Below are 139,727 nucleotides of genomic sequence, written 5' to 3'. Positions count from 1 at the left end.
GAGCTGGCCTGAAGTCCCGCAGAGGGACAGAGGGATTCTCAGAAAGCCCCTCTGCCCCTCACCGTCTCTCCCATTCCACTTCAGGGTGCCTCCTGGGAGCTGGAGCTGCCTCCTGGCCTGAGGTGAACTCCTGCTGGGAACAGAGGTCAAGGTTGCTGATAATGAGTCTTGCCCCACAGGGCACCAGCTCTTTTATCCTCCGAACGCCACGTAGCTCCCTGGTGAGCACACCTCTGGCCCCGATCCTCCGTGTCTGTTCTGATCCAATCTGATCTGATCGAGGCCCTGTTCTTTCTGGTGGTGACCTGGGTCTCGGCTTCGGACCTGGGACTTTATCATGTTTGGTTACAGTGGAAGGAGCTGGGGAAGTGGCCGGAGGGTATTTAAAACCCTTGACCTGGGCCTCCGGCTCCTGATGAGAAAAGCTGTTCTTGAAGCAGCCGGAGCATCCAGCCGGGTGACCTGTGGCAGGAGCACGCGGGCCTTCCTGCCTTGGCCTAGCGGGGGGCGGTGAGGCCGTGAATGCCTGAGAAACCTCTGCCATCTTTCTAGACCCTCTTCCTGCTTTGCATTGCCCACCTTGGACTGGTCCCTGAGCCCCCAGATACCCCATGAGTCCTTGGCCTGGTCCATCTCCTCATTCATTCCGCGTGCTGGGCATTAGGCCTGCGGGAGACAAAGTAGCCATGAATTTTGCCTGCACTCGGTTCACATCTGAGTGGGAGGCATAAGACCCAGACTTACATTACTAAAATAATAGGCAGAAAATGATCGTAATACTTAAGTAGAGCAGGATACCGAAAAGAGACAAGGTGCTATATAGACCATTTAGAAAAAAGAGCTCAGTTTCAGGGAGCATCTGGGAGGTCGTCATGGAGGAGGAGGCATTTGAACAGTCTTAAGGAGAGTAGCCTAAGATTCCCAAGGAGAATTAACTTTTTACAGGCAGTTGAAACTGGCACAGAGTAGACATTGGGCGAATGGCTAGGCATCCCGACAGACCCTCTGTAAGAATCTTATGATCACTAGGACAGGTAGAGGAGGCTTCGGGGTCTGCCTGGAGGCTTGAAAATCCCCCTGCTGGTGTGCCTGCCTCACCAGTCACCCTTCTCGCAGGAAGCTGTTCTCTGTCCCAAGGCTGGCTCAGGTAAGCCACCATCCCTTCCCCTGCAGCCCTGGGGCTGTCTCGCCCCTGGCGCCAAGCATGAAACCATTTGCAAATTTCAAAACTTTTTATTTTGAAAATATCTCAGATGTCCAGATTTGCCAGGCTAGTGCCACAAATTCCCATATATACTTCACCCAGGTTCCCCCGTTATTAACGTTTTTCCATTTTTGCTCTGTCTATACACACGTGCGCGAGCGCACACACACACACACACACACACACCCACACACACACACACACACGGAGCATAATTTTGGTTAAATAGTTTGAGTCAGTTGCAGACATCATGGCCCTTCACTCCTAAATCTTTAGTGCATATCTCCAAAGAACAAAGACATTGGCTTACATAACCACAACGCAATGATCATATTGAGGAAATTTAACATTGACACGAGCCTAACACAACCTGACACACAGTGTGTATTCAAATTCACCGGCTGTCCTAAGATTGTCCCATTTCAGTGATTTTTTTTTTTCTCTCCTGACCCAGCTTTCAATCCAAGACCATGCCTTATTTTTGGTTGCCTGGTCTCTTCACGTCCCTTCAGTCTGGAATAGCCCCTTGGCCTGCCTTTTGTTGTTCTTGACACGGACAGTTTTGAAGAGCACCGGCTGGTTTTGCAGAATGTACCTGGATTTGGGTTTGTTTGAGGTACTCTTACTTTTAGATCCAGGTTCTGGTTTTTTTTTTTTTTTTTTTTTTTTTCAGGAATGTCACAGGGGCACTGGGGGTTCATCTGTCTCATGCTGGGTGCTGCTGACTTTGGTGACGTGGTTAAGGGTGGCACCTGCTGTCCAGATCGTCCATGTGGTTCTGGCGCTGGGATTACTAAGGTGTTCTGTAGGGAGGTGCTCTGTGACTGTGCAAATAGGCTGCTCCCTGTGAGACCTTCACCCAAGTCAAAGCAACCCTTCAGGTTGGTGCGTGAACTGATCATTAAAGTGATGGCTGCAGAGTGAAAATTTTCGTTGACATTGTTCGATTGGCAGCCTATGGTGGCGACGAGCTGTCCCTCACCCTATGCATTCATGGATCTCTTTGTATTTATTGATCAGTATGGACTCAGAGATTCTTATTTTATTCGGTGAGTTAAATCCGGTATTAGTTTTCTTACTTTTCATGCTTGATTGTTTTGGGCTTGGCCCCTGGAGCCCCTTTCAGCCGACTCCTGTATTTTTTTTGACACAACCCAGCAGCTTTTGTGTTTATCTGTGTAGTGGGCTGAATGATTTCCCCCTCCCCCAGTGTTTTCATGTGTTTGAAGTCCTCGTCCCCAGAATTGTTGAATGTGACTGTATTTGGAGTCAGAGTACTTAAAGAAGTGATTTAGATGAAATCAGGACTGGGGCACCTCAGTGGGTCAGTTGGTTAAGTCTCTGCCCTTGGCTCAGGTCATGATCTCAGGGTCCTGGGATTGAGCCCCACCTTGAGCACTCTGCTCAACAGGGAGCCTGCTTCCCCCCTCTCTCTCTGCCTGCCTCTCTGCCTACTTGTGATCTCTCTGTCAAGTAAATAAATAAAATCTTTTAAAAAAAGGTGAAATCAGGACATACGGGTGGCCCTCATCTGATCTGACTGTGTCCTTATAAGAAGAGGAGATTAGGGGCACCTGCGTGGCTCAGTCCGTGTAGCGTCCGACTCTTGATTTCAGCTCAGATCATGATCGCATGGGTCGTGAGGTCGAGCCCATTGTGGGGTACTGCATTCAGAGGGGAATCTGTGTGGGATCCTCTCTTTCTCTCCCTCTGCCCCTCACCCTGCTCATGCTCTCTATCTCTCTCAAATAAATCAATCAATCTTAAAAAATAAAAAAGAGGAGATTAACACCCAGACACACACAGGGGGAAGACCATGGGAAGATACCAGAAGAAGGTGGCCACCTACAAGCCAAGCAGAGAGGCTTGGGAAGAAACAACACTGCTGCCACCTTAACCTCGGACTTCCAGCCTCTAAGACTGTGAGAAAATGAATTTCTGTTGTGTGAGTCCTCCCCAGCCCCAGCCCACGCTATTCGTCATGGCAGCCCGAGCCAACTGGTAACAGTTGGCAACGTGCCCACTTCCTGGTTCTGCAGAGTTGTACTCCGCGTGAATCAATGAAGTGGTTTTCTTGTCTTTTTTTTTAAAACATTTTATTTATTTAGTTGACACAGAGAGAGATCACAAGTAGGCAGGGAGGCAGGCAGAGTGTAGGGGGGAGGAGCAGACTCCCTGCTGAGCAGCAAGCCTGATGCGGGACTCGATCCCAGGACCCTGAGATCACGACCTGAGCCGAAGGCAGCGGCCTAACCCACTGAGCCACCCAGGCACCTGACGATGTGGTCTTCTTTCACGTTTTTAACATTTATCCCAGAATATACATGGAGCATCTCACATGTCCCGAGCCCTAACTTAGGCACCGGGGATCTATCAAGGAACAAGATAGACCCAAATGCCTCCCTCACAAAATTCCACTCCAGGGAAGATGACAGAGAAATAAATACGTTATATTGCGTGTCACATGGTGATATTGGAGGGAAGCGAGAACAAGGAAGGGGATAGGGAGTGTCAGCCAGAGTTGACACTGTAGAGACAGGTGCCAGTGAAGCGCCCCCAACCCTACCCCGCCAGGAGGTGGAGTACACACCTGAAGATGGTAAGGGAGGAGGGACCCATGATTCCGGCTGCATGCTTCTTTCTTTTTTTTTTTTTCTTTTTAGGATTTTAGTTTTTTATTTGACGCAGAAAGAGAGAGAGAGAGACAGCGAGAGAGGGAACACAAGCAGGGGGAGTGGGAGAGGGAGAAGCAGGCTTTCCTGCTGAGCTGGGAGCCGGATGCGGGACTTCAGATCAGGACCCCGGGATCATGACCTGAGGTGAAGGCAGACGCTTAACGACCGAGCCACCCAGGCATCCCGTGGGTACATGTTTCTTTATACGTCAGTTTCCAACTTTTATTAGTATAGCTTCCCTGGGAAAATATGCATAACTAATACATAATTTTTAGTAATATATAAATAAAAATAAAAATACATTTATATATGTAAAATCTGGAATATATTGTCTAAGTATGAACAGGGATTAGCAGTTCTAAAGGTGAGAGAGTGGATGTGATAACGGTTTCATGTTGCCAAAGAGCCACTCAAGTAAGTAGAGGGACCTGCACAGACAGCTCCGACAGTGACCTGGAAGCGTGCGTGTGCAATATCCACTTTGGCCACTAGGTGTCAGCACGTCACAGTCTGTTCCGGGATGGATTTTCCAAGGGACTGGATTTATTTGTTCCAGCAAACCCATCCTCTTTTCTCTGTCGGAAGCCTTTCTCTTTCATACAATAACGCTTAGCTACCCCCCCCCTTTTATTTTAAGGACAAATCATCTCTAAAAAGATGGTACCAATTTACATTCTTACAAGAAGTGTTCAAGGGCAATCTTTGTCCTTTTTCTCTCCATCCTCTCTCACCAAAGGCTCTGTAAGTCCCTTGGGGGGCGGATGCAGTTGGTAAAGGATCAAAGTGGAGGCCGCGGGGGGGGGGGAGTGGGGAGAGGAGGGGATTTTCACTTTGAAGATCAGAATTTATGCCCATGTTGGTGGCACAGGCTACACATACAGAGCACCGACGAACGTTCGGTTCATTAAAAGGCACCAGCTCCAGCTTTGAGCTTGGACTCGTCCAGCGGAGCAAAGCCCCGCCTTTTATGGTTGAAGTAATGGCAGTAAGCCACGCTGATGCCACACGTCTCCCGCTGTGGATGCAGCAGCATGGGCTAGTGGGAACACTACCTGATTCATCTATTCCTTTATTCAACGTGTCTTTCCTGAGGCCTCGTATGTGTCTGTCCCTGGGAGCTGGAGCCAGGAGCTCGGACATCCTCCTCATCTGTACAATTTTCAGGGTGACATTTCCTGCCTCTCAGGGGCTCGCGGGGTGACAGTGAGCACAGGCAATTAACTGGACCTATTATTTTTGCTCTTATGGGTGGCTTCTGACCAAGAGAGAAGTGGCCAATGATTCCATGAAGACCCACTTGGAAAATGAGGTTACAAACTGTATACCACTGAGTCTTCATTAAATTTTAGATTTTTATTGTTTGAAAACATGACCGATTCTGGACTTACCCTCCATCAGCTCGGCATCTAGTCCTCTTTTGGCTTCCCTGCACGTGATCATATCCCTCTGCCCTTCCGAAGAGGCTGAGCTGTAACTGGACACACAGCGGATCTCCTACGGGTGGTCATTGCAGGGCTTGGGGCTGTTTCTGGCTCGGGCGGCAAGACTGAGGTCAATGCCAACCCCCACAACCCTTATCCTGGCTCCGCGAGAGAAAGCCCATCAGTCCTCCAGCCTCCTACTACCACCTCTATTGTTCCCCCATTGGCCCTCATGGGTGGGCGTTCTCATTTGTCTCTACCTTGGCCTTCTATCCAGGGGTCCCCGACAGGGCCTGGCACATAGTAGGTGCTCAGTAAATGTGTGGCAAAGGAAAGGATGCAGGAGGAAGAAACATCACTGTCACTGATGTCTGTCCCACTGGAATAATGGCAGCACGAAGGGCTGGGACAGCGTGTTGTTTTCTACCTTTGATGCCTTCCTCAGTCTGGGCCTCCCTCCCTCCCTCTGCCTTAGGACTCCTGCTGTCCCCATCCTGCGCCTCCACCTGAGGTCTCCAGGTGGTAGGAAGTGATGCCTTCACCCCGAACTTCCCAGACCATGGCAGCTCACACCAAATGGTGTGATGGCCGTGTGCCTGGAGGAGGCTCAGGCTGGCATGCTCTGGGAGGCTGAAGGCTCTGTGCACCCCGGGTCCCCTTTGGCATGGAGTCAAGTCTCCCCAGGACAGTCTCAGAAGGCAAGGGAAGGGCCCTGCTGGGCTTCCGAGGGGGTGGGGAGGGCTCAGGCGTCCACGTGTCCACGTGGGTCCAGGCCTTGGGAAGCAGGACTGGAAAGGACACCGTGGGTGTGGGTGGCAGCGAGTTGGTGGCAGGAGTCCTTTGCCTGCCTTGCATGGGGGGGCCAGAGTGGAACCATCCGAGTTTGAAGGGCGTCACTTTGCAGTGCAAGGCCACGGCCAGCCGGCCTTTTGCGGTCAGCAGAATAGAATCTATTTTTAGGATCCTTTACCATGCCTCTAAATGTGGAGGTGGTGGCTGCTGGGGACGTAGTCACGAACTTGCCCATCCGTCTACAACACACGTCTGCCCCTTCTTTTAGGGACTATCCCTCCTCAGCTCACACGGCCCGGTGGTTGGGTCAGAAACTGTCAATCACGCCCACAGCCCCGGTGAGGCCACATGACCAAGAAGAGCCAATCAGAGTACCCCAGGTCCAGCCCTCAAGGGCTGGGCGAGGGCTGGACACATGACCCGAGTTGGACCAATCAGAGCCTTCCCTGATACTAAGCTGCCCTCCAGGGTTTCTTCCTTTGGCTTTGCATCCCTTAAGGCTAGAAATCCCCGAGGCGGGCAGGAGTGAGGTCTTTCACCGCTCGTAGAAGACTGAGGAAAGAAACTCGCAGGGCGAAGAGGATCAAAGATGACAGAAGGGAAAGAGGAAGGGAGAGAAAGAATGAGCAGATGGTTTTGATTTCCTGGGTCACCGAGCCCTGTGGACCTGCTCTGGCTCTTGCATCCTGGGTCCCCAGGAGCCTTCCGGTAGCTCCCCCAGCTGGCGCTGGGCTCCCCTCACGGGCGGTCCCCGCTAGATTTGGAGTCGTGCCCGATTCCGATGCAACCCCCACCCCGATCCAAAGAGAGGCGCTCGTTCACGTCAGCACTATGGAAAATGAGGTCTTTTATTCTCTTCTGAGAGCGGGCTTTGCAGAGCCCCAGACGGAGCTCCGGCTGGCCCTGGGGCAGGAATGCCCCGAGTGAGTGCGTGTGTGTGTGCACACACGCGCGCGTGTGCGGGGCGGGCGTGGCTGCGTCCTGAAGCAGCGCCTGCATTTACACGGCCGGAGCCAAGCCAATCGTGTTGTTGGCGCGATCGAAGACGGTAAAATACAGCCTCAGGAAGACATCACCCAGAATCCAGGAGTCCGAGAGCAAGAGGCCGCCTGTGCCTTCATCAAAGTTGCTGTAGCAGGTGCCCTGGTGATCCTGGAGGAGACGGAAAGTCACCGGTCAGCCCGAGCCCTCACCTGCTGCCCGCCTTCAGCGCCAGCCCTTCTCCGCTCCATCGTCCTCCCTTCCCAGGAGCCACGTGGCTGTCTCAGCAGCTGCAGAAGTGCGGGGCGGCCGGGGGCAGCCAGGAACCAGAACTGCCTGCGGCTCCCCTCACTCTCCGCTGTGTCTTTCCTGTACTCAGGCTGGGCTGTTCCCCTCTGCGGAGAATGCCATTCCTTCTCTCCTCCCCCTGACCTGCTCCCTAAGACTGTGCTCAGCCCCTCTCTAAGCAGCCTTCCCAGCCTCAGGGAGGCCCTTCGTGGCCACCCAGCAGCATCTGCAATGGTGTGGCTTGGCCTCCAGGGGGGGCGTCTTCCCCCCTGCTGCTGTGCCACATTCCTGCAAGTCCCAGATTTGAGGACCAGACCCCAGGGTTGTGTCCTTACCTCCCGGATGTAGGCACTGGCTGGCACTGGGTAGTCGACGCCGTTGATGGTGAAGACGATGTCAGGCAGAGTGTTGATGGCGGTACAGTTAATCATGTACTGTCAGAGAAAGAGGGAGAGAGAAGTTTGGCCCAGCCAATTCTTCCATATCTGGAGAGCCCCAGAGTGTCCCTGTGGCATGACCCATCACCTCGCCACTGTAGGACTGCTCGGCATCGATGATCTTCTGGATGTTGAAGACAACGTCAGGTGGGCCGATCAGCAACGAGGTTCCGGTGTCAATAATGGCCTCACAGCCACCATCACAAGCAATAACCTTCCCGTTCATGGAGATGCTGAGAGACAGGGGGATAAATTAGGTATCAGGATCACACTGGGGGCTCCTGTCACTACTGCACTCTCCCTGGCTATCTCCAGAACAGTCCTTCAGCACATGCTTGCCAGCTGTTTCCCTTTGCTCTGATCATACTGACCTTGGACTTCCTTCAGTTCTTGAATGTCCCAAGCTCTCTTGTGCCTCAGGGCCTTTGCATATGCTGGTACCCCTTTCTAGAACCATCCTCACTCCCTTTGTCTGGCTAATTTCTCCTCTTCTTCCAGGTTCCAGCTTCACTGTCACTTTTTTAGGGAAGCCTTTCCCCCAGACTCAGTCAGCCTCCTTTCTCAGTCACCTCGGCATACGTTTACTCATTTCTGGCATGTATCAAAATGGTAATTCACTGTTTGTCTGACTTGTTTCAGGTACATCTGCCCTGCTAGATGGCAAGCGCTGTAGGAGCAGTTTCTGTCCTTAACACCTCTCGACATATTTTTGTTGAATGAATGAATGAACCAGTAAGTGAGGGAGGGATGAGAGACCCCTCTCTGGTGTCTGGCTCGTTATGGGGCCCACGCAGTGAAGATGGAGGTTCTCTGAGCAGGTGCTCAGAATGACAGGAAGGGGGCCACCGGCTGCTCTCCACCAGCTCCCAGCGCAGATGCCAGGGGCAGGACTCGGGCAATGGAAGCTTCCAAAGGGCATTTTAAGCTTTTGTCTGCTGGTATCTGGAACTTGTCAGTAGGCGCAGGGCTATCAGAACCTGTGGGTGATGTATGTGTGTGTGTGTGTGTTTCTGTGTGCATGTGTGCGGGCATGACCTGGGGCTGCCCTCAGAGAGCAGGCTTACCTGTCCATGGTTAACTGCCAGTAGAGGGGTCTGGAGACGGGCACCCAGTTGAGGTCTCCACTGTAGTAGGAGTGGTTCACACCACCGAACATCACCATGCTGCCCTCTTCCTCCTTTCTGAGGGGGGCAGTGGGAAAGGGCTCATTGTGAGGGGAGAATAACTGGGGGGTGGTAGCTTTTTTCAAGCTTAGCAACACACCAGGCACCGTCCAAGGGGGCGCTTCTCATGGCTCACACGTCACAAAGCCCCATAGGGTAGGCTCTCCTCTGCTGTCTATTCTACAGACAGGAAGGTTGCAGCACGGCGGGGCGGAGGTCTGGCTAGTAGAGGGTGAAGCTGAGTCCGAACCTGGGCTGGCTCTGACCACCCCCTCTGCCAGTCCCCTTCGGCGATCAGAGCACTTGGCTCTGTGGTCAGGGGCCGCGTCAGCCAGAGAGGTCTGGCCTGTCCTCTTTCAGCAAAGCCGAGTGTCTAGGCTCACACAGGGTGCGGGCTGCACAGCCCCATCTCTCTGCTGTCCCTTCTTTGAAATTCCTAATACTTGTAAAACAAGGGGCCTCCTATTTTCATTTTGCACGGTTCCTGCAAATTATGTAGCAGCTCTTGGGAGCGTGCGAAGATGTAAGTGTGGGGGGTGGGTGCAGAACCTCAGGGGAACCTTGCCCCTGTCTCCCTGCCAGGCTCCATTTCCACTCCCTCCTCCCCAGTGCTCCAGCCCCACTGGCTCCCTCGCTGGGCCTTAGGTGCTCCTTCTGACCATGGCACAGGTTTTTCCCTCTGCCTGGGACTGCTCTGTAGCCTGGCTCTCTCCCATTCCAGAGGCCTCGGCCCAGAGAGGCCTTTGCTACAGCCCGTGGATAGTCCCCTTCCTGGGCAGTCTTGTGCAAATCTCCCCTCTGAGCCTTGTTTCCCCCATTGGTCAAATGAGGGACTTAGATTGCAGGGATCAGCAGAGTTTACTTGTGAAGGGCCAGATCGCCATGATTTTAGGCTTTGCTGCCAGAGGATAGCTCTTGTGACTGTTTCATGCCGCCGTTGTGGACGAGATGGAAACAGCCACAGACCAGATGGAAATGAATGAGTGCGGTTACCTCTTAATAAAACTTTATTTACAAAAACAGGGGGTGGGCCAGAGGCCCCTCCCCCCCGCCGCCATAGTTTGCTCCCTGCTAGATGAGGCTATCTCTCCAGAAACTTCAAGATCAAGTAGTTTCCAATTTTTCATGTGACTGGAAGCATCTTACGGCTGATTTGGACAAAGAACTCATCCCACCCAGACTTACTTGCTCAAGTAGAAGGCGAAGAGCTCCTCAGAAATGAGACCTTGTTTCCACAGGTTGTCGAAGACGGGGGTGATCCCTTGGAGGCCAAGGCTGGGGTAGCCCAGGCCCAGGATGCCGTCAAAGACTGCATATTCCATGAACTTGCCGGGTTCCTTCAGGCTCAGGCCAAATGCCTGAGATTCATCAACTAGGCCCCCGAACTGTGGGAGAAGATGGTGTCACCAGGGAAAGGTTTGGAAAGCGGGGTTGGGCTAGGAGATGCCACTAATAGCAGGGAGAAGAACGGAGGCCCTCGGGGACCTCAGCTGGCTATGACAAGCCAGAACAGAGACACAGGTTCTGCGTGCTGGGACCCCTGGATTTTAACCCACACCTGCTCCTCCTGCTGACATCGGCTCTCTCTTACAGGTGGGGAAACAGACTCAGAGTGGGACCAAATTGTTTCTGCTTGAGGACACAAGGAACAGAGAGGAGGATAGTCTCCTTTTGGGCATGACTGTGGTCTGATGACAGAAGTGGAGTGAATCCATTGCAATTCATGTGGATTCTTCATCTGCCCAAGAGGAGAAGCCTGTTGTACCACGTGCCGGCAGAGTGCTTATGAAAATTCGGCCTGGGAAATACGCTGGTGTGTGTGTGTGTGTGTGTGTGTACGTGCACTTTAGGGGAGGCAGCTTATAGCTTTTATTAGAGTCTCAGAGGCCCCCAAGGGTCAGGTTCCATTTTTTAAGCCCCCCACCTTCTGTGGTCCCTGCTTCTTTGCCTGAGTGCCTGGAGCCCCCATCTACACCCAGAGACCCCACATCAGCTCTTCTTGTTCCCCCAAAACATCCTCCATCTATGTGAGTCCTGCTTCACACCCCCGCTCTGCCACTTAGCAGGTGCATGACCTTGGGACCCTGTCCCTCGGTTTGCCCATCCACATGATGGCAGTGACAGTGCCTGCCTCGTCGGTTTGGTGCAGGATCAAACAAGTTCTGGCAATGAAAGCACCCAGCACCGTGCCTGCCACAGTCTGAGAATATAAAAGTGGGCCATTGGGGCGTGTGGGTGGCTCAGTTAGTTGGGTGTCTGCCTTCAGCTCGGGTCCTGATCCCAGGGTCCTGGGTTGGAGCCCCACCTTGGGCTCCCTGCTCAGCAAGGAGCCCTTCCTCTCCCTCTGCCTCCTGCTCTCCCTGCTTGTGCTCTTTCTCTCTGTGTCAAATAAGTAATAAAATCTTAAAAAAAAAAAAAGTGGGCAGTTTTTCCTGCACCTCTCCGTGTTTCCAGGAAAATCAGTCTTGAGCTAACCATGGGGAAAGGAGCTGCAAATCACGCCCTCCAAGCGGCGCCTGCATGATGACCCACTCTCTGGGTTACTATTCTAGGATTCCATGTGTCGGGGGAGGCACTATCTCCCTAGGGACCCAGCGCCCCAGGGCAGGCAGCCAGCTGCTGGGGGACTTTGGGAAAGACAGGTGCTCCCACCTGACCCTACATTTGGTCCTATTAGCCCTCATTGTTCCCCAGGCCAGCCTTCCTCAGCCTCTGGTTTCCACGTTACCTGAACGTTGTCATAAGCAAGAAATCCTGACATCATCCCAGTGCCGTACTGGAGGTGGATGGGCCGTCCCAAGGCCCGGAACGTGGAGGACAGCAGAGGGTTGAAGACATTGTGATTAGCTGCAGACACAGGAGGTGAACATCTGTCAGCTTGCCAAGGACAGAGGACGGGGTGAGGGGGGCCCCGAGATGGGGGAGCAGGCACTCACAGCAGGCAGGGCTGGTGCAGTAGATGGAGGGCACCCACAAGTCCGTCGAGCCTGTGTCAAAGATGACCTTGAACTCCTGTGGGGGCGTTCCAATGCTGATGGTGCCGACGTAGGCCAGCTGCAGGGGCCGGGAAGGGATGGTTAAGGCAGGTTGCCCTAGTCCCTCCCTGACCCCCAGGTGCCTGCCTCCCTCAGGTGTCCCGTGTCTCCTGAAATCAGCTTTCAACCACTCTGCCTTATAGCCTCTACTCAGGCCAGTGCCTCCATTTGAAAAGCTCTTCGGTGTCCCCTGCAGCTCTCTAAATCCTTTCCACCCACTTGGCCTAGCCTGAGTGCTTCCTCCTCTAGGCAGCCCTCCTGGGTCACCCCAGGCCACTTCTTTTAAACTCAAAACATAACATCAGCACCATGCAGGTGGCCCTTTTCCTTGACCTTCGCTTATGTTCTGCTAGTCTCTCCGGCTGGGCTATGCATTCTTGGAGAAGAGATGGAAGTTTTGTTAACAATAATGATAACTGTAGGCGCTCAATAACTTTTTTGCCGGAGTCTTCCTTGGGGCTGGACCTGGTCACCATAGACCAGGAGTTGAGGGTTGAAGTGCCTTCTCCTCTGGGGATGCCGTCTCTGTTTTCCAGCGTCTCTCCCTGCAGGACCCCCAGCCCTAGCATCCCTGCTCCCACCTCCAGATGACCTCCAGCCCTTGGCCAGAGCCCTAGGGGGCTCTCTGGAGAGCCATCCCTGCCCTGGTCCCTGCCCCCGTCCTGCCACACTTACATCCAGGTAGTTCCTCATGGGTTCGTAATATATCCCCTGGTCCAGATCTGCAGAGTCCACAAACTTGTAGGCCAGGTTGTAAGGATGCTTCTCAAGGTAATCGCGAAGCTTGTCTTTCTCCCTGAGGTTTTCTCGCATGGACTTGACCCTTGTCAGAGGGATTCTTGAAGCCGGCATTGGGGAAAGAGAAACAAATAAGAGGTGGCGATCTTCATTTACAATGTAACTGCTACTTCTCATGCTGTAATCCTACCGCATATTTTCCAAACATTTTTAGGATGTCATCTTATTGGGGCAGGCCACCCAACACAATGGAAAAACTATGGCAATAAACTTAGGTTTGAATACAGGTTTCCATTGCATAATCTTGCATAAGCTATGTGGCCTTTCTGTGCCTCAGTTTCTCCACCTGCAAAAAGGTGGAATGGTAATAATCCCCTCACATAGAATGTTTGGGGTGTTAAGCAAAATGATGGCTATCATGCACCTGGCTCCTGACGATGGCAGTCGTCAGTATTGCCACTGTCGTCTTACTGTATCTTTCTCAAAGAAGCTGTGGGAGGGAAGTAGAATGGAAATCATCATCCTCTTTTTTTTTTTTTTTAAAAGATTTTATTTATTTATTTGACAGAGAAATCACAAGTAGATGGAGAGGCAGGCAGAGAGAGAGAGAGAGGGAAGCAGGCTCCCTGCTGAGCAGAGAGCCCGATGCGGGACTGGATCCCAGGACTCTGAGATCATGACCTGAGCCGAAGGCAGCGGCTTAACCCACTGAGCCACCCAGGCGCCTCCATCATCCTCTTTTTATAGAGAGTCGGTGACTTGGCTATGGTCACGCTGCTTGTTAGAGGCAAAACTGGGCCTACCTGTAGCCCTGTTGATCTTTTTTCAGGGCTCAACCAGAAGAGAGAGTTTATGAAGCAATGAGAGTTTGTGAGGCAATGGAGAATAAATTAGAGAAATTAAGAGGGTAGAGTAACTAGGATTCAAACTAGAAAAAATAAGAGTTTTTCATGCAGAGAGACATCCAAAGAGACATATACATATGAAAATGGAGTGAGAGCAAAGAGAAGACCTAGAGACAAATGAAGGAGAAATGCTTCCTAGACAGGACCATGCCTACAGTTGCACAGGTTGTACACTGAACAATTCCAAGGGGTGCCATTTCTCACAGCTCATAATATATGACTGGCACTCCTGGAGCTGTACAACCCTTCAGGCCTGCCTCAAGACATCCGGACCTCACAGTGCACGTAGTAAGCTACTGATCAATAAATGGAAACTTGAACTTTAAGATAGTCTGGGAATCATCATATTCTCTCCACTACCATGGATGGGCAGGAGAATAAGAAGGCAAGAAAGAGCCCAGAAAGAGAGCTGGTACCAACCGCAGTCCCTGTACTTACGTGACTAAGCATTCTGAAAGGGCCACCAGCCCGAGGACCCCAAACCACCTCATGCTTTCTTCTCGGGTTCTGAGCATGCAATGGCCAGCATGAGTGGCTTGTTATATGTGCTGTGATCTGCCTTAGTCGTGCCCCTGAGGGTTGCTAAATGAACCTGATAAGACATATGACCCTCTCTGATAAGATCTCTATCCCCATCAGTGTTTGTGAGGAGGGGATTTAGAAAATTCACAGAATACAGAGATTTCTATTGTGATCTCTTCCTTGGGGCTTGGCTGGGGGGGAAAAAAATAAACCAAACCAAAAAAACAATCCTGAACCATAAATTCTAACAAAGAGTGGGGAGACTCTTTCTATCTTGGAGATAAAGGTGCTGCTAATAACATGCTAAAAGTAAGTGCCAGGTGCCATGCTTGACTTTCCTGATCTTGTGCGGTCTCCCCAGGGCCCGTGAGGTGTGCACTGATACCCTCGTTTGGAGAGGAGATTGCTAGGAGGAATCAAGTGTGGGTATGGGTCAAGTGTCACTACGAAGACGCTGAGCATACAGGTGACTTTAGGTGGTGGGATAGTACAGACTGGCACTCGGGGTGCCAGTCTGCATGTCACCATTGCACAATTTTAATGCTAGAAGCAAAGGAATGCATGCATCCAGGAGACTTCTTATTCATACAGCAAACAATTACTGGGGCCCCACTGTGTGCTGGGGCCTTGGCTAGAGGCTAGAAAGTCAAAGTCAAACCAGACACAAGTGGTCCTTGGGGTGCATGGCTGGCTCAGTTGGGAGAGCAGGCAACGCTTGATCTCGGGAGGTTGTAAGTTTGATCCCCACGTTGGGTGTAGAGATTACCAAAAACAAAAGCAAAAACATAAAAACCCACAAAACACTAGTAGTCCTTGCTTTCAGGAAGCTTGCAATTAAGGGCACGAACTCACGATCCAGGAGGCGAGGGAGATGAATGGAAGGGCTGGACGGGCATCATGGGCACCGGGTAGCACGTGCCTCACAACAAGGAGGCGGTCTCTCCCCTGCTCCCTCCAGCAGTTGCCACGCCTGGCTGGCGATGCCAGGCTGGCCATGTTTTCAAGAGATGTCAGGAGTCTGGATGTTGATGTGAAATCCTTATCTTCAAATGTAAGCAACTACTTCCCTAAAAAAACCCCAAAACCCAGAAAACGAAAACAGACCCGCAAACGTAGCATGAGCCAACTCAAACAGCTGTGGGCTGCCACCAGGTAGGCTCTACAGGTTTTTATTTCCAGCCTAGAGGCGGGAGTAGAGTGCAGACTGAGGGGGTGTTCAGTTCATGCTGGTGGGATGAATGAGAAATTGAATGTATCCCAGCCATGTGAGTTTTCCTTGCATTTGTAAAGCAAGACCACCAAGGTCAGATCAACCAACAGACTTACCAGTAACCTCCATTTGCTGAGCACCTGACATAGCTCCCCATGGGATCCATACCTTGAACCATTTTGTCTGCCAAACCAAGTGCACAAAGGAAAAACTAATTTTTAAGTTGGCCAATCAAAGAAGGTTAAAAAAAAAAAAGAAAGAAAAGAGTATCCAGAACTTCTGCTTGGCCTGAGATGAACAAGGCTACCTATAAAACTAGTATCATTCCAGCCAAAGTAAGGAGAATGACACTTTATGGCTCCTTCCAAAACCATTGGGGACACTGGGGTTCCTCTTTGAGATCTGTCCAGGCCTGACCGTTGAGTAGGAGGCTGGCCTTGTCCCAGGCCTGGGGGGCAGATGGAATTGGGGAGGCACTCCCTCTCACCCCTCCACCCTCCATCCTCCACATTGTTAAAACTTAGTTTTGGGGTCCAAGGGATTTGACAGCATCTAGCAAATCACACACACACACACACACACACACACACACACACCCTTTTATTTATTTATTTATTTTAAAGATTTTATTTATTTATTTGACACAGAGAGAGATCACAAATAGGCAGAGAGACAGACAGAGAGAGAGATGAGGAGAAGCAGGCTCCCTGCTGAGCAGAGAGCCCTATGCGGGACACGATCCCAGGCCCCTGGGATCATGACCCGAGCCGAACGTAGAGGCTTAACCTACTGAGCCACCCAGGCGCCCCACACACACCCTTTTTAATGTAGCGATTCTACCTCTAGGATTCTAACCCAAAGATACATTTTGACAAAAATAAGAAACTCCTATGAAATAATTCAACCAAATCAATTTTAAAGCTCTAATTGGCTTTTGTAGACAATTCGCAGATCGGGCAGCACCCTCTAGCAAATAGAGGGGAACTCCCAAGGCATGTGTACAATGTGGAAAGTATTCGTGGAAGGAGGGTGGGGTAAGAAAGTTACCGGCAAAGAAGAAGATTTTCCAGGTGAGACTGCTTTCCCTTGGTGGGGGACAAAGTAGTCTTATCAGACAGATGGTTTCATCTTCCTTGAGGGGATGGAGAGGGCCCGTTGGGTTGACTCACTGGAGCGTGTCGGAAAATTCCTGACTGACCAGTTAAGATACCTTCCTGGGGGAGGCTGACACTGCAGTTAGATTATGTATTGAAGCTTCCACTGGGGACTTGGCCTAAGTGATGCCATTTTGGGCCTGGGATTTTTTCTTTTTTTTAAAGGCGTGTGCACGAGCTCTGTACTGCAACGTTATTTGCAAAAGCCAAATTTATTTATTTGACACAGAGAGAGAGCAAGCGAGCACAAGCAGGGGGAGTCCAGGCAAAGGGAGAGGGAGAAGCAGGCTCCCCACTGAGCAGAGAGCCCAATGTAGGGCTCCATCCCAGGACTCTGAGATCATGATCTGAGCCCAAGGCAGGGGATTAATCCACTGAGCCACCCAGATGCCCACGGTTATTTTGAAACCCTAAGTTAGAGGGTAAAGCCAGTGAGTTAGGGGCGCCTGGGTGGCTCAGATGTTAAGTGTCTGCCTTTGGCTCGGGTCATGATCCCAGGGTCCTGGGATCGAATCCTGCAGTAGGAAGCCTGTTTCTCCCTCTCCCACTCCCCCCTGCCTGTGTTCCCTCTCTCTCTGTCTTTGTACTCATCAACTATTTTTCTCTTTCTAGCAAAATACATAGAGCTGACCGGTGAATCATGTGAGGTTTAGGGGTACTGACCCACTCTCCCCAGGCTGCCCAAAATCCACAAAGAACTTTTGACTCCCCTAAAACTTCACTACGAGCAGCCTGCCATTGGCCAGAAGGCTTGCTGATAACATAAAAAGTCGATTAACACCTATTTTGTATGTTATGTGTATTAGGTCCTGTGTTCTTACACTGAAGTTAGCTAGAGACAAGAAAAATGTTATTAAGAAGTTCACAAGGAAGGGAAAAATTGACAGCCCTGCAGCAGACGGACCGTAGAGATTCCGTGTGTAAACGGACCTGCACAGCTCAGACCCATGTTGTTCACGAGTTCACCCTATCTCTTGGCTCTGGCAGCTGAAAAACCTAGAAGCCATGATATGTGATAACAGGCAGTACCCTGAGGCCCGGCTTGTGGCCTACAGATACCATTTACTACGAGAGCATCAGGGATTCTTGAAGAGATGGCTGATTCCAGGGCTGCACCAAGAAATGCCCAGGATGTCTCAAGGGTCCAGAAAAGCTCTCTGGAATCCTGTCCAAAGGTGCAGGAATCAGTAGGAAGAGGCTTCCAGGGGCCCAAAGTGGGACAATTTGAGCAACACATCAAATATACAACTCATGATTCTGATCACTGATAGAGGAAGGGAAATAATCGTCAATATTTATGCTGTTTAGGTCTGAGCAAATATTTCAGGTATATTTCAGGTAACTACAAATAATGCTGAAGGAAAGTTCTTTATTGAAGAATTCTAGAGAGGAAAGTCAGAAGGAATGGTTGAATGAAGAAATCACTGCTTCGCAGTTCCTAATAAAACAAGGGATCTAGGGGAAGAGCATTGGTGGATATTGGACCCGCAAGATGCGAAGCCGTAGGGGGAATTCCAACGGATGAAGGGGAGAGCCCCAGGACCCACGAATCAACCCTAACATCTATCAGTTTTGTGCCTATTGAAATGATGTAGTAAGAGATCCCTAGAACTATCTATGAAGTATTCCAATAAAAATTTTTCAACTTAAGTCTGAATGTAACAAGCTTCAGGAAGTATGTAGACAAAGGAACAAGAAAGCAATCATGTAAACCCAGTAGTTGGGACATTCTGTAAGATAAGTGACCCCCCCCCCAGCTTAAATCTTTTTAAGGATTTATTTATTTATTTTAGAGAGAAAGAGAGAGAGAGAGCAGGAGGAGGGGCAGAGGGTGAGAAGCTGACTCCCAGTTGAGCTTGGAGCCCAACACTGGGCTTAATCTCATTACCTTGGCATGACCTGAGCTGAAATCAAGAGTCAGATGCTTAACCCACTGAGCCACCCAGGTACCCCTCCCTCCCTCACTTTTTGAACAACAACAACAAAAAAACATAAGAAGGGGAAAGACTATTAGTTATTCAAAGTCTTAAGAGATAATAAGCAAACGCAACACGTGTAGATTCTTTAAATCCTGATCCCTAATTCAAATCAATAAACCATTAAAAGGCATTTTGAGCAAATTAGGGAAATTTGAACATGGACTGGACATTAGATGATATTAAAGTTATTGGTAATTTTGTCTGGGGAACAACAGCATTGTGGTTACATACATTTTTTTTCATTTATTTATTTTCAGCATAACAGTATCATTATTTTTTCACCACACCCAGTGCTCCATGCAATCCGTGCCCTCTATAATACCCACCACCTGGTACCCCGACCTCCTACCACCCCGCCAGTTCAAACCCCTCAGATGGTTTTTCAGAGTCCATAGTCTCTCATGATTCACCTCCCCTTCCAATTTCCCCCAGTCCGCTTCTAACTCCCCATGTCCTCCATGCTTTTTGTTATGCTCCACAAATAAGTGAAACCATATGATAATTGACTCTCTCTGCTTGACTTACTTCACTCAGCATAATCTCTTCCAGTCCCGTCCATGTTGCTACAAAAGTTGGGTATTCATCCTTTCTGATGGAGGCATAATACTCCATAGTGTATATGGACCACATCTTCCTTATCCATTCATCCGTTGAAGGGCATCTTGGTTCTTTCCACAGTTTAGCGACCGTGGCCATTGCTGCTATAAACATTGGGGGTACAGATGGCCCTTCTTTTCACTACATCTATATCTTTGGGGTAAATACCCAGGAGTGCAATGGCAGGGTCATAGGGAAGCTCTATTTTTAATTTCTTGAGGAATCTCCACGCTGTTCTCCAAAGAGGCTGCACCAACTTGCATTCCCACCAACAGTGTAAGAGGGTTCCCTTTTCTCCACATCCTCTCCAACACATGTTGTTTCCTGTCTTGCTAATTTTGGCCATTCTAACTGATGTAAGGTGATATCTCAATGTAGTTTTCTTTTGAATCTCCCTGATGGCTAATGATGATGAACATTTTTTCATGTGTCTGATAGCCATATGTATGTCTTTACTGGAGAAGTGTCTGTTCATATCTTCTTCCCATTTTTTGATATGTTTGCCTGTTTTGTGTGTGTTGAGTTTGAGGAGTTCATTATAGATCCTGGATATCAATCTTTTGTCTGTACTGTCATTTGCAAATATCTTCTCCCATTCCGGGGGTTGCCTCTTTGTTTTCTTGACTGTTTCCTTTGCTGTGCAGAAGCTTTTGATTTTGATGAAGTCCCAAAAGTTCATCTTTGCTTTTGTTTCCTTTGCCTTTGGAGACATATCTTGAAAGAAGTTGCTGTGGCTGATATCAAAGAGATTACTGCCTATGTTCTCCTCTAGGATTCTGATGGATTCCTGTCTCACATTGAGGTCTTTTATCCATTTTGAGTTTATCTTTGTGTACGGTGGTTACATACATTTTGTATATTTAAAAAATCCTTACCTCTCAGAGATGTACAATAAATGGTAATCTGTGCCTTAAAATGTACCACCAAAAGTGAATGAATAACAACATTTAAAAAAATGAGGGTCTAGATAAAACAAAGATTTGTGTAATTGCTCTGTACTGTGTTGTGTCTCTCTCCCTGCCCTCCAGATTCATACGTTGAAGCCTAACTCCCAATACCATGGTATTTGGCGGTGGGCTGTTTGGGGTGAAGTTGGGTTTAGCTGAGGCCATGAAAGTGGGCCCTTGGGATGGCATTAGTGCCTTTGAAGAAGAGAACTCTGAGAGCTTTCCTCAATCCCCCCACCCTGTGAGGGCACAGTGAGAAGGGGGCTGTCCGCAGGCTAAGAAGGCGGCTGTCACCAGGAACGGAATTGGCCAGCGCCCTGATCTGGGATTTCCAGCCTCCTGTCTGTATGGTCTTCCATTATGGTGGCTTGGGCTAGGAAGTAGTGTTGTAATTCTTGACGCCGAGTGATGGTATTGTGGGGTTCACGCCACTATCCTTTTCTTACTTTTGTTACGTTTGAAATATTTTATGTAATCAAAAGTTTGACAATCTTGCCTTTTGAAATTTCTGCATTTAGTGTTACCCCAAGGGGCCCAAGAAGAGCGGACGTGGATGGGACCTCGCTTGACTGAGTCGCTGGGAGCCTTCACGGCTCATCCCTCCAGCTCTTCCACTGAGAACTGTCCCGGTCCCTCCTACCCGGGGCTGCTCGGCCATCCAGCTGGAGACTATGAGGAGACACGCTGGCGCCTAGATGTGGAAGGAATGCCATTTTTAGGAAAAACCCAACAGGGCTGTTTCCTAAAGCCCCTGGGCCCCTCTTCTTTGGGGCCGTCTTCAGGGTGAGGGAAAGGCCTGGGTAGGGAGGGGGCCGAGAGGTTGAGGTGAGGGGTTGGGGGAGATTTGGAAAGGAAGGAGGGGAGGGGGTAACAGAGAGGGGTCAGCTTGGGCAGGACCCAGGAGGGACTGGGACGTGGAAGAAGCCCTGGGGAAGGAATGTACTGATCAGGGGTCCAGTCCCTGATGGGTCTCCCAGTAAATGCTGGAGGTGGCATCCCACCCTGCTGGAATGGGGGTGATAAGAGCCATCTTCCCTGCTACTGAGTCACGGGGAAGAGGGACGGCCACCGTCCGTGACTCTCCAGTCGCTCCTTGGCTGTCGGCATCCTCTCAAGCCGGACAGCAAGAGGGCAGGTGACCCGAAACATCTGAAATATTGTCTGAGGTAGCTGACCATCCTGTCGCATCTTGTCCTCAGAATCCTTTTATTGGAATTTATTCCTTTAGGAGAGGTGATTCATCAGCCTGACCCGGGTTTCTGCTGAAGAATCCATAGTCTTCTATCTGCCTTTTAACTACTTGATCTCAGCCCACAGATTCCGAGGGGCAGAATGTTCTGCAGGATGGGGCCCCGAGGTCCTCCTGCTTGTGGTGGCACCTGGTTGACCACTGCTGCCCCCAGGGCAGGGCGGACCCTGCTAAGGCGTCTGAGCACTGGATGGGGCCTCGCTGTCCTGAGCCACCTGTACCCCGAGCCGCTCGTCGTGCTCACCAGCATTGGCACGCCATCTGGACCAGCTGCTTTCCTGGAACAAGTCCCGTCCCCTCATTCTAGGGAGGAAGAAACTGGAAGCCAGGCAGTGTCCCTTACCAAAAGGTTGCAAGGTGAATTAGTGAAGGCATCTGGGACTCAAGGCATCTGGTCCTCCCTCCGGCTGGGAGAGCGCTGAACCGGGACAGCTCAGAGAGGGCTCACTGCTGCCAGCCTGCGTGAGCAACTCTCAGAGGCCCGCAGGTGCAGGGCTGAGGTCCTTTTCTTTCCTTCTTGAGTCTGGTCGGCTTCTGGCTCCAGCCCTGCTCTCCGGACAGCATGAAAGTGGCACTGGGAGCTGGCTCTCCCAGGTGCCAGGCACAGTGGGTCCAGTCTGGAGTGGCACCAGAAGGCAGCGTTTACAGCATCTGACTCATGCCCCCTCTGTGGCCCCGCGGCCCCCCTCCTCGTGCAGGCAACACCGCCCCTGACGGATTGCACGGCACCGGCCTGAATTTGGAGCAATGAACCATTTCTGCTCAGCCTTCTGCAACTTCGACGCAATGTCTGTTTCGCTCTTCAGGGACCAGGTGGCCCAGTCAGGAGGCTCCGACAAGCCTGTGTTCAAGGGACTTGTCTGATGTTCGGGAAAGACCTTGGAGCTTTGAGGGCCCCGATGGGGGATGGCACTGCTCCCGCTCTACGGGGGCTGTGCTGTGTGGGTCTGGAATGTGAAAAAGGGCAGACCCGTAAGGACAGGCTGGGCATTACATTGGTCCCAACGGCTTATGAGTTGAGTTCCAGCCTGCAGGCCTCAGGGTCGGGTGCTGATCCTGATGTCCTGTGGCTGCCTTTGGAGAAGGGATGGAGAAACCGGATTCTGCCCAGGGAGTGGCCACCTGTGGTGACCCTGTGATCACACAGGGCAAGATTAGACCGAAGCATTTACTTTCCTCTTGGCCCTATCGGTGCGAGGGAGGTTCCGCCCAGGAAGACAAGCAAACCGAGAGACTCAGTCTTTGCTGGTGGCAATGACGTCTCCCGGGTCCCCCGCGATAGCCAGCTTATCCACGCAACCCCGGGCCCCGAGCCAACTTGGCAGTACGGCCCTGATTTTCCCGCCTCGGTCTGCAGCAGCCCCAGAGGTTCTGGGGAGGAAAGGGATGGCTCAGTGCTGCTGACTTGCAAGTGGAGTGCGTGACGGGGTCATGCTGGGTGACGCGTGGCCTAGATGTCCCCGGGCGGGCAGTGGGTTGTCCAGGTGTGGGAGGAAGACGGGAGGCAGAAAAGTGGCCATTTATGGGATTTGGTTAGTTTGGGGTTTTGTAATTGCACTTCCCTTGTTTGGAATGTTCTTCGCCCAGCCCTTGGCCTGGCTGGCTCCTTCTGCTCCTCTCAGGGGTCATCTCCACTGCCTCCTCCTCAGCGAGGGCTTCCGAGGCCCCTCCAGTCTCCCAGGCCCAGAGCCTGATTCCATCAAAGAGCCCCAGAGATCCTGCATATGTTCTCCCAGGTGCTTTCCATGGACGCCCTATGAGGTCGAGATTGTCCCCAATTTACAAATGGGGAAACTGAGGCTTGGGGCGTCAAGTACTCCCTCGAGGAGAAACAGCGAGTAGTAGAGTTGTGGTTTGAACCCAGGTCGGCCTGACTGCAAATTTCATGCTCTTGACTGCTCTGCTGCCAAAGAGTGCTGGGCCCAGTGTGGGGGAGGGATCGGTCAGAAAACGATGTGGGGGACCAACAGCGGGGGGCGGGGGATGGGAGACGGAGGACATAATTATTAGATATGTTAGAGACTCTTCTTCACTTCATTTTTTAAAAATTTTTACTTTTTTAAAAGATTTTATTTATTTGACAGAGATCACAAGTAGGCAGAGAGGCAAGCAGAGAAAGAGAGGGAAGCAGGCTCCCCGCTGAGCAGAGAGCCCAATGCCGGGCTCTATCCCAGGACACTGAGATCATGACCTGAGCCGAAGGCAGCGGCTTACCCCACTGAGCCGCCCAGGTGTTCCCTTCACTTCATTTTTAGAGGTGAGAGCATGCATGGGAGAGCCAGCAGGGAGGGGCAGGGAACCTCAAAGAGACTCCATGTTGAGCACAGAGCCTGATGAAGGGCTCGATCTCACTACCCTGAGATCACAACCTGAGCTGAAATCAAGAGTTGGAAGCTTAACCTACTGAGCCACCCAGGTACCCCGGAATATTATTTTATTTTTTTTAAGGTTTTATTTGTTTATTTGACAGACAGAGATCAGAAGTAGGCAGAGAGGCAGGTAGAGAGAGAGGGGGAAACATAATCCCCGCTGAGCAGAGAGCCCAATGCAATGTGGGGCTCTATCCCAGGACCCTGAGATCATGACCTGAGCTGAAGGCAGAGGCTTAACCCACTGAGCCACCCAGATGCCCCCCCAGCATATTATTTTAAATAAAAGTTACTTAAGAGACAGTCTGTGTAAGAAGGGCTTTCACACCCTCCCCTGACCCTGTGAAAGCAGAAAATAACTCTTCCTGGTGAAAGGTAAAAGGTACCTGCCCTGTACTAGGAGCTAAAGAGAGCCTTGTCCCCGGAGGTGGGAAATTTAGATCCAAGAATGCTGTATTAGTGACCCTTGTTACTTTTTACTAATTTACCCCAGCCCAAATTCTGGTTAGAATTCCTTTTTTCCCCCTAAAGATTTTATTTATTTATTTGACAGAGAGAGAGAGAGCAAGAGAGGAACACGAGGAGGGGCAGAGAGAGAGGGAGAAGCAGGCTTCCCGCTGAGTAGAGAGCCCGATGTGGGGCTTGATCCCAGGACCCTGAGATGCACAACCTGAGCCAAAGGCAGACACTAAGGACTGAACCACCCAGGTGCCCCCTGTTTAGAATTCCTAAGCAAAGCTCTCAAAGTTAAGTTTTCTTTGTCCCGTCAATTCCTCCCAGATTTATTTTCTCTTTCCCTAAAACGTAGAGAAACTGCCTGTCTTGGTCATTTCTTTGGCTCTCGATTTCATTATTTGGCCTCTGTGTGCATATAATAAATCTTTTGGTTTTTATTTTCTCCTATTAGTCTGTCTCATGTAAACTGAATTCTTAGTCCTGCCACGAGGCAGACCACGGGGGTAGAGAAGAATTTTTCCTTCCCTTCAGGTGCCCTGGGCGGAAAGTTAGGAAGCCTTCCTGGCAGAGGTGGCGACTGCACTGAGTCCCAGTGGATGAGAGGATTTGGCTGAGTCGGCATGGGGAGCAGAGAATGTCAGTCAAAGAGGGCAGCCTGGGCATCCCAGGGAACCCAAGGGATGGTCAGTAGCCAGGAAAGGTGGGATTAGGAAAGGTCATAGGCCCAAGGAACACATTAGATCAGTCAGAACGAGCAGCAACTAGCAACACCCCTACTTTTTTTTTTTTTTAAAGATTTTATTTATTTATTTGACATAGAGAGATCACAACCAGGCAGAGAGGCAGGCAGAGAGAGAGGAGGAAGCAGGCTCCCCGCTGAGCAGAGAGCCCGATGCGGGCCTCGATCCCAGGACCCTGAGATCATGACCTGAGCAGAAGGCAGCGGCTTAACCCACTGAGCCACCCAGGCGCCCAACACCCCTACTTTAAAAAAATGTTTCTTTCTTGGTCTTCCTGTGTGTCCATTACAGGTCATGGGGGGCTGTGATGGGAGGTGCTACCACTTGGGGACACAGAAAGATGGAGACTTTACCACCTACAAGTGCCACCAGTTGCCATGGGGGGGGTAGGGTGGGAGAGGGCAGGTGCCAGCTCGCACACTGCCATCACAGCCCTTGCCAGAAGTGATAGGTGTTGGCTACTGCTTGAATTTCATTGGTCTGAACAAGTCACATGGCCACATTGAATTTCAAGGGACCATGGAATTTCAAGGGACACTGAATTTCAAGGGACCAGCATGCGTTTAGAATGAAGACAGGAAAACCCCAGGAGGTCAGCCCTAATGACACAAGGGATAACTCGGGAAAGGAGGACAGAGACCAGGTCATGGGTGGGCCTTGAATGCTATGTTCAAGAGTGTGGGATTTACCCCCCGTGTTGGGGAGCGCTGAGTAGACGAGTGAGATGCCTGACCGCGGAGAGTGAAGGAGAATGGACCAGGACGGGCCTGCAAGAGAAGAAAGAGCTTAGGAGGAAGGGAGTGCGCAAGACAGAGCCTGGCGGCTGTGGAAATGGGTGGGGGAGGGTGTGGACAGGCTGTGGGAGACGGGGGGAGAGGGAGGGGTGCCGGGGAAGAGGCAGAAGGCACAGACGTCCCCGGGGGGGGGGGGCTGCTGCTGACCCTGGAAAATCAAGATTTCTGTGAAGTGGAAGGACAACCTCAAATCTAAAAGGTTTTCTCCAAAACAAGGGACTAGACCTACTCTCTGGTGAATTTTCCCAGTGGAAAAGGACCAAGTTCAGACTGCGAGAGGACAGATTTAACTTGCATTTTGTAACACCTTCTGTTATCAACTTCTCCTCCTTACTTAAACTATTTGCCAAGCACTTTCCACAGAAAGGAGCCTGTGTGTAATATTTGGAAATGTTAATTTCCTTCCTGTTCTCACAGCAGCGGGAGAGAAGGAATGACAGCTTTGCCGTGGTGTAGAACCACTCTGCAGAAAGCTCCTGCCCCAGCCCGGGCTTGGGAAGTGAAGTCACAGGAGAGCACCCACCGGCGGGCAGGTGGGCACAGAAGCGGGTGCCAGGATGGGAAGAAGGGGGAAGCCCTCTCTGGGGACCACGGGGGCTGGTGGCTTCCATGCACAGCCAAGGCTGCTTCTCCTCCCGCTCAGCTCTGCAGGGAGGGGCAGTGATTGGCGTAGGTGGGTGCTGAGCATGTGGCTTTCAGAGAAGCTGGTGGGACCCCTGAGGGCTGGACTTGGTGGGGGGCACCTGTGTGACTTGCCCAGAGACAGAGGGCATGGGCATGTCACCCTCCGTAGCTGGGGGAGCTCTGGCTATTCGGGTAACCCCCATGTTGTCTGGACCCCACCTCCGTTTGTTCCTGAGCCCACCATAGTCTGCAAATGTCACTGGATTCTGTGGCCAGGAAGGGAGGAAAGATTGAGCTTGAGTTAAGGAAATGAAAGTATGTAACATTGCTTACAAAAGGAGAGGGAGCAGCGTGGAACACAGTGGGGAGCCAGATGGACTGCGTCTGCATCCTAGCTTGGCCTTGACTCGTTGTGCAAACTTGGACAAGTTACTTCCTTTCTCTCTCTGCCTCCCGTTCACCATCTTTACTTTGTTATTATTTATTTATTTAAGTAGGCTCTAGGCCCACCGTGGGGCTCAAACTCAGGACCCTGAGATCAAGAGTCCCTTGCTCTACCGAGTCAGGTGCCTGTCACTGTCTTTAAATAGGGAATACTAACAGAACCTCATGCGTTAATATGTGTAGGATGCTTACCCCCCTTGGTAGGTGCTCTGTGACTATCGCATAAAGTATTTTGGACCTTAATTCATACATGTTAGACAGCTCTGGGTGGGAAGCCTGTTCGGGATTCAGGGGTTAAGAGGGAGCTGTCACTTAGTGCAATGTTATGATTGAGGGGCCATCTGGTTTTATCTCTGGCTTTATAGATGAGAAATCAGGACCCAGAGAACAGCAAGGACTCAGCCAAGGTCACCCCAGACTGAGACCACTGAGTGGCAAAACTTTCTGGAAATAGCCAGATCTTACCCGAAATAGCCAAAACTTACCCGAATAGCCAGATCTTACCCGAAATAGCCAAAACTTACCCGAATAGCCAGATCTCACCCCAGACTGAGACCACTGAGTGGCAAAACTTACTGGAGCTCCGAGGCATGGTGAGGCCCATGTCCGAGGCCGGAGTGGGCTTCTCCCTAGCTGTGTGATGTTGGTTCTGGGGGTGTGTCCAGCCTGGGATGAATGGGTTGCCTTGTGGGTCTCCGGCCGGAAGCTGTCTCACCCTACTTTAGGGGGGTCTGCCTAGGGTCGGCTGCCTGCAGGAGAGGTTGTCCTTTCATTCTGACGCCAACTGGCCCTTGGGCCTGGGGAGCTGTGTTTGCCCGGGCCCTTATCATGGCCCATCCCAAGGCCGGTGAGGATAAAAGTGTGGGGAGCTGCGGTGGGACACCAAGGCTTAAAGGTTGGGGGCCCAAGCTGGAGACCGAGCCTGGCCTGTCTTGCTGACCACATCACCGGCAATCACATCACACCCTCCTTCTTGCTTTAAAAAAAAACTGGCATGTGTGTGTATGCATGCGTGTGAAAGTGTGTAAATGTGTGCGCACACGCCTGTGTTTGTGTGTGTGTGACTGTGGGGGCGTGTGGGGGCATTTAATGCCGGAGTGCTAGGTGCTCCTGGTCCAGCTGAGGGCTCCCCCCTAGTTCAGCAGAAGGGTTCACTCTCAAAACTAGAAGAGGCTCTTAGCCTTGGTGGGATTCTCAATGCTGGCGAGAGCGGAGGGGGTGCAGGACACACCCACGTTATCCGAGGAGGCATTTCTCCTGGCTTTGGTGCTGCTTTTGTTTCTAGCAGCGCCTGTGACCTGCCTTGGGAAGAGGGATTATAATGGCCGGAGGCGCAGCTCTCAGAGGAGAGAGCCCAGCTCCCCTGCCTGGGGCTGGGCCTTTTCGAGGCCAGACTTCCCTCGTTCCCTGCAGGAGCAGCTGGGAGCTTCCATCCGTAGGATTTGTGCAGAGTCACGGCCAGACTGTGCTTGGTCCCTTCCCCGTCCTGTTTCCCCTGCCCCTCAATGGTTTCTCCAAGAGCAACTTTGAAATAAATTTCTTCGACATGAAACCTCATCTTTTGGGCTATTTCTGGGGGGACTGACCTGAAAAGACCTAAGATGGTCGTCTTCTTCTTCAGGCAGCTGATGGACCGAGACCTCGGCCCATTTAGGTTTTCCTCCTAGGTGCACCTGGGTGGTTCAGTGGGTTAAAGCCTCTGCCTTTGGCTCAGGTCATGTCTCAGGGTTTTGGGGTTGAGCCCCACATCAGGCTGTCTGCTCAGCAGGGATCCTGCTTCCTCCTCTCTCCCTGCCTGCCTCTCTGACTACTTGTAATCTCTATCAAATAAATATATAAAATCTTTAAAAAAAAGAAGGTTTCCCTCCTATATCTTCCTAGAACACCCTGAAGTGTTCTCTGCCATATAGCTTTGCGCGTGCTTGATTTTCTGAAACCCCTGTTAGACCACATGCTCCGGAGGGCAGGAATCTCATTTGACTCATTCCTAAGTCCATGGAAAGACATTTGGTTGTTAAAAGATTTTATTTATTCATTTGAAAGGGAGAGAAAGAGAGTGCGAGCTAGTGGGGGGTGGAACAGAGGGGGAGGGGGAAGACCAGAGATTCTGAAGCAGACTCCATGCTCAGCGTGGAGCCTGCTGCAGGACTTGATCTCATGTTCACAAGATCATGATCTGGGCCCAAACCAAAAGTCAGAAACTTAACAAACTCTGAGCCACCCAGCTGCCCCACGAGATATGATTTTTATTCTCCATAGTCTAATTGTCAAAACAGGCTAGCACATGGGTTGGGTAGTAGGTTACAGGCTCACCTTCTGTAAGCAAGGCCTAAATAACCAAGGCTTAAATAAAATACAATTTCATTTCTCTCTCATGTAATACTCCAGTGGCTCCCTTGTGATGGGGACCCAAATTCTTTCTTGGTGCTTTGATATCTTCAATGTGGGATATTTGTCTCTTGGTCTCGTGTGGCTGCTTCAGCTCTTGTCATTGCATCTGCATTCCAGCCAGCTGGAAGTAGAGAAGGGGAAGCAGGGTGTACCCCATTTCCTAACGGACATAGCCAGAAGTTGTAAATATGATTTCCACTCATATCTCATTGGCTCTAATGAAATCACAGGAGTACTTTGAGGTGAAGGAGAGGCTAGGAAATGTACTCTTTAGCTGGGTGGCCCTAGACTAGGGGTTTGATTACTGAAGAAAAAAGGAGACAATTAACATCCCCTGCTATGCTCTCCTAGTTCAATGCAGATAAGCTGTTACACTGTGAGGACGTACAACCCCCAGATCTCAATGGGTCAACACAACTAAGATTTATTGCTCCCTCACATCTGACATAGGTTAGCAGGGGGCCTTGCTCATCACAGTCACTCAGGGAGAAAAGCTGATGGATGTGCCCTCTTGGTGCAAGAGAAGGGGATGGGCGCCAAACTGGACTCTGGTTTGTGAAGGTGTCTACCTGGAAGTGACCTACAGTAACCCCAGTGCACATTGCAGTGGCCAAAGCAGATTCCACCAGTCTTGCAAACCTGGGGCGGGGGCTGGAGGGGGGTGGGGAAGTGCGATCCATCTGGAATATTTATGACAAGCCATTATGGTCTCCACCTTCATTCACGTGCCTACACATTTGTTGGCTTCTCCCCACCCTGCCCCTCAGCCTTCTTCTGCCAGCAGATTCAGATTTGGATGAGATTATATGAGAGGACATATACTGGGCTGTTAATAAGTAGGGAAACCGAGGGCAAAAAATGAAAAGAAAAAAAGGAATCCCAAACCATACTTTAAAAAAGCATGTATGTGTATAATTGCAATTTTGCGTTGACAGAAGAGAGTATGTGTGTCTCTGTGTGTGTATGTGTGTGTGTGTAGTTTCTGTGCAAATTTAATAAAATAATAAAGGAAATAAATCCGTAAAATATATATTCGTTTATCAAACCCAACCAAATAATGATAAAGCAGTGCCATATTAACCATACCCATATTAGGTTTCAGTTTGGGCACTCATTACAAAAGATTTAAAGTGACCATGTCAAGATAAAACTGGATTTTTTTCCCTCTCCCTCCTAAACCAGTCTGGGGGTAGGCCATCCAGAGCCTGAACGGTTTCCACTATGTCACCTCATGGTCCAATATAGCTGCAGGAGTTCCAGGCATCACATCTGAAATTGAAGCAACAGTTGAGAAGGTGGGGAAGGCAAGAGGAGTCACCTCTCAGCTGACTCAGCTCCTTTAAAGCAGACTTCCAAGTAACTCTTCTCAATCCTTCTGCTTATATCACAAAGTCACTTATTTATCTATCTATCTATCTATCTATTTATTTATTTTAGCAGTTTCCACGCCCAGTGGGATCCCAACACAGTGCTTGAACTCTCGATCCTGAGATCAAGACCTGAGTTGAGATCAAGAGTCAGATGCTTAATCAGCTGAGGCATCCAGGCGCCCCTAGTTACCCAGTCATAATCAACAACGAAGGAGTTTGGGAAACGCAGGTGTTTTGTTTTGTTTTTGGTTTTGTTTTTGTTTTTTTAGCTACTGGGCACATTGCTATGAAATAAAATATACTCTAATTTTAAAGGAAAGCCAGAGAGTGGATAACTTTGTTGGCAGCTACCAGCCCCTGCCTCAGTGGCACAATTACCTTCTGGCTCGTGCAGGCAGAAGTGCTGAGTGCAGAGGTGGTGTGGGGGGTGGGCACCCAGTGGGAAACCAGCCAGACCAACCTGACATGCAAGTCCAGAAAAAAAATAACATGCAGTCTTCACTGAAGATCTTTTGAAGACCGAAGTGGGGGTCATGTGTACCACACAGTGAAACTTCTTTTAAAAACTGCTTTTCCATCCAGTTCCCAATCCCTCACTCCCCAAGACCTCAGCTTCTCAAATATCTTCTTTGTTACACCTGGACTCTGACCTGTCCAGCTCTCCTCACTTCCTCTGACATGACTTCTCCAACCAATAAATGGGCATAACAAGATCCAGTGCTGAGGAACTAACCAACCAACCAACCAACCAACCAACCAACCAATCACTTTGTAGAAGAGGTTAGAGAGGAAACAATGACTATTTCAACTTTGCTGAGATATTTGGGGGAACAGAGAGCTCCTGTGTCCTCTCAAATTCCAGCCAAGAATGTGACTTCCCTGAGGCTGGAGATGGTGTCTGTGCACCTTTCTGTCTGCAGTTCTTAGCAGTGAATGTATGGGGGTGAAAAAAATGAGAGAAGAAGAAGGAGCTGTCTTCTTTGCTCTCTCTCTCTCGCTCTGTGTGTGTGTGTGTGTCTTTTGCGTCTGTCAGGCTGATTCTGAAATATGAATGAAGTGGGGGATAACTGAGGCACGATATAGGGGACAGAAGTGCCAGTGATAGGACACCAGGACCAAAGGCTAGAGCCACGGGCAGCTGAAAAGAGCCAGGAGTGGAAAAATGGGGGAAACACAGTAGGAAGAGCACCCTTTTCTGGTGCCACCTGCTTCGGATGACTTGAATTTCCTGCCACCTTTTCCTCCCTCCCTCCCTCCTTTTCCATCTTTGGTTATTCAGAAGGGCCCACACCGCAAACCCAGATGACTTGGCAAAGTCCCATTTGATGCGGAAAGTATGCAGCCAGCCGTGTGTCATTTCCCCTCGATACTCTGGGTGGAATCATTGTGTCTGTCCCCTTCACAAGTGGTTAGTGTCATTGTTTTAGGAATTTCTAGCATTTGCAGAAAATGGTGTATAAAATAGTTTCTGCCTGTCCTTCTGGAAGTCACTGTCCAGGGGGAATGAACGGTCAAGTTACACAAAAATGTAGTAAATGCTAAGAAATGAAAAAGTGTGGGGTATCTGAAGAACAGACAAGAGGACACTTATCCATCCTTGGGGGCTTTCCAGAAATGGGTCTAACACCCAAAGGGCAGGAATGACAGGAATTCCCAAATAAGTGTGGCTTACGCAAGGTGGTTTACTTCCCTCTCCTGTGAGAGTCCGGAGGCGAGCACCCAGTGGGGTCACGATGCTCCATGGTGTCAGGGCTCAGGACTTTCCCTTATTTCACCTGCTAACACAGTGCCATGAGCAAAAGGATTGTTGAATATAAACTCAAGTTTATGAATATAAACTCAAGTTAATCCATCAGTAGTATTTTTTTTTAAAGATTTTATTTATTTATTTGACAGAGAGAAATCACAAGTAGGCAGAGAGGCAGGCAGAGAGAGAGAGAGAGGGAAGCAGGCTCCCTGCTGAGCAGAGAGCCCGATGCGGGACTCGATCCCAGGACCCTGAGATCATGACCTGAGCCGAAGGCAGCGGCTTAACCCACTGAGCCACCCAGGCGTCCCTCCATCAGTAGTATTTTCTAATTTTTTTTTTTTTTAAGAGAGAGAGAGTGTACATGCACGTGCATGTGAGCGGGGTGGGGGCGGAGAGGCAGAAGGAGAAGGGAGAGAATCCCAAGCAGGCTCCTTGCTCAGCTTGAGGCAGGATGCAGGGCTAGATCTCACAACTCTGAGATCACCAACTGAGCTGAAATCAAGAGCTGGATGTTCAGTCGTCGGAGCCACCCAGGCACCCTGTGTTTTCTATTTTTTTTTTTTTTTTTAAAGAGAGAGCACAAGCAGGGGGAGCAGCAGGCAGAGCAGGACCCTGGAATCATGACCTGAGCTGAAGGCAGACGCCCAACCAACTGAGCCACCCAGGTGTTCCTGTTTTCTACTTTTTTACCACCAAAGTAACATATGCAAAAGATTAACCATTATATAGCCCAAAAGGTTTATGATACAAAGTGAAAGTCATCTGCCCTGGTCCCCCTGCCCAACCAATCAAAAACAGTTTCAACCCACTTTCTGACAGCTGCTGTCAAGAGGAGCTGCTCTGACATGTTCAAAGCGAGATACTTGCAAAACCCAACCAGGATATCCCTCAAATAAACCAGTAGCTGAGACTGCCTTCCTCATGATCCCTTCTGCTCTCTAGGGGTGATCTTTGAGCAAAGTATGATCACGTGGTCATTAATTAATAGGCTACCTGGCCGCCAGGAGAGGCAAGAAAGAGGAAGCTCTGCCCAACAGGCCTGGTCTTGATCACCAGAGCCAATCAGATCCATTCTCTCTAGAATTAGAAAGAGAAATTTTGAAACTACCTGCTGAAAGGAGTTTTGATGTCACACACATACAAAGAGCAGAGTCAAATGAGGAGGATGAAGCCTTGAATCCTGCTGTGCCCGGTGCTACCAATCCCCCTGGACTTTGTGGTTATGTGACCCAATCATTCCCAGTCTGCAGAAACTGGTTTGAGTTGGCTTTCCTTCACTAGCAATGTTGGTCTTAATTCAGTACCTAATAAGATTGCGAGTTTTGGGTGCTACGATTTCCTTGGTCTAAGGCTCTCCTCTTGGGATCCCACTTCTACAACACGGCTGTCGTGGACCCTCCTGAGCCAGGGGCGGGGATTCCCCTGGCTGTTCAGTACAGGCTGCCCAGGGAGGAGAGCGCTGACCGGCATCAGGCCCTTCTTCCCAGGTCATCAGTCTCGTGATTCCGGGCAAGGGAGGATGTATAAGGACGTCTGGCATGCACTCCCCACACGGAATGGACTCCAAGTGCCGTCTAGGGCCTCGGGAAACTACGCAGAGTTGTTCCGAGGAAGCCGCCAGCCAGTTCAGACTGACAGGCACTGCTCTTAGCCCGGGAAGTGCACACAGACAGGTCCGTGGTTACTCCCGTGTTGGGGCCAAACGGTGTCAGGGCCACGGGCGTATGGTTGGCGTGAAGGATCCTCAGCCTGAGCTCAGACCACCTAGGGCGTTCCCCAGGTGCTGGGATCCCACTCGTTTGTTCTCGGGCCCCTTTTGGGCCGCTCTGAGCAGTCTCCCCCAACGCCGAGCGGGATAAAACAACGCAACTTCTCGCTCGCCCGCCTGAGAAGCTGCGGGATGTTGGCGCAGGCGCACTCACTTAGGGCGGGCGGTCGGTCTCCGCCCAATGGGCGGTGCCCCTCCCAGGGGCGGGGCGGAGGCCCTTAGGGGGCGGGGCCGTCCGTCCGCCGCTGGCGGGAGGGTCTCGCGGGGACTCCCGTGGGTGTGGCCCAGGGGGTGCTGCGAGTGTGTGTAGTGGGGGGGTGCGCAGGGGGCAGCGGTGTCGCGGTGACTCGGGCCCGCGGGCCGTCCAGCGCGGCGCGGGCCCCGTCCCCTGTCCCGGACGTTGGCGCGGAGTCACATCCGGCGGGAGGGGGCGGGCCTGCGGGCCCCGGAAGTGTGGGCGCGGGCCGTGGCTTAACCAGCGGCGGCGGTGGCGGCGGCAGCGGTGGCGGCGGCGGCCGGGGGCAGGTGAGCGGGACCCGGGGAGGGGCGAGGACGGGGAAGGGGGTGGCGCTGGCAGTGGCTCCCGGCGCGCCCCCGCCTGTCCGCCTCATTCTGGCAGAGGCCGGTGATTGGGTGCGACGGGCGCGTGACTGCCGCGGGCGCCTCTGCCCCTCGCCGCCGAAGGGAGGGAGGCCGGCGCCCCTGCCCCTAGTGCCCTCCTCTCCCTTCCCCCTGCGGGTGGGGCCTCGGGCCCCGCCCCGCCCCCCACCGCCCCTCTCCGCCCCCCACCGCCCCTCTCCACCTCTTACCGCCCCCCTCCACCCCCCACCCCATACTTGAGCATCTTGCTGAGCATAGTTCTAGTGACGTTAGAGCCAGATCGCCCATTGTACAGATGGGAGCCAGAGGTCACACGGGGAGGCCTGTGGCAGATAGGGTCACAGGGACTCTGATCTGTGACTCCCTGCCTGTGCCCTTTCCCCAGGACAGTGAAAGAAAGAGGCTTTCAGCCTCGGGGCTCTGTTCTCCTTTTTTCTATAGCCAGACTAGGAGTGCCCAGCGTCCTGACCGAACCCTACCCTTGGACCTGCTGGGTACAAAGGGCATTGGGGTGCACGTGTGTCTCTCTGTGTATCTGTATATATTTGTATCTCTCACCAGTATATATCCAGTTCCTCTTGGGTACAAAGGACAGTGGGGCGTTTATGTGTCAGTGTATCTCCCTTGGGTGCCTGGTTCCTCCTCCTTCCCCGCAGCCAAGAAGGTGCTTATCTTCCCACCTTATAGGTGGGAGAAAGAGTGACCTGGGGCTATGTTGTGAGTTACTGGCAGAGTTGACCCTGCATCTTGGGGTTTCAGCCCCTGAGACAGTGCCTTCTCAGTACAGTGTCTGGCCTCACCCACCCTAGAAATATCTCCTTTGGCCCTGGAAACCTCACAGACTCAACTTCCCTTCACTCACTAATCCTGTTGCTGAGTCAGGCCTTTTCCACTCTCTTCATTGGCCCCTTGCTTCTTTTTCAGGAGTTCTGTTTACTACTGGTGTCCCCAGGATGCCGCCACCTGACTCTTAGGACTGTTGGCCCTAGAGCTGGAGGTGGCGGTGACAGAGGGAGTTGGGGAGGAAGGACTTTCTTCGGCTGTTGTGCAAAGCTGCAGCCCTGCCCAGGCCTGGACCTTGTGGTTCTGGGTGGGAGGAAGGGTTTGGGTGAACTTCTTGCTGCTCAAGTGAGAGTTTTTGTTCTTGGCTGTCGTAGTGCCCAGAAGGGCTTTTTTCCTCGATTATCTTGGAAACTGGCTTGTTGCCTTTGTAATCTCCATTAGGTAGAACATTTCATTTTAGATTTCTTCATCTGGGCAGCTTCTGCTGGCTGGTTTTTAGGTAGCAGTAGCTCTGATTTCTTGCTTGACTGCCATGTGCTCTTGGCACTGTTTTAGGGGCCTTGTGAACATAGTGAATTCTGAGAACATGTCAAGGTAGGTGGTGATCCCATTTTACAGATGGCAAGGGAGTGGCAGAGATGTTACTTAATTGGGTCACATGGCCAGGAAGTGTCAAGTCAGGATTTTTTAAAACAAGATTTTATTTATTTATTTGACAGACAGAGATCACAAGTAGGCAGAGAAGTAGGCAGAGGGAGAGGAGGAAGCAGGCTCCCCGCTGAGCAGAGAGCCTGATGCGGGGCTTGATCACAGGACCCTGGGATCATGACCTGAGCCGAAGGCAGAGGCTTTAACCCACAGAGCCACCAAGGCACCCCTCAAGTCAGGATTTTTAATCCCTTAGTCTCATCTCAAAGCTAATGTTCTTACTGGACCTTAAAAATCATCTGTGATGCTTAGGACAGCCTGGGTGGCTCCATCGGTTAAGCATCTGGCTCTTTGTTTCAGCTCCAGTCATGGTCTTGGGGTCCTGGGATCAAGCACTGTGTTGGGCTCCATGCTCAGCGAGTCTGCGTGAGGATTCTCTCTCTCTCTGTCTCCCCCCTCGCCCCTCCCCTCTCTCATGCTTGCCCTCTCACTCAAATAGATAAATAAATCTTAAAAAAAAAAAAATTGTTTGTGATAGATGTTAAAAATATGGAGCCAAACCTCTGGAAATTGTCAGGAGGGGTCCAGAAATCAGGTTTTTTTTTTTTTAACATAGGCAATGAGTGATTCTTTTTGAAAGTGAAATTTGGGAAGCACCACCTTAAAGAGTTTGTAGATTTTTCTGTACTTGGAAGTGACATTGTTTCTAAGGAGTCTCGTTTTCTGTTTACTTATTGCTGTGAAATTTGCTAATCTGGCATAAATCAGCCATTGAAAGGGCATTGGGCTAACTAGCCATGTGAAGCATTTCTGGATACTTTTGGCCAGTACCAGTAGGGTTTTTCCAGGCTGACATAATCAGGTCATTGAAGAACTTCTTTTAATCCTGCTCGATCTCTGTTGTTCTGAAAATCTGTTAGTTTCTGTTTAGACTCTAGAGTTTTCATAAGGTTCCAGTTTGTTCCGGGGTAGTTGCCCTGTAACTCAGAGACTGCTGTAAGGTGAGGTCTCTGAGCATTTGGGTGCTTTGTCAGGCATGTTTACCTCCCAGGTCCTCTCCTCCTGCTGCATTTCTTTTCCCCTTGGCTGGTTTCTGTGAGAGACTTGAGCAAACCCCAAAACAGGTTTGTCGTGATTTAGCTGGTGCTGACAAGTGGGGCCCCTGGGGCTTAGGATGGGCAGGAGAGGAGAAAAGGAGAGACTCAACCATGAACAGGTTATCAAACAGATAGCCCAGGTCAGGTATGCCTAGCATTGAAGACATTTAAATAACTTTTAGTCCCACTGCTAATGTATCTATTCCTTTCTTGGCAGGATTACAAGTAGCGGAAGATACAAAGTCAGCATTATAGTGAAACTTTCTCTTTCTGTCCAGTAAACACTGATTTCTAATTTAATTTGTTTGTAAACAAAGGATGTACTCTGTATGATTAGAGATGTCTTAATTTACTGAGAGTTGTTTTGTGACCCAGGATATGGTCCCCTGGTAAATGCTCTGTGAATATTTGGGGAAAATGTGCTTCCTGGTTTGTTGAGTGGAGTGTCATATAAATTGTCAGTTAAGTTGGTTGGTGGTGCTGTTCCAAGTCTTAACTGCTTACTGCCTTTCTCTCTGCTTGTTCTATCAATTAGTGAAAAAGGGGTCATTGAAATTTATGACTATCATTATTGATTTGTCTATTTCTCCTTGTAGTTTTATCAGTGTTTGCTTCATGTATTTTGAAGCTCTGTTATCAAGTACATAAACATTTTAGAGTGTCATTTGTTTGATGAATTGACCCTTTTAATCCCTGGTAATGAAATCTACTTCATCTCATATTAATATAGCCAGTCCAGCTTTTAAAAATTATTGGATTGGTATCCAGGCTATGTACAGAACTACAACTCAAAATTTAAAAAAAAAATGGGCTGGTTAAAATGGGCAAAGGACTTGAATAGACATTTCTCTGAAGAAGATATACAAATGACCAATAAGCACATGAAGATGCTCAGCGTCACTGGTCATTAGGGAAATGCGAATCCAAATGACAATGAGATACCACTTTACACCAGTTAAAATGGTGGTTATCAGAAGAACCTGGAAGTGTTGGCAAGAGGATATAGGGAGATTGGAACCCTTATTATTGCTCTTGGGAATGTCAGATGCACAACTGCTGTGGAAAATGGTATGGCAATCCCTCAAGAAATTAAATATATAATTACCATATGATCTAGCCATTCCAATTATGGGTATATGCCCTAAAGAAGTATAAGCAGAGACTCAACCAATTTATTTGTACACTGGCGTCCCTGGCAACGGCATTCACAATAGGCAAAAGGTAAAAGCAACCCAAGTGTCCACTGACAGATGAATGGACAGACAAAATGTGGTACATCCATAGAACATTATCTAGTTTTAAAAAGAAGGAAATTTTGACATGTGCTACAACATGGATGAAACTTGAAGAAATAATGCAAAGCAAAACAAGCCAATCACACAGGGACAAATATTGCATAAGTCCTTTTATGTAAGATTCCTAGAGTAGTTAAGTTCACAGAGTCAGAAAGCAGAATGATGACTGCCAGGGGCCGAGGAGGGAAGAATGGGGAGTTAGTGATTCGTGAGAATAGAGTTTCAGTTTGGGATGATAAAAAATTTCTGGAGGTGGTTGGTGGTGATGGTTGTATAGTGGTGTGAATGTATTTAATGCCACAAAACTGTACACTTTAAAATAGTTTGGTAAATTTTATATTATATATCTTTTGTCACAGTTTGAAAATGGATAGTGTTTAGAAAAATCAACATTAGTTTGATGTATTTCTTTATATCCCTTTACTTTTAAATTATGTGTGTCTTTATTTTTTTTTTTTTTTTTTAAAGATTTTATTTATTTATTTGACAGAGAGAGATCACAAGTAGGCAGAGAGGCAGGCAGAGAGAGAGAGAGGGAAGCAGGCTCCCTGCCGAGCAGAGAGCCCGATGCGGGACTCGATCCCAGGACCCTGAGATCATGACCTGAGCCGAAGGCAGTGGCTTAACCCACTGAGCCACCCAGGCGCCCCTATGTGTGTCTTTAAATGGGTTCTTGTAAGCAACATAAATAGGTTTTGCATTTTATAAAATTCAGTTTTACAATCTCTGCCTTTTAATTGGGATGTTTAGAACATTTATGTTTAATATGATTATTAGTGTTATTGGGCTTAACTATTATCTTGCTGTTTGTTTTCAATTTGTCCGATTTTCTTTCTTCCCATTTCCTTTTTTTTTTTTTCCTGATCTCTTTGGGGTTGAGTAATTTTTATTATTTCCTATGCTAGTTTATTAGCTATAACTCTTTTTTGTTTGTTTTTTTTTTAGCAGTTGCCTTAAGATTCATAGTATGCATCTTTAACTTGTCACAGTCTATCACCAAATGATATTATACCATTTTGTATACATTTATTTCTTTCCTTCTGGACTTTGTACTTTTGTCACATGTTTCACTTCTACATATGTTATAAATCCCACAATACGTTGTTATTATTTCTGCCATAAACAGTCAATTATTATGTAAAGAGATAAAAAAGAAAACGTTTTATATTTACCTACATGTTTATCATTTCTGGTGTTCTTCATTCTTTTGTAGATGCATTTCATTTCATGTTCTTTCTGACTTGAGGACTTCCTTTAATATTTCTTGCAGGTGATGAATTCTTTCATCATTTAGATGTCCAAGAAAGTCTTTATTTTGCCTTTGTTATTGAAAGGTGTTTTCCCTGAGTATAGAATTCTAAGCTGATTTTTTAATTTCTACTTAAAGATGTGGTTCCAGTGTCTTCCAGCTTGCATTGTTTGATGTGAATTATCAGTTGTCCTTTTTGTTTTTTTGTTGTTCCATTTCGAGTGTGCCCTTTCTCCTTCTGCTTTTATCACTTTTTTTTTTAAAGATTTTATTTATTTGAGAGAGAGAGAGAGTGAGAGAGAGCACAAGTGGCAGGGGGTGGGAAGAGGGAGAAGGAAAAGCAGACTCCTCACTGAGAAGGGAGCCTGACGTGGGGCTTGATCCCAGGACCCTAGGATCAGCATGCTGAAAGCAGATGCTTAACCCACTGAGCCACCCTGGCACCGCTTTTTATCACTGCTTTTAAACAACTTAATCATCATCATGTGCCTTGGTATAATTTTCTTCATGTTTATTGTGCTTGGATTAGTTGAGTTTCTTGGATCCATGGGTTTATAGCCTTCATCAAATATGGAAAGTTTTCAGCCCATTAATTCTTCAGATAGTTTCTCTATTCTCCTTTCTCTTTTTTCTTTCAGGGCTCCAATTACAAGTGTATTAGGATGCCTGAAGTTGTTCCACAACTCTTTGATGCTTCATTTATTTTCTCCCCTGGTCTTCTCATTTTTTTCTTTGTGGTTTTTTTTGGGTAGTTCATATTGTTATTTCTTCAAGTTCACAGATCTTTTCTTCTGTAGTGCCTAGTCTGTTGTAACTTCCATCCAGTATGTTTTTTTATCTCAACATTATAGTTTGTGTCTCTGTGGCTTCGATTTGGGTCTTTTTTTTATATTTTCCATGTTTCTACTTAACACACTCCATTTTTGCTTTAGCTTCTTGAGCATGTGGGATATGGTTGTAGTGACCATTTTAATGTCCTTTTATGCTAATTCTGTTATCTGTATTTTTGAGTCTGTTCCTGTTGATTGATTTTTCCCTTGTTATGGATTTCACTTCCTTGCTTCTTTGTATGTCTGGTAATTTTTGATCAATGTCAGGTGGTGCAAATTTTATCCCCTTGGGTGCTGGATATTTTGTATATCTGTGTATATTCTTGGCGTTGTTTTGAGACACTGTTAAGTTACTTGGAAACAATTTCATTCTTTAAAGTCTTTCTTTTAAGTTTTGTTACCTGGATCAGAACAATCTTTAGGCCAGGGTTAATTTTTCCCCACTAACAAGACAGCACCTTCTTCAGTGTTCCACAGATACCCTGTGGATTACTGTCTTTTTCCACTCTGGCTGAGATACAGATTATTCTTGGCTCAATTTGCAGTCCAAGGATTGTTCCCCCTAATCCTGATCTGTACTCTCAGCACTCAGCTGAAAAATGGAGGGAGACCCTTTGCAGATTTCCAGAGGCCTCTCTTTGTGCTGCTTTCTCCTTTCTGGTCTAGGCACCATAAAGTCTGGCTGCCTTGGCCTCCCAGGACTCCCAACTTCCTTGCCCCAACCTGGGGAGACTGTCGGGCTCCGAGATGATCAGGCTTTGCCTAGGCACTCTGTCCCTCTATCATGGCCTGGAACTTCTTTCTGGGCAGTGAGCAGGTCAGCGGGTGGTGTTGGGGACCAGTCATTTGTTCTTTCCTCTCAAAAATCCCTTTCCTGCAATGTCTGATGTCCAATGTCTGAAAACTGTTGTTCCATTTATTTTGTCTGGTTTTTAGGTTGGTTAAGGCAGGAGAGAAATCTGGTCCTTGTTCCTCTGTGTTGGCACAGAGTGGGTGTCTCTGTCCAGTCAGCACTCATCGAGTGCCTTGTGTTTGCTAGGCATTGACCTCGTGCTGGGGTGCAGATCTGAGCGAGCTGGCTCACAGTCTGGCTGGAGAAGCATGCCGGTTCCTATGTGCTACATGCTAGGTGGTACTTACAGACCATCGTGGCAGGGTGGGCTGAGGTCTGTGGAAGAAGGAGCTGATATCTGAAGGATGGGCAGGCATTTTCTAGCTGGAGAAGGCATAGGAAGGAGAACTCCAGGCAGAGGGAATGGTAAGAGCAAAGACTGAGGGGCAGGATCTCTGTCATACTGACCTTTTTTTTGGGGGGGGTAGTTTTGGTCAAGTGATTGGAAGCATGTTGCTTGTTCTGGGAAGAGTAGGTAGCACAGAGAGTTGGGGTGGGGGGAGCAGTCCTTGAGGGTGTGGAAGGAGATCTAGCTGAAAAGGGGGGTTCGGGGTTAGCTGATATAGGGCCTTGTATGCCAAGCCAAGAAGCACAAGATTTTGAATGTAATACTAAAGCACTGGGGAGCTATGGAAGGTTCTAAGCAGGGATGTGCACACTCTGATTGGCTGTGTTCTCTAGCGATTCCTGGGGTGTGTGGGGGAGGGCTGGGGAGGGTGGGGTCTGTTAGAACCAGGCAGGCAGCTGCTGGAGAGGCTGGCTCAGAGTAGGCCTTTTGCTGGAGAAAGAAACTGAGTCCAGAGCCCAGTGTAGCTGCTGATAGGGAGTCTGCCTGTTTGATAATGGCCCTTGCGGGTTTGATATTGGGCTTCGTGGATCCCTGCCTGAGTCAAGAGCAGATATGAGGAGGCTCTGGCCTAGTTTCTCTTTTTCTGGGGCTCCACTGTTGCCCTCAATGGACCTGCCTGCCTCTGGGGAACCCAGAAGTTCATAGCATCAGACATCACTGGCAGGGGGAGGGTCTGCAGGTGCCTCACCTTCTACCAGCCTGGGCTGGCCTCAAACCAGTGAGAGCAGTGGTCTCGTTGTCCTGGCCTTTGAACAGACAGACCCTAAGCGACCTCATACAGACTCCTGGGTGTCTGCCTTGAGCTTAATCCTGATCCTTCCTAAAGGGGTGGTCACACCCGCGTGCTCAGCTTGCCCTGCGCAGGTTCGGAAGTGCGGGCAGGGGTAGGGACAAGGCAGAGAGCTACAGCCCGAGATCCTTTCTGAGTCATCTGAACAGTTGGGGCAAAGGAGAAACAAAGCGGCCATTGGGTGTGGAGTAGCTTAGGATGGTTTTTTTTTAGGCTGAGCCATGGGCCACAGGAGGAAGAGACTTTGCAAGGTGTCCCGCTTGTATTTTACTGTCAGGAAGTTTCGAGAATGGGCTGCTTATTAAATAACCTGTTTTTTGGCCATCGTATTGACTGAAGCGGAGCGTTACTGATCTGTGTTAACATCCCGCCCCTGGAGTTCTCTGGCACCGTTGATTGACGCTGCCTCCAGAAGAATGTCCAGTTCTCTGTCGTCTGCCTCTGCTGAGGGAGTGGGCTGGGAGGGAGCTCAGCCGCGGTGATGAAGGTGGTTCTGCCCCCGTGTTGAGCCTGGCCTGAGAGCCGGGCATCGGACTTCCCAATGCACTGATTCATTTCATCCTTAAAACAGGCCCACGTCAGAGGAGGAACCAAGGTCCAGAGAGATGGAGTAGCCCACCCAAGCTCCCCAGCCAGTAGTGGCCGAGCGCGCGGGTCTGTCTCCCAGAGCCTTTAGCCACTGGGCTTTCTTTCCCTGCAGGCCAAGGCCTGAAGGAGGTGCTGGGAGATCCGGAGCCCCGGAGTCTTGTGTGGCCAGCCTCTGCCCTTTAGAAGTCTAATGGAAAGATGTCAGCAAGAACAACCACGTCCTAAGCTTGTCCCCAGTTCTGGGCATTGTGTGGCATGGGCGTGCACCTGACTGAGGGGTTGGCACAGTGCCACGGTGAAGGGTCAGGGCCCCGGGGCCAGACCACCGCAGTGAAATTTGGGCTCTGCCACTTCCTTGTCATGAGACTGGGGTCACGTGCAAGTCTTCTGTTTGACCCAGGTTTCTCATGCGTAAAATGAGGAAAGCCGAAGGCCACGCAGCCACGAGGGCCCGGTGTGAGGATCAGCCCAGCTGCTGCGGACAGAGTGCCTAGGACACGGCCCAGAGCATCGTAAGTGCTCGGCATGTGATATGTGGCGACTGTCATTGTTTCTTTCTCACTGGTGGCCCAGAGAGCCTTGGGGAGGGAGCCGAGTGGTGGCGGGAAAGCCTGGTTTGCTCCTGTCAACGAGGCGTTCCAGGCTGTAGCACCCAGGCTTTGCTCTTGCCTTCTGTGTGCCTGGAATGCTTTGCCCTGGGCCTTCCCCTTCCTGAAAAACCCCTGTCTGTCCCTCAGATGTCAGCTCCTCTGGGACGTGTCCCTTGCTCTTTCTCTGAGAGTTGCGCCGGCCCCCGCAGGGCTCTGGAAGTGCCCAGGAGCACCCGCTCTCTCTCTGTGCCCTGCTGGTGAGCTCTCACAGCTGAAAGAGTCGAGGCGGGGGGCTTCTGGAGGGAGGGGTTCTGAGGAGGTGGCTTTGGGGGAGACTGAGCTGGAAGAGGAAGGCTCCCTCCCGTCCCCACCCCACGCCTGGTCTCTGCCATCTGTTCAGTTCTCTGGGGGTTTGGAGTCATATTTTAAAGGAGAACTCCTTTAGAAAACGGGAAAACTCCGAAAACAACAGGGCACACCAGGCGAGTCGGTAAAGAGTCCGACAGCTGGAGGGGTGGGGATGAGGGAAGGGGAGGAGGTGGCTGGCTTCCGGGGAGGCAGAGGGAGCTAGAAGCCGTGCTTCCGAAATCGACTCCACAGGTGGCGGGAGCAATGACTAGATGAACCCTGGCGATGGGACAGGAGAGGTGTCGGGGTAGCCTGCAGGATTGGGAGCGAGGGCATGAGGCTGAGGGCGTGATGGAGATGGGGGCGGGCGGGGCAGGTGGTCTGGGGGAGGGGAAAGGTGAGTGGAGGAGTGGAGCCACCCCTGGGACGCGGGTGAGGGAGGACGATCGCCAGGCTTGGGAGGGGCCCCTTTAGGGGTGGGCTGGGCCGTCCACGGACTGTGAGTAGCAGGGGTGGGGGGGTGGGGGGGGCGCCCACACCCTGCCCGCCGTGCCCTCGGGCTTAGGGTCTGCACTGCGTCTGCTACTGATGGACCGCCCTGGCCTGGCCAGCGGCCCACCCAGTAGATAAAGCAGTTGGCTGAAGTCTTGGTGCCACTCGGAGTGTCTCCGTGTTCGGCACAGGAAAGGGGCTCATCCTTCCTGGGTCTTCTCGCTTAGCGGCTTGCCTCGGAGGGAACAGGGGCTGTCGGATGGAGTTATTCAGTGGACCTGAGGAGCATGTGGTTGTTACATAATTATTTACGTAAAGACGACAATTGCTTTCAAAAAAGCCTTGTCCTTAGAGGTTGTGTACCCCCTCATTGGTGTGTTGGCATACTTGTATCTGGGGATCTTTGTGCAGATCGTTTTGGAGCCTGTTTCGGAAAGCCACACGCTTTGCCGTCCTGAGGACCTGCCCTCCCTCCCGAGCCTAGCTGGGTGCCTGGCCGGGGTGTCGGGCAGCATTTTGCAATGGTGGTAAGATGTGAGTGTGCGGATTAATGCTACCTAGTGCCCACTTGGTGGTTTTTCTAGCCCCTCTAGAGTTATCTTGCTTTCTTCTCTTTAAGTCCTTATAACCGCCCATGACGTTGGTAGTGTTAGCCCCATTTTACCAGTGAGAAGCAGAGTAAGAAGGATGGAATCATTTGCCCAAGGTCACAGAGCTAGTAAAAGGTCAAGCTGGGATTCCATCCAGGAATATTTGGGTCTTAAGCCCTGAACTCCCTCTGCTTCCCTTCCTGCTGCCTTAACTGTTCAGCACTGGGGGGTGGGGAGGAGTTCCCCGCCCCAATCCCAGAAATTCCCTAGAGAGAAAACTTAAGAAAGCTCCCTTCTTGCGCTTACATGGCAACTTTTCAAATTAAAGGGAAGGTCAGGTTCATGGTGCTTTGGACCAGGTGAGCAGTCCACGATGGTTTGATTTGTTTTTATTAACTTCCGTGGGAAGTCAGGTGGCTGAACGACCGGCCTGATACTTGGGTGCATGGCTAGAATCATTCTAGGGAAAGAAAACTAGATCAGGTCAACAAATCTGTCCTCATTAAGCAGCGGGAATAGGAAGGTTTCTACGGGAACCGCAGGTGTTTTGGACAGGAGGGGTAGGAAGGGGCCAGGTCTCTATAACTCAGGCAAACTGAACTGTGCAGGTTGCTGTGGGAACTGCTTATGCTGCCGTAAGTGGATGTGGGAAATTTACAAGAAGCCCAAAGCCTTTGCAACTCTCCCTGCAGTGTGATTTTGGGCTTGAAGTAGCTGGCGGGTCAGCATGGTCTCCTAACGGTGAGGAGAGGAGTGATCGGAACTGTGCTTTGTCTGTCAGGGGAGCTGGGGAAACAGAGGCATCCTGCTCAGTCCCAGTTCCATCTTCTGAATCAGTAGTAGCAGTCACATTTGCTTGACTCAATATCGAGCCCTAAGAGTATCATGAGTTACCCCTAATCACTGGATGACCCCTAAGAGGCAGAGTAATTAATATTTGTTCAGTGCTCAGGAGGTTTCAAAGCCCTCTCCAGGGCCGTTTGCTCTTCTGAGGCATACAGCCCCTAAGGTGGGATTACCGTCGTGGTGCCCATTTTCCAGATAAGGAAACTGAGGTTAAGAGACTTGGTCAAGGTCACACAGCTAAAGGGTTGTGGAGCCAAAGCACAAACCCCAGGCATCAGTCCACATTCTGTGCTTCTCTCTCCGTCCTGTCGGGGGAGAGCTGGCATTGGCCGTTCAGACAGAGGCAAGGGGCCCTGGGCATCGCCAGCCGTCTCCGAGGCTGACACACCTTATTCGGATCTGAGCTTAGAAAAGACTGCATTTTGCTTTCTGTCTTCACTTTTTAACTTTATCCTTGTAAAGGATCTAATACCCATTGAAGCTGTTTGTTTTTGAGCTCAACAGTCCTGCAAAGATCCACATTGGGCAAGCGCCATCCAGACCTTACTTTCCCCTCTTCTCCCTCCCCATTAAAGACAGATCTGGAGGAAGGCCCAAAGTTTGAACCCTTCCCAGCATCCCCCATCCACAGCTCCATTCTCCGTCTCCTCCGGCCCACCCCGGGGAGTGGTGGGAAAGGGCACTGCCTCTGGCCTAAGGCCCCTGGGGTGTAGTGGAGTTGCCTTTGGGTCTGCTATCCTCGCTCGATCATCCTCCCTCGATCATCCTCGCTCGATCATCCTCGCTCGATCCTGCTCCCCACGCTCCAGGCATGTGAGATGGACTGAGTCAAGATAGCAAGCGATAGAAGGAAGTTGAGACCGTGAGCTGCAGGGCCAGTGGCCTGGGACTTCCCTCTCTGTGGCTGTGTGTGCTGGAGAGGCCCACGGACTGCAGCCCCAAGGCTGCCCTTGGTTCTGCTTGCTGCTGCTCCAGCTTGGTCCGCCCCCAGACGCAGAGCTTGGTGGCAGGAGGTGAGCCCCAGGACGCCTGGGAAAGGTCTTTGTCACCTCGCCCCCCCCCCCCTTTTTTCCTGTGGAATCTGTCCTGGGGCAGCCACGTGTCTGTCCTGGAGGGAGCCGTGTTGACAAGCCACACCCTGCCTGTTGTTGTTTTACAATGTTCTAATTGGCGACTGAAATTTAAGAGTGGAGAGCAGTCACTTGGGTCTGGAGTTTTCGCTTCCCTGGGAGACCCGGCAGGTCTGGCCAAGCCCGGCTGCCCTCCTGCCCCTGGCGAGTGCCCGAGCTGGACTGAGGCCCCCGGCTTTCCAGAGGGACACCCTCCCTACCTTGTGGCTGGGCCTTGGCGGGCCTGGCCGTTGTAGATGGCCGGGTTCATGACCTCTGCTGTAGGGAGAGCTGCAGAGGAGCCAGAAGAAAAAGAACGTTGTTTTCCTTCTTGGCTTATTGGCAGGGAAACTGCGATTTTCTCTTCTTGCCGAGGGAACACAGATTAGGGCATGCATCATCTTTCCCACTTTGTTCCCTGTCTGATCTCCTTTGCGTCGAAGGTATCACCCCCCAGAAGAGGAGCTGTCTCCCTGTACCTGTGAGGGCTGTGTGGCCGCCTGCCTGCCTCAGCGGCCTCCCGCTCCCCGTCTCCCAGCCGTGTGGGTCTGCAGCGGCTCCTCCTGGGGCCCTGCTCTCACCTGCCGGTGGCCCGTGACTCCTGTCCCTGCACAAGGGCAGGGCCTCCAGCGAGGCCTGGCAGGCTTCCATGCCCCAGCCCTCAGAACCCCTGCTTCCCTGCTCCTTGCTCCACCGCCCCCCCCCCCCTGCGTCCCACCCCTTCGCACCTGCCCTCCCTGTGAGTGTTGGTGATATTTTTGGTTTTTACCACGGAGTTGAGTTGGGGGAGTTAGCATCAGTGTTGACATGTTCGGGCTGTGCGTGGCTCGCAGTAGGAACTGGGCGTATATTCACGCCCGTCCGCCCTCCTTCATCCTGCCCGCTCTGACGGGGTCTGTGCACTTCTTGGCGTGTAGTAGTGGCTCCGGGAGGGCCTGCAGAAATGAAGGAAGGCGTGCGGAAGGGGAAAGAGCCCTGTTCCTGCGCCTCCGTGTCTTGTCTGACTTGTCTGCCAGCTGATGGACCTGTTTTCTCCCTCTTCCTGCCGTGGTGTCTCCTTCCCTGCCTCAGTCTCCCTCCCTGCCTCAGTCTCCCTCCCTGCCTCAGTCTCTCCCTCCTTCCTCGGTGCATCTTCCTGCAAGCACGGCTACGAGCTGTCAGTGTGCCGGGGGCTGGGCCAGGGGCTGGGAAGACAGAGGTGAACGAGACAATCTCCCCGCCTTCCAAGGAGCTTGTTGTCTTCTCTCCTGTCCCCTCCCCCAGCAGCAGTTTCTAGACAGCACCTGAGAAGTGTGCAGCATCCTCCTGGGCACATGGGTAAGCAGAAGGGGGTCCAAGTCAGGGCCTGGGTTGCTGAGGGGCCTGGTCACTGTACTTGTCAATCCCTCCAGAGACAGAGCCCCTGGGCCATGGGTCCCCAGGTAACTTCTCAGTCATGTCCCAGTTCTCTGTATGGTGACATCGCTGGCAGTTGTGGCCATTTTGAGAAGTGCTGGTTTGGATTTTTCTGGCACATCCGGTGACTGGGAGGTGGACACTGCTGGCAGCGGGTGCCCAGGCTTCAGGGGTGCCTGCTCTGTGGGCCTCGGGCAGAGTGTCCTGTGCTTTCCTGCCTTTTCTGAATTACGAACTCAGGGAGGGGTGTGCTGCGTTCTGCCTCACTGGGAGGCCCTGAGAATCAGGAGAGGTCTCTGTGACTTCGGAAGGAAAGGCATCGGTCACTTCCAGGGCTGGGCGATGCCTCAGTAAAGCCCAGACCTGGAACTGTTGTCAGAGGGCGAGGATGTGAGCCACCTCCGTCCTGGAGGCAGGGACCAGAGATGGGCCTGGGTGATCAGTGGGTGATCAGTGGGCTTGCGCAGGATTGGAAGTTCTGCGGTTTGGACAACCTTGTAAATAAACCATCTTCATGGCTCTCCTGCGGTGGGCGGAGCCGGTGGGGCAAAGACACCCATGCTGTTCAAACACCAGGGACGGAAGGGGACTTGGCCCTCCAGTGGTCTGACCCCAGCAGCTTATAGGACCTTGGGCAATATCCTTATTATTTGTTTCTGGGTTTCATTTCATCTCTGAGATAGAGGTAATTAAGCCTTCTATTTGCTTTAGTTCCTGGAGCAGTTACAGAAATTAATGGGGGAGTTTGCAAAGGGCTTTGATCTCAGAAGAAAGGAGCCACGTGACTGGCAGGGACTGTTTATACCCATTTCACAGGTAAGGAAAGTCCAGTCCCTGAAAGCAATGTGTGGCACTTTTGGGTGTGGACTCCTGAGCACACAGATTTTTTTAGAAGAAGTGGGGATACGTGGCTCTTACATGTGCCTGCTGTGACTGTGAGGTGGTGTTGAGGAGGCCCGGGCACAGGGAGGTAGGGAGCCTGGTGGAAGGAGCAGCAGGCCAGGGTCAGGCTCCCAGGCCGGGTGTCCCCTCTTCTGTGAGCACAGAAGTGAGCTATATGCCACTTGGCCTCAATGTCACCAGCTGTGGAATTGGGCGTGGTAGAAGCGGGAGGGATATCGAGATGTTGAGTTAGGGACCAGAGAGGGTGGAGTTGGAAGTGCCATGGCCCGCGTGCCGCTGTGGCCACTCCTGCTTGCCGTGTGCCGAGGCCCACTTCCTGTCGCCTCTGGGATGCCAGAAGACCCAGGCTGCCCTTGGGAGTTCCGGCTAACGGGGGTTGACCTACGGCGAAATGGAGGTGTTTCAGACCTGAAGTTCTCGAGGCATTTAAACTGTGTGTGGCTGTTGTGAAGTCTGCTGTGAAAGGGGATTAGCCCAGGCGATGTTTCTTTCCTGCATGTGGGGGCGGTTGTCTTTTCCCAGTCAGGGAGTCACAGACAGGAGCTAGAACATTCTCCCAACCCTTTGATCTTCCAAGTGCAAGCAGGGGTGACCTCAGCTTGGAGTACGCCGCTGGGGATGGGGTTCCCCGACCAGGGACGTGCGGTGGGAGAGGAAGATCTCAGGAGGAGAGCTGTGCGCTTCCTCTGTTGCCACTTTGGGGAGAGTTCTCGCCGGCTGAAGGACCGTGATTATGCGGATCATAATCTCAAGTTCTAGGGTTTTTGTGTCTCTGGAATTTCAAGGCCGTCAAACAGAACCAGGCATGGGGCTTTAGACTGGAGAGGAAGACTGACATTTAGGGTGGTGGGTGGAGGGGTTGCACCCTCAGTGTGCCCCAGAATTATCTCTGATTTCTTGATTGGCCACCATTCTTTAACCCAGCCAAGTCCCCTTTCTAGCTAAATGTCTGCAGTCACTTACTGCCACTTTGCTGTTAAGTTACATGCTTGGTGCTGTTGCCACCCCAGTCTTTGTGAAAGCAGCGGCAGCCCCACGCCAGTTCTAGTGACACTGGGCCCCTCTTCGTGTGACCTGAGGAGGGGACTTGCTTCCACAGATCTCCGTTGCACACGCACCCGCCCTGCTGGTCCCAGGATGGACACACGCGCTGGCTCACAGAGATGCCAGTGACAGCCTCGGGGAGCCCCAGTGAGGAAACAGTTCAGAGTGGTACAAAATGCTTGAATGCTTTACAAAGTTTTTGTTCTGGTTCTGGTGACTTTCCTCTAATGAAAATATTTCCTTTTTCTGGGGGAAAGAGAAAGAAGGTGGCTGGGGAAGGACGATCCTGTCTTCTCGGTTGTTGAAGGGTGGGTTCTGCGTCACTGCCTTCTGGTCAGGCGGCTCCCAGTGTCCCCGGTGCCCCCAGTGCCTTCTGGGCCTCAAGCCCAGCACAGACCCTCCCCTTGGACTTCCCCTGACTTGGGCCCTGGGGAGAGTGGGTCTCTTGGCCTGTAAAAGCCCTGCAGTGTCGCAGGCGTGCTCTCTGTGGAGCTCCCCACAGAGCTGGCCAGAGCTTGGGGTGTCTTCTCAGGAGCTGTAGCCTCGATGTTCTGCTGGTTGGTCTGGGTGCTGCGGTGTCTACACTGCCTTGCCTGCCCCCCCCCCCCAACAAATCTGGAGCTTCAGTTCCATCCCGTGCCCGGTCACACTCTGCCTACACGAGACAAGCCACAAGCACCCGAGAGACGTGTGTCCGGGGTCCCGACAGAGGTCGCTCAGGAGCGACAACACGGGATCGAGCCCTGACTTTGCATCCTTCCTCTCCGCACGGACCGCTCGACGAGCCCCTTCCTCTCCGCGGTCTTCGCTGTGCCTCTGTCAGAGTGCTGGACGGAGGGCAAGGAAAGGCCACAGATGCCATACGAGTTTGGCCCTAGGTAGCTTAGTTAAAATGAAAACTTGTTAAAAGTCACACGAGGAGTCCTGGACAGTTCTGCGTCTGGAGGAGGACTCGGGACTCTGGCGATTTCGAGGGGCATGTTGCGAAGCCCCTGCGGGGAGGGCCCTGCCACTGCCCGGCTGCATGACCTCGGGCAAGGGACTTCCCCTGTCCAGGCTTCCGTGAGGTCAGGTCAAGGTGGCAGTACTCACCACATAAGCGGGTGGCGAGGGTCTTTGTAACGCAGGTGCTTACTCAGTGCTCTCACTGCCTTCCAGCTACGGCGGTTCCGACAGAGAAACCCAGGCACGAAGAGGTCAAACAGTAAATGACAGGGAGGGATTCAGACCCAGGCCATTTGGCTGCAGAGTCCATTCTCCTAACCTCGAGGCCAGCGGTTCTCAAAGTGTGTTCCTGGGGGCCCTTGGGTGGGGGGGTTCTTTGAGACCCTTGCAGGCTGCCTGTGAGATCAGAATGATTCTCATAATCTAAGGCATTATTTTGCTTTTTCCTATGCCTCCTGCATGAATATACAGTGGTTTTCAGAGGGGACACAGAATGCGATCATGTCATCCTTCTGGTGGCTTCCGGCATATGGGTGCTTGCGTGGTCCTGAATTTAACAATTTTCCCCCCTGGCAACCACGAGCGTGTTTTCCATCTCGACAACCTTCTCATCTTAAGAAGGTTATATAAAAAGAATCCTATGTTATATAAGCAGAATGTTCTATAAATGACTTTTCACTCAGAAAAAGTCCCTTGAGATCCATTCAAGTCGCAGACAATGATTTCTCCCTTTTTACCGGAGAGCCGAGCATTACTGTGTAGCCGGAGTGCCGCTTGTAAGACTCTTGGCTAATTGGAGATCATTTGGGTTGTTTCCAGTTCCAGGCAAGTCCAGTGAAAGCTGCTAGGAACACTCAAAATAAACTTGAAAAATTTTTCACTTTTAATATCTAAGACGGCCAGTACTAATACTAAAATCCACATGAGGGAAACCTCTGCGGGTTCCTCAGTACTGTTAGGGGTGAAAAGTGTCCTGAGACCAGAACGTGTGTGATCTGCCGCTCGAGGCCCTGCTGCCTCGTGTGGGACTTATGGAGCCCAGACGGTGACACCGCTGTGGGAGGGGCCTGGGGGACAGGTGCTCTGTGTGTCGGAGTGCACCTACCGGGGCCTCCGTAGACACCCTGCTGACTGTGCAGGGGGCGTGTGGTCAACCATTTGCCCGGGCCTGAGCTGAGCTGTCTGCACTGAGCCCCGACTGTGGGAGCCCGCGGACACCTGGTTCTGTGATGGAGCCTGGATTGGTGTGGGATCCGGGCCACGCCGTCGGCCGTAGTAGTACATGATTTCTGTGGTGTCGGAGTCCTCCACCAGCGTTTGTTTTGGCCCGCACTGTGTCTGCAAACCTTACGCAAGCCCATTTTGCTGACGGAGAACCCGAGTCTCAGGGAGGTCCCAGCTGTAGGCAGACCCTCGGCTAGGAAGGGCAGGGCCGGGACTGAGACCAGGTCTGTCTCCAGAGTCCTGCTCCACTTGTCCACTTTTGCCCTGCTGGTCTGGTTCATGGCGGACTGCAGGGTGGGAAGCAGTGTGCCCCAGAGTTCTCCTTCCCAGGGCTTGTTCAGCTGGCCGTTCCCCTGCTCTTTCAGATCAAGGGTTTTTGAGCAGCAGGGTAAGATGGGGACAGAAAGGAGGTCTGGATTTTCACTCTGTTCTTTACTAACCTTACTGATGTCCACCTGTAAAGGGACAGTTGCCTGTTCCCTCCCCCCGCGATCAGGAGAGCCCGCATGAGCAAAACTCGCTATTCCTTGCCTTGGAGTTTGGGGACCACATGGAGCCTTGGGAGATCAGAGATGGTGGTGGCCGCTCTGTTTGGCTAGCCGTTTCTCAGTGGGGTGACCCTATAATTTGTTGTCAAGAAACTCGTTTTGAGCTTGAGGAGGGGGCACCGGTCACAGCTATGCCTACATAAGAGGAGTAAACCAGCACTTTGGTGGCCCGTGGGAGGCTGTCACTGTTGGTCAGTTTCTCCTTTCCTCTTTCTGATGACCTCGGAGAGGCCGTTGCCTTCCATTCCAGATGGGGAAGCTAGGACCCGGAGGTCCCCTCTGGCCACACAGTTGCCACGTTGGTCCTTGATTCTAGAGTGCCAGGCAGCGTGGGCTCCTGCAGGCTGAGCTCCGGTGCCGGGAGCACGGGGGCCTCCTGGTCTCGGTCTCTGGAACCTGGCATCTTTTGAGCGAACATCACTCTGTGATGAGGAAGGTCGGCATCAGGGCTGTGAGGACGAAGATGGCAGAAGATCCAGTGAGGAGAAAGGACAGTGGCCTCGGCGTGTCTGCGCTTCTTTCCCTTCGTCCCCGGGCTCCCTCCTGGAGCTTGGCTGTGACCCCTCTATCACACAGACTGTCCATGTCCCTCTTGGCAGAGTGATGGGGGGGAGGGGCGCTGAAACCAGCTCTTCTGTCACGGCGGCTGTTCTGTTGGGATTGGTGGGTTTTCTTTGCCTTCCGAGTTCTCGGGGGCCAGTTTGATGGCTTCTGTTGTTCTTCTCTGAGGAGGCCCTGCACGTGACAGTCCCTTTCCATGGCGCGTGGAGAGCGTGGTCGCTGAGCACAGTCGAGGGAAAGCCCAGGGGGTCGGGGCACTAAGCAGAACAGGCAGCGATGCCCTTGAACCTGGGATGCTGAAACCACACGGGCCCCAAGAGTCAGGGTCCAGGTGTGTTTCAGGCAGAAATAGATGCTTCCGGGGTGCCTGGGTGGCTCAGTGTGTTAAGCGTCTGCCTTCGGCTCAGGTCATGATCTCAGGGTCCTGGGATCGAGCCCTGCATCAGGCTCTCTGCTTAGTGGGGAGCCTGCTTCCCCACCTTTCTTGGCCTACTTGTGATCTCTCTCTCTGTGTCAATAAATAAATAAAATCTTAAAAAAAAAAAAAAAAGAAACAGACGCTTCCAAGAGGGCCTGCTGGTGTCAGGGTCCACAGGTGGCCTTGGACCCAACTTGGTCTCTGTCCCCGATGGCCTGGCTTCTCCTCCTGCCCTTTCCTGGGTGCTCCTCGGACGGCTTTATCTACATCTAGTACCCCGAGGAGTCATGGTGTTGCCTCTGGCTGCGGAGGGCTTTCCCTTATCCTGCTGCTCATGGTTTGGTGGAAGGAGTGGCTCCCTGGTCTCCCGGAGACAGGGGATGACCGGGTGGCCCGGTGCCTGGTGGGACCCTTGCCCCTCCCTGAGGCTTCCTGCTGAGGGGAAGCATCGTGAGAAACTGCAGTGTGGTCTTTCCCTCCGTTCTATGTTCACAGGGAAGATGGAGACTCTGAAGGACAAGACCTTGGAGGAGCTGGAGGAGATGCAGAATGACCCGGAGGCCATTAACCGGCTGGCCCAGGAGGCCCCCGAGGTAGAGTGAGGCTGTCACGGGGCCCGAGGAAGGCTGGCAGATGGGACTGTGGCCCTGCTTCGGGACACCGGCTCAGTGGGAGTTGGGGCCATGTGCTCCTTCCTGTTCTGTGGCCTTCCCTGGTTTGGACCAAGCCGGAGAAGTCTCCGAGATCTGAATCCAGTTCCTGGGCTTTCTAGGAGTTCTGGGGTGTCCAGGGCTCCTTTGTGAGTCCCCACTATTGTTCTAGCCTGACCCTGAGGCGGTTTCTGAAAGTACTGGTACTGTTTTGTGGCTGCCTTTCCCTAAGGGCTTGGTCGGGCCCTTCAGCTCTGGGAGGAGCCGTCCTTGGCCTGGGGCTTGGGCTCATCTCTTGTTTGACCCCATTTCCTGTAACCACTGGCACCTGACCATTCACCCCATCCCAGTCCCCATGGGAGTAAAATAACCCCGCGTGTGTAGAGCTTTATGCTTCATAAAGGCCTTCCCTGCCTTCCCGTCTCCTTGACCCCGTGACCCCTGCGAGGTCAGGTGGCTGGATGTGGCCAAGAGCTGGGTATACCCACTGTCCCACCTTGAGTGATTCCTGCCTGTCCCCAGCTCTGGAAGCCAGCCCTGGTGCCCCTCATGCTGGGGACAGACACAAGCACAAGCAATGCCAAGGTCATCGTATTAGCGTTCGGAATAGATTTTTATTTTCACTGATGAACAGGTATGGTGTGTCTCTGCTGGGGGTTCACGTTGTGTTCTCAACACGAGGGAGGCTACCCCGTCCGGCTTCTCCCCGCTTTCTGTAAGGGATGCCCCATGAGGCTGAAAGACCCCTCCATGAGGCCATGTTCCCTTGCCCCTTCCTGCCTTGTGCTCTGGCTGCCCCCAGCTGCCCCACCAACCAAGTGAGCAATCTTTGCTGGTGGGGAGTGGGGTAGAGTAGGGGGCGGGGATGAAGTAGGAGGCAAGCTGGGAGGACAGGTAGGGGGACTCGGTGCGGCACATTCTGCTGCCTTGAGCCTCGCTCAGTGAGGACTGGAAGCCAAGCCTGCCTCAGCGGTCAGTCAGGCTGTGACCCGGCCAGGATCTGGCCCAGCCAGCACCAAGCCGGACTCCCTCATCCTCCATTTATCTGTCGTGAATGAAGCACCGAGTGTTTCTTGACTCTGCCGTGAACACGGCGTTCTGGGAATTCCAAGGCCTGCTCTGAAGGATGTGTAACTTGGCGAAGTGAGCCTTGACACAGTGTAATTAATTGACTCCCAAGCCGGGCGGCTGTAGACTTGATGCCAAAGCACAGGATGGCAGGAGATGTAAGCGCAGACAACCCCTGGGGCTGAAAGCGACTCGAATTTTGTGGCGTGCAGCCAGCCCGACCAGTCGATTGGAGTTCTTGGAGGGCAAGAACACCCCTGGGATCGAAGGGAAGCGAAGTAGGGCGAGCTCCTTAGATTTGCAAAACCTCTCTGGTGAGGTTTCCACTGTGGTCAGTGGAACCCAGTTTTATACAGCGCTGCGCGGCCGTGCAGAGAGGGGAGCTGGTCGGTGTGCGGTGTGGACGTTGCTTGGAGAGAAGCAAGCTGGCTGGTAGGGGGCCTCTCTCCACAGAGGGCAGTGATTGGGTGGGGGGTCCAGGCAGGCCGGTGAGCTCTTTCGGGCGGGGTGCCGGGACTAAGTATTGCCCTCCCCTCGGGGACTGGTGGAGGGTGTCAGAGTGAATCCCGATGGAGAGAGATCGGGCAAGGATGTGGAACAGGCAGGAATGTGCAGGGCAAGACGCAGGGCTGAGTGACACAGCTTGAGTTACTGGTTGAGACCCAGGGAGAAGACGGCACCTGGGAGGGCCGGTGGGCACCCCCGATCCCGGGGCCCCAGCAGCCGCCCTGTGGAGGGGAGGGAGGTATGGAGTGAGATGAGCAGACTCCAGGCCCGCCCCAGAGCTCGGAGCCTGAGGCTCCATGGCTGGGAGCAGCAGGAGGGCAGGCTACGGGGACACCCCTGGCCAGGGGTGGGGGGGCACCGGAGCCGGTCCCTTCATCACGTGCTGACCATGGCGGCCCTTGCCTGGCAGGTGCTCGTGCATGGCCATGCCCTCAGCCCTCTCCTGGGTGCTGAGCGCTCTCTTCTTGCGCCACACGGGGGTCTCGATGCACGGTCACGGTCTCGGAGTGGTAGGTCCGACTGTCCACCCCACCTTGGTAGAGGACTTCTGGGCACGAGGATGGAGCTGCAGGCCGGAACAGGTCTGGGGAGGGCTCCTGGGGCTGTCGCCTCCCCTGCTAATGGTCACAAGGGACCTGGCTGAGGGGAAGGCGCTGCTTTGCTTGGGGACATGCTTTCAGGGGGACACGGCCAGGGGCAGAGGTTGGTGTATGGCCTCAGGTTGCCTGTGTTGGTGGGGGCCTCCCGCTGGGTTCGGGGTTCAGTGAGGCCCCTCCAGTTCTTGGGGGCCCCGCTGTTAGCTCATCTGCGCAGCTTCTCTGCAGGACCTACGTGTGTCCTGGGAAGCAAGGACAAGTCTCCCGGACTCAGCGTCCTGGTCTGGCCATGCCCTTCTCACGCCTCTGAGTAGCCATCCTGTGCTCTGACTCAGGCCATCTCAGTGCACGAGAGTAGGCCTCTCGCCTCAGAATCTCGGGGATAAGTAGTTTGGGATTTTGGTCCCTTCCCTCCTGGAAAGCCTCTGAGTTGTTCACATTAGTGGTCCCCTGGCTTGCTGGAGCTCTGCAGGGCTGCGGTGGGCCTGGCTGCTCCTCCCGTGACTTGGGCAAGCTGCTCACTTCAGCTGTGTCCCAGCTGTGTCCATGGCCCGGGGTGTTGGGTTCGGGGTTCAGTGAGGCGCCCGGCTCAGAGCGCATGGCACAGGGTTTGAACCCAGGTCCCTCGGGCCCTAGTTGCGGGTATTACCTCTTCTCCCATCAGGGTCGATGAGTCCCAGAGGCCCCGGGTGTAGCCTGACATGAGGTGCGTCGGGGTGACGGTGGTGAGGTTCTCACGGTCAGCGTCCCGTTCTTCCAGGTCCAGGACCTGCAGCTGGAGCGGGAGATGGCACTGGCCACCAACCGGAGCCTGGCGGAGCGGAACCTGGAGTTCCAAGGCCCCCTGGAGATCAGCCGCTCCAACCTCTCGGACAAGTACCAGGAGCTCCGGAAGCTCGTGGAGCGGTGCCAGGAGCAGAAGGCGAAGCTGGGTAGGGGCGGCCTGGGAGTCTGGTCTGGGGCGCTCCTCTGTTAACTTGGGGGCCCCGCTCGAGGTTGGCCTGGGAGGAGCTCCCGGAATGGTGCTGAAGGATGGGTTCCCTCTCCCTTCCCGGGGACAGGAGAGGGCCAGCCGTGAGGATGAGCCCGTGCCGGCCCTGTGCTGAGTGCTTCACGTTCGTCTTATTGCAACAGCCGGGAAGGGAGGGTCCTGTTTTTCTTGGTTCGTAGATGAGAAGAATGAGGCTCAGAGAGGAATGTGGCCAGGCTTCCGGGGCTAGATTTGGGATTGGAGTCGAGAGCCTGCCTCCCGTGCTGTCGCTGGGCGACCCCGCCAACTCGGCCTCTGTGCCCTGAGCAGCTGTGCTGGGCTCTCAGTGTCCTGGGACCTGCCATCTGTGAAGTGCTGGGGGCGGCGGCGGGGAGCACTGTCCTGGTCCCCGCCCTGAAGAAGCTTGGTGCCGAGACCCTGTGGGAGCCTTGCCTCCCCCGCTGGGCGGCAGCACAGAGCTGGGGCTGCTGGCACTGGGAAGGCTGGCTAGCCGAGGTCTGGCGGGGAGAGAGAGAGAGCCCCTCTCTGCTCAGGAAGGTGACCTCAGAGAACTGGGCTCCACGGGGCTCCGCAGCAGACCCCCTGGAAGCCATGGCTCGGCCTCTGAGCACACAGAGAACACTCCGAGGGTCTTTGTTGAAAGCTCAGCTCCTAACGTGGAATTGAAAGGCACTTGTAGAATGTGGATCTTTCTGCCCTCCCTCCCAGAGAAATTTTCTTCAGCGCTGCAGCCAGAGACCTTGTTAGACCTCCTGCAGATCGAAGGCATGAAGATCGAAGAAGAGTCTGAGGTAAGGTGGCCTTCGCTGTGCCTTCTTCCGTGGTGGGGGGGGTCAGGCCCCAGAGCGGGAGCCCTTTGGAGTGAGCGCTGAATGTCTGCAGAGCTGGGGCGAGGGGGGTTAGCAGAGGTGGGGGACACCATTAGTCCGGGGGAGGCCCTCTCGGCCCCCAGCCCCGCCCCAGCTGCCTGGCCTCTGCTCTGCCTGCCTCTGGCCATGTCTTCAGTCTGTGGGCGGATGGGCTGCCTCCAGTTCTCCGTGCTCTGGGTGGAGGAAGCCGCCAGGGCCTTCCAGCGCGGGGCCCCCCCTGCACGAGCAGCCGAGTAGCTAGTGTTCGTCCATTTATTCGGACATGCGGGAGCCGCCGTGAGCCTGGCACGGTGCCGGGGCGGGGGACAGCAGTGGCCAGCACAGCCCCTGCCGTCCAGGAGTGGCCGTTCTGGTGAGGGAGACGGAAGGCCCCAGCGAGTGCAGGTAGAATGTGTCAGCCGTGAGAAGGGACGCAAGGAGAGAGCCCTCGGTGGGGACCAGGGAAGGCAGGGAGCCCTGCCTCGGGCTGAGGGGGAGGGCTGGATCCCAGGCAGTCCCCTGTTGTCACCAGACCTTCTATCTTCTAGGCCATGGCTGAGAAGTTCCTGGAGGGCGAGGTGCCCTTGGAAACGTTTTTGGAGAACTTTTCCTCCATGAGGATGCTGTCCCATCTGCGAAGGGTGCGCGTGGAGAAGCTCCAGGATGTGATGAGGAAGCCCAGAGTTTCCCAGGAGCCGGCTGGTGACGCCCCTCCTCCACGGCCGCCGCCCCCACCTCGCCCGGCCCCTCCGGCGACACCCCCTGTGGCCAAAGAGCCGTCCCCGCCACCTTCAGTAGTGCCACCTTACCCTTTGCCCTACAGCCCGTCCCCTGGCATCCCCGCGGGCCCTACCGCCCAGGGCCCGCTCCAGCCGGCCCCCTTCCCGGTGCTGTCCCAGCCCTCGTTTCCCTACGGGGGACCTTTGGGCCCCCCTTACCCGGCAGCCCACCCGGGACCCCGGGGTGCTGCGGGCTACCCCTGGTCCCCACAGCGGAGCACACCTCCCCGGCCAGGCTATTCCGTGGCCCCCACTGCTGCCTCTGGCCCCGGGTACCCCTTGGCGGGGAGCCGGGCCCCCAGTCCTGGTTATCCTCAACAGGCCCCCTACCTCTCGCCAGGAGGAAGACCTCCCTACCCAACGCAGCCCCCGCTCCCGAGCTTCCCAGGTCAGCCCCAGCCCTCAGGACCCCCTCAGCCACCCTACCCCACTGGGCCCGCACCTCCCTATGGGTTTCCACCACCTCAGGGTCCTACCTGGCCTGGGTATTAGACAGCATCCTGGCCCTCGGTCCTTCTCTCCTCCGACCTGTCCCACAGCCCTTGGCCCACCCGCCACTGAGATTCGAGGTTAAATTGGAAGTGGACTGGTGTCAGCACACGGGGGCCTTGCGGGGACCTGGTTGGGAGCGTGGAGGCCTGGAAAACACCAGGCAGGGTGACTGGCTCCGCCACCGCAGCGCTCCAGCGCCCTGGCCTCCCAGGGCAGGGGTTGGGGGTTGGGGGAAGGGGGCGCCTCCTTTTAGTGACTGACTTAGGTCTTCTGGTGCTAGCCAGGCAGGGAGTTCGGTACCTCTTCATGAGTGTCCCTGTGAGCGAGCAGGAGCACGTGTTTGAGGACACGTACTTGTGCCTGCGCTCGCGGACACTGGAACCAAATGCAGTGATCTCAGTGAGGTGGGGGCTGGCCTCTGGCCCCTGCTCGCCCCCTCCCTCTCTCCTGGGATTTGGCGGGTTCATCCCGGTGCCCATAGCCTGGGATGCCACTCCGTGTCTACTGGTCCTTTCAAGGATGGCCTGCCCCACGCATCATGTTTGGGGTTGGATTGGGGGGGAGTGCAGTTAGGAAGAACACTTGCTGACTTTTAAGTCCCATAAAGCCATAATTGAACTCTGCTAGGCCCGTGTCAGAGAAGCGTGTCGTGTGAGCTGGTCTGAACGGTGGCGGCGGAGCCGGGGCGGTGAGAAGCTGGGGGCTGTGAAGGAGGAGCCCAGACCTTGCTCGCACTGGTTGGAGAATCCAAGGGGTCGCCTTGCCTGGATGGGAGGGCGCAGCTCTGGCCCAGGAGATCGTGGTCATGCCGGACTCATTTAGGAGTGGAGGGCCGGGTCACCTCCCTGCCACGCTCTTCTTGGGGCCCTCCGCTTCGGGCTGACTTCTGGGATTCCCAGCCCCCCAGCCATCCACTCCTCTAGTGCCTTGAGTCTCATCCACAGCAGCCCCCCTTCCGCCCCCGCCCCGTTCATCTCCGTCCTCTGGCTCCTGGCATTGCCCCCCGCCCAGCACCCCTCCTCAGACAGACATCACAGGACGCCCAGCAGTGACTTCCCACCTGGTGCTTTCTCAGACACCATCGCTCTGTCGACGGAGTCCGTTTCTTGGCTCTTCTCTCGTCTTCGGAATGTACAGGGCAGGGACTGTGACTCCCTGCCACTCGCGGCCCCCGGCAGCTGGGGGTTTTAAGCACGTTCAGTAATAATGAAGGCAGTAGACCAAAGGGATGTGATGAACGAAGCATTAACTTGATTGTTGGGGATATGAACCGGGTCTCAAGGGCAGACTCTGGAGCTGCTATCAGCTAGGAAGTCACACGTGCCTTGCAATGTCCACTACTTGAGGACCCAGCGTCTGGTGGGGCCCGGGGTGCCGGGGGCCTGCGGGGAAACTCGACCTTCTGGTGCCTGCCCCCGGCCCGCGCCATCAGCGGGCGTTCTCCATCCGCGCCCTCGGTTGCTTGCCAATTGTGCTTGCTTCTCATAAGTTATTTATAAAGAGAAATCACTAATGGACTCTGCTGGTTCGAGAGCTTCCGGACCGGGTGAACGATCGCTGGTGTTTGTAGAATTCATTGCCATAATAAACTTTGATGAGTTACACATGGTGTGGCGGCTCCGGTGGGTTTGCGAAGTGCACCTGTGGCTGCTGGGGCGGGGGTTGGGGTGGGGTTGGGGGACCGGAGGGGGTGATGGTGGGGGGTGGTGGGAGTCAGGATCAGGCTCTGCTGAAAGGCCTCTTTGATCATGTCCACAAAGCCTCGTCTACCTGGATGTCCTCTCTTGAGTGACTGCCTGCCCCTGCTCCTTTGCCCCGGGGCTTGGCTCTCAGTGGCCTTTTCCTTCTCCCACACTTTGGTTTTCCATCTTAGGCTTTTTCCGCGCCGAGGCCTGTGGATTTGCCTCTTCCTGGGCCAAGCTTGGGTCCTGCCAGGCCCCAGGCCGCCACCAGGGGGCGTGCGGGGCCCAGCCTAGCCGGGGTGGCGCCGCATTCCTGCCACCTGCCGTCAGCTCCTCTAAAAGGACAGAGAGGGGCAGTGGGCCACGAAGCCCGCTGTGAGCCAAGTGCTCTTCGGCTACCACCCAACCTGCCCCCTCCCCAGTCTACCCTGAGCTCAGCTGGTTCTACCAGGAGGTTTGGGAGGGCGTCTTCTGCTTTCGACAGGAAGGGCAGTTTTGGGGCTGTCGGGAGACGGGGCTTCTGATGGACCCTCCAGCCAGCCCTTCTGTCATTCCTTCCTGGCAAGGTGACAGGGACAGGCTGCCTGTGGACAACGTGCGGAGATGCTGTGGACTGTCAGTGCTGAACATGCGAGGGGATCGCCGACGTGCATGCAACATCTCACTGGGGCCTTTCCACAGCCTTTTGATCCCGAGCTGTAAGCAGGGAGGAGACTGCAGGATGGCGGGGTCAGGGACCTGGTCACACAGCCTGGGGGGTGGCGGGCCCGGGCCCTGGCTGGCCACCTGCCCCACCACCCCGCCAGGCCTTTGTGGTGTCAGAAGAGGCCACGGCCCTGAAGAAAGCTTGCGAAATCTAAGCCCGTGTTGAGAGTCCCTGGGCTTTAGTCACGTTTTTACTGCCTTGTGCCCCCTCCTGAACTCTGGTGGCGCCTGGCATGCGTCCGGGGTTCAGGACACAGGACACCAGGGAGAGTTAGAAGCCGGTCTGGCTTTGTCGGAGGAAGCTGAAAAATCGCACTCTGGCAACACAGGCTAGTCCCTGGCTTCGCCTCCGTCGTAGAGTGCTGGTAGGGGGGCAGGGGGCCCGGAGGGGCTGGTGAGAAGGAGAGCGCTTCGGCTGGTCACCCGTGCACGGGCACCCCTGCCGGGCCTTGCTCTCCCCTCTCCCTAGGCCCTCCCCACACCTCTCCCTGCCTTGCATGCACCACATGAGGTCACTGGGCACCTTCCCCCAGACCGCAATGGGCCCCTTGCTGCCGAGCCGGCTGCCCGAGGACGTGCCCTAAGCGCCAAGTTCAGGTTCCTAGCTTAGTGGGAAGGACACTTTGCCAAGTTAACTGGGGTGAGGCCCCTGGAGATGTCCCTTTGGCTGTCATGTTGGTCCCATTCAGGATTTCCAGATCCGAGCGGCATGATGACTTCGAAGCTAGGCTTGTCCCTGGTTCCTCGGAGCGAGCTTCTTCTCTGGGTCCTCGGGCTCCTTGACTCAACAGGAGAACGCGCCTAAATCAGGCTGCACGCTCACATGCCCCTGACAGTCGGGTAGGTCACGTAATTCAGGCAAACGGGCCACTGTCGGGGTGACACACAGTGAGCTCTACCCTCTCCGGCTCAGAGGCGGCCGCCCCAGCTCTGCTGGAAGGCAAGAGGGTGGACCTGAGGGGGCCCAGGCCCCAGCACAGCCTCGTCTGCAGTGAGGGAGGCAGCCCATGAGTGGCTCGCAGGGGGAGCAGCCCCCTCCCGGGGCTTCTGGCCTGAGTCTTCCTGCCAAGGCCTGAGCCTGACCAAAGGCAACTCCAAGGCTGAGATGGTTCTTATACAACTGTTAACCGAACACATCTTTGTGGGGTGCCCCACCCAAGCCTGCCACGGCTTGGAAAACAGTTTTCTAAAGGGACTTGCACCCCAGTGCAGCTCCTTTTTTGGGGGGGGGTGCTAAGTAGGTCATGGTTGTGTGGAGGCCATGCACGGTGACCGAGCTGGAGAGCAGAGAGCTTTAATGCAGAAAGGTGCTGGTAGGCGACACTGGGCGCCTCACAGCCTCTGCCCTGTAGGGACCGAGGGCATGCCTTGCCAAGATGGGCCGCTTGGCTGGCCGACTAGTTTGAGCAGAGGGCAATCATGACTCCGAGGGCTCACGAGAAACAGTTGCTCCTCCTTTAACTACATAGAAGAATCTAAATTGGAGGTCTTTCTAGAGATAAATTTTATCTGAGCAGCCTATCTGTACAGCAGGGCAAACATCTAATTACCAAACATCTGGTCTTCTTACTGTCCCACGAAGAACATTCCTTCCCTTTGCAGTCCCAGAGCCCTACCCCTCCTCCTTTGTTCAGGAGCGACGCAGAGCCCTCATCTGGCCTGTCTTTGCAGTTTCCGTGTCTGTGTGGATTCCCTGTCTGCGCTCCTACTAAATTCGATTTTCTCCCGTGACTCTGTCTCATGTCAACGTGATTCTTAGTCCCGCTCGAAGGACCTCTGAGGGGACCAGAATTCTTGCTCCCCAACACCTCTCCCTAAAAGCCGCTTCTTAGTTCCCCTTTGAGGAACCCCTCACCCCTGCCAAGGAAGGTGAACGGGTGCCCCTGCTTCTGGATCCCTAGCGTGGTCGGGGAAGACCTGAGACCTGGTTGGAAGGTGTGGGCAGAGGGCTGACCAGAACCTTTGAGGCAATATAGTACCCCCGGATCCCCTGATTCTCCCCCACATCCTTCTAGTAACTTCCCATGTTGGCTTCTGTGACTTGGGCTGTGAAGAGCTGTTGCTCCTGGCGGAAACAGTGGCAGAGTGTGCGGAGGAAGCCCCAGACCCAGGATGCCTCCCTAGGACTGGTGCCCGAGGGCTTAGTGGGGCCCGGCCCAGCCTCTGCCTGCTCTAGATCTTCAAGCTCCCAGCGAGATGTGCCCCGCTCGCTCGCCCTCCTTCCCTCGCTAAGGAAACCCGGGCACCGCAGGTTGCCGTGTGTGTCTGGACGCTCTGACCAGCAGAGACTGCTTCTGCTGAGGGAGTGAATGATTTAACTTCCAGAAACGTCCAGTCCCGGTCTCTGACTCTTAGCTTAGAAGTTAGCTGTGATGGGCTGAAACCTCTTTAGCTTTGAACTTTAAACTGCTGTGTGAAACAGAACCCTACCTGGGCTAGGATTTATGAGGCGACCTCTCCAGGCCCTGGGCTGGCATGGCGCCCTTGGGCTTGGCAGCCAGGGGTCCCAGAGATCTAGTGCTCTCTGCTCCGGAAGGTGTCTTGGGGCGAGGGGCTGGGGGACTCGGGGGCTCACGGAGAGTGAAAATGGGGCTCCGCGTCAGGTGGCAGCTGCCTGCCAGGTTGAGGCACTCTGTCTGAGGTGCACAGCCCCTCTGACCACGACGGTTGTACCGCTGTCCCCAGAGGGGTCCTGGCGCTGGACCCTGGACTGCGGAGGGGAGGCCCTTTAGCTCACAGGAAGTAGAAAAAGTATTATTTACAAAGAACATATTAAAAAAAAAAACACTGGAGAACTGAGCCCCCCCTGCCCGCCCCACCCCGCGTCCCAGAACGGAGCTTCCTTGCTCGCTGGGATCAGAGTCTGAGGAGAGAATGAGGTCCTCCGGGTGCTGCCCCCCACATGTCTGCATAGGGAAGGTCTTGTTTCTGGGCTGTCCCTGTCACGGCTCCCACATGGGGAGGGATAGCCCAGCTGTGTTGGGGGTCTTCCCTGGGCTGGGATCCGACACCCACAGTGGCAGGGACAGAGGACATATCTGAAGCCCCCCTTGTCTCCGTCCATGTTCTAGCTGGGGCAGAAATCATTTCCAGGCAGCGGGTGCAGACTGTTCTCAGGAGACAGGTCTGGCTCTTGATGTTTCGTGCCTGGTGCCTGGTTCTGTGGGGGAGAGAAGGAAACAGGTCAGAGGAGGAAGCCTCACACCCCGGAGATGGTCCACAGAGGTGGGGGATAGGCCCCAAGCCCCTGGTTTCCTACCTTGTGCTCTCTCCCTCTCAAATAAATAAATAAAATCTTAAAAAAAAAAAAAAAGAGTCAAGATGTGTAGAGCCCCCCATTCTGAACGGGCAGGATGGGCAGGAGGCGAGGACCCAAGGAGCTGGTGCTTCTCTGCAGGGCTGTTCTGGGGTCCTGGGGTCCCGGCAGCCGGGCTCACCTTTCACAGCCTCTGAGTCCCGTGCAGGTCGTAGTCACTGTCGGACGAGTTATCAGGCTGGGTGGAAACACGACGCAGGGCCCCTTCCAGAGCTGCAGAAAGGAAAGAGATCTTTTGCAGCAGGCATACCCCACCAGGTGACCCAGAGAGAGCCCCTCAGAATCCAGGAGCCCGCGGGGGCCTGCAGATCACAGGGGCTTTACGAGCTGGTGGCTTGATAGTCGTATCTGTTCTGATCAAATCAGCGCTGTTCACTAATGATACTAAACTCCAGGCTCCCTGGGGCTTAATTGTTCATGCCAGACAGGGAGCACTCAGTACAGGGCTTCCACAGGCCCCTGCCAGCTCTGTGCTGCCTGGAAGGAATCCAAAGGGCCTCATTTACCATCCGGCCCACAGGGCCCTGCGGAGACACTGGCCTGTTAGGTCGCAACAGTGCTGCGGCTAAAGGTGTCCCAGCCTCCGAGCTGAGTGGCTAACAGTCTTGGGGTTGGGGGTGGGGGAGGCAAGCCGAGGACGGTGAAGGCTGGATCCCATCCATACCCCGCTGAGACAGCTGTCAAAGGGCAGTGTGAGCCCCCTCTCCCCCAGGGCATCCCTGCCCCCAGTGATCACGTGACCCGTGCTGCAGCCTGCCTCCTCCCCAGAAGCAAGGGGAGATAGATGGCCGCTTACCCGCATAAGCAGAGACCTGGGAGTTCCTGGGCGGCTGACTGTATTCATTCTCCACGTGTGAGACGGTGGTGTTCTCAGCCTGGGACCGGACGGTCGCCGTGTGGTTGCGATGGAAGGACACTGAGCAGAGGCAGGGGACAGTGTGGTTAGCCTCCCTGCTCTGCCCCTCTTCCTGCTTCCTGGTAGGGGCTTGGAATTTCCCGCTGTGGGCTAGGGGAAAGGCAAGGGCACCCACAGCTTCTTCAATGCATCCCTCTACTCCTTTCTCCCTAGGAAGGTTCATTCTTGCAGGGCCCAGACTTTTAGAGCAGCTTGGGGTTGGCCAGCAGTCTGGTGGGGTGGGCTTTCCGCTGATCAAACATTTATTAATCAGGGCATTGGAACACAAGTGCTAGGGCGATATCATCCCTTCTCTCCTGGAGCGAAGGGGCTTTATATGGTAAGAGACTTCCCAACACATCCTGCCTACCAAAAGGAAAGGAAGGATGTGGAGTGGGGAGTGGGACGCATCTTGCAAAAATGCCCATTAAGGTTCCAATAAGTCCTGAAATAAAGAACGAAGTCTAATGTTGCTTAACTCACTGATTTCTAAATCTGTGTGACCATGGATACCACCTGGTAACATCTGTTGACCACAGTCCCACCTTAGATGAGCATAGGAGTGGGGATTAGAGGCCTCAGGTAGTTGCTGGCTTCCAAGATGGTCAGCAGTGAGCCGTGTGAGCCCCGTGGACACTGGCTGGGGCTGAGGGAGGACCTTGCCTCCCAGGACACTTACTGTTCTGGTTCATTCCTGTGGGGCCAATCCACTGGCGCTGTTTCTTCTGGCGGACTAGGAGACAGGAAAAGCCCATGAGGACGAGGGTGGGCAGCCATCCGGGGAGGGAAGGATGGGGAGATGCTGAGGGAAGGGAGGCAGGAGGCGGCGGGTGCAGCTGAAGGACGGACTGCTGGACTTCACCCCCTGAAGCCTTTCGGGGTCTCAGTTTTCTGATTTGCTCAGAGGGTAACTGGACCCACCTAGAGCTAAAGGAGCGTGTTGAGGGGGCTGCCTCTTCAGAAGAAATGACCATGGGGCATTAGAATAGAGCCCAGCGCTAGGGACCTAGCCGACACTGCCCATCTCCAGGCCTTCTCTTTTCAGCCCTTCTAATCCACTTCCTGTCTCTGAATAGTTTTTTCCAGAGTTCTGCGAGGCAAGGATACCAGCCCCTTATATTCACAAGGTGTGCAATCGCCCATTAGGCAGATGAAGAAACTGAGGCTCAGAGAGAAAGTGGCTCCATCCGCATCTTGCGCGGTTGCTAGGGGGTGGAGCCAGGTCCGGAGGCTGGGGGCGGGCCCCTGTTTGAAAATGGCCACGCCCTCTCCTTGGCGTGGGGCGGGGGGTGCTTCGTGTGGGCCAATCAGCGTTTACCATGTTCCTGACTTTCTCTTTCTGTTCGTGAGGGCGGGAGAGGGGCGGGGCCGGGTGGCAAAGCAGAGGTGCCCTCCTCCCGCCTCCCGGGAGTTTTGAAAGGCAGGGGGTTTGGGGCACCCGCACCTACATTTCTTCACCAGCTTCCTGTAGGCGTGAGGGCCGCACACCACCAGCAGCACTGCCAGGAGCACAAGGGCCAGGACGATGCTCATCACGGTGCCTGCGCCCAGGCCTGCCGGGTTTGGGTCCTGGCCTGGGGGAGGCAGAGAGGTCAGGGCGGTCCTGCCCGGGGCATCGGAACTGCCTGCTCAGAGGAAGGCTGCTGGCCGGCTGCCTGGCTTCCCCTGTTCCCCCCCTCCTCCTTGTAGTAATTCACCAGCGTGGGCAGTCATACACCCGCCTCTCCACGCCTCTCTCCAATTCTCTGCTACCCATCCATCTGTCTACTACCTACCATCCAGCAATTCATCACCCAGCTGTCACTGGCCCCTCTTGTGACAATTTAACGTTCTACCCTTTGCCAGTTGCTCATAAGCGATCACCTTGCCATCGTATGCTAATAGCCATCCGTCTGTCTGTCCATCCATCCCTCTTTCATGCGCTATTCGATTACCATTTCTCCCTTGCTTTTCTCTCTTCCATCCTGGAAGACTAGAAGATAGACGGAGAGCTCTCTCATCCATTATGGCCAGTCTCCTCTTCACGGCTCATGTCCATTGCTGTCTGTGCACTGTTGCCAGCCGCGTCCCCCCCCCCACACCCCAGTTTGCCACCTTTCCTTCCTTTTCTAAGGCTCCGCAACCCTCTATCTAGTCCTGGAGCCCGTCCTTCAGAAACACGCTCACTGATTAGGTCCTAGAGGGAAAATCCAGAATCTGCCCCCGGGGCTGTGGCCAACTCACATGTGACAAATACCCTCTTGCAGCGGGTTTTTTTCTCTTGAAGCTGGTGGCACTGGGACAGCTTCTCCTGGGGACAGGAGAGGCCGTGGGAGGTCTTCTCGGCGGCATCCAGCACCCGGTAGGAGTTGACTTTGCCGCACTGCTGCTCCTGGCACACCTCTTCCCACCTCGCGGTGCCCTTGGCCCAGGAGACGTCACACAGGGCTTCCCATTGCTTGCCCTGGCGCACCTGCACGGAGCCTTCACACAGACTGCTGCCCCCCACCAGGCGGCTCTGCACCTTGGGCTGGAAATCTGGAGAGGAGAAGCAATGGAGGGCAGGTGGCAGGTTTGGAAGGAGCTCCCTTGGTCCCTAGTCTATGTGCCTGACCACTGGAGCCATGTGTCGCCCCCTAAGCTGCCCGCCGCTGGCAGAGCCCAGCTTGGGGGGGGGGTTGCTGGGATCACCTTCCTTTCTGTTCTTCCCTCCTTCTCACATCTTCTAGCATTTCCCCCAGAAGCTCTTTTCCTGGCATGTGTGGGCAACTGCTGGTAGCTATCCTGAGATGTGACATCATGGGTGCTTTCAGGGAAGAAGCTGGCGGAGTGGCGATGCCCGTGGCAGCCACGGGAGGGGGTTGGCCTCCAGGCAGGGGAGGCTAAGGGAAGGGAAATGAGAAGCAGGCTCCCTCCGGGTCCACGTCCCTCGGAGAACCATCCTCTCCTTCTCCTGCTGCTCCTTGGGAGACGGGAGGGCTTTTCAGAAGGGAGAAACTGAGGCCCAGGGATGGGAAACACTTCCTGCTCTGGGTCCTGGCAGTTCAGGGATGGGACAGAACCCAGGAATCCTTCTGTCCAGTCTCCGGGGTGGCTTTCATGAAAGGACTGAATCCATTTCTGCTTGTCGAGGTGGGGCCTGGGCTCCAGAGCTGAGGCACACCTGTGCTCAGGTTAGAGTGAGCCGTGATCACACCAGCTTGGGCAGTTTCCATAGCAACATCCATCTAAAAGGCCCTAGTAAATGTTCTATTTAGAACAGAATTTCAAAGGCAAGACCTCCCCATCTGGTTTTGCAGGCTGTAGACAGCAGGAAGGCAAGGTGGAGAGACCCTGGGGGCCTGCATCTACCTGGAGGGGGCTGTGTCTTGCTAATCCACACCAGGTATCCAGGGGCTGGGCGGGGTTGAGGAGTGAGGACCTGTGTGCTAGCGGGAGAGCCCAGTGGTCCAGAGTAAGGCTTCCAGAAGTGTGCACACACCCCCCTAGGACCTTGCTGAGATGCAAATCGGAATGCACCTGCATTCCTAACCAGCCTGATGTAGCTGGTGCTTTTGGTAGTGGAGGCTTGGACCGAAGGCTCTGGAGTGACGCTGCTCGAGTGGAAATCCCTGCTAATGCTCTGTGATATTAGGCAAGAAATTTAACCTCTCTGAGCCTCAGCTTCTCTATCTGTAAAGTGGGGATAATAATAGCACCCACCTCCTCAGGTTGTGAAAATGAACGACCATCCTGGGAAGGTCTCTAGCACCAAGGAAGTGCTCAGGAAGTCTGACTTCTTATAGTCCGGACTGGTGATGGGGGCATACTCCCTCCCGAGACATGCTATGATTGTTCTTACTCTGATCTGTGGCCTTTTCCTCCTCTGTTCTTCCCACGACCCTGGTTTTGGGGTCCCTAAGACCATCCTCTTGGGTCTCTTCCCCTCAGCCACACCCAGATTCATCAGTCTTCCTGTCATGGTGCAGGAGCTTCTCCGGGGAGCTCTGTGGGGACCTGCTCAGGCTCCTTCTGCCTGCTGTGCTGGGGGGACCTCCTACTTGTCACCCCTGCTCCGGCCCCATCTGTCTCTGCAATTTACAAACTGCCCTCCTGGAAGGCTGGTCCCCCTCAGTGTACCACCTGCTCTGATCCTTGGCACGAGTCATAATTCCTACCTAAAAAGACTTCTCTCCTCTGTCCCAGCAAACAAACCCCTGAGGAGAGTCTGCCTCGTCCTGGAAGTCCTGGCTGATGCCACCTTCCCGAGCGGCGACCTGTGCATTTGAGCTCGTTCTGTGTTACTCTGTGGAGATTTCCGGGGCCTTGGGTGGGAGTGTAGCCTCGCCCTCTGTTTCCCTCCCGTTCTCCTCGGTGCCCAGTGCCCAGGGCTCCACGCAGGGGTTTCCGGGAACAGGTGATGGTGGACGATCTGGGGCGCCCTCTGGGTCCTCACGGGGTCTCACTCACCAGAACAGACAAGGGCCAGAGCTTGGCCACCCTCATAGGGCGGGACTTTCCTGAAGCACTGCTCCAGGGACGCACAGCTGGCGTTCTGGATCTCCCATCGAATCGGCAAGGCCTTGCTCTCCCCCGGATCTTGGGTCCTGGTTGTCTCGGCCTCTGGCAGGTGCCTCAGGAAGGAGCCACAGTGGAGGGCCGCGCAGATGCGGTTCTTCAGGTCCTGGGTCCGGTCCTGGTCCTGCTTGTGGTAGCTGATGGCCCCCCCGAGGCTGCCGTAGTAGAACTCCACCACGCCGGCACACCGCAGGCCCCCGGGCCCGGCCACCAGCTGCAGCCTGGGAGGAGCTGTGGAGGGACGAAGCGGGGAGCGGGTCTGAGTGTCGCCCAGCCGGCTGTGGGGGCGAGGGGGCTTGCTTGCTGCCGGCTTCTCAGCTCCAACACAAGGTCGAAGGAGAGACTGGCCGACCGCCGTGGGGGGTGGTGAGCTCCCAAATGTTGCTCAGGACCTACTTACACTAAACTTCATCATGTTCACCTGAAATTCCAATGCAACGGGGCATCCCGTGTTCTTATTGGCTAAGTCCCGCTCCCTGCCCCCGGGAACCTCCGAATTCTCTTACCTGTGGGCTCTGGAGTGGTGGTGGGTGGGAGGCTCGTGGGAGGAGGTGGTGTCTTCGGAGGCTCTGCAACGAGATACTCCGGTGAGGGAGGGGCAGGAGCCCCGGGACGGAGGACTGGAAGTTGGGGGGAAAGAAGGCAGGGTCGGGGGAGGGTTGGGGGTACTGGATGGTTTGGAGAGAGACCTCGAGCTCATGATGTAAGTGCCGCTTGCCCCATTAGGCCCACTTGACCCACATGTTGTCTCTAAGCATTCTGTTGGGGGGGGCAGCGCCGGCCCATTTTACCGTTGGTAAGTGAGGGTTAAGAGGAGATGCTAACATTAGCAATGGCAGAACCAGGTTTTCAATCTCTTCCAGCCCCACCCCCCCAGCCTTTCCCCTCCAGTTCCCACCAGTTTATGTGTCTGGGGGTGATCGTTGTACATTAGGACTCCCCTTCCACCTTCCGGCTTGGGCCCCAGATCCCAGGCCCTGGGCAGCCTCCCCCGGGGCTGGTGCTCAGGCCCAGGGGACCCGTGTGGCCAGCTAGTCACCCACCTTGGCAGATCAGGCCCAGAGAGCTCCTCTGTCTGGCCTCACTGTAGCTGCAGTTGGAGAAGGATCCCAGGCGTCCGTAGCAGGTGACCGGGTGCTGGGGATTGTTGAAGTCAGGGAAGTGGGCCAAGATCAAGGCCTTCCCGCAAGCCAGGCTCCGGCAGAATTCTGAGGCCTGCGTGTTGTCCTCCCTGTGGTTCGTACCCTGGTTCCAGCTCCACCGAGACACTGTGTGCCATGTGGAACCGAGGAGGACCTCCAGCTGGCCCTGGCACGGCGAGTTGGAGCCTGTCAGTCTCACCATGTTTCCTGGGGGTCAAAGAGGTGTGTGTTTGGGGGGTCCCCTCCGTGGGAACCCTCCTCTGCCCTCTCCCCGCCAGGCTCCTACCCAGCCAGGCTGTCTTCCATCCCGGGGGGCTGCCTGCCTGGCTCCTGTGAGCTTTGTCCTCGGGGACATGGCAAGGAGGGGGGCTTCCCAGACACTCAAGCAGTCCCCCAAAGCTGGGCCCCTGGGGCTGGAGACCTTAGAGCAGAGGGGAACTCAGAGCAGCGGGCAAGGGGGTGCTCAGGACCCCGCTGTCCAGCAGGATCGCCCCACTCTGCAAACTCTGCTTCATTAGAAATAGGGCCTGGTGCTTGTTCTATTTCTCTCTCTCTGATTTCTCAAACCAATGTCATTGAAGTACAATTTAGACCCAGTGAAATGTGTGCACGTGAGAGTTGTTCAGGGGAACTTGACGAACGCATCCAGGTCTGGAACTACTGCCACTGCCACACTCGAGAGGTAGACATGTCTATCACCTGGAACGTTCCCTCGTGCCCAGGTGTGGCCGATTCCCTTGCATCCAGCCTCAGGTGCCTACGGATCCACTTTCTGTCGCCAGAGACGCGTTTTGCCTGCTCTCCAATTTTATGTATGGGGAATCACGCAAATCGGGCCGCATGTTTATGTTTCTGTTGTCCTGTTTTCCTCATCTGACCCCCTTCCTGCGGCATTCGGAGTTTCTCTGCATCACTGCACCCACCCCGTTCCCTCTTGTTGTGGAATGAGGGCTTGCTGTGTGGCTGTGCCACGATTTGTTTATCTAGCCACTGTTCGGCTGCTGGGAACAAAGCCGCGCGAGACGTTCCTGAGCCGATGTCTGTCTGCGTGGGCACGTGTTCTGTTTCTCTTAGGTAAATACCAAGGAGTGGAATTGTTGGATCGTGGGTCAGAATGGGGCTAGGGTGATTTTATAAAGCTCCATGAAATAAAAAAATAAGGATATCTATATATTTGTACCTGCATAGATTCTAGAGGGAGAGAAAAGACAGGAATCCATGTGGTTGTTACCTGGGGTGTTGGGGGGGGAAGGACTGGGCAGATGGGGGACAGAAATGGGAATGAGATGCGTCACTGCAGGTCTTTGTATATTTTTAAAGATTTAGGCCAGGCAACTGTGTTACCTGTTCATGATTCCTTCCTTCCTTTCTTCCTTCCTTTTAATGTAAAAGGTTTTTCCAAGTGATTGGGAGGTGGAGGTTTTTCCCTGTTGGAAACTTCTAGACAGGCTACCTTTTTCTGGGCTTGGAGCCCAGAGCACAGGGCTAGGGCTTGGCAAGGTCACTGGACTAGTTTGCGACAAAGGGGGCTTGTCCAACTCCTGGCCTTGGCAGGATATTCTGCCCCTTTCCCCCCAGGGAGCTGACTCACCGAATCCTCACCAGGGAACAGATGTTCTCTCCATTTTATAGGTGGGGAAATTGGGGGTTAGAATGGACAAAGCACTTGGTAGAGCTCAGAGCTAGGATGCCACTGCAAGGGCTCGAGGTCCTGGACAGGGGCCTGCTAAGGCCTCTCCAGCTCCTTCTGGTTGCACGTGGCTTCGTGAGACCCTCCAGCACATGTCTCCCAAAACACATTCAGCATGATGTTATCTCAGGAGACGTAAAAGAATGAGGTCTGGGGTGAAATGAGTCTGAGAACGGCTGAGTTAAAAAGTATTGAACAGGGCGCCTGGGTGGCTCAGTGGGTTAAGCCGCTGCCTTCGGCTCAGGTCATGATCTCAGGGTCCTGGGATCGAGTCCCGTGTCGGGCTCTCTGCTGGGCGGGGAGCCTGTTTCCTCCTCTCTCTCTCTCTGCCTGCCTCTCTGCCTACTTGTGATCTCTCTGTCAAATAAATAAGTAAAATCTTAAAAAAAAAAAAAAGTATTGAACAGGTTTTTTTCACTGCAGGACTTCTCAGAGCCTTTTCCAGGCCGGTATACACAATCAGTCTCCAGTGAGAGACGTCGCCAGTGTTGCCTAGCTTTTATCCAGTGCATTCCAGGAGCCCTGTTTGGGGAAACACTAGCCTCTTCACGTGTGATCTTGAAGGCAGGGCATTCCACATACTTTATAGTCTGGAGCAGCCCCTCTCCACAGCGTCAGCTGCCAATGCCTTTGATTAGGGAGACCTGGCAGGACTGAGTAGGAAACAGGACTGTGCAGGGTGCGTTATGGGACAGTATGTTTTCTGTGCGTGGTGAGTGGGTCCCAGTAATAATTACCCTGAGAACCAGCATTCAGGTGGAGCTTTATGGCCATTGAGGGCATCTGTAGGCACGCGGGCATCTAAATGTGTACGCTTGTGTGGGTGTCCATATCTGTGCGTGCTGGGGCGCTCTCTCGCTCTGTGGGGGTGGGGTTCACTCTGACAGGTCCCCCTACAGCCCGATGGAATCATGGCTCCCCACCATCACCCCCTGGTCCAGGCCTCTGTATGGCTCTTCCTTACCTGAGTTCTCCCGGTAGGGCCCCCCGAGGCAGGAAGTGACTGCGGAAAGGAGAGAGGAGGGTCAGGAACTGGAGCCTCTCTCTTGCCCCCCACCCCATCTCACACCCGCCCACAGCCTGAGTAGTGGTCTCTTCTGCAGCCCCCTGGTATGGGGTTCCGAGTTCCATACTACACATCAGAACCCCCAGGTGGGTCATGAAACCAACTCTGTGGGTTGCAACTATCCATGTTTTCCCTGTTTTAAAGCTTTACTTTTTATATAAACATCAGTAAAAAGGATTTTCCTCTGGTGCATAGACTATGAAGAGAGAATGTTAGAATACACGGTTGGTTGTGAGGATAAGGGAGCCCTTTCCCTGCATCTGGCTGCAGTGTGACACCCTCGTGAGCTCTGCTTTCAGTCTAAGAGAGTCTGAACGTCGCAGCTGTAGAGAACCAGAGGAACGGCCGAGAGCGGGAGCCGCCAGCATCATGTGCTACTTTCCAGCATCCTGGTGGCAGGATGGACATGACAGCAACGTATCTTCAGTGGCTCAGCTTCTGGAGGAGGAAGTCAGCTCGGAGATGGGGGCGGGGCGCCGAGACAACACAGCCGGGCGGCACAGTGCTCTCTGTGGCTGGGGCGGATGGAGGTTGGATTTGGGTGGGCCTGGGGGGGGGTGCATTTGTGTGGCCTCAGAGCCCCCTCCATGTTTGCCGCTCAGCTCTGTCAGCCTTAAAGTAGGGGCTCTGATTTCCCTCTGTCTAACCCCTGGGCTGGCTCCGTAGCTGGGAGCCGGGACAGTCAGGGTGATGACTTTAGGGAGTAAATGGTTCGCTTGAAATTGCTTTTGAGAAATTGTTGCCACGTGTTTAGGAAAAAAAAAAAAAAAGTGTGTTTTAAAAAAGCCTGTTTTTCCCTGAGTGTTCTGGAGCTGGTGGATGAACTGTAAGGGAAGACAGGCCCCCGCCAGCTGGCCCTTTCCTTCCAGCCAAGGCTCCCAGTAATAACGCCCGCATTGCACCGTGAGGTTTCCGCATCTGGTGCTCAAAGCTGGGGATGCTGGAGCCCGTGGGGCCTGGGGCAGGCACGGGGAGGATAGTCAGGGAGCGTTGCTGGCCTGGGGTGCGTGGAGAGCCAGACAAGAGGGCTCACCACTCCTGCTTCCCACTTCAGACCTTCATACTCTATCCAGTCAACATTCATTATTAATAGCAGCTACCAATAATTGAGCACCTACTGTGTACTCAGCACTCAGGGTCGCTCCTGATGGATATCATTGTTACTCTTCACATGGCTTCATGATGTGAGTCGAATATATTCATGGTGTCGATGTTGGGAGAGGGAGAATGCCCTGTCCAGGGGGACACTGCTAGCACCTGCCAGGGTCTGGATTGAAACCGTGAGTCTGCCTTCCAAAACCAAGCTCGCGGCCACCTAGTTGTGTCTCCAGAGTGCCAAGTTGGGGGTGCAGAGATGAACACAGCCCAGACCCTGTCCCTGAGGAGGGGCTTGAGCCCCCAGACATTGGAGCCCTTGGGGACAGGGACTGGACCAGACCGTTCTCGCAGATCTCACACAGGATGACCTATGCCCCCTTCAGAGAACATTCTTGGGAAAGACGGAACAAGCTGGAGAACCAAGTAAAATCCCCAAAATGCTCTTTGAGGAAGGGCGTCTAGGAATCCCAGGGCTTTGGCTCCCTCTGGGTACCTGATGTTCTCGGTAGAGCAGCATTTCCTGGATTGTCCCTCCTTCATCATCACCATCACTGTCACTGTCACCACAGTCACCATGAGTACCATCACCATCGCCATCACTGTCACCATCACTACCTCCATCACCCTCACCGTCACTACCATCAGCATCATTACCATCACCATGACGACCACCATTACCATCATCATCACCATCACTACCTCCATCAGCCTCACCATCACCACCATCATGATGACTGTTAGCCATTAACAACAACAACAACACCATCACCATCACCATCATCATCATCACCTCCGGAAACACTGTTAGAGTTCACAGGCACCAGGCATTTACATATGTTAACTCTCTCAAACCTCACCACAGCTCTATGAAGTAGGTACTATTTTTTTTTTAAAGATTTTATTTATTTATTTGACAGAGATCACAAGTAGGCAGAGAGGCAGGCAGAGAGAGAGGGAAGCAGGCTTCCCGCTGAGCAGAGAGCCCGATGCGGGACTTGATCCCAGGACCCTGAGATCCTGACCTGAGCCAAAGGCTGCGGCTTAATCTACTGAGCCACCCAGGTGCCCGGTACTATTTTTTTTTTTTAAGAGTTATTTGTGCTAGTGAGGTGAGGGGCAGCTGGAGAGGGAGAGAGAATCCTCAAGCAGACCTATCCAACACGGAGCCTGACGTGGGGCTCCAACACCCGACCCTGACATCACAACCTGGCTAAAACCGAGAGCCCGATACTTAACTGACAGAGCCACCCAGGTGCCCAAGTAGATACTATTATTTTAATCTCCATTTTATAGTTGAAGAAGTGGTGGAAGAATAACTAACTAACTTGCTATGCCGCAGGTCACTGCTGGGGCTGGGACTCAAAGCCAAGACATCTGCCCAGACTCTGTGCTCTTGACTGCTGGCCCAAGGTGCCTCCCGTCCCTTCACCACTCTTGGTATGTTCACGGTGTACGGACCTGATGATCGGGAGTGAACTTGGAATTGCATTCCGTTAGTGAAACATACCTTCAGGAGCATTTTCTGCGAACTTGCTCTGTGATCTTGGCAAGTCACTCAACCTCTCTGGGCTTGGTTTCCTCATCTGTAAAATGAGGAAGTTAGATGCCCCCATCCTCAGCTTCCTCTCTGTTCAGACTTCTCTGTTCTATAACCTTCAGGTCCTGATGTATCTCAGTGGCTGGCAGGGACTGGGCAGAAGTGGTCGGTGAGATGTGTGACTGACCCGGAGCCTTCTGGATGCTTCTTCTTTCTGTCCGTCCAGAGACATGCTCAGGTTTTCATTGTCCAAGACCTATTTTCATTCTCTTAGCTGCTCCTCCCAGGGGTGTGACCAGTAGCCTCCTTCCCTGGAGCCCTGCAGACTGGGCTCAGGTTCTCTCTGGGCCAGTCCGGGGCTGTGGCTTCGCCAGCTCCGCGTGTGGCAGAGGCCCATGGCTCTGTGGCTACAGGAGCTGCAAATAGAAGCCCAGAGACCCCGAGGCCCACGAGGGACGCCATGGCCATTTCCTAATCCGCCAGCCATGGCTGCAGCTGAGCAGCTGGGGCCAGGAATGAGAATCCTCCAAAGACCCCTTTTCTCCCCTGCCCGCCCCCCTTTGGAGTCCCCTGATGTCAGGCTTGGAGTGGCCGAGCCTAGGCTGCGTTCAGGGCTGAGAAAGCCTGAGAGAGCTGGCCAGCACCTCTGAGGCACCCTACTGTCTCTCCCGTGTCTGGAGCTCCAGCTTCCAACTCGTGATGGGTTCTGCAGCAGAACATATGGATTTTCGCATGATGTGGGAGGCGCGGGGTTAAAAATAGTCTGCTGTTCGTTCAGGTCAGGATTTGCACCAAAGGCATTTTCCAGAGATCCGCAGAGTCGTTTGGGTTTGGGAATTGTTGGCGAATGTTCCGTGTTCGCGGTTCCCCTTTGCAGGACTTGGCAGAGCTAGAGCTTGGTCCAGGCTGGCCGCCCCGGGCTCGCTCCCAGACCCTGCTGGGACCTGCGCACATCCTTTGCAGTGGCCACGTGCCGGGAAGCGGAGGCAAGGCGGCGGGGTCCTGGTGGGAGCTGGGATGCAACTGATGGGAACAGTGAGAGTGAACCCTCACGGCACTCCTACTTGGTGCAACCCCAGGGCGAGCCCTTTGTACGGGAGACCCCACTCCCGACAGCTTTACTGAAGGGGGCTGCCATCACCCAGTCTCCCAGATCAGGAAACAGAAGGACTTAGCCCGGTTCGGAAGTCAGATGTTCTATTTTTCCAACAATGAGTCCGTCTAATAGTCCGCAAACGTCTCATCAAATCACCGCGAACACCCCACGTCGGGCTGCCTTTTGGGGGAGTTCTGGATTTTTCTTCCTTTCATCATCTGATGAGAGGCTGACTTGGAAGATCGGAAAGCCCCTTTTCTGAAACGACACCAGTCAGCAGAGCGGGGTCTACACCGCGTCCGTATCAAGCTCGAAGGAAACAAAGATCACAAAGGCCCCAAATTCTGCTTCTGTGGAGCACCAGAGGCACTGGCTGGTTTTTGATCAGGAGTCTCTTTATGGGCAAGACACACAGAGAGTCATACCGAGCTTATGCCAGGAGAAGCCTGGGGACTGGCGCCTGCCTAAGGAATGGCAGATTTGGGCCTCTAATCCTGCTTGCGGGGCCTGCGCCAACCTGAGGATGTGAGCCGATCACAAGCACGATGGCCGTCACGGTCTACATTGTGATTGCTCTCTCGCTGGTGGCCTGCTGTGTCCGATCGAATTTGCATGAATTTCATGCCACATATGCATCTCCACTGTGACAGAAACGAGCTCTCTGTTTTGTTCAGAACTTCACGTATCCCAAAGTTTTTTTCCACCCACAGCCCTGTGAGGAAGGGCCCATGCTCATTCTCATTTTCAGATCAGCAAACTGAGGTTCAGAGAGGCCGAGTGACTTGGCCAAGGTCACACAGCTTGCTGATGGTAGCGTCAGGACATGAAACCCCATCACCATCACTTTACAGGACCCTACGGGAATCTACCACTGGGAGAACCTGGAGCCAGCTCACCCCAGGGTACAGATAGGGGAAACTGAGGCAAAGGAGGGAGGGGCTCACCCTGGGTGTTTCCATGGGTGTTTTTTGGGGCCCAGGACACTTTTTGCTTCTAACAGTCACCACCAATTTCCTATCCTGTTCCCACCGCATCTGTCCCAGCGGAGCCCCAAGGGAAAAGGGAGTTTCAGGGTTCCCGTGGGAACCGGACATGATGATGGTGATGGTAGTATGGACGGAGGAAGTGATCTGGGGCTATAGTCCCTCACCTGCCCCTCAGAACCCCAAACCAGAAATCTTTTCTAGTGCACTTGGCGGGAGGATGTTTGCAGCCCTTAGGAGTCTCTCTTAGGGTGTGAGTTCACGTTCCACTGAATGGGAACATGTTCAGTTAGCGGGTGTTGCGGAGACCGCGTTGGTGGGTGATGAGCACACAGTATACATGCAGTATGATCCATACTGGAAAATTCCCAAACACATCTTGCCCGAGGTCCGGGATGAGGGTGTGTGGACCTGGAAAGGTACAGTGGACCATCTACCGTCCTGCCAGGGCCCCCACGGCATGCTCATTCACTTCCTATAAGCCACTGCCCAAACATTATCCTCTTGTGAGACCCCCTACACCCTCCCTGGGTAAGCACGGCGCCCGACACTGCCAACCCCTCAGCCCCACCCCACCCATGACCTCCCAGCACCCATGCCGTCACTGTCTCCCCATCACACCTAGATTCTTAACGTTGGATCTGCCAGGGCAGGGATTTCGAAGGTTCAGTTGTGTCCCCAGTGCTTGGAATAGTGGCTAGCACATAGTAGGTGCTCCGTAAAGGCTTGCTGTTGGGGTGACTGAATGAACCAGATTTACAATTGCATTGAACCTTGAAGGTGAGTGCCCTGGTCATCCCCATTTTATAGATGAGAAGGCTGAGATTCTGAGAAGCATTCTTGTCATTTGTGAGGGGCCCTACAGAAATCATGCCCCAGTCTGCACGACTCCAAGCCCCACAGGCCTTCACACACAGGCAGGCACACACAGCCCCTACGCACAGGCTCATAGGCACGTGGCACACACGCACACAGCACGCACACTGGGCTCAGACCTGTACCCACACACATGCACACACACAGACTAGTGTTCAATCAGTTCCATTAGGGGGTTGAAACCCCTCCTTGGTCTCTGCGGGGATTATCCCGCTGGAGTGCTGGAGCTGGGCAGAGTGACTGGAAGAGCCAGTGCCGGCCCTGGAGCCCCCAGATTCCTCTATTCCCCAATGGGGGTGGGGAGCTTGGGCTGCTGGGTGCTGGATGCTTTTCACCCAGAGCCAGCAAGGGCCTCAGCTTCTGCAGGCCGGAACAGCAGGCCGGGGAAGACTGCCCGAAGCTAGAGGCCCTGAGGCCGCCATCTCCTGTGGGTGCCCAGCCCTTCTTGGGCCTATCCTGCCTGCTGTGTTTCGCTCTTGCCAACCCTACGGGACGCATCACCCTTTTCTCTGCCTCACTCCTTCCTGCTTCCGAGTCTCCGAAAAGACGCCACCACCTCAGAGAGACCCTCGGGGAAGAGGACTGGGAAAGAGAAGGCTCGATGGCCAGGCTGGCATCTGGCTAGACTCACTACCACGTCCTACCCGACTTGTTCCCTGCTCACCCCGACCCTGGCGACAATGATGGTAATAGTAACTGGGACCGTCGATGTTTACTGGGCACATAACTGCACTCGAACTGACTTTCCTACTCAGAGCCTATAGTCTTTGATTCGTTTAGCCCTTACAAATCTTTACGAGATATATACTCTTATTATTTCCATTTTACAGAGGAGGAAACTGAGGCTTACAGAATGGTCCAAGGTCACTCAGCTGGCAAGCGGCAGACCAGAATCCAAGCTGCAGAGCCCATGGCTTTACCCCAGGGCTGGCTTCTGCAGTCCTGGTGGGGAGGCATGACCCTCAGGGCTGCCTGTGCCCCCCACCCCCTGCCCCAGCAGGTGAGTCCCAGGCAGGTCGGGGCTAAAGGCAGCAACAGAGGGTACCAGCTGTCACTACCACTCCAGGTGCATCATGGGCATCTTTGTGCCCCAAAGGTCCCCAAGTCACAGCCCTGATGGCCAGCTAGGAGACACAGCATCTTCAGGGCTCCAGTGGCCAGGCGTCCCTTCCCGGAATGGCTCAAAGGGTATGCGTGCTGTTGGCGTGTAGCCCCAGCCCTGACCTTCGGCGTCCCCTGCCCTCATCATCCCCTGCCCTTGGTGAGGACATGCCTGCACAAGGTAATTGTGACTCGAAGCCTTTTTCCTACTTGTGGGAATGGCTTTGGTGTGTTTGAGCTCTTAGGGTTATAGGAGCCCCCAAGAGAGAAGGGGTGCTGGGCTGGGGTCGGCCCTGGTGCTCCCTAGATGCTGAGCCCTGAGCTTGGCTTCTCAGCTTTTCTAGAACTCTGGTTTCCTGACTATAAAATGGGGGACACTGGGCCCGCCTCCCTCCTAGGCTGTTGTGAAGCTTACAGAAGAAAATGGCTTTAAAGGCATTTTGAAAGCTGGGGGCCACGGAGCAATGGGAGTGTTTACCCTCTGCCAGTTCACACAAACGCACCGGAAAGCATGAGCTCCTGGGGTTCTAGATGGTTCCTGCACTCCCGGGGAAGGTGCTGCCTCCCAGTCTCCCTGACTCTGGGCTCTGCTGGCTTCTGGGAGCTGCCTGATCCTGCGGGGAGCCTGGGCCCATGATGGGCTTCAGATGGGAGGCCCAGGGAGCAGGACCCCTTGCCCATACCCAGCTGGGAGCCTGGCCAGCTGCCCTACCCTGGTGGCATCAAGGTCCCAGTCTGAGGAATCCCCAGGGCCAAGGAGGTCGCAGCACCTCTTCAGGGGGGTTCCATCTCTGGGCCTCTGCCCTGGGGACAGAAGGCGTTTTGTGTGTCTTGCGCTCATGCGAGAAGAGCTGTGTAAACACATGTGCACCAGGACATCATCACAGACGCACGGTGGATGGTAAACCTGCATTTACTCACACACACACCCCTTCTCATACACACACACACACACACACGTACCTACTCGCCCTACTCACCAGCCTGTCTAGGAGGGACTAAGCCTCCCTGATCAGGTAGCCAGTGGCCCCCAGGTCCTTTCCCTCCAAACCAGGAAGCGATAGCCCCCCTGTTCCCACCTGGCCTGAGGTCAGCATCTCTCTCGCCCCGCAGACCCTCCAAACCCTTGCGAAGCGGTCAGACCTCATCCAGTTCACCCTCGACGTGTCATAAGTGGGGAGCCCGCCAGCTTCCATGGATTCCCTCCCGGCAAACAGGAGGCCCCAGGCTCGCCCACCTCTAGCCTGACCCCCAGCCAAGCTTCTCAGAGGTCCCAGATTCTTCCACACTGGCCCAGGTTCTGGGCCAGTTCTGAGCAGACCCAGTATGCGCTCACAGCCTGGCTGGCCCGCCGGGCTGCGGCTGCTCTGGGACAGAGTCGGGGGGACTTGGAACTAGGGGAGCACCTTTGACACATGCTCAGCTGCCTTCTCAGAGGCAGCCCCCACCCTGCGGCGGCCCACTGTGCTCAGAGTGCCATCAGAACCGCCCAGCAGACCATGGGTGCCCTGGTCTGGGTGTATCTAGGTCAAGTCTGGGCACTCAAGGTGGGCGGGGGGAGCTGGATGGGGGCTGAGAGTCTGATTTTGCCTGGGTCCCACCTGGAAGGGTGCAGGAAGACCCCCACAGTACAAGAACAAAGCCGAGCTGGGACAGGTGGTCAAGGGACATTGGGGAGACAGGCAAGGTGGCCCCAACCCTCCCTGATGCTCCTGAGACGGGACATGTGCTGAGCCTGCATCAGACCAACTTGAGAACTGGCATCTCCCCGCTTGCACCCCGAGTCCCAGGAGCTCGGTACGTGCCTCGGTACTCACCCAGCACCCCCAGCAGGTACAGGGCGGCCAGCGACGGCTGCTGGAACCCCATGGGCGCGGCCTCCTCCTGCCTCAGCCCTGGCAAGCTCGGCACCTGTGGGCGAAAGGCGTCTCGTCCTGGGTCTCCCTCTCGGGGAGGAGGGGTGGGGTGGGCAGGCGCGGGCAGGGGTGTGACAGGGAAGCAGGCGGTGCGAGGCCTGCGTCAGCCGTGTTTGAAGTTGAACTGTCAACTTCCTCCCGGTAAAACCATCTGCTCCAGTTCGAATGGCGGCCCTGGCCTCTGACAGCTTCCTGCCTGAGGTGCCCAGGCTGGGGCAGTGGCCCCGACCACACCGCGCTGGGACGGGGCCGCAGCGTGGGGCAGCTCTGGGCCCGGCTGCTGAGGGCGAGGAGACCTGGCCTCCCTGTGGGAGGTTCTGAGAGGATTGGGGGGCAGGCGACAAGCTCCCCAGGCAGGGGTCTCACTGAAATGGCACTGAGCTGTGCTAGCAGGGGACAAGTGGGCGTGGGGGTGCCACACCAGTTCTTGCCAAAGGCACAGTGGTGAAAACACCAGTGATGAAACCCTCTGTCTCGTTTTTGTGGGGATGAGGTAGGAATTTGAGGTGAAGCCCCAGGTGGTGGTATTTTACCATAGAGCACGGAAGAGGGCTCCTCCGTGAATGCTGGGCATGTGTGTGTATATGTGTGTGTGCGTGCGTGCGTGCGTGCGTGTGTGTGTGTGTGATATCTCCTCGTCAGTCTGCGTGATTTCTATGTCAGCATGTGTGATCTCCATGCAGTGTTGGTCCTACAAGGGCTAGAATCAACCTTTGGCCTGTTCAGGAAGAGCAGGTGGCTGGGTTTCGGCAAATTAGCTGGGGGACGGGGGTACCTAGCTCGGGGGAAGGGCTTCAGCCCCTGGGCCCCGGGCTGGGTTTGGTCCCTCTGCTCTTCAGGACGGGACAGACCCTGACCTGGGCTCCTTGGGGCTTCTCATAATGTGAGCCACACCAGGAGGCACACAATGGTTCAGAGACACCGAGCTGACTGTGAACAAGCGTGAAACCTGAAATGAGTGTCAAGGCCTCCCAGCCACACCCTTCTGACCCTCTGCAGCAGCTCTGGCTCCTGGGCCTGGCCTTCCCTGAGCACCCGGCTCCCCAGCATTCCACCCTGCCCCATCTTCCCTTGGGGGACTCCAGGTGCTTGTATCTGCTCACCAGAATGCAAGACTGGAGCCCGGATCAAAGACTGAGGACCTTGTGACAGCTGTCACTAGGGGCCCAGTGACCACCTCATAGGAGTAGGACACTGCGTTAGCATCAGCCTGTCCTCCAGGCCCTGCCCCCTGCCCTCACACCTGTCCTTCTGTCTTTGGACCCTGAAAATCCCAGACTTTAACATTTTCTTTCTTTCTTTCTTTTTTTTTTTTTTTTTTGGAGAGAGCACACATGCGTTTGAACAGGGGTGGGGAGGGGCAGAAGGAGAGAGAGGGAGAGAGAGAGGATCTTGAGCAGGCTCCCTGCCCAGCATGGAGCCCTCGGGTCTGAGATTACGACCCGAGCCACAATTAGGAGGCCAACGCTTAACCCACTAAGCCACCCAGGCACCCCGGACTCCTAGACAAATTAACTCACTCATTCATCCGTTCAACAGAATTTTGCCCCATGCTAAGCGCCAGGGATGCCGAGATGAAGGAGACAGACATGGGTCCCCTTTTGCTTACACTCCGAGGACCCCTCTGGATGATTTTTCTCTTACAGTCTCAGTGTTCAGCAAGTGTGTATTGGTCACACGAGCCCCGCGTGGCAAGTGGCCCTTCACAGGCCCGGTTCTCACTTGGTTTAGAGAGCTGTGCTGTGAAAGGGAGACGGCATTTTACCGAGCACCTCGGCGAGCCCGGGGTGTGGCCTCTTTTATTTTTCCCAATCTTCGCAGGCAGAGGGCGGCTTTCCATGTCCATGAAGACACTGAGGCTCAGAAAGCAATGCACTGGGCCTCCGGAGGCCAAAACTAAGACTTGAACGCAGGTTACTCCCTCTCCCTGCCACTCCCCCCGCCCCCACAGACCCAAAGCAAAGAAAACAAACAGAAAATTTGGCTTTTAAAATGTGATCTCAAGTCTTCCTCACCAGCAAAGGTGGGGGTTCCAATTTTTTGTTTTGTTTTGTTTTTGGAAAACTGAAGGCAGCTCAGGGCCTGGGGTCTTGGTCCCTGCCCTGTCCCACTGGAAGGGCACCTCCACCCAGGCCTTCCCCACTCCCCAGACCTGGTGGGCTCCCTCTTTAGCCTCATCCAGCCCTTCCTCCGGGTCCCATCCCCCTGGAGTCACCCCTCCCACCTCCAGGCTTGCTGTCCCCAGCTCAGACTCCGGATCCCAGGCCAGAGTTTCCTGTTCTCATCACCACACTTTCCATGACACAAGAGGAAGTCAGTTGGGCCGGGGTTGGGTTTTCCAAGCAGCCCAGCAGCCGTGGGGCCAGAGGTGGGGGGCAGGGAGGGGGTGAGCCACCCCCAGGGCCCGGGCCTCAGTACCTTCTCGGCCTCTGTGAGAGAGGCACCTGCCTGCGCTGCCCTGGGCCCACACCAGGTAACCCCGGGGTGTGCGTGTGTCTGTCCGCTGGTCAGTCAGCCCCTCTGGGCTCTGTGACTCCCCAGTGTCCCCAGAAGTGGCCCTCTTGCCAGCGCTAAGGGGCCACGGGGACAGATGCAGGGGGAAGGGGAGGAGCTGAGCACTGGGAGGCAGGGAGGTCTGGAAGGAGGCCCAGAAGTGTGACTGGTGCCTAGTAGGTCCCCAGTGTTTGTCGAATGAATGAATGAATTTGGGGGATGATGGTCTGGTGGCCGGAGGAGAGGCCTCCGCTCTGTGAGTATTTGTTAAATGACTCAGTGACCTGAATCCTTGAGAACCTTGGAGAGGGGGGGGCCGCTGCGGGGAGCAAGCTTTGCAGAAGCGCCCCGCCCCCCTCCATATCAGGAAGTGCATCCTTCCCCCAGCTGTGTTCCCGCTCAATCAGATCATTGGTGGGGGAGGGCTGGGGGGAGGAGGGAGAGCGCGGGACAGGATAGGATCGGATTCTGGTTCTGGATGGACAGTTCAGGGGCACGCAGGCATGGTGGAGGGGCTCTGGCCCAGGCAGGCACCTGCACGTGAACCCCAGCTCTGCCCCAGATGGCCAGGTGGATGCTCAGAGCCTCTAGATGACTTGTCTGCAAAATATGGGGTTGGATGATCCCGAGGCCCGTTCTCTTACTGTAGGAACCCTCTGGGGTTGCGTCCTTTCTTTCTCTGTTCTGGGACCTGAAGGGTCTGACTTTTTCTCTTGTGTGAAAGGTGTCAAGTGCTGGGCTTTTGGTCAAGGGCCAAGGACTGAGGACGGGAGGTTGTGCAGATAGGGGTGTGCTGGCTCTGTGAGGTGGCTCGGTGTGTGCATTTCCCCCTGTCCCAGGTAGGTGGGGCTGCCCTCAAGGCCCTGTCCAGCCTGCAGGGACAGGTCAGGGCGCCTTTCCCCCAGCCTTTTTTTTTTTTTTTTTCTTTAAGATTTTATTCATTTATTTGTCAGAGAGAGAGAGCGCCGTGGGTGAGCTCACAAAACAGCGGGGTGGGGGGCTGTGGGACAGCAGGCAGAGGGAGAAGCAGGCTCTCCACTGAGCAGGGAGCCCGATGTGGGGCTCCATCCCAGGACCCGGGGACTGTGACCTGGGCTGAAGGCAGATGCTTAGCCGACCCCACATCTCGCCCAGCCCCTCCTGGGAGCCTGGTTGTGCTCTCTGCTAATACTGGCCTCACACCCCGGTGGTGAAATCTTGGGGCCATGACTCAAGCAAGTTCCTGAGACTCCTTATCTATCAATCATGATGTTTTGAAGATGAAGCAGAATAAAACGTGCAAAGAGCAAAACGCACTCCTGATGCCTAAAGAAGGCTTCTGGGAACCTTGATTATATTGTGGTGAACGTTTCAGGGAGCGGGGAGTAGAGGGGTTTGGGGGATCTGAAAGCTGGCTTTCCCCTCTGACTAGGTGACTTTAGGCAGGTTGTTTTCCCTTTTGAAGGCTTCCTTTGTAAGATGGAGTAGGGAAGGAGCCTTGGTTCCCATCATAATGACAGGAAGGGTGTGTAAACCCTGGTGCACGCCCCTGAGTGTGAGGGCCGGTCAGTGGAGGTCTACACCAGCCAGCCCCAGGATCTCTTCACACTTCCTCACTGTGCGTGGAGGCCCAGCAGATGCCCTTGAACGGACTGATCTGGGCTTTCAACCCGGCCCCTGCCCCACACCCCCAGACCTGCAGCCGGCCTCCCCACGGCGGGTGTGTTAGAAACACGTCCCCAGCCCCTGGCCCACGGTGGGTGTGAATCATATATGTCAAGGACTCAGCATTCACGGTTTTTCTTCCATTGCTCCCGAAAATAAGAACGGACTTGTCACACCATGGGGCACGAGTTCGGATTGAGAAAATAAGGCCACCTAGCAGAGAGAGTAGGACAAGTGTTAACCAAGCCCATTTTTCAGATGAAGTAATTGAGGATCAGAGAGGCATGGTGAATTCCCCAAGGCACACAGCAACTGGCAGTGAGGTTTGGCCTGAACCCCCAGGTCTCCTGGGCGGTGGGCCACCCTTCCTGGGCACAGCCTCTCTGGCATCTTGGGCTGGGACCTCCCCTGGCCCCTGGGGACCAGAGGGTCCCACTGTGTTACAGTAGATTGTGGGGGTGTGAGGGACCGACAGGTCAGCTGTGTGTTCTTGGCCCACAGCCTCTGCTCTCAGACACTCCCTTCTGATGGAGCATGGAGGAGGAGATAGGTCCAATCCAGCCTCTGGGAAAGTCAAGGAAGGCTTCCTGGAGGGGGTGACATCCAAATGAGGCCTGAAGGGCAAGTCAGAGTTTGCCAGTTTGGCAAAGGGATGTTTTTCAGGCTGAGGGCAAAGGCTTCTGGGTCATGTTAGCACAATAACTGTGTAACTACAAGTGAGAAGAGTTGAGAAGTTGGGGGGCCTGGGGGTCAGTCCTGACTCAGTCCCTCACTGGCTCTGTGTCTGGGGTGGAGTGTTTCCTCCAGGCCTCAATTTATTTATGAAATAAAGGGGCTGCACCAGATGGTCCCCAAGATTTCTTAATCTGTGAGTTACGACTTGAGATCTTACTTCAAGGAATCTAAAAAATTGATACGGCCTTTTTTTGGGGGAAAGAGTATCAAAAGCCACAACATTAAAAAAGCCCAAACCCTCATACACAGTGTTACCTTTAGAAAGCTCTCCTTTTCTCTCCCCCTGGGGAGAAGGCAATATACACAAGAGCGTTTAGGTCACTTAGGGATCATGAAAACAGGGGAAAGCAGGGCAGCGGGCAAGTAAATCCCTTCCAAGTCCACTCTGGAGCAGGACGCAGCCGTCAGGGAAGAGAACATAGATCACAGTGTACCCACTCGGAGAAACGGCCCTTCTGCTCAGGGAAAAGACTCACAACGTGCAACCTGCAATCTTACTTTCATAAAATAAAAATACAAGTGAACTGAACAGCTGGACAAAATGTTTCTGTATGCACAGGAAAATGTTTTGTAGGACGTTCATCCAAATTATGATAACGGAGTAATTAATGGTCGGGGACAGGATTCGGTAGAGATGGGGGAAAGGCTGGGCTGGGCTTTCTTTTTTATTTTATGCCCTTCTGTATTGTTTAGCTGTTTTCAAAGAATGTATATTACGATTTTATGACAAATTAAAAAAATTATGTAAAAGGGATTTGCAGAAAAGGTTTTAAAGAACAAAGTCCCATGTGTGGTTATGTATCACATATCACATTTTCATATCATTTTCTGTTTTCCTTAAGAATAAAAATGTGTGTTTATTGAGAAAAATCAGCAAGTAAATAGCGTATAAAGAAAAAAATAAAACCACCTGAAATTTTACTGTTCAATATGACCACTGTTCATGTACTAGAGCATAAATTTGTATTATTTTTTCTGTTTATAATAAATATACTTTGTTTTAAGATTAGTATCACATATGTGATGAAAGTTTATATATATAAGATATGTATATAGGTATATTTTAAGATATATACAAAGATATATATATAAAATATATATATACACAAACATATGTATATATTTGTAACCTGCTTTTTTCTCTTATAGTATATTTTGAATGTCTTCTCATGTCATATACTTATATACCCTGATTTTTTAAAATGTTCTACCATAGCCAGCGTATAAAAGTCCTGATGCTTGTTTAACTAATCCCTATTATCTGGACATTTGTGCTGTTTACTTTTTTTTTCTACTATTAAAAATAAATCCATGATGAATATTTCTGCACAAGCATCTTTATTATTTTTTTTAAAGATTTTATTAATTTATTTGAAGAGAGAGATCACAAGTAGGCAGAGAGGCAGGTGGGTTGGGGGGAAAGCAGGCTCCCCGCTGAGTGCAGAGCCCGGTGTGGGGCTTGATCCCAGAACCCTGGGCTCATGACCTGAGCCGAAGGCAGAGGCTTTAACCCCCTGAGCCACCCAGGCGCCCCTGAACAAACATCTTTAAAAAATATCCTTCCTTCCTTCCTTTAAGTAGAATTATTTGAATCAAATATTATAGCCATTTTATTTATTTATTTATTTATTTATTTATTTTTATTTAAATTCCATTAATTCACATATCGCACATTATTAGTTTCAGAGCTGGAAGTCAGTGGTTCATCAGTTGCATAGGATGCCAGTGTTCCTTACATCGTGTGCCCTCCTTAATGCCCATCCCCCACCCACCTCTCCTCCAGCAACCTTGTGTGTTTCCTAGAGTTAAGAGTCTCTTATGATTTGTCTTCCTCTCTGATTTCATCTTGTTTTACTTTTCCCTCCCTTTGATTATGGCCATTTTAAGTACCAAAAACCTTCGTATAAAATTGAATTAGTGACCCCTTTCACTCCCAGCTTAGTTCTAATAAATGCTCATTGACTGCATTAATTAACAAGGGTTGCACCCAGATAGGTAGACAAGCACTTTCAGGAGTAGGGTTTTCCTGTTCTGCATGTGGGCGCTCTGGGTACCTCCTGACAGTCTGTAGGAAGAGCCCAGGCACACCCCAGAGGATGAATGTCAAATAACATTGGCACATTTTTGATGATTTACTGAGTGTTCAGAGCTCTCCTATGATGATTCCTGTGTGTCTAATGATCTGGGCCCATCCGGTGGGAGGTTGGGAGGGCTGGCCGTGATGTAGAGATGAGAGAGTGAAGCTCTGAGGGATGAGGGGTCAGGCCCGGGTGCAGACAGCCTTGACCTGCAGGAAGAGACAGGCCAACACAGGCCTCTGGAGAGAGACTGGCTCTGGCCTGGCAGAGAGAGTGGGAGGGTACAGCCTAGTGTTCTCTGTCCAGTGTGTACCCACATGGAGCCCTTACCTGGATGTCCATCTGAGCAGTCCCAGAACTGTCCTGAGTTCTTTAAGCTCTGCTGACGTCAGGGCCGTGTTGGGTTGGCCCCATGAGATGGATGGAAGCAAGTATTTACTGATTCTGTGTGTGGTGATAATGATGATGGTGATGGTGATGATGATGATGGTGGTAATGGTGTCAATAACAATGATGACAATGGTGAATATGATGATGGTCATAGTGTTGGTGATGATGTTGGTGATGCTGGTGAGGGCGGTGATGGAATTGGTGATGTTGGTGATGATGGTGATAGAGTTGGTGATGCTGGTGATGATGATGGTGATGATATTGGTGATGATGGTGGTAATGATGGTGATGAGGTGGGTGATGATGATGGTGATAACGGTGAAGATGGTGATGGAGTTGGTGATGTTGTTGATGATGGTGAAGATATTGGTGATGATGGTGATGATGACAATGATGAGGGTGATGTCGATGGTGATGATGATGAAGATGTGTTGATGGTGATGATGGGGATGGTGTTGGTGATGTTGGTCATGATGATGATGATGGGGGTAATGATGGGCACCACTTGCTAAGGGCCCTCACAGTGCTAGGAGCTCTGAGTAACCCATTACCTTGGTTCTTCCCAGTGTGAATGTGCAGCCATCACTAAATTGGAGGATAATTGGAGGTGGCCCACAGATGACCATTTTTATCTTAATAATTATGTATTTAGCATATGTCAATTGAATATATTAGAAGGTAGATAATTACCATACCAAAGGCATGATTTTTGAGAGCAATATAAAATTTCACTTTTATGTTATTTAGCGAACACGGCTGAGTTCATTTAAAGGGAAAATACTAATACTTGGTGCTGGGATAAGGTCAATACGAAGGTGGAATTTAAATAGTTGACATTTAGGACCCTTAGAGGCAGAAACCACTGTTATCCCCATTTTGCAGAAGTCAGAGTGGAGAGAGTTTCACTGGCTGGAGGTCACACAATATGCAAATACTAGAGCTGGGTCTTGGCTCCTGATGCCGAATTTAGAAAATATTTTATTTAAATAAAGGAGACACACAGAAAAGGGCATGTATAGCTTCAGTGACTTCACAGATCGGACAAAGCCATGTAACCAGCCCCCAGAAGCCCCCCTCTGGGGCATCCTCCCAGCCCCTCACCACCTGCTCACCAGGGACCCACCAGCTGGACTTCCAACATTGCAGATTGCTTTTGCCCGTTCTTGAACTTTATATAACTGGTATCACACAGTTTGGACTTTTTCTTGCCTCTGGCAGTGTTAGCCAACACCGTGCCAGAAGATTCATCTTTGTTATGGCATATGGCGGGGGCTGGGTCTTCTTCCTTGCCATATAATATTCCATGGCCTGCTGTGGTCACAATTTTACCCCTTCTCCCACGACGGTCACTGGGGTTGTGCAAAGTGTGAAGCTCTCCTGCCCCACCCAGATACCTGCACACCACACAGTATACAGGACTTTCTCCAAGGAGCCAGAGACTAAGCAGGGTGTGAAACACACAAACCCACAATTATAGAACCGGTGCTTTCCGCAGTGCAGGCTGGCCTTGAGGTGGCCAGCGTGGTGAGTGGTTGGGACCATCATACTGCTTGTCTTGTGGCCTTGTACTTTATGAAGCGCTTTTCCCAGCAGCGCCTCGCAGCCCTGTCTGGTGGCGGGTGTCTGGGCTATAAATGAGGAAGGGGAGGCCAAACAAAGCGACTCCACTAGCACGTGGGGAAAAGGAAACAGAGCCTGGACCTGAGCTCAGATCTCCTGCCCCTAAATCCTTGGCTATCTGTACCTCCTCCCAGAGGCCTGGTACGTCTTGGCAGGGGGGCTGCTTACAAGGCCAGGGAGAACCCTGTGGCCCACGGGGGAGAGGGTTCCAACTGTTTTCTGAGAAGGATCTAAAACCAAACAGAGCCCCTGGCTTTTTGGAGTGAGAAGCTACCTTCCTTTGAGCCTGACTTCATTTCATTTGCAAAATGGGGGGGGGGTGTCTCTGCCCCAACCTGGGACAGCTGTCGTCACCAGGACCGACAATGCCTACTTGCCGCCCTCACTGAGCAGAGCCGTGAACTTTCACATTCGTTGTTGTAAGATCTCATAACCACCCTGGGAGGAAGGCGGGGCATGTCGCGTTTGCCCTGTATTTCAGAGGGGTAAAGTGACTCGCCCATAGTCACAGGGTCCTGGAAGGAGCCAACAGGGACTCAGGGCCCAGTGGGATACTCCCCTTTCTGCTATACTGGGCCTTGTCCTCTAGGGGAGCCCTGCTTTTAGGACCTAGTCCAAACCCGGGCTTGGGGCCTGAAACACAGTGACGTGGGGGCCCAGTGAGGTGGGGCGGGGGGGATGCCTGGGGACACAGCATAAGGGTCCGGCCAGGTGAGAACCCAAGGCTCCTGCATCCCACCGCATGCAGGATGGGGCTGGGGTGGAAAGCCTGGAGCATGAGGGTCAGCAGAGAACCCCAAGACAGATTGAGTGTAGAGTGGCCTGCCTAGTGGGGATAGGGGTTAAACGAGCTTCTAGAGCCCCTTTTTTTTAGTACCTGGAAAGCTCTGCCTGCTGAGTAAACTCAGTAAGATGAGAAAAAGAAAAGTATTTTCTGGATTGTCATGAGGATTAAATGAGTCAAGGCCCAGACCGGCCCCTAGCCCCGAGCACTCCCCCAGCCCAGCCCGCTAAGGAGGGCAGCTCAGGACGCGCATGCGCACGGCTGCCCTCTGTGCCCCTGTGGGGTTGGACTGATCGATGAGCAGGGCGGGCCCAGGCGCGCGATGAGGCAGGCTCTGGGGAGGAAGGGCTGGACCCAGGGCTGGGGCAGTGCACCCAGGGGTGAGGTCTGGGTGGTGCGTGGGAAGGAGTGTGGGGGGCGGAAGGAAGCTGGAGCTGGTCCTGCCCCCACGTCTCCCCTCTGAAAGTCCCCACTTTCAGCTAGGTCTGGGGCCAAGGCTTCATCCCCCAGGAAGCCCTCCTTGGTTTCCCTTCTGCAGTGCCCCATCTTCTTTTCGCCTCTCAGCTCCCTTCCTCCTGTGCCTGGTGCCTGTGTCCCTGAAGAGGGAGGGTACAGGCTGGGGGGCTGTGTGGGAAGGGGGGTGTCAGGGAGCAGAGGGGCTTCCCCATCATGTCGAGGTCCAGAATGCGGCAGGGCACAGAGCTGCCGTCTCTGCGGGTGGGGTCTTTCAGCCCGAGCTTTTGGGGATCCGGTTACCCACTGATTTCTAGTTGTAAGTGAATTTAAAGGGGGGCGGTTTGGTGGCCAACTGAGGAACCCCCTTTTTCTGCCCAAGGGTTTGGGGGTCCTGGGAGAGGGGATGAGCCAGTCTGGGTGGGCAGGGCCCAGAGCTGGAGAAGCTCTCAGCTTTGCACATCACAGAGAGCTTCTTGCCTCTAGCCTGGTGTCTGCCTCCTCTGGGCGGGGCGGCCCCAGGCTGGAGAGATTGTCTAGGGTGCCCTGAGCCCAGGGTGGGCGGGGGTCCTGACCACGGGGTCCACGTTTGTACTTCAGGGTTCCACGAGCTGCCCAATGTCATGGGAATTATTTGTGCATGGTTTGGGGGTTTTTGTTTGTTTGTGTTTTGTTTTGTTTTGTTTTCCTGGGGAAAGGGCCACCCCTTGGGCCTTCAAAGCCTCCCTCGCACCTCACGAGGTCCCAGCGCCTCTGGTGCAGGACCAGGCGTGCACTATGGAAGTGTGGTTTCGTGCTTTGTTGGTTTGCTGGGTTTTGCTGCAGACAATGTGCCTTCTCTCCACTTGGCAAACCACGGCCGGAGGGCGCAGGCTTCGTGCTTTTTGTCTCTATTGCCAGGCTCTGTGGGCATCGATTGTTCTGCCCCAGATTACGGCTCAGCTTGTGCACCCACTTGTCCCCTCCCTGAATCAGGCCCCGAGGAGCCTTTAGCACTGTTCTGGGCCTGGAAGTGAAATGAACCCGGGTGCACAGAGAAGGAAACTGAGGCCCCCACGGTTGGTCGGGTGGCCAGCACCTGTCCGGAATGGTGGCTGAGACTTCCTCTTCTGAGTCCTGGGTCCTTTTGTTCGAACATTTCCCAACCTCTCGGCCTTCCACGTCGCCATGGCAACAAGAGACCCGGGGCGAGGGAGTTTGTATTTACTAGTACTTTCCATGCTCACCACAGCTCTGCAAGCAGCCTGGGATCTTGTCTCCGCTTCGTGGTCCCTGCCTAGTGTGGATGCATCAATAACCAGGCTTTGGTCCTGTTGTCTGGCCCTGGAGCCCCTGAGAGTCCCACAAAATCCAGCTGCTGCCTTGCATTTTTGTGACCTCCTCCTGCACCAGCATGGCCTTCTCACATGCCCAAGGGCAGCCCACTTGTTTCAAGCAAAATTCTATCTTCAGTGCCTCAGCATCGTGCAGACTGAGCAGGTCTGCTGCTGAGCCCAGCGCTCTGCGTTCCTGGTTGACAAACAGCCTTCCCCTACTTTGTCCGATGCCCTGTGGGATCTGGGGGAGCTCGGGGATTGGAGCTGGAATCAGACCACAGAGCTCTGCCTGATAGAGATGGGGGGGCCAAACCCCATGGGGGGGGGAAGGGGCTCATGCCCCTTCCCATCATGGCCCTTTTGGAAGTTAAAAGGTGGGAGGTTGTTGTTTTTTGTTTTTGTTCTTTTGCTTCTCTGCAACCTGTGGGTTTGACCAGGCTTGGAATGACTGGGCTGAGCTCTGGAGGGGTCCCGGGGGCCCGGGTAAGGACAGCCACTCCCAGGTGCTCAGGGGAACAACGCTAAGGGGCAGAAATGGAATCATCTCTAATCAGCTACGTGGATCCTGATACATACATTCCTTTCCTATTTGCTCCCATGGTGGAAAAACTCACAGACGTCTCAACGTCTCATGGGGAGCTGGGAGAGAAAAAAGGGACACTTCCCAGTCCCGGTTAGCTAGCCTCATCTCCTGGTTGTGTTTGCAGCTGTGCTGTGTTCCAGGGTAGACGGGAGGACGGGGTCCAGCCCCCGCCTCGGGCCCAGCAGCCCCTGTGACTGTCCTCCTAACACTCAGCGCCACCCCCTCAGCTCCTGTCTCTGTCTGACTCAGTTTCCTCCCCCAGTCGGTGTCAGGGAGCCTGCTATTCTTTTTAATTACGTGTGTGTGTGTGTGTGTGTGATAAGAAAAATTAAGACCTATTCAGTAGACACATGAAATACACAGAAAACAAATTTAAATCACTTCCCTGAACCCCATCACCCAGAGACGCAGGCTTAAATCTGACCTCCCGAGCACGGCCAGTTAAACTTAACGTATTTCAGTGTCAGCTCTTTGTTTTACAAGCATTTTTATTGTTGTAAAGTTCGCACGCTCACTGAGGAAAATTGGGGAAGCACAGAAAAAGGAGATTTTCTCGTTTCTTTAGCAAAGAAAGGAAACTCATACTCCCGCGACCCTGACGTGATCACTGCGTTTAGAATTGCTCCTAATCAGCTTTTCGAACATTTTTTAGAGCGTATGCCCAAAGCGCATGTTTCCGCAGTTGCGAGGGTGTTATATAAAGGATTCTGGGTCCTGGTCCGTCCTGCAGTAGTGTGAATAACCATTTCCCATGTTAATAAAAATAGTGGCTTGAACGCTCTATTGTGTGCTGATGTTGCCCAGCCCTTTGCAGGCAACCGCTTGCTTAGTGTGCTCGTGACCTTTTGAGGCAGGGGCTGTTGTTCATTTCAGAGGAGGAAACTGAGGGGACCTTGTCTGAGGCTGGAGAGCTAGCCCTCCTGCCCCGAGGTCTGTGTTCTTAATCACTCCATTATGTCTCCTCCTCTGAATTTTTTTTTTTTTTTTAAGATTTGTTTATTTACTTGACACGCAGAGAGAGAGATCACAAGTAGGCAAAGAGACAGGCAGAGAGAGAGGGGGAAGCAGGCTCCCCGCTGAGCGGAGAGCCCAATGCAATGTGGGGCTCTATCCCAGGACCCTGAGATCATGACCTGAGCTGAAGGCAGAGACTGAACCCACTGAGCCACCCAGGCGCACCCAGTTCCTCTGAAATAAATATTTTTTAAAGATTTTATTTTTTTGACAGACAGAGATCACAAGCAGGCAGAGAGAGAGGAAGGGAAGCAGGCTCCCTGCTTAGCAGAGAGCCTATGTGGGGCTCCATCCCAGGACCCTGGATCATGACCTGAGCTGAAGGCAGAGGCTTTAACCCACTGAGCCATCCAGGTGCCCTGTTCCTCTGAATTTTTAATAAGGTTTCTAGTTCCATAGAAAAGCAGCAAATGATCATCATTAACAATTCAGAAATTTCTGAACAACGTAAAAATATGCAGGACCCGTTGCACTGTGATGTTTATTTCTGACCTCTGTCAGCATTTTCTGCATCTATCCTCCCCGTACATTTAGAGTCTATATTATCCTAGCGGACTAGTTTTGAATTTTTTTTTTTTTTAATCTTGTATCTTCGGTAGTTCCCAAGTCATCAGACCCTCTCAGAAAAAGCTGATTTTTATTGGTGATTGATCAGTTCATCGAGTGGGGGGTCTTCAGTGGGTGTAATCACTTCCCAGGGGCTGGACTTTTAGGTTGGGTGATTTTTCTGAATTTATATAGAGCCCAGAGATAATTAACTTGCTGCATAAAACTGTTCTGTATTTCTATTTTTTTTTAAAGGATATATTTCCAGGAACTCAATCACCAGGCCAAGGGTTTTTGTTTCTCTTAATTTCTAGGCCCAATTATTTTACAATTGGTTGGTAACTCTGTTCTTGAATTAGCAGTGCTCACTTTACTCCTGAATAGATGGATATAAACTATGTCTTTTTTGTTTATTTTGCATTCCTTTTATTCCTAATGAAATTGAATTTTTAAATGTGCTTTTTAGCCACTTGTACATCTTCTTTTGTGAATTGTCCAAGTGCTTTGCAATCAAACTTTTTTTAAAAAAAGATTTTATTTATTTATTTGGCAGAGAGAGAAATCACAAGTAGGCAGAGAGGCAGGCAGAGAGAGAGGAGGAAGCAGGCTCCCTGCCGAGCAGAGAGTCTGATGTGGGGCTCGATCCCAAGACCCTGGAATCATGACCTGAGCTGAGGGCAGAGGCTTAACCCACTGAGTCACCCAGGTGCCCTGCAATCAGACTTTTAATGAGGATAGGAATGATCTGTATCTAGAGTGTCCAATAGGGCAGCCACTCACCAAATGTGGTTATTGAGACTTGAGATGTGGCTAGCTTGACGGAGAAACTGAATTTTCAATTTAACTTAATCTAAATATAGATTTAATTTAGTTTGAGGATTTAATTTAAATCTAAATTTATAAATATAAATTTAAATGACCACTTGTGGCTGTTGGGTCCCGTATTGGATAGCACAGGTCTAAACCTTTCCCCAGTTATATTCTGCAGTGTCAGTGGGTGTTTTTTATTGATTTGTATGAGCTCTTTATGTAGTACAGCTCTTAATCTTACATTACAGCTATTAATCTCTTATTGTATTTGTTGCAGATAATTTCCCCAGGTTGCTACTTGACCTTTACTTTTGTGTTCATGTTGTTTACAGAGTATCAAAATTAGGTAGCCAGATCTCGTGATCTTCTCTTTTGTGGTTTCTCCCATCGCTTTAGGCTTAGAAAGTCCTCCCCCTCACAAAGGTTTGATAAATTCTCTCATCAAGTTTATTCGAGTCTTTCTGTGATTTTTTTTCCCCTTTAGCTCTTTAATCCACCCAGAATAATTTAGCTTTGTGTTATGTGGTATGGCATGTCTTAGTCATCTCAGCGCCCAGGGTAGAATAGATGTTCAATACATTTTATCTCAGATGGGATGCTTTGGTGCCTGTGGGTTAGGTTGGGTGGGGGGTAGTAGGTAAGCTGGGTGAAATTGAATAGTGAATAAAATACCACTACTTAAAGCATTTGTGATGTTTGTGAAGGAGTTAATGAATAAGAAAATGCCTCTAATACGGTGTTATTTTCCAGGAAAGATAAAAATCATGCCTACAATGGACTATCAACTCCAATTTATTTATTTATTTATTTATTTATTTATCTTTTTGACAGACAGAGATCACAAGTAGGCAGAGAGAGGTGGGGGGGAGCAGACTCCCTGCTAAGTGGAGAAGCTGATGTGGAGCTCGATCCCAGGACCCTGGGATCATGACCTGAGCTGACAGCAGTGGCTTTAACCCACTGAGCCACCCAGGCACCTCATCAACTCAGTTTTAAAAAGGTGGTGAAAATATTGGAAAAAATGTTCCAAAATATTAATAGTAACTACTGGTGGTCGGTATTTTTTTTCTTCCTGCTTCTCAGCATTTCCATACCAAGTACTGACTCCAGTATATGAACGATCAGAAATGTTAAGTGTTAAATACAGCTACAACATGTTAGTACTGACTCCCACAGCCGTGGGGCCACGCTGTGGTCCAGGACAGAGGGCTGCGGTGGGGAAGGGTCTTCTCTGGCTTTTGGTTTGGGCAAGCTGAGACTGAGTTCCTTCTTAACATTCACGGCATGTGAGTGTCTCCAGCAATTGACATAACCAGGGGCTGTTTTCTCATCTCTAGAATAAAATTATTAGCGATTTTGTGTGTGTGTGGGGGGGGCTTGTGAGTACAGTTTTGCTGTTAATTTCTTTCTCTCTCTCTCTCTCTCTCTCTCACACACACACACACAGAGTATATATATGTACAAAATCACATGTATCACTGAAACAAAGAGCCTCAACATAAATTTATTCTACAAAATGGGATTATAATCTACTTCTTACTATAAAATTGCTCCCCCCACCTGCCCACCGTGAATTGTGACTTTTCACGGCAGGACACAGGGATTATATCATTCTTTGTAACACCTGCCCATCACCCACGTTACAAATGTGCCATGATTTCTCTTATCCTTCTCTTTGTCAACATGTATCTGGCTCCTTGTTACAAGGAGAGCACAGCAAACAGCCTTCAGGCAGGTGTGTTTAGTTATCTTTTAGAATATGTTTCCAGAGGTGGTATTGCTTTTTGCCCAGATGCATTTACAGTTTTGGAAGGCAATGCCAAATGGTTCTTCTAAGACAGCTGAACAGGTGGACAGGATCCCTGTCTAGATAGGAACTCTCCATGCCCCCGATGTCCTCAATTCTGGGTGCTGTTGGTAGTTTCAACTTTGATCACTATGATGAGTGTAAAACATCGTATTGTGTTTTAAATTTTAATTTCTTTAATTTTCAGGGAAGGTGAACCCTATTTCATATGCTTTGTGGACATTATATTTTTTCATTGGTTATTTACCTATTCTTTGTCTGGTTTTCTTCCGGGTTGTCTGTCTCATCCTTATGGATTCATAGAAGCTCTTTCATGGAATTGATGTGAATTCTTTGTCTATTACACATGTTGCAAGTATTTTGTCCCAGCCTGCTCTTTTGTTTCCGACAATTTCTTTTTATGGTGTCTTTCACTATTCATAAGTTTTAAATTTGTATGTGATCAGAATTCTTTTTCTTTCTTTTTACGGTGTCTGGTTTTTATATCAGGCTTAGAAAGAGCTTTTTCACACTGAAAATACAGAAATTTTCCTCTGTATTTCCTTTTAGTACTTTTGCTGTTTTGTTTTATTACACAGACACCTTTAACCCCCCTGCCTGGTTTTTGAGTCTGAGTGTGAGATGTGGCCCATATTAATTATTTAAAATTATCTTTAAAGTTTTTACATTTTAATTCTTTTCCTCCCAAAAGGAAAGCATTTGCTTCAACATTGCTATTTGAAAACTGCACGTTTCTCCCCTTCTGATTAGAAACACTACCACACTATTGAATTTCCTTATACATTTGGGTGGGGTTTTTTTTTTTTTGATTCTTTCTTATTTTCCGTAAATTAACCTGTTCCCCAAAATGATACACACAGTTTCAGTTCCTATAAATCTGTAGACTTAACTATTCTCTTGATAGGTGGAAGGATATTATTCTTCTTCTCAAACATTTCTTTATTCTCACTCATTTTCAGATAAATTTGTCAAGTCTCCCACCCTTGAAATCCCACTAGGTTTAAATCTCAATGAATGTACAGATGGATTTGCAGTAGAATTGACGTGGTAACAATGTGGGACTTGCCCAGTTGAGGCTCTCTTGCTAGATGAAGTGAAATTTATACACCGGGCCTCAGTTTCTCCATTTGTAGAGAGAAGATTGGATCAGACGTGAAGTGTCTTTTAGGTTCTATAACTGAAAATAACAGTAATACTAACATTATGGACCTGAAACACCGTGCTGGGGACTAGGGTACAGATAGAGGGGACAAAATCCTGATGCACCAAGGGCTTTTCATGTAAGGGGAGATTCAACATGTGTATGAAATTATGGCCAGGTGTCATGGACATTATGGTCAGATTCATGGACAAAAGTCGATAAAAGAATAAAAAATAAATACATGGTTGGAGGGAGCTGTCATTGTCCACCAGCCAACGACAACATCCTTGGCAATGTTTTGCCCGTGGCACGAATGTTCACTATCTTTAGTGAAATTTCAGGTGAAACAATTAGCAATGGTTTCTGTATCTAAACTTCCGGACACCTGCCCACCATTTTGGGCATCTCTCTTCTTTTGGTAACCAGCTAGCTTGCGAGTGGCTGTTTTTCCTCAGACTTAGTCAGAACGTGTCCTGGCTTGGCCACTCAGAGCTTTTCAGGGTTGGATAGAAAACTCAGAGTGCCGAATCTTGATCGTGTTGAACAGGAAAATGAGGTCCAGAGAGGGGAAGGGACCTGCCCAAAGTCCCACAGCGAGTTGGAGCCAGGAGGATTTCAGAGGGCTCTCTGGGTGCCTTGTGGTTGATCCTCTTTCCCTCAGGATCCTGGGGGCTTGAGGGCACAAACCTCTCTCAGTGCAAGGCGGCCGCAGCCCTGCACCCTCCCTCCAGACCGGGGAAGGCAGAGAAGCTGTGAGCCAACGGCTACGGGAGCAGAGACGGGTGTTAGTGGGGGTTGCCCCTACGGGCCAGCAGATCCCACATGCTCCTGACTCAGGCCTCTTGGGAAGCACTGACTTTTATCTAGAAAACTCTCCATGGGCTCTGGGGTGCTGGCTGCTGATCCCGGCGGGGATCCTGACCTGGGCACGTCTCTCTCGGGGCAGAAAGGCCGCTGGAGCTGGTGGTTCTGGATCCCCCACTGGCATCTGAGTCCTTCAGCTTCTCTGCCACACGTTGGTTACATGGCCCTAGGAATCCGTCCTGCTGCTCTGAGTGTGACCATGGCAGGCTGTGTGTGCTGGGGATGATGGCGGGCCTCGAACAAAGTGGTGTCAGCGTGTTGGTGACAGCTGGGGGTGGGGAGGCTCCCTGAGAAGCCATCTGGTTGTGCCAAGTGGCCTAACTCCCGCCGGCACCAAGCTCCTGGGATCTGCCTCTTTGATTCCCAGCACAGGGAAAGACGACCTGGGCTCAGTCCCTGTCCCCTTCCACCCCAGGCAAGGATCCCCAGGAAGCTTGACAGCCCTCACCCCCAAGTCTGGGCTGAAAAGCCCGGAGTCTCCATCGGGTGGGTGGACGCCTACGGAGAATGAGGCTTGGGCCTAGTTATCCTGAACCCGTGTGGACTGGCCTCACCCGCAAAAGGCAGGAAGCCGAGGCCCAGCCCGTCATTGTCACTTCCCTCCTGGGGGACTGCCCCAGGTGAGGCCCCACTTCTTCCCAGAAGCTGCCTCCCCCTCCCCCTCCACGGTGGGGTAGGTAAAGTCCTCTGCCCCATCTCTGTAACCAGGCGCCCTATGACTCCAGATCTGGGTTCTTACTTCTCTCTGTCTTTCAAAACAGCTGTATTCCCCTCAGGATGGAGATGCGCTTCCAACCTGGAGAAGCTCATGGAGATGTTGATGTTGGAAGCAGTGCTCTGGCTTATCTCTGCGAATGGCTCCCTTCATTCATTCACACCTTCATTCATATCTTCATTCACACCTTCATTCATACCCTCGCTGATAAGCAGGCACCAAGCCCTTGGCCTGTGTTGGGCACCCCACCTACCGAGATGGGTAGAGCACAGTCAGATTCACCAGTTCTGATCCAACCAGGATGAATACCTTTCCCTTCGTGGCAGAAGTAGGGGGTGGGGTCAGCTCCCCCGAAGCTGCTGGGGATAAGCCCAGGTGTTCCTTGGAGCTGGACAGGATCCCACCGGAGGCTCTGATGTAGGAGAGGCTCGGGAGACCCGTGGGGGATCCCACTGTCTGCGGCCTGGTGCTTACTCTTGCTTTGGAGCATATTCCCTACAACAGGGTCTGGCTCAGCGTTCCCCCGGAGCCCCGAGTGCTGTGACTGGGCTAGCCTGTGGCTGGCCCAGGCCCCCGCGGGATCTGCACTGCTCCATGCGTCACCGTGGCCCCCATTTGCTGAGCGAGCCTCTGGTTCTCACTAAGGTGGGCCACCCCCCCCCCCCAAGCGGCCACCCCCGCCAGCTCCGCAGGAAGTGGTTCTTCGCTTTCTGCTTCCCCCTCTTCAGTCTCACACAGAGCCTTGAGGCCACGGGCAGGAGAGGCCGGGCCCGTGGGCCAGGGGCTCTGCCTTGATTGCTCTGGAAGGGTGGGCGGCAGGGGCAACGCTGGGCCCTTGGGAAAGCCTTCGGAGTGTTTAGTGTTTTTTTCCCTAAAATAGATGCATGTTTTGTGCCTTATTTACTAAGAATATTGATAGATGCTAATTGTAAATTATTCATAGACTACAGAAAAGAATTTTTAAGAAAAGTAGGTTTCCCCCTGGGCTCACTAACTAGGGACCACCACTGTGGTCTTTCTAGACACTTTTCTGTGCAGATGTTCCCACCCTTTGCGACAGCAAGGATGGGCTCACACAGCACATGGCTTCGCGCTTCATGTCACGGCTACCTCCCCGAGTTAGGACATGGCTTCTGGGAAGTCCTGATGCATGGGTCCTGCCACCGACACCCGGACGGTCATTGTTTGGTCTTTCCAGCACTGCTGGAACGGACACCCTGCACACAGCCATCGGGTGACAGTTTTGTGACAAATGTCTAGCTGTGGGGTTATAGGGTCACAAGGATGCACATTTGAAAAAGGCCGGGGTGTGGCTTCCCACGTCTGGATCAGCGTCTGCTTTAGGTTGGCAGGAAACCAGTTCCCTGGGGTCCCCCAGACCTGCTTGAGCCCCCTCTTTCCTTCGGCACCCCCCTCGCAGGAGCTGGTGTCCCCATTTCTGGTTGACTTGTCCTTCCCCGGTGGCCAGAGCTGGTTTGCCTGTCCTCTGCCCTGCATGGCCTCTGGTCTCCCCGGCTATTAGCTTTTGCTCTTCTGGAGAAAGCAGGGGGCAGGGACAGGGCGACCGAGTGAGGGCTCTGCTGGGGTCGGCATGAGCGGCCCTCCTACCTTCTCCAATGTGTGTTGTTGGGCCTTCTTCGCCTGGGCCTCCTGGCCTAGCGACAGGGTGGCTGGAATCTTGCTCAGGGTTCATGCGTGGGTTCTGCTGACACCCAGAGCTCTTTGTAACTTGCAAAAGGCAGGACAGATGTGAGGGGGACGAGAAGGCAAGGGGCATCTTGGAGGTTGAATGAGGGCAATAAGGAGAGCCATGGGAGCTGAGGGGACACGGGAACCTGCTGGCGACACACAGCACACCACTGCTCTGCCCCAAGTGTGGGTAGTGAGGGGCCAAGGGGAAGGAAAGCCCCTGCAGCCGAGGCTGTGGCCCCAGATGGAGGTCGCTGAGCCTAGATTCATTCATTTATCCAACAAGTTTTCCAACAAGAGTGCCTCCTGTGGGCTAGACATTATTTTTGGGGTTGGGGATACAGCCAAGAACAAAATGGAGCAAAGGCACCCCTGCCCTCATGCTCCCCAACATTTTGGGGAGACAGACAACACACAAAATAAATGAAAACGTTATGTGTCAGTTGGTGATTAATACTGCAGAGGGGAATTGGGAGGGCCGCACACCTAAGACGAGAGAGGGAGTCCTGCGGGGGGGGGGGGGGGACAGCTTTCCAGGCAGAGGGATTGGGCAGTGCAAAGGCCCTGAGGCAGTAGTTATCTAGGGTTTGATGGCAGGAAGGCCATGTGGTAGAAGCAGTGTGAGCAGGGTGGAACAGGCATGGGATTGGAGACTTACAGGGGCCTTGGTACAGGATCATTCAGGGAGCCATGCGGCAAATGCCCCAAAGGGAGTAAGGGCAGGAAGCAGGGATCCAGCTAAGACGTGAGACATGATGGTGGCTCAGACCAGCCCAGTTGCCATGGCAGTGATGGAAGTGGTCAGAGTTTGGCTACTTGTTGAACTGGAAGAAGCAGGATGTCTGGGTGGCTCGTGTGTGGGAGGTAAGAGAAAGAAGTAGCCAGGAATGACACTGTAGTTTTTGGCCAGGGTTCCTAGAAGAATAGAGGAGCCCTGTCCCAAGACGGGGCCTCTCTAGGGTTTGCTTTCGGTCCTGCAATACTTGAGATGCCATGAAGCATCCAAGTGGGGTGGCCGGGTGGGCAGTGGGAAGTGGGGATATGAGTCTGGGGCCTCAAAGAGGTCCATGGGAGGGACATGCTGGTGTCATCGCTGCAGATGTGGGGGGTGGGGCGAGGAAAGCGGTTATGTGAAGTCATGGCCTGGCCTTTCTCGGCCCCGCCGACCAGAGAGCCCGAAGTCCCACCCGGAGCCTGCCATGCTTGGCCCATGAGCCGCCCCTCACCCACCACTTCTCCTTTCGCAGGCACCCGCTGTCTCTGCGTGGGCTGTGGAGGGCTTTGTTATTTCGGGCTCCCTTCACCCCTACCGAATGGAGGAAAGAGGTTTGGAGGACAATCATGCCAGACCCAGCTCGCTCCAGAGCCAGGTCTGGAGCCCGGGGCCTCCACGCCATGTCTGTCTTTGATCCAAGACGCGTGGGGCCCAGCTCCCAGCAGGTGCCATCTGGGCCACACATGGCTCTGGTCACCTCCCTGGAGCTCAGAAAGCAGGTTCCGAGCATCAGCCATGGGAAGCGACCTTGTGTTCACTGCGTCTCTGTGGCCAGATGGCCGGCCTTGCTCCGCCACAGGAGCGGGAGAGCTGCGCCCGGTGATCGCTGGGACACGCAGATGGGGTTGCAGAGTCCTTGGTGTCATGTTTCACAGGAAGGACCCAGACTCAGCCAAACTGTCTCTGGCTGAGCCTTTTCATCTTTTGATCAAGAATGTAGCATCTATAGGGTTAGCGCTGAAACAGATGGGTGAACAGACACTGTTAACGATTTTCAAGAAAGCTTAGAGTGGGATGTAACACACACATACACAACTCACACGTGCACATGTACACACATCCATGGTCCCACTGCTCTGCTCGAGAGAGTGTTTCCATCCCTCCTGGGAGGCTGTTCAGTGCCTCTTGCCCACCGTAGCCCCCTCCCACCAAAAGCACAGCCCTGTCCTGACTTCCATCACTGACGATGAGCTTTGCCTCTGCTGGAGCGTTCTGCCAGTGGAACCAGAGGAGTTCATCCGTGGTTTTGAGTTCAACGCTGGTTTCTGCTCGTGCGTCGCTCTTTTGCTTTCCGTTGGGTGAGCACCGATGTTATTTGGTGTCAGTGATTTTGCTCTAAGCAATGTGAAGACCTAGATACTGTGTCGCTTTCAACATTGTATCCACAGAGCCTGGCATGAGCCCGGCGCAAAGTTTGCCCAAAAAACAAATGAATCCTCCATCTTCAGTGGACATTAGCCAGGTCTGGACTCGAAGTGCAAGGTCACCTCATCCGTGGACGGCCTCATAGCTACGCTGGGTGGTCTACCAAAGACCAAGCAGTTGTTCTGGAAAAACCTCTGGGGAGGACCCAGCAGCCCCAATCCTTGTCCCTCCCCCTCCTCTGTGGAGGGCATGTCCTCTTGTCCATCAGAGTCATAGCAGATCACTACCTTGTTATAATCCTGGTTCTGGGGTTGCATGAGCCTCTGATGTGACCCTTTGGTCCCCACCTTGGGGACAGGGGTGGGGACATCCTTACATCAAGTAGGCTGAAGCAGTGCATGCTGCAGGGGTGACATGCCCAAGCCAGGGTGAAGAGACTGGCTGCTAGAGCCTTGCTGTGTGTGACTGTGGTCACACGACTACCCTCTCTGGGCCTTGCTTCCCTCATCCGTGCCGGTAGTCTGGCTTTGTCTCACTCTGTCCACTGTTGTGACAGTTGGCTGCGGGACCAACCAAGTGGGACAAGTGGGGACATTTCACAGTGTGCCTTCTCTGTAGGCTGCTTGGGTCCAAAGCTGCCGCGCCAGAAACTCTCTCCGGGTGGAAAGCCGCCGTTCAGCCTGGCATGCTGCCGATAAGACCGCTTCCCCGGCCCTGCCCTGGCCCTCGTCTTTGATGGTGAAATGTGAAATCAGGAAGCGGCTAGCTCTTGAGTGAAGTTGTATCGAAATGAATCCATCAAGGGAAATGGGATCTTGATTTTTTTCCGTTCCGTGGTCGCCGTTTCCTGAGTGGAAACCTGAAAGATGACAGGGTGCTTTCATTAGAAAACAAATCCTCGGTGGGCCGTTACGGCCAGACTCTCTCTGTGGGGAGGCGGGCTCCTCCGGCAGACCCTGGATCTTCTACCTCTGTGCTCTGAGGCTGGGTCTGCACAAGCCTGAGCATCGGGGGGCCCCTGCACGAGGAGGCCAGATATCCCGTCCACACCGGTAGCAAGGGCACAGCACACACGGGACCACTCTGGAAATGGGCCATCTAGGGTCTTGGGACATCGAAGGTGGGAACTTGGAGAAGGGAGAGGGGGAAAGATGGAGGGCTCGACCCCCCGCCTCATTTCTTTCTATTGGAGCCAGCCGGAGGTTCAAAGACAAGTACCAATGAGGACAACAACACAATGCCATGCCTCTTGTGTCTGTAGGTCGCTTTGCAGTGTGCAAGTTGCTCGCCCAGAGAGCGACAGCGTGCTCCTCCTACCCTGAAAAGTATAGGTGTCCTCATGTTAAAAGTGAGGAAACAGACACAGAGAGGTTCAGTGATGTACAGGGAGTCACACAGCTAAGAATGGCCCAGATCGTCCCATGGGACCCCCGTGACCCTCCCGCTGCCAAGTGAAATGTCCTCATTGATCCCTTAGTCATCGATTCCTTTTCCGCTTCTCGCCCCACCACGCCGCCAGCACGTCTGCCTGCCGCTCGCTGCTGACTGGGTCCCAACAGAGCTCGTTAATGGCGTATATAAAATGGAGATAGATTCTGGATCCTCGACCTTTATCTGATGAGACACTTACAAATCTAGGAAATGAACTGAGGGCTGTTGGAGGGGAGGGGGGCAAGGGGATGGGGTAGCTGGGTGATGGGCCGTTAGGAGGGCACCTGTGATGAGGACTGGGTGTTACATGCAACTGACGAGTCACTGACCTCCACCCCCGGAACTAATAATTAACACACACTGTATGTTAATTAATTGAATTTAAATTAAGAAAAGAGAAGAAAGAAGGTAAGATGGAGATATATTTTGTCTGTCTCATTGGCCATTCCGTGGGGCTCAGCGCCAACCCTCTCCTTGTGGGAAATGGCTTTAGGTCATCCCCTCCACGCCCCCCTCTCCCCAGATGTCCTGACATGGCTTCCTTGCTTACGTGATGCTTCACGTTGAAAATGGAGCAGGCAAGAGAGGTTTTGGACGTGGGAGTGAAGTTAGTTTGTTAAGCACGCTGCCATATTTACTGCCGTAGGGTCTTCGCGTTAACTCCCCAGAGCGTCTTCTTCTTTTCCCTTTTGACTCTGAGTTCTGGTGGGTGCTCTGTGGATCAGGCTTCCATCTGGGAATGGATTGCTTTCTAAGTGAGACGTACAGAGAGAGCCCCCAGGGAGAAAAGGGAGAAAAGATTTTTCTGCAAATCCAGTCCCCAGAGAAGTTCAGTAGAGGGGCGGGGCCCCTCTTTATGCCTCTGCCAAACTGGATCCTGAGTGGGGTACTGGGCTTCGAATCGGCGGCCTCCCTCCCATCATGTGTTCTGTCCAGTCTTCCCCAGAGCCACTGGAGTGCTCCCTGAACAAAAGAAATCTGGTCACGCCACCTGAGCCCTCCCCCCATTTAAAACTCTTTACTAAGCAATTTGGCCCCTCCCCCAGCATGCAGGTAATGCCAGGCAGGGGAGACATCAGGGAGTGGGGGGCACTGCAGTGAATTGGGACGAGGAGGGTGGCTACACCCCTCCTAAGGAGAACCATTCCTACCCTCTTGCCATAGAAGAGTATAGGCTTCATGTTCCCAGGTCCTGATTTCTCAACAAGGAAATCTGGGTTTTTAGATGAAACTTTCCCCCTGACTTTTTTTTTTGAAGTAGGCTCCTTGCCCAGTGTGGAGCCCAACACAGGGCTTGAACTCATGACCCTGGGATCAAGACCTGAGCTGAGATCAGGAGCTGAATGCCTAACCAACTGAGCCACCCAGGCACCCCTGAAATCTAATTTTCAAATGTTGGTTTATACTTTTCACAAGGTGCCACATGGGCCACCCGTAAAACATTTCTGTGGGCCAGATACCCACATGCTGTGACCTTGACCCTGTGCTATATGTTCTCAAGATGTTGGTGGCTCTCCCCAGATGCCAAGTGATCCCCAAACATTCTGATCTGTACACTGTTGTGGTAGGTCAACTTGTCTTCTTGTCCTCATGCTGGATGGGTGACTTTGGGCAAGTTCCTTGACGTCTTGGGGCCTCCGTTTCCTCCTCCATAAAGTGAAAGTATCATGGAAGTCATCTCAACAGTTGATGACTGTTGAGTCAATCGGGAAGATGGCATGAGTTGATGAACACGAAGTTGTACTGTGGGTACTAAGCCAGCATCAGCCAACGTTGTCACTGTCATTAACATATCATCCTTCTCTTGGTTGCCACCTGCCCTGATACATCTTCATAGATTCCTTAAGATCAGACATCCCGCCCTGCTGGATCCCCCTTCCCAGCCCCGACTCTCTGCATTGATTTTTGGTTGGCCTGTCCATCTCCCCCAGGCTGTGAGCCCCCTGAGTGGACGAACTATCTTTCCATAACACAACTTCTGGCAAAGCTTGGCCCAGCCGGAAGAGACCTCCGGAGTGCCTCACTGAATGGATGGTCCTGGAATCAGCGGTGGGGCTGGACGCCTGATGCTGTTTGATCTTTCCAGCCCAGTCAGGGATGCATGTCTTCTAGCACCCATTCCTCCCAGTAGCTCCTCTCGCTGGCTGGCGGGAGGAAGCCAGGAGACAGGAAGTGAAATTGACAGACACTGACCAACTCGGTTTCACTTCGGCTGTGAATGAAAGGAACTGAGCCCCCGGGGGTGGGGATCGGGGTTTGGGAGGGGGGCCGGCCAGGGCGTCATGGTGTGTCATTGAGATTTTTTTGGATGTGTCTTTCAGTTTCAAAAGCGTGAACCAGTCTTACCATGGGTTGAGAACTTGGAGCGTCAGATGACTGTGTCCCCAAAAGGACATTGCTATCTGTGTCTGGTAAAGTACCTGGGAGTTTTCACTGCTCCCAGCTGTGGGGCCTTACAGTGATGTTATGATCCCATATAGTAGTGTTCCTGAACCTCTGAGGCCTGACTCATTCTTTTGCCCTTGAGCTGGTGTTTAAAAAAGAAAAAAAAAAATCTCTGTGGTCGCAACCAAGATGTGATGATGATAGACTTTGAGCCCCGAGAGTCTCGCCCAGCCCACTCTGGCACGTTTCGGGGACGCTGTGAAACTCAGCCGAGCTGCCTGTCATCGTGAGAGAAGCAAGCAAGTGGGGGTAAGACATTCAGATCAGCACAAGTTCTGTTTCTCGCTACTCATACAAACAGGCCCTTGCCGGAAGTTGCCTCAGTGGGAAGGAGGTAGAGCTCTGTGAGGGCACTGTCAAGTCTACGCTGGGAATGATGGAGGTTTTTCCGTTTTCTCATTTTCCATTACTCTAATACGGTTATGACCTGGGACTTTTTGTGTGTGGGGTCCCGGCTGAATGTTTGTGATATTCAGGAGTTCTGGGGTTCAGGGAGGAGTTGGCTGAGGTGTGGAAACTTGCCCCAAGTTTGTGTCCCGTTCATCGTTGCCAGTCACCCGCATCGTGTGGGAAGCGTGTGCTCGAGAGACGTGTGCTGTGGCTGAACGATTGTGGGATGTGGGGTCTGGTTCTTCCTGGACCACTTGGATGGACACGTTCCTTTCCCTCTCAGAGACCGAGTCTGTGTCTTTAATAATGCATTTGTGATATGGGACCAGTGGGAAGAAACTCAAGGGCCAATGTGCACACAGGTCCTGGAGCAGAGAGGGTGCCCTTCTGCCCCCTCCATGCCTCAGGTGGACCAGCCTTGGGACTGCTTGCTTGCCAGGATTCTTCCACGGCCCTTTATCTATCTTTATTCATGTCCTATTGGATCCTTTTCAAAGAGGACCCCCCGAGACGATATAAGCTATAGGCTCCACAAAGCCTGGGTCCATCCCGGAATATATATTGTGAATAATGAAGAACCAGGTCTATGGACTAAGAATCTTGGCTTAAGAGGCGCCTGGGCGGCTCAGTCAGTGAAGTGTCTTCCTTTGGCTCATGTCAGACCGCAGGGTCCTGGGATCAAGCCCCGCATCGGGCTCCCTGCTCAGCGGGGAGTCTGCTTCTCCTTCTTCCTCTGCCTGCCGCTCTGCCTACTTGTGCTCCCTCTATCTCTGTCAAATAAGTCAATAAATATCTTAAAAAACAAAAAGAATCTTGGCTTCATCTGTAGATAGGATCCAACTGTTGACATATTTATTCATCCTGTTTATTGTCATTATGAAAAGTATTTACTTAATACCCCAAACGAATGAGAATCAGACCCCTGGGACCGTTCAGCCCATGCAGATAATAACTACGGATAATCCTTGCTGGAAAACGACAGATTGGACGTGATATCCCTTTAAATTAGCTCAGTGGTAGAGAGCGTAGTCAGTGTGAAGGGCTTGGTTCTCCGTGAGGAGTTTCTCAGTTGACAGTGACTATTAACCCAGACATGGTCCCCTGCAAGATCTCACACGTAGGGTTTCAATGGGCTGTGAGTGGGGCAGGACAGGGGTCATTATCCCCTTTAAGCAGGTGCATAGGCTCAAATCAGTCAAGGAGCTCAGTCAAGGTCACATGGCCACTGAGAGGCACAGCCTGGATCCAGATCCATTATTGAAACTAAATTCAGAGCTTTCAACCACTGCCGTGTTGCTTCAGCAAGAAGCTTCACATGAGAAAGACAGAGAGGATTTGCTTTTTATAAAGAGTGGATTTGCAATTTGTAGAGAGTGACCCCACCTTAACTCTACCTGCTGTGGGTGGGTGAGTGCGGAAGTGACCGGAGGGGCTCGTGCCCAGTGGAGTTTCCAAGGCCTCTCGGTCCTGCCACATGCTGATGTGATGACCCTTTGATTTTGTGACTCTATTTTTCCCAATGGCAGTTGACTTAACCACTCGGTATGGCGATGAGAGGTGATTATCTTGTATCTGGATTAAGGCTGCCCATGACCTAATAGGTCAAAGTTGGACATTCGCTGCCCCTTACCTGCCTATAGAGCTTCTGTTGGAATAGATATCATGCTAGAGACCCAGGCGAGGAAGCACCCCAGAGTGTCAGGACCGAAAGGGGCTTCTAGAGGTGTCCAGTCGAGGGGTTGCAAGCTCAGATACCCACTGAGGACGGGAAGGTGACCAAGTCATGTGAATCAGGCCAGAGATAAACCAACAGGGAGCGGCTGGACTGTGGCGCTCACATTCAAACGCTTCAGCGCTCTGGGCTGACCATACAGAGCTGTCCGACCGAGCAAATTTGGCTCACTCGCGGTTTGCCTGCAGCTCGGATGTGGTCAGGCCTCCTCGCTCCACCACCAGGGGAACCAAGGTCCTGAGTGGCGGTGAATTCCCATTGTCCCGTGAACATGGATACGACCACGAGTCTCTGCGTTGTCACTGGAAATTAACAAAACAAGACACCTTCCCTGAGCATGAGGTTTTAGAGTTTATGAAGCATGGTCGCACAGATTATTTCAGTGGGTCTTTATAATGTCCCCACTCTAAAAATGAGGTGACGGAGGGACAGAGCAGCCACCTTCGGTCCCATGTTGGGTGACCATTATGTCCTGCTGGCTTGGGACAGTCCTGATCTTTATCAACTGTCCCACTTTTGTTACTAATAGCCCCGTTCATCCCCAAAATGCCCTGACCGGGGGGGGGGGGCTAAATCACACACCAGCTAGAAGGTCCCCAAGGGCTCTGGACGTGGCTGTTTTCCCTGACCTTCTGAGGCAGCGCTGCTAGCCACTGGCCAAGCAGCTCTGTCTCTTGTCTGGGGCTCCCCGCTCTGCTGTCCCCTTAGGGGAAGGATAGCCATGTAGGAGCTTGTGTGAACCCTGGGGAGACGTGGGACTGTGCAGCTGGTATGAAGGGCACAGGCTCTGGTGTCTGTCTGTCTCGGGTTCAAATCCAGCCGCTGCCCCTTAGCTGCCCCAGTTTCCATATCTGTAAAACGCGGCTAAAAATAGCAGCGATGTCATTGCCTAGGGTTGAGGATCGACTGTCAGAATGCTCGGAGACCGTGTAGCACACGGCTTGCATCAACATGGGTCATGACCACGGGGCTGTCAATGAGCATTTGAGGCTGTTCACGGCCGATATCATCACTGCTCCAGGGTGATGAGCCATGGCCTGACCCGCTTTCAGGGCTTGAAGCCCTGAGCTGAGCCACGTGCTGGGGAGTGAGGGTACCACGTGCCCCGGCTGTGTGGGAGCTGGGTGCTGTGGGGGTGGGAAGGGCCCCGCTGCAGATCCCTGTGACTCTGTGCCGGTCCCACGAGGGAGGTGGGGTCAGACTTGCTTTGCGAGAGTGGGAGGTGGCGAGTTGACTGGGACGTGCTCCGGGAGCCGGCTATAATGTGTTTTCCCAAGAATTGCTGTGGCTGTCAGGGTACAGACGGGACGGGGGGCAAGGAAAGCTTGAAGCAGGTGAGCTTGCCGCGGTCACAGAGCCCGTGGGACACGTGGGTTTGAGGGTGATCTCCAAAGAGTCCAGGGAAAAGCACCCGGAATGGGGCCAAGCCACCAAGGAGTGGGAAATCCAGCTTGGCTTCCTTTAGGGCTCCCTTTAGGATCTCCTGGGGAGCTTAAAAAATTCCTCTGTCCAGGCTGTACCCCAGACCGGCTGAGTCAGGATTCCTGGGGTGACCACAGACATCAGGGTTCAGAGTGCTCTGAGCTCAGCTCCCATTCCACAAATTAGGGTCAAACCCATTTGTCACTGTGACTATGAATTCTTCCTGGGAGCAAACAGGAATGATGCTGGGAAAACCCTGCATAAGCCATCAGGGGCGTGCGGACATAAGGTCAAACCGCCATGCGGGCATGGGGACTGTGGGGCAGCACTCGGCTGACAAATGAGTCCCAGCCATGACCGACCTCTGTATCTACTCTTCAGAGAGCCTGTGCCCCGTGTCTGGTCACACGTGGGGGTCATGAACATTGATGAGATGAGGAAAAGCACTTTTGGGGTCTTCATGGTGCTGGTCTCGGGTTTGGGGTTTGCACTGTCGAACTTGCAGCCAGTGGGGTGATGGCTGGTTTCATGTGGTCCACAACTCTGGGCTGGTGGGCCAGGTCTGTCAGCCTCCAGCCACGTGACTTCCCCACTCCGGGCCTCAGTTTCCTCCTCTGTGCTTAGGGACCCGTGTGCCTGCCAGCAGAGTGTTGCAAGCTTTCTGCTCCGTAATGCACTTTGCAGCCTCTGAGCTGAACGCATCTGAAGCCTTCGTGTCAGGCTGGGGCTTCTCAATTTTTATCACCTTTGACACAGAGAGCTCACCATGATCTGCTGACATCTGGATCTTTCTCTATTTGCATTTCTGCTCCCCTGTATTATTTGGTGCTGCTCGTTCTCAGACTTCTGCAGAATTACCTGGGCACACATTTGAAAATGCGAGTTGCCCATTTCAGCCAGTTGGGGGTGGGGAGGGCCCAGGAACCTGCATGTTCACAAGTGTTCTCGGTGATTTCTATCGCTCAGTGTAGGTGGGGGAGGTGAGCAGAGCCTCCTGCCCTCTGTCCCTTCCTCTCCTAGTTATCCCGATTCCCATCACTTAGCCATCGCTTGGGGGCACCTATACTTGGCCTTTGCTGAAGACAGAGCAGGTTTGACTCCTGCTCGGCTGTGTACTAGCGTGAGATACAGGACAAGGCGTCCCGTCCCTCTGAACCTCCTTGACTGTAAAACAGGGGGACCACTCGGGGGTAGTGCCCACTAGCGGATGTTAATTTCTCCGTGCCTTCCTGGGCTCTGGGCCGCTCAACCTGCGTCTGCTCCCTGGTACCAGACTGGCCCTGGCCCCCCGACCCCCTCCCAGGGACTCCTCCCTGCCCCCTACCAGGGGCTTTGAGGCTGACCCCACATGGCCAGTGCTTGGGGAATGGGAAACATCCCTGTGACAGGCAGAGAGCCTGGATCTGGGCTGTTGTGTGGCTGTGAGGAAGCTCGGGTGAAAGACGGAGTCTAATCCAAAGCCCAAGGGACTGGACAGACGGCCATGAGCTGCAGAAGGGACACTGTGGGGATGTGGACTTACTTGTCTCCAGCCCTGTTCTTGGGGGGCTCCTCTGAGCTAGTGGTATAGTGATAACTAGAATAAGGTCGTGATGAGATGCTGGTGACTGAGCACACGGCCATTAGCGAGGCACGTACTAGGCGACTTTCATCTTCACTTCATTTCTTCTCTGCATCAGCCCCGTGAAACTGTCACCCTCCCAGTTCTAGAGATGAAGGAGTGAGGCCCAGCCCGTGAGCACTTGCACTCGGCCCCCGTGTGCTGTGTGGTTGCACACTACTCGGCTGTGGTCTTATTAATCACAGGACTGGCATCTCCGGAGCACATTACGGTTTTCAAAACACTTTTTGTTCACGGTCTCTGACTTGAATCCTTACCATCTAACGCTATTCTTCAGGTGCTTTTTAAAAACAGCTTTATTGCCGTATTACTCACGTAGCATAAAATTCACTCGTGTTAATTGCACAACTTAATGATCTTCAGTGAATTTACAAAGCTGCGGGGCCATCGCCACAATCCACTTTCCTGATGTTACCATCACCCCCCAAAGACCCTTTGTGTCAACCGGTCGCCTCCATTCCTACCCCAGCTCCAGCACCCCAGTCCGATCTCACCAACAGTGGTCGGGCTGTTACCGTGACATTTTATGGCAGAAGAACCTGAGTGCCAAGAGTTGTGACTGTCCCAATCTCACAGCTGAAATCTTGTTGGTTAATCTACTAGGAAGTGTCAGAGCTGGTCTTGAACCCTGCCAGCCCAATTCTATGGTTCCCTAAAGCCCCTCTCTTCAGCCGCAAGCCTGGACAGCTCTTTTCCCATCTGAGTTTCAACATTGCCCCTCCTCCCCCTCCCCCCACCCCTCCCCCCTCCCCTCCCCCTCCCCCCTTCTCCTCCCTGTCTCCTCTTCTCCTCCAGCTTTGCCACAAGGGAGAGACATGGCCAGGCTAGCCATTTCCTGCGGTGGCTGAGGCCTAGAAATCAAATTCCATTGACTGGTGGCTCCCTCTCTCCGGAGGGACAGGTGTGCTCGTTTCCTGCAGCGGGAGGGGGGACAGGGATGTGTGGCTGGGGCCTGACCCAGCTTCCCTAGGTAGGTGAGCCAGCAGAGCACAGAACACTGCGTCTCTTGGGTGGTCATCTGTGAAGCTCTCAGGTGCCAAGGAACTAAACCCAGAAGCCAGGCACTCTGGGGCACGTAGACGGCATTTTCTGGTCTTGTTTCCCCCTCCATGGTGTTGGGAGATGATGATGGCCATGCCATGGACTGACTGGCTGTTCGCTCTAGCAACGTGCCTGGAACATCTACCTACCTGGGTCTCCGGCCCCCAGAGCAGGAACCCTTCGGGCTCCAGGGATTAGGCACTGGCAAGGAAGGAGTCCCCATCTGGGGATCTACCACTTAGCCCAGATCCCTATGGTCATGGAGGGGGCAAAGACTAGGCTCACATTATCTCCCCAGGTTTGGAAGATCTGTTCCGGGGGGCAGATCTGGGTGGCAACAAGAGCCGCGTAGAGCCACTCCAGGACGACCTATGGTACAATGTGGGGTTCAGGCTGTCATATGTGGGTACTGGCTTTTCCAGCCTTGGGTGGGAGGGCTCTGGTCAGGATCAGAGGGATGGGTGTGCTGAGGGTTCCCAACCCCTGACCCCCAGCACTGGCTGCCCTGAGCTCTGGCTCAAAGCTGCCCTCTTGGGAGGACATTTATCTCGTCATGGGGTAGGGAGGACCCTGGACAGGGACTTGGCCAGAACTGGTGGGGTCCTGGCTCTGTCATTGTCTGTGTGACCCTAGTCCGAGCATTTCTCCATTCCCAACCTCAGTGTCCACATCTGTAAAATGGGCACCAATACCTGCCATGCTTCCTGCTGAGCGTGTTTCAAACACCGTGCAGCCTGATCCTGAGAAGTCCCGTGGCTGCTGTGTGGCCCTGCCTGGGCCTCTCATTTTGGAGGGTGGGGGCTCCTTCTCAGGCCCCAGGAAATGGTAACGGTCGGTGCCCGCAGGGCCTGGAGCAGGAGGAGGGTACTTCTGCCTAAGCACTTGGAGTTGAAATGTTCATTCTTTCCTCTAGGGATGATTAGTTCATTTTAACTGGTGATTTTAAATCAAAGGCCCAAATGTGCAGAAGCCCACGGTAGTGAAGGTTTTAATGAGGCCAAAGGAAGCCTGGGTGAGAAGCGGCCTTTTTAGGGGCTGGAACTAGGGATCTCTGTGATTCTCTTACCTTGGCTATATCTTTATGGCATTGAGATGAGCAGCTAGTTCTGTTAAAAATAAGAGATCCCGGGGAGAGAGGATTATGGCGCCATTAAAAGCCATGTGACAGCCCAGAGCGATGGGACACGCCGCGGACACGGTACGATGTGACATTCTCAGGCTAGGCCTGCGGATTTACACTGTGATCATGGCATCATATGTTTTAAGTTGTAATTTATGACTGTATTTTGAATTTATAAAATGCTAAGTATATAACATGCATAGAATTTAAATTTTTAAAATATCAGCTACTAATCATTCACGAAAGTGGATGTTTATACTTAAATAGCTCTCATCTAGAGGGCCCTCACTGTGTGCCGGATGCTCTAAACAGCTTGTTGTGTCTTATCTTATAGAATCTTCAGTCTTGTGAGGCAAATCCTCTTCTCTCCATTGCACAGATGAGGTAGTGAGGTTTTAAGAAGGTTGAATGATATGCCCAAGGTCGCATGGCTAGGACTTAAAGGAGCCAGAGCAGTGGTACCGAGTCTCTGTGACTCTAGCTGCTCTGATCTTCATGTTGTCCTGTAGACACACATGTCATATATGTTGATGCAGAAAGGGGATGGGAAGGCTAGAAAAAGCAATGCCTAAGTGGGAGCACTGATTGTCTCAAGGGTCGAGAGTTTCCTTATGGGCAATTCAATTCGTTTTTAGATATTTGTGCATTTTCTAAAGTGTCAACATATCACTATGTAGGGGAGGTAAAAAAACAAAACAAAACAAAAAAAAAAACCCAAACCAAAGTACCCTCTTAGGTTCAGTGCCAGAGGCATGTGAATCAAAATGATAAAAGAAAGGCTAATAGGAGAAAAAGTTTATTTTCATGAATATGAGGGCTTCGTAGGAAAGAAGTAAAAACCCAAAGAAGTTAGACTCAGGAGTTTATATGCCATTTTGACAAAAGGTGATCAATTGTGGAGAAGTAACTAGACAAAGGAAGAGGGGTTGGGCTCCTAGAGGCGGTCTCTTGTGGGAAGGTAAGCATGCGAGGGAAAAGAATGGAAATGAAATGTTATTTAGTAAGGTCTATAGTGCCAGGTCAAGTTGGTGCCTTTGCCATTGGTAAGAGTCATCTCCAGGGATTAAGCAGTGTCTTCTTTCCTGTGTGGGGGATGGAGACACCTTTACCAGTGAGAATTTATGGTACATTTACAACAGGAAATGTATGCCCTGCTTTCCGATGGAAAAGTGGGGGGCAGAGAGAGTTGCTTTCAGTTCAAAACAATCCTTACACCAAATGGCCTACTTTGGGGTGGCGTGCTCTGATCTCCCTTAACTAAGTGTGTGTATGTGTATATATATGTGTGTGTGTGTGTACACACACACATATATTTATATTTATATATTTCAAACCTTTATTTAATTCTAGTTGGTTAACATACCGTGCAATGTCAGCTATAGGAGTAGAATTCCTTTAACTATATATTACATTTAAATCAGGATACGTGTGGTTACATTTCTTGTTTTAAATGTGCTAACTTTGGGCGCCTGGGTGGCTCAGTTGGTTAAGCGACTGCCTTCAGCTCAGGTCATGATCCTGGAGTCCTTGGATAGAGTCCTGAATCAGGCTCCCTGCTCAGCGGGGAGTCTGCTTCTCCCTTTGACCCTCTCCCCTCTCCTGCTCGCTCTCTCAAGTAAATAAATAAGATCTTTAAAAAAAAGAGAGAGAGAGAGAGAGAGAGAGAGAGAGAGAGAAAATGTGCTAACGTTAAGGAAACAATCTAAGGGAGAGAGATCTCTGTGTTGAGACATCCACCGTGGACTTGACCCCTGGATAGGAAGCTGATGGGACACCTTACACGTGACTAAGGGAAGACCCAAAAAACCACTCAGATTGAGCAGCCATCAGAAATGTCTGGCTGGGGACACCTGGGTGGCTCAGTCTGTGAAGCATCTGACTCCTGATTTCAGCTCAGATTGTGATCCCAGGGTCATGAGCTCAAGCCCCACGTCAGGCTCCACCCTCAGCCAGGAGTCTGCTTGTCCCACGCCCTCTGCCCCTCCCCCCACTTGTGCATGCGCGCGCTCTCTCTCTCTCTCTCTCTCTTAAATAAATAAATAAATAAATAAATAAAAACTTGAAACAAAAACAAACGGCGTGCTGGGAGGCTGTAGAGCAGCCTGGGGCAGGTTCTGGGATGTGACAGGAGGTGACATAGGGCAGAACTGAGTGAGGCCATATGGGGAAACAGAGTCAGAGAAAGCAGGACCAGAGGGCCAGGCTCAGGGCCCAGTGGCCCTTGGGGACACAGAGCAGGCTCCAGGAGGCTTCTTTCCACTCTGGACCCGTGCCTGTCATCACTGTCTCCCACACGGTGGTAGAACCTAGAAAAGCCCCAGTCAGTTCATTTTGAAAAGGACAACAGAGAAAATCCAATCGAATGATTTTCCACCGCAAAGCCTTGTTTCCTGACCCAATGAGAAAGAATAGAAAAGCAAATCATCCTCTTCCCCCTGGGGTGAAACCGGTGTGGCAAACAGCAACGTGTGTGCGTGTGCAAAACAGGCGTCAAGGGCTTTGAAAACTTCGAAGTAGTCCTAAGCCCAGAGCACAGACAGCGAGGGTTTACTGAGCACTTACTATCTGCCGGGCGCTGAGCTGCGAGCCCTCTCAGAGATGGCCGCATGGTCACAGGCATTTTGATGGTGACGAGGATCATAACCGTGTCATCCTTGGGAGCGGGTGTGGGTTGTTCAAAGTGCCTCTCCCACTTTGGCTCCCTTCGAATCACCGCCCCCAGGGAGAGGAGGAAGCCAAAGTGAAGGGAAGTCAACAGCCAGTGAGTCATGTGAGGTGGGCGCCAGGGTTACCTGCGGTCCAGGCTAGGAAGTCAGGCCCAGTGATAGTTTAAGGTCAAAGGTGCAGCCACAGTGACTCAGTGGGATGAGAGAATGAGTGTACCGCTGGGTACACGGGCTACACTTAGGAGCATTTCTTTTTCTTTTCTTTCTTTTTTATTTTTAAAGATTTTATTTATTTATTTGACACAGACAGAGATCACAAGTAGGCAGAGAGGCAGGCGCCACAGGGTCTGTCTATTTCATAGGTGGTGAAACCCCGGTTTGTTTCTGAGTTACCCGGTGGCCAAAACAAAAAATCCCAGGGGCCTGAGGACACTCTCTTCTATCTGGAGAGACATTCTCGTCGTCAGTGTGAACAATCAACAGCAGGTTTCATGGGGCTTTTTCTTATGAAATCCCTCAATGCCTAAAAGTCTGCCCCAAAGTACAATTCAGGGAAAGCAATTCTTTAGGGACCAAACCAAATTAATTCCTATGGAAGAGGCCTTAATTATGGTCCCAGGAAAGACTCACATGTTGGACAGAGGACTGAGCCTTTCTAAGCCTGGTTTCTAGCATCAGAAACACTATGTTAAGCTGGTTTTTTTTTTTTTTTTAATTTAAAGACTTATTTATTCGAGAGGGTGGGGAAAGGGCAGAGGACGAGGGAGAGTTTCCCCTACTGAGTTTCCCTACTGTTTCCCTACTGAGTGTGGAGCCCCGTGCAGGATTCGATCTCATGACCCTGAGATCATGACCTGAACTAAAATCAAGAGTTGGACACAACTGACTGAGCCATCCTGGAGCTCCTGAAACTGGGATTCTGGATGAGGGTTTTCCCTAAGCACCCCAGGAACTGCCAAGCCTCAGAAATAAAGTGACGCCTGAGCTGTGCTTAGAACAGTGTCTAACACATAGTAGGTGCTCAGTTAGGTTGTATTGTGGTTGCTGTGGGGTCAGTGCCATCGCGCCCAGCGGGCCACTCTCGTGTTTGCTCTACAACATCTGAAGCTCTTTGCAAAGGAGAGGCCCGTCTCGGGAGTCTCTGCAGTGGCTGTCGTGCTGCTAGTAGGGGGATCACTAGGAGACTTGCTGCAGAGCCAACACAGAACTCAAGGCATCCTAGGGCATGTGTGTTTCAGGCTCAAGGAAAGATGCGGGGAAGGAGGGCAGGACCAAGGGCGGTGTGTCGGTGACTGGGTGGGCAGCAGGGCACCGAATCACCCCCACCCCACTCCTGGGGATGCTGCCTGGTTGCAGACAGAGCTGCCTTCCCAAGTGTTTATGGCCCAAGACGGCCCGGGAAGGCACTTTCCAGCCACCCTCCAGATCAGGAAGTAAGCGTGGCAGAGAGCTGGGGCCTTTCGCGGTGTCGTTTATCAGACGAGCACTATTTTTAGCGGTGCCATTTACTCTGAATTGCACCAAGCACTTCATGTTCTTGAAAAATCAGCCTCCACCTCAAGAACTCAGGGATTGCTGCAGCTGGAGGCATCTCGGAGCTCACGTGACGGCCTCTGCGTCCTCATCTCGCAAAGGAGGAGGACTGAGGACATGATGGGAATAGTGAATTAGCAGTAGATACGGCAGCCAGCTGGAAGGCGGACTTCCTGGCCGGCTCACTTGCTGATAACGTTAATTACTGCGTGAAATATTGCAAATACTTTGTGTGCCTCGGTAGGGGATTAGTTAAATAAATAATGGTCCGTCCACCCCCAAGATGTGTGGGTGGAAATATTATAATGCCGGTCATTAAAAAATAATGAGGTCAATTGACTTTTATTGATATGGAAGGATGTCCATGACATATTAATGAATGAAAGGAACAATTTGCAAAACAGCATTTGTGTGTGTGTGTGTGTGTGTGTGTATCTGTGTGTCTGTAATATTTATTATTGTACAACCAAATGTTAGAGGTGAGTCTCTCCAGGTGGCAGGATTTTAGATTGTTTAAATTTTCTTCTATATGTTTTAAGCAGCATTTAGCCTTTTCTCTTTCAATGAGTATGGATTTGTTATAACAAAAGTGTATTAATTTTAAAAACCATTAATGGCTCACTTAAAACAGGTTTTAAGGAGGGCCTGGGTGGCTCCATGGGTTAAGCCTCTGTCTTCGGCTCAGGTCATGATCTCAGGGTCCTGGGATCGAGCCCCAAATTGGGCTCTCTCCTTGGAGGGGAGCCTTCTTCCTCCTCTCTCTCTCTGCCTGCCTCTCTGCCTACTTGTGATCTCTCTCTGTCAACTAAATAAATAAAATCTTAAATAAATAAATAAAACAAGTTTTAAAAACCATAAAAAATCATATACTATTTTTTTAAAGATTATTTATTTGACACAGAGAGAGAGATCACAAGTAGGCAGAGAGGCAGGCAGAGAGAGGGGGAAGCAGGCTCCCACCGAGCAGAGAGCCCAATGCGGGGTTTGATCTCAAGACCCTGAGATCACGACCTGAGCCGAAGGCAGAGACTTAACCCACTGAGCCACCCAGGTGCCCCGGAAAACTATTTTTTTTTAATAGAAAGAAAAAAGAATCCCATCCAGCCGCACCACCATTGTTCGTTTACTGGAATTTATAGAAATGGTCACTTCTGAAAACCCCCTAAAATTCTATCTGATCCACATTCCAGAATTCACTGAATTCATTTTCCTAGATGCCGGGCACCTATTTCTAGTTTTCCTTTGCTCCAGATGCTGGAGGACATGCTTGTGCGTACATGTTCATACACTTTATGTTCTTAGCAGTTCCTAAACTTGGGTCTCCTGATCAGAGACGCAGGCATTGCTAGCCTCAGCAAATATTCCCCAATTGCTTTAAAAAGCAGTCTATCAATTTATATTCCAATGCGGCGACTGTCTTTTCAAAATATTTGCTAAATGAACCCATCATATTGAAGCTGTTGGAGCTATGTCACGCAGAAAATTGGGAGGCTGGTGTGTAGTTCCGGGGTGCCTTGGCTGTCACCTACTGTTGGCTTCATGATGTCTTATATCCCATCTGGTTCAAGCCAACAGACATCCAAGGGAGGGTTGGTAGAAAGGCATCCTGACATATTGGATGGAAAGACCAAATATCATACCCTAGAGGTTAAAGACAATTCTCCCCAAACCCATATGGTATCGATGTGTGTGTGATGGGCAGGAGGGTGGATTTAAGTAATTTTCAGGTTCACCCAAAGGATAGACTCATGAGAATTACCAGGACATTTTCGAAAAAAATGGGAATAGTAAAAGAAAGCTTGCCTTTCCAGCTATTAAAATTCTAGCGTTTTATGAGGAGAGAAGTAGAGACTAATATAGGCTTATGTTTTTCTGATGGAAGGATGAAGAAAGGAGTTTTTCTTTTTTGTTAGCATTGCACACCACTTTTTCATTTCATGTTTTCATTGCACTCCATTTCTTTCAATAATGGGAAAAAAAAAACACAAAAAGAAAGCGGAAGTAGATTTTAAAGTTCCGTAAGTAAATAAGCATCGCGAGCAAAAATGTCAGCTATTCCATACCTAAGCACGTACCCGCATCATAGAAAGGGAATGCGAACTGGTGCAGCCATGGTGGAGAACACAACGGAGTCCCTCAGAGAATTAACAAGGGAAGTACCCCATGAGCCAGGAATCCCACTTTTGGGCATGTATCCAGAAAAAATGAAAATGTTATACACGGTAGGGCACGTGCACCCCTGTGATTCACTGCAGGATTATCTGCAATAACCAAGATGTGGAAACAATCTGTGTCATCAGTGGGTGAGCAGATAAAGAAATCACACACACACACACACACACACACACATACACACACACACACACACAGGGACATATTATTTTGCCATCAAAGAGAATGAAATCTGGCCATTTGTGACAACATGAATGGACCTTCTACATGGAGGGTAGGGGTGGGGTGGAACGGGTGAAGGGAATCAAAAAAGAAAAATGGTAGGTGGAGACATATTTTAAAAAAAATTTTACTTTTTTTATTAACATATAATGTATTATTAGCCCCAGGGGTACAGGTCTGTGAATTGCCAGGTTTACATACTTCATATGTCCATAGCCCAACCACCCTCTCCCTACCCACTTCCCCCGACCACCCTCAGTTTGTTTTGTGAGATTGAGAGTCTCTTATGGTTTTTCTCCCTCTCAATCGCATCTTGTTTCATTTATTCCCTTTCTACCTCCCAACGTCCCCACGTTGCCTCTCAACTTCCTCATATCAGGGAGATCGTATGATAATTGTCTTTCTCTGATTGATTCATTTCACTCAGAATAACACCCTCTAGTTCCGTCCACATCATTGCAAATGGCAAGATTTCATTTCTTTTGATGGCTGCGTAGTATTCCATTATATATATATACCACATCTTTTTATCCATTCATCTGTTGATGGGCATCTAGGTTCTTTCTGTAGTTTGGCTATTGTGGACATTGCTACTATAAACATTCGGGTGCACGTGCCCCTTCGGATCACTACCTTTGTGTCTTTAGGGTAAATACCCAGTAGTGCAATTGCTGGGTCATGGGGTAGGTCTATTTTCAACTTTTTGAGGAACCTCCATACTGTTTTCCAGAGTGGTTGCACCAGCTTGCAAGGTGGAGACATTCTGTACAAGTCTTATACTTTCATAGATGATGAAATTTCGATTAAAATAAGATTGCTCCCTATAGTCTCATCTTTTAAAATATTGCTTTTAAAATATTGCTATAGAGCTAATTATGTGTCAGATATTGTATTAGAAAATGGTGTGCAATGCTAACAAGAAATCATTTCTTCAGTACACTGTATTAGAGTTAATCATAGGGTACCTGGGTGGCTCAGTTGCTTCAGTGTCAGACTCTCGGTTTTGGCTTGGATCCTGATCTCAGGGCTGGGGGATCAAGCCTGCATCAGGCTCCACACTCAGCGGGGAATCTGCCCGAGATTCTCTGCTTCTCCCTGTGCCCCCCTTCCTGCTATCTACCTCTCAAAATAAGTAAATAAATCTTTTTAAAATTAAAAAGATTTTTTTTTAAATTTTTAAAGATTTTACTTATTTATTTGACAGACAAACATCACAAGTAGGCGGAGAGGCAGGCAGAGAGAGAGGGGGAAGCAGGCTCCCTGCTGAGCAGAGAGCCCAATGCGGGGCTCAATCCCAGGACCCTGAGATCATGATCCGAGCTGAAGGCAGAGGCTTAACCCACTGAGCCACCCAGACGCCCCAATAAATCTTTTTAAAAAGTAACATCGCACCCATGTTTTCCTGCTGTTTACACTGTATACTGGTGATCCAAGAGGCTATTCATGGGGAAAGCCTTATGAAGGGCCCACAGGAACTCAATTCTGGAGGTTAACTGTCAATCTATTTCAAAATAAAAAAGGTAATGTAAACAAAGTATACAAAAAGCATCATGAACAAAAATTTAAGCCATTAAAAAAAAAACACTTCTCTAGTAATCATGAACATGCAAGTTAAGTCAACAACGAGGGGATGGACAGGTGGCTCAGTCGTTAAGCGTCTGCCTTCAGCTCAGGTCATGATCCCTGGGTCTTGGGATTGAGCCCTGTGTGGGGCTCCCTGATCAGCTGAGGGCCTGGTTCTCCCTCTCCCTTTGCCTGTTCCCCCAGCTTGTGCTCTCTCTCTTGTTCACTCTCTCAAATAAATGATAAAAAAACTTCACCAAAAAAAAAAAAAAGAAAAAAAAAAAGAATGAAGGAAGGAAGGAAGAAAGGGTCTTGTCCAAAGTTCTCAACATTTGCATAGTAGTTTAATAAATTAAGGTGCATTTGTACATGAACTACTCAGTAGACATTAAAAACCTTATTTTCTAAGGAATTTTAATGACATATTACTAAGTGAAAGAAAGGATGTAAAATCCTGTGAATTTTTAAATTCTATATGTTTAAAAGTACAGTGTTCCTGTATGTGTAAGGATGGAAAGAGCTGAACAGAAAAGGCAAATTTTGACAAAATGCACAGCAGTTTGTTGACTTTGAGGAAGACCTCTGACTTCTATTTTAAAACCAGTATTTTGGGGCGCCTGGGTGGCTCAGTGGGTTGAGCCTCTACCTTCGGCTCAGGTCATGATCTCAGGGTCCTGGGATTGAGTCCCGCATCGGGCTCTCTGCTCGGCGGGGAGCCTGCTTCCTCCTCTTTCTCTCTGCCTACTTGTAATCTCTCTCTGTCAAATAAATAAATAAGATCTTTTAAAAAATGCAAAAAAAATAAAAAAATAAAACCACTATTTTATTTCTGAATTTCTTCTAGGAGGAGGTAATGCCTTTGTAAATCAGGAACTACATTAGGAAGTTAACAAAGTACAATTAGCATCATGAGACCCACACAGCCGTCTAGCAAAACACACAAGAAAGAAATCTAGCATGTTGATGATTAGGATTTTGAACCATCCTTTTATTCTCTGATATGTTTTCTGAATTTTCTACAAAATAAGTGCAGCTCTCATGGCCAGGAAGTAAACCACAGCCTAAAATGTCCAGGTGAGCCCCCAAGTTATTTTTGCATGCTCGGGGTGTTGGAAATCTCAGGATACAGTCTAAGCTTATTTTAGACCAATGTTAGTTACATTTCCAGTCTATTTTCTTCAGCCCTCTAGATGCTTTTCCACGTGAAAGGTCCCTACATCTGAAGTTAACGTGTCCAATTGCTAATCTGAAAAAAATAAAATAAAATAAAACAAAACGTTATTTCATGTGCATTTCTAGACTTTCTGGACACTGTTGCCCTGGAGGATAAAGAAAAACATCGAGCACGGTAAATTTAACGTGCTGTTTAAAAATGAGTCTAGCGGGCGGAAATATAAACGTGGTACAGCCACTTTGGAAAACAGTTTGGCCGTGTTTGGTACAGTTAAACATGCATCTACCATAAAACACGATAATTCCACTTTTAAGTATTTACCGGAGAGAAATGAAAGTGTATGTCCAGACGCAGCTTATACACAATTTTTTTTGCAGCAGCAATGCTCGTAATAGCTTCAAACTGGAAACTTCCTAGACGCCCACCCATAAGTAGAGGGATAAACTGTGATATATTCATGAATCATCACAAAACAATACAAAAGAACAAACAATGATAACACAATGGCACAATGAACCTCGGAACAGGGCACCGTGGGAAGAAGGCAGAAGCAGGAGTGTGTACTGCACCTTCTATTCTTGGAGAAGTCTGGGAAGGACAAGGTCAGCTATAGTGCCAGAAAGCCGGTCCGTGTTTGCCTGGGGCTGGGATGCAGGGGGCATGTCTGGGTGGAGCAGGAGAGAACTTTCTGGGGTGATGGAGATGTTCTCCGTCTTGATTGTGGTGGTGGTGACATGGAGACATGTTCGTGAAAATTTCTTCACCTCTCTATTTAGAATGGATTCACTTTGTCATATGTAAATTATACCTCCGCAAAAATGATCTTTTTTCTTTTTATTTTTTTTAAAGGTTTTATTTATTTATTTGACAGAGAGAGAGAGAGAAACCACAAGTAGGCAGAGAGGCAGGCAGAGAGAGAGGAGGAAGCAGGCTCCCCGCTGAGCAGAGAGCCCAATGCGGGGCTCGATCCCAGGACCCTGAGATCATGAGCTGAGCCGAAGGCAGAGGCTTTAACCCACTGAGCCACCTAGGTGCCCCCCAAATGATTCTTTTTTAAAAGATTTTATTTATTTATTTGAGAGAGAGCAGGGAGGGGCAGAAGGAGAGGGAGAAAGAATGCAAAACAGACTCCACACTGAGCTCAGAGCCTGATGCAGGGCTCGATCCCACAACCACGAGATCATGACCCGACCTGCAACCAAGAGTCGGACACTTAACCAACTGAGCCACCCAGGCATCCCAGTTGATATTTTTCAAGTGAGTTTATTCTATGCACAGCCACTACGAAATTAAGAATTATGAATCTGGTATCAGAACATTAAACCACGCACAGAGACTTTCAGTGTGCAGGGCCCGGCGCAGGTCCTACACCCATGATGAGTACCTGGGTTCTGTTTCCTGACTTTTCAGATACTCTTGTGCGTGTGTGTGTGTGTGTGTGTGTGTGTGAGAGAGAGAGAGAGAGAGAGAGTGAGAGAGAGACACTACTTTACATAAATGGGATCACACTACAAATGCTGTTTTTAATTTTATTTTTTTCCTCAAAAATATGCTGAGGTCTTCTCTCTGAACCAGTAAATCCGGCTGGACGTGGTTCTCCAGAGAACACTGCACGGTGGGCCGCGCACTTGTAAATGAGTAAGCAGTCTCCTTTTGATGGCGTTAGGATGTTTTCTGTTTTTCGTGGTACCGGCACCCACCCCCACTGTATGGGGCTCTGTGCACAGAAATTTCTCGGCCCTTTCCCAGCAGCCCGGCCCCTCCCCGCCAAGGCACCCTCTCTGATGTGCCTCAAGATTGTTTGCCTTTCACATTTCCCTTCCCGCTTTCTTTTTCTCTTGAGCTTTAGAGGGGGTAGGTCTCTGTCATCAACTTTACCTCATAGGATTCTGACACCACAAGGTGAGGACCGCAAGGCTCGACGTTGTGCAAGAGGGGCCCCTCAGGGTCAAGCAGCCTGCGGGGCCCTGTGAGCAGGGGCCCTAGGAAGTGTACCGAGCCTCAGGATTTCCAGAATCTACCATGAGAGGATGGCCTTGTACCCCCACAGAGAAGGGACCCTGCTACATTTCAAAAGAAGGGAGGTGTTGACTTACATTTTTACCGTACACAGCCTGATGCTGGCTTTCCACGCCCAGAACAGTCTCTCGGGCCTCTCGGGCTACTGGCTTCAGAGTGGGCCGAGCTCACGGCTGTGCGCGGTGTGAGGGACTCCGAGCTGCCCTCTGTTAGTCAGGCAAACATTTAGTTGGGTCAGGCCACGCAGCACCATTTACAACCCGTGGGGTGGTTTGAAATCGAAGAGTCTGGTGACCTCTGGTGACCTCTGGCCTCAGGAACGTCCCCTGGTCCCCTCAGCTTCCACTTTCACTATACAATGTGACCCCGGCACTTAGATGGTCTTTCATGGTCTTTAGGGTTTCTTCCAGGCCCCCGATATGAGGGTCCTGTCTCTCCTACCCCCAGACAGGAGTGGCTTTTCTAGGCTTGGCGGGACTGGGCTGTGTTGTCTCTGAAGGAGCCTGCCCTGGGCTCCCCAGAGGACCAGCAAGTCACTCCTGGGCTAACCGAGGAGAGGCCGCGGAGGAGGGGGACCCCCAGGGAGCCAGGACGGGGAGGAGAGTCCAGTGTCAGCCGAGCTGCACTGCCATTCTGCTGGAGCAGAGTCAGGAAGTGAAAAATGACAAAAAGCAGGTGAGAAGGGTTGGTGAATGTCAAAGCGATCAGGTCACCCAGTGTATGCTAAGTGGCATTCATCAAAGTTAGGATTCTACCTTGAGACAGGGAGGCAGAGGCCTGGTCCTTCCTGACAATGGCATTCAAAGGAACGGCTCTCACTCAGGTCCTTGAGAGACACAACCCTGGTTGGAAGGAGATGCACGTACAGCTCAGAGGGACAGAGAAAAGATTTATAATTTTAAGGTTTTTTTTTTTTTCAATAAATGCTCCATGGAAAGCGAGCTAGCCTTGGGTGTTTTCTGGAATAAATGGTAAATTCTTTTGGCCACCTGGAGCTTTTGCAGACAGGAGCTCGGGGGACTGGGTCACCCCAAGGATGTGGCCATAGGCTGCTGGGAGCCATGAGAGCTTGGTCAGTCCCCTCGTGCAGGGGCTTGGACTGGAAAGTTCATGTGGAGCATTTCTGCAGCTCTGAGCTCTCCTGCCTTTCTTCATCTTTCTACCAGGCTGCTGGTCTTCAGATGGGAAGGGGCCCCAGGAGTCTTCAGGGACTCTATTTTTAGCAACCTCTGTCCTCCTCCCAGACCACGCCCTTTCACGCTCTCTCATAATTTTGCCTCTTCCCCTTACTGAAACCGTGCAGACCTAACCCACCCCCCAAAAACTACTGGGACACCCACAAAGGGACGATTTGAAGTGTCGGCCCTGGTGACGAGGAATTAAATGACTCCAAGAGAAGAAGTCGTTTTGCAAGTGGGATGGGTTCTGGTTTTTATCTTCAACAGAATCTTGAAAATCGAGAAGTAATTTGATGCTATATTACTCTGTGGGGTTTGTCCTCTCAATTGGACACAGTTGGAAAAAATCAAGCAGCATCACTACTAAAAAAATCCCTTCCTGGGGCACCTAGGTGGCTCAGTGGTTTAAAGCCTCTCCCTTCGGCTTGGGTCATGATCCCAGGGTCCTGGGATCGAGCCCCACACTGAGCCCCACATCGGGCTCTCTGCTTAGCAGGCTCCCTGCTAAGCAGAGAGCCTGCTTCCTCCTCTCTCTCTGCCTGCCTCTCTGCCTACCTGTGATCTCTCTCTCTCTGTGAAATAAATAAAAAAATCTTAAAAAAAAATCCTTTCCAGTGTCACTGGCCAGCCTGTGGGTCTATAAAAAATGAAAAACAGGATGCTAATGCCTGTCTTGTTTTAGCAAAAAATAATACCCCTCCACGGATACATTAACTAAATGAGGGGGAAAAGATCTTGACACCTGATTCAGAGAGAGATACATTTCCAATAAAATGTAGCCTTTGTAGCTAATAATCATTCATCAAAATTATAACACCTCTGTTATTTTCATTTGTGTGCTAAGGATAATTGTAACTACAATTGTGGTCAAGGAGGGGAATTTTACCCAAGCCTTCTGACCTCTGGAAATGGTAAAGTTCTAATATTTTAATTTATATATAGGATGATTATTACAGGTATAAAAGTGTGAGAATATATGAGGATAACATTCTATGGAAGGAGCAGAATAAGTGTTCGAGGAGGAAAAGGAATGATGTGGAAACACTAACTGGTAAAGAAGAGCTTGCTCATGTACAATCGATTCTTGCCCAACGTGGGTGTGGACTGAACGAATCCACTTACACTCAGATTTTTTCCCATCAATATATGAACAGCACTGTAAATGTATTTTCCCTTTCTTATGATTTTCTTAGTAATATTTTCTTTTTTCTAGTTTACTTTGTTGCAAGAATACAGTATATAATACATACGACATAGAAAATACTTGTTGATCGGCTGTTTATGTTATTGACAAATCTTGGGGTCAATAGGAGGCTACTGGTAGTCAAATCTTAGTGGAGGTCCAAAGTCAAAAGCAGATTTCCAACCGTGAGGGGGCAGGGAGCGGGTTTGCCACCACTTCCCCCGTGTTATTCAAGGGTCAACTGTATTTTTAAAACATATGAGGTTATCATCCCAGGGTCCTGGGATCGAGCCCCACGTTGGGCTCTCTGCTCAGCAGGGAGCCTGCTTCCTCCTCTCTTTCTCTGCCTGCCTCTCTGCCTACTTGTGATCTCTGCCTGTCAAATAAATAAATAAAATCTTCTTTAAAAAAAAAAAAGATGATGGTTGTACACTGTCCAAGAGGCAATTTTTTTTTTTTTAAGATTTTATTTTTAAGCGATCTCTACACCCAACGTGGGGCTTGAACCTGCAACCTCCAGATCAAGAGTGAGCCAGCCAGACGCCCCAGGGAGGGCATCTTGGGTTTCTGGATGGGCCTGACAAACGGGACATAAAACGGATTAGTTAGCAGGAGAAAAGCACCACATTCACCAAATTTACATTCCCAGAAGCCCTTGTGAAGCCCCAAAGATGTCATGAAACCTGCTTGATTCCACAGTGGGTTGAACAAAGGGGGCAGTTGTTGGGGAGAATCTAAACCATAGGAGAGGCTAAAGGAAGATAATTATTTCAACAACGTCTATTCATACAGAATTTTCTCCATCTCAACTTCTGGTCCTTGATGATAAGAATGCTACTTCGCTTCTGGTGTGTTAAGGAAGACGTCTTCTCATATGGGGATTTCATCTCCTGCTTTTAAGAAAAAGAAAGAAGGTCAAAGAGTTTTTCTCGTATTTGCTGTTTTCCGCGTATCTTTCACTCAACATAATCCTTATGCCAGGCTGGTTTTTTGTTTTTTGTTTTTTTACCCCTCCAACACCCCTGTTCCTGGCAGCACTAGTCATCACGACGAATTGTAGAAGCGACCCTTTGACAGACGTGAATGGGTGAGATGTGGCCTACACCTCCATGTGATTCGGCCTCAAAGGTTCAGGACAAAGGCAGGGGTTTCCGACACCCGCTATGTGGATGGACCTGGAGGACGTTATGGAAAGTGCAATGAGCCAGTTGCAAGAAATTAAATCCTGCAAATTCCACTCATGTGAGGTACTTAGAGGGGTGGAAATCACTGAGACGGAGAGTCTGATGGGGACTCCCGGGGACTGGGGAGTGGGGAGGAGAGTGCATGTTTAGTGGGGACAGAGTTTCAGTTCTATAAGAAGAAACAGGCTGTGCAGATGGACAGTGGGATTAGCTACACGTTATGAATGTATTTAATATACCGAACTGTGCCCTTAAACATGGTCAAGACGCTAAATTTTGTGTCGTATAAGTTTTACCACCAGATAAATAAATTAATTAAATTAATAAATAAATAAAAATATTTGGAAGGAACATAGGAGAACTGTGGATATCAAAGTTCTCTTCCACGAGGTTCATTTAAAAGGCTGATGGCAACAGTGTTCTTTTAAAATGTCGGTATTTAAAATAGGACACTGAGTAAGAAATGCGAATCACATCCTGCTTCATCAGACTCTTGGTGCAACGTTTTAGAAAACAAGCAAAGAAGATACGAGGGCGTCTGATGTAGCTTTCCTGAAACCCTTACCTGGGAGGGAGGGCTGTTGGGGGGGGGGGCGGCAAGCCAACTCGTGCCCTCGGGCTGTCAGGCCTGGGGCTTGGTTGCTGATGGCCTGCAAGTTAAGAATGGTTTTAACATTTTTAAATAAAATAAGCACAAGGAAGAGTATTTCAAGACACATAAAAATGGTGTGAAATTCAAATTTCCGTGCCCATAAATAGAGTTTGACTGGAACAGCACCAACCTCATTCATTCCTGTCTCGTCTCTGGCTGCTTTCCCAGAACTCTGGAAGAACTGAGTGGTTGTGACACGGACCATATGGCCAGCAAAGCCTGGAGTAATCGCTCTCCGGCCCTTCACAGAAGCTGTGTGCCTACCCCAGACTAAGGAAAACCGCCTCGTGGTTCTGGCTCTGCTCCTCACCGTGGACAAATCATCCCACCTTGCTGGGACTCGGGCTTCCCATCTGAAAAAGATGTGCTGTTTGGATACAGTGGTGTTGGAGTCCTCTACCGTCTCTAAAAATCAGGCGAGTCTGGAAAAGCAGTTCGTACTCGGGTCCTAATGGTCAATACTTCCCAGGAGTACTCGCTTTTATAAAAATGACCCCTGTAGGGGGTGCCCAGATGGCTCAGTTGGTTGAGCACCCGACTCTTTGTTTTGGCTCAGGTCATGATCTCGGGGTCCTGGGATGGAGCCCGTGTCAGGCTCCGCGCTCAGCGCAGAGACCGCTTGTCCCTCTCCCCGGGCTCCTCCCCATCCCCCGCACCCTCTCTTTCAGACAAATAAGATCTTTAAAATAAATAAGTAAATAAATGAAAGTAAAAATGACCTATGAAGAGGTGACATCTTCACCCAAAGGGGTGGAGGGCTGACGGCAGGGTTCTGGGCACCGGCCGTGGCTTGGTGCCCACAGTTTTGGTGAGGGGGACTCTTTCCAGCGTCAGTCTCAGCGTTTGTGGTGAGCAAGGGTTTGAACAAACTGTCCGGTGACAGATATCCAGCAGCATCCCTAGAGGCCATCCTGGTTCACTCCCAGCCCACAGACTTCCCGTGGCCACCTCAGGGAAGCCCAGGCGCAGAACGGACCTGAAACTGGCGCTGAGCTCGAGCAGGACGGGGCAGGTGCTTCTCACCCCCACCGTCTCCGTCTACGGAGAGCTCGCTTTCGTGTCGGGCTTGCAGGGGGGGCAGATGGGCCCTGTGAGTTACAGGTGCACCAGGGACAGGCCCTGCTGCCTCAGGTCCCCTGGAAGGCTGCAATGCCCCACCCACTATGTAGGGGGTGGGGGTGGGGCGCTGAGCCCTGGGGTCTCAGAGGGAAGCACAAGAAACAGAAGGAAGGGAGAGGTGGGCGGTCAGGGTCTCCCTTGAACTTGCCGCAGCGTCCCCAGCCAGGGTATCAGCATGTTCTGTTTCCCCATGGGTCCAGTGTGGCCCACCTGGCTTTCCTGGAGGGACAGGCCTTGGGCAGTGGGGCAGGGGTGACCAACCCAGTGCCAACAGGGTCCTAGCCTGGGTGGCAAGCAGCCCTGTCTCATCTCAAAAGGTCTCCTCTCTGGCCACCAAGCTAGCTTCAATGAGCCCAAACATAGATCAAGCTTGGGCTCCAGGCTGCAGGATGGAGGCATTTGAGAAGACAAAGCCTAAAGTCTGGACTCTGGAGCCAGGATGGGCCTCTGCTCTGGTGCTGCGCGTGTGGCCAGCAGGTCTGTCACTTGAGGTCCCCAGAGCATCAATGTCCTCCTTTCCCAGGTGGGACCTTCATCCCCCACCTCGCAGGCATCCTCACAAATGTCCCTCTTTTTTGGGACTTGGAAACGGGCAGTGTCTCCTGATGATAAGAGAAATGAAGTTGGGGCCGGTTATCTGGTGGGTGGGAGGCGCAGCCCACCGCTCCATTTCTGGATGCTTCTGGAAGGGCGGGCGGGACTTACCGGCTAACTGCTTCATTTTGCCCTTTTAGGCACTGCCTTGTGGGCCCTCCACCCACCCGAGGAAGCCTCTCAGACGGGAGATGCTTAGATCCCACTGATCGAGACCCTGGGGAGGGGGCGGCGGCTCAGATGGCTCTGATAACATTGTTGTCTCCCGCCACTGTTTTCCGGTTTTCACGTGGGCGTTCTCCCCTTACAGGAAGATTAGCGATGGGTCCACCACGACTTCCCCGCTGCGGGCTGTGACCCTGGCCGTGATCGTGACTAGCATGAGACCATCCTCACAGGTACAGCCGGTCAGGGAGGTGGCAGCCCGTCGGCCCCCCGCCCCACGGATCTGGGTTTGGATCCCGCTCTCTGGCAGGCCTGCGTTGTTGCATCCGCACGAAGGAGAGACAGGAGCGGTGGCTGTGGCAGAGGGCTGTCCGGATCCCTCAGGCCCCTCGGGTGCCCAGGGCAGAGCACGTCTCTGAGGAAGAGCAGGTTAAAACCAGAATAAAAGCAAACGGAACGAGCGAGAGAGAACATTGGCTCTAAACCCCAGCTATGAGAGAATTATTTCTCTCTGCGTTTGGAGCTTGTTCTGATCTTCACCGCCACGCCCCAAAGGCTTGTTCTCTAATTCTGTTTTATCTTTCCGTCTTGCTTAATTAAGAAGTAATACACCCAAGGACTTTAGTGTTCAGAGGCCGGGCTCACACTTCTTGCTGGGCTCTGTGCCTGCATGGGGGTGGGGGTCTTCTAGCCGCCACCGCCCGCACCCCCCACCCCAGATGGGGGCCTGGGCTCCTACAGCTTGGGGCTCAGTGATAGTGAAGAACGACCTTGGGGTGGGTCTGGGACCTTCAGGAAACCGGGGGTGTCCCACAAAGGCGGCATGATGAGGGGGTTGGGGGGCCAGCGGAGCAGGAGAGGAGCAAGGCTGAGCCCTTTCATTGCTTTAAATTGCGGCAGAAATGAGGGATGGCAGTGACAACCATTGACAACTTAAAAAAAAAAACCCTTTTGGGGACACAGATGTTCATCTTGTAGCGCTATCTATTTATAGAAACACACCTCAAAGGAATAAGCCTGCTTCTCAATGTAGAGACAATTAAGCAGAGACCTCCGATGCTGGGTGAGAGCTACAGAATGTGTTTCTCCAGGGCTCCTGAGCCCGTTTCACCTGACTCAGTCCAGTCAGGACCTCTTCGTCCTATCCCTTCTCGGCGACAGGGAGAAATCGTGACATGGGCTGGCAAGGGGGACCTCGGGGCCAGTTGCACGGGTTTTCCCGAGAGCTTCTCAGAGCCAGGGGGGCAGACGGTTTCTATTTTGCCTTCCCTGCACCGGATGACCGACCTGGTGGCTTCTTCTCTCTGCAACTGACCCCTTTCCATTCTCCATTCATTTGCTAGAATGATGCTTACAATGTATCAACATAAGGGCACAGGCAAACCCCTGGAGGTGGATAGAGGCAGTAGGAGTTCTAATTCTCATTCATCCACTGACATGAGTGCTTCAAGTGCGGCACCAAGACGGCACGCGTCTAGACTAGACGTGTCTATGTGTGAGGAGCCAGGAGTAAGGGTCTGAAAGGCAGTCGGACAGAAGTTGAGGACTGCTCCCCTCTCCTCCTCCCGTCATTTCCTCCCTCTTATCCGCCCCCCCCAGATCTCTCCCTCCTTCCCTTCCTCAAACACTTACTGAGCATCTACAATACGCCAGACTGTGCTCTGGGTGCTACGGATACAGCAGTAAACACAGGAGGCAAAAATCCCCGCCGGCATGAGCTGAAGCTCCGTCCCTCTCTTTCTTCCGTGGTCCTCTGCTTGTGATCTGGAAGTCTTGTGGTGCTGGGTAGGAGCCAAGATCTTCCGTTTGATGTTCAAAGAGTATTTACTGGCAACGGGAGCAACTGGGGAGTCAACACCCCATTGTAGTCATCTCTGCATTCCTAGAGATGAGAGGAGAAAGTGGCTCATAGCTGACGCTCATAAATGTGTTCGTTACATTGTTTCTGCTTGCGGACATGCAGCTAGACACTGGTGTGTGGGGAGGGTGAGGGCAGAAAACAAACCCCCAAAATGCTCAGACTTTGCCTTTGAGAAGCATGAAAATGTTTGGATGAAAAATCTAAGAAGGGAAAATAACATTTAGAATCAAACAAATAAGGAAATGGGTAGCAGATGGGGGAAACAGCTTCCCGCTGCTGGAGGGACGAGAGGGTTTGAATGACCCCATGGTACTCGACTAGAGTTGGGGGCATTTGCATGAGCCCATGTTTATTTTCACATGCGGACAGGCGGCAGTGTTGGAAGTGTTCACGGACTTTTTGACACACACTGGTGAGCCCACATACATGTATTTCTTGCTCTGTCAGCCGGGAGGACATAGAAAAAGACTTGCCCTATTTCCGAGGTGGAGGTTGCACACAGAGACTCCCTTCCAGAAAGTGAGGTGTAGAAAGAGGGAAAGAAGGACTGTTGGGTGTGGAGGCGTGACAGGTACTGCCGCGGCCATCTCCACATTGTCAGGGGTAAGTCATGGTCATAGACGTACCACTGATGGCTTCGGGTGAGAAGGGCATGTCACCTCTGGTCTTTCTCCCGCAGACCCGGAACACCAGTGTAAGGTCAAGACGAACATCAGACAGATCGTAAACGAGGGTCGTTTTACAACATACCTAAACGGTACTTATCCAAACTGTCATTGTCATCAAGAACAAAGTCTGAGAAACCGTGATAGCCAAGAGAGATCTAAGAAGACTCATAATGCGGGACTCGATCCCGGGACTCCAGGATCATGACCCGAGCCGAAGGCAGTCGTCCAACCAACTGAGCCACCCAGGCGTCCCGAGAAGACTCATAATGTAATATAGCATCCTGGATGGGACGCTGGGCAGAAAGGGATGTTAGGTAGAGATTAAAGAAATCCAAAGAGCGTATAAACATTCGTTCCTAGTAATGTATCAACACGGGCTCATTAATTGTGATCAATACGCCATTCTAACGGAAGATGTTAGTAGTGGGGGAAATGGGATGGGGTGTAGAACTCTACTGTCTATGTAATGTTTTCTGCAAATCTAAACTACCTTATAAAGGTTTATTTATTTATTTATTTGAGAGAGAGAGAGAGAGAGAGCATGGGAGGGGAGAAGGTCAGAGGGAGAAGCAGACTCCCCAGGGAGCTGGGAGCCCGATGCGGAACTCGATCCCCGGAATCCAGGATCATGACCTGAGCCTAGGGCAGTTGCTTAACCCACTGAGCTACCCATGTGCCCAAATCTAAACTACTTTTTTAAAAAACATTTTATTTATTTATGTGACAGATGAGATCACAAGTAGGCAGAGAGGCAGATAGAGGGAGAGAGAGAGAGAGAGAGAGAGGAGGAAGCAGGCTCCCCGCCGAGCAGAGAGCCTGATGCGGGACTCGATCCCAGGACCCTGGGATCATGACCTGAGCTGAAGGCAGAGGTTTTAACCCACTGAGCCACCCAGGCACCCCTCTAAACGACTTTAAAACAAGAAAGTTACTTTTTAGAAATGAGATATGTCATCAGAAAAGTGGGGGGGGGGAGCCTCCCTTGCCATCCGAGGAGGGAGCAGCACGGGTGTGGGGTAACGGGGGGAGTCAAACAAGACATTAAAGACTGAGTCGACTCGGCTTGCTCTGTCTTCCTGGGTGTGATGGGCTGTGGGGGTGGATCCCGCCACCTTGTTTCTCACACGCTGGTGATCTCTTTTCTTCCCCAGCTCCCAGTGGGCGCTGCTGTGTGCCCGCTGCTGTGGGCCTGCTCCCTGGGCACCTGCTGGCTTCCCGGAGTCGCCATCTTTGGATTCTGGGGACTTTGGGAATGCTGGATTCGAAGACATGAGCTCTCCTGGGGCCCCTTTCGGTCCCAGTCCACCCCTCACTGTCTCGCCCAGCTGTGAGCTCCCCGCGGGCAGGGACCCTGTCCTCTCTCCGTGCCAGAGTTGGCACTGAGGGTATCCATTAAACGAACTGTCATGAAGTGAATGTCCCTGAGCTCACAGCCATAGGATGGGACTCTGTCATCAGATCACTTAGTGAGAAAGCATCACCCTTGTCAGCCCTGTGCCGGCCTTTCTCTGACAGCAAGGAGAACGCCTTAGGCCAGAGAGAGGACATCTGAACACCCTCCCGCCCTTGCCCATCCCCACGTGGAACCAAGAACGGGCAGGTCTAGGCTCACACTCAACCGACTAATGGACCTATAGCAAGAGCAGCCGCCGGCTTTGAAAGGACTTACCTTTGATTTGTAGCAAGTGGTACTGGTTTTCCCCTTAGAACAACAACATCATGTTTCCTTTAAATGTGCGCCTGCTCCTTGGGTTCCCTTTACATGTGTTTTAAATTTTAAAACAATCTCAGACTTAGAGAAAAGTTGTAAGAATGAAATAAAGAATCCCCGGATACCGGTCATTTCTGGCTATCCTCCAGGGTTACTCTTTTACTACCTTATCTCCCCCTCCTCCGGCACAGGCCCCTCTCCCCACATAGAGATCACTTTTGTTCTGAATCAATTAAATGGAGGTTGTCCCTTTACTCCTAAATCCGTCAATACTTCCGTGTGCATTTCCTAAAAGCCAGAATATTTTCATGCATAATTACAGCTCACATACA

At 52.1% G+C, this 139,727-nt stretch overlaps 3 protein-coding genes across 7 annotated transcripts; 1 reads left to right on the top strand and 2 right to left on the bottom strand.

Annotated features, from left to right (window-relative positions):
* Window positions 1-6,946: 6,946 nt before the first annotated feature.
* On the bottom strand, window positions 6,947-14,130 carry LOC101687099 (pepsin F-like). Its single transcript, XM_004770376.2, has 9 exons — window positions 14,078-14,130; window positions 12,672-12,834; window positions 11,898-12,015; window positions 11,690-11,808; window positions 10,147-10,346; window positions 8,863-8,979; window positions 7,887-8,031; window positions 7,697-7,795; window positions 6,947-7,244 (listed from the first exon to the last, which is right to left on the bottom strand). The coding sequence occupies exons 1-9, from the start codon at window positions 14,128-14,130 to the stop codon at window positions 7,092-7,094; spliced, it is 1,167 nt and encodes a 388-aa protein (XP_004770433.1). The 3' UTR covers window positions 6,947-7,091.
* Window positions 14,131-34,216: 20,086 nt separating this feature from the next.
* VPS37C (VPS37C subunit of ESCRT-I) lies at window positions 34,217-61,672 on the top strand. Of its 4 annotated transcripts, none has more exons than XM_045063175.1 (7): window positions 34,217-34,528; window positions 43,525-43,636; window positions 54,633-54,730; window positions 57,719-57,890; window positions 58,658-58,740; window positions 59,346-59,964; window positions 60,696-61,672. In XM_045063175.1, the coding sequence occupies exons 3-7, from the start codon at window positions 54,638-54,640 to the stop codon at window positions 60,731-60,733; spliced, it is 1,005 nt and encodes a 334-aa protein (XP_044919110.1). In that variant the 5' UTR covers window positions 34,217-34,528; window positions 43,525-43,636; window positions 54,633-54,637; the 3' UTR covers window positions 60,734-61,672. The 4 variants fall into 4 exon arrangements, with proteins under 4 accessions (XP_044919110.1, XP_044919099.1, XP_044919093.1 ...); XM_045063164.1 differs by adding an exon at window positions 43,862-43,971 and having other exon boundaries at window positions 59,346-61,672; XM_045063158.1 differs by having other exon boundaries at window positions 59,346-61,672.
* Window positions 61,673-63,941: 2,269 nt separating this feature from the next.
* CD5 (CD5 molecule) lies at window positions 63,942-83,785 on the bottom strand. Of its 2 annotated transcripts, XM_004770377.3 has the most exons (11): window positions 83,609-83,784; window positions 74,999-75,037; window positions 72,246-72,551; window positions 71,709-71,771; window positions 71,095-71,433; window positions 68,890-69,183; window positions 68,115-68,240; window positions 67,346-67,399; window positions 66,568-66,687; window positions 65,893-65,984; window positions 63,942-65,615 (listed from the first exon to the last, which is right to left on the bottom strand). In XM_004770377.3, exons 1-10 carry the CDS (start codon window positions 83,658-83,660, stop codon window positions 65,896-65,898), a joined length of 1,482 nt encoding a protein of 493 aa, XP_004770434.1. In that variant the 5' UTR covers window positions 83,661-83,784; the 3' UTR covers window positions 63,942-65,615; window positions 65,893-65,895. The 2 variants fall into 2 exon arrangements, with proteins under 2 accessions (XP_004770434.1, XP_004770435.1); XM_004770378.3 differs by lacking the exon at window positions 74,999-75,037 and having other exon boundaries at window positions 83,609-83,785.
* Between the last annotated feature and the right edge of the window lie 55,942 nt (window positions 83,786-139,727).

Source organism: Mustela putorius, unplaced genomic scaffold, assembly GCF_011764305.1.
Source record: "Mustela putorius furo isolate JIRA1106 unplaced genomic scaffold, ASM1176430v1.1 tig00000127_pilon_pilon_pilon, whole genome shotgun sequence".
NCBI lineage: Eukaryota > Metazoa > Chordata > Mammalia > Carnivora > Mustelidae > Mustela > Mustela putorius.
The sequence above is the reverse complement of the archived record's forward strand: the minus strand, read 5'-3'. Positions and strand labels throughout refer to the sequence as shown.

What these genes read in the sequence shown, in the direction of transcription:
- VPS37C (XM_045063171.1), top strand. Translation starts at nt 54,638, where the DNA reads ATGGAGACTCTGAAGGACAAGACCTTGGAGGAGCTGGAGGAGATGCAG. An exon ending in TGGCCCAGGAGGCCCCCGAG is followed by an intron (nt 54,731 to 57,718) that starts GTAGAGTGAGGC and finishes CCGTTCTTCCAG; the next exon opens with GTCCAGGACCTGCAGCTGGA. An exon ending in AGATCGAAGAAGAGTCTGAG is followed by an intron (nt 58,741 to 59,345) that starts GTAAGGTGGCCT and finishes TCTATCTTCTAG; the next exon opens with GCCATGGCTGAGAAGTTCCT.
- LOC101687099 (XM_004770376.2), bottom strand. Translation starts at nt 14,130, where the DNA reads ATGAGGTGGTTTGGGGTCCTCGGGCTGGTGGCCCTTTCAGAATGCTTA. An exon ending in CTTTCAGAATGCTTAGTCAC is followed by an intron (nt 12,835 to 14,077) that starts GTAAGTACAGGG and finishes GCCGGCTTCAAG; the next exon opens with AATCCCTCTGACAAGGGTCA. An exon ending in TTGCTTATGACAACGTTCAG is followed by an intron (nt 10,347 to 11,689) that starts GTAACGTGGAAA and finishes CTTCTCCCACAG; the next exon opens with TTCGGGGGCCTAGTTGATGA.
- CD5 (XM_004770377.3), bottom strand. Translation starts at nt 83,660, where the DNA reads ATGGGGTTCCAGCAGCCGTCGCTGGCCGCCCTGTACCTGCTGGGGGTG. An exon ending in GCCCTACCGGGAGAACTCAG is followed by an intron (nt 72,552 to 74,998) that starts GTAAGGAAGAGC and finishes TTTGACCCCCAG; the next exon opens with GAAACATGGTGAGACTGACA. An exon ending in CACAGGAATGAACCAGAACA is followed by an intron (nt 66,688 to 67,345) that starts GTAAGTGTCCTG and finishes GCCTCTGCTCAG; the next exon opens with TGTCCTTCCATCGCAACCAC.